Consider the following 144,179-nt stretch of genomic DNA (forward strand, 5'->3'; position numbering starts at 1 on the left):
CTCCTCTCAGTGTAATATAACCCTTGATACACACATTCAAAATAGAAACTAAACATTTCAAAACAATGGAGATACCATACCAGTTAGAACAACCTATTCAGTAATTCCAAAATCTACATACACATCCACTCATTCACCAACAGTTCTATATAGTCACTCATACATGTGCTCACTCATCAAATGTACTCATACACCTATACATCCTGTTACACACCTACACTTATACATAGAGTTACTCACACACATACTCACACATGGAAATAAACTATCAAACATCTCTTTACTTGCATATAGTGTGGAGAAGTGTGGCTCAGTGGTTAGAGGCGGCAGACCCGGAAGCTGAGATCGGCCGTGGACCAGGGTTCGATTCCCCGCCTCTGCGGGTCTCGGGCTCAAAAATTCCACGGAGTCGACAATTCTCGCTCTGGTGCCTACTCGACTCACGGGATCACACTCTGCGACTCTGGGCAATAGCTTGCTTAATCTCCACTATGGCCCCTCGCGGCGGGATGCCTGGATTTCACCTTGTGGATACCCGGCCGGGGTATCTCACAGGGGAATACCAGGACGGGTTCCCTAAGCAAGCACCTAGAGACCCCTGGGTCATAGTGCGCTATATAAATCGAAACACATTTACATTCACATTTACATATACAGCTATACATACACCACTACACTTACTTCTACAGAAACGTACACATACTTACTCTCTTAAATAATCACTTATAGAAACAGATACTTATTTATATAGGAACTCTTCCAATCTCTCACTCTCATATATACTCACTTATATACATACATTTTCAGTTATACTAGTTTAAAACATATGTAGTTACTCATAAAGACACTATTGAGACAGTCATTCACTCACTAACACACACATACACACATTCATCCACCCATACACTCCTGTAGACATGCTGTGTTCAAAACACATACAAACAGTGAGTCACTCATTCATGTATCTATGCGCTAAGTAATATCCCCCACTGAACCATACAGACACTCAGGGCCCGATGTAGGTCACCAAATACCGGTCGGTAACGGCCGAATTCGGACGTTACCAACCGGTATTTGGTGATTGAGGTGTAGGGCCCATTATTTTACTGAATCGGTAATTTTACCGAATCGGTAAATTTACCGATTCTGTAAAATACTGAATCGGTAATTTTACCGATTTGGTAAATCTCAGATGTAGGTAGCACTGGGTGGTAAAATATCGATTTCAGGTGTACATGCACATCTGTGCATGTACACCTGTGCCATGTGACACACAGACATGCCCTTAGGGCATGTATGTGTGCCACATGGCACACAAGCCTGTACTTGGGGTGCTAGAGGGTGTCAAAGTGACACCCCCTGCACCCTTGCAGGATTCGGTATTTACCGATTCGGTAAATACAGAATCGGTATTTCCCATTGATTCCTATGGGCTTCAAGGCCCATTGGAAACAATGGGCAAAACTGATTCGGTCGAATCATACCGATTCGGTAATTCTAAAATAAGAATTACCTACATCTGCCCCCTTCCAATTTACCTACTCTTAAATACCGATTCAGGATGATTCGGTATTTAAGAGTCGGTAAATCGGAATTACCTACATCGGGCCCTCAGACACTTAAACTGATACTCAAAAAAACAACTAATTATCCATATACACACTCATGTAGCTACTTAGCAACCCATGCAGCCACTTATAGACAAAGTGAGACACTGATATAGATATTTACATATTTAAACATTACTCGCTAATACATGTATTCTCTAAGATACACTTAATAAGTCAGTTATGCAATCATTTTTACAAAAAAAACATCAATTCAGACACCTATTTACCCATTTATTCTTCCATCGACCTTTAGATATACATATATAAAAAAATATATTTATTTTTCAGAAAGACACACATTCCCTGGATGATGTCATCAGTGATGTCATTTGAGATGTCATCAGTGATGTCATGAGTGATGTCACTGACCATGTCATGAGTGATGTAATATGTGACATCATCAGCAGTGCATTGCGGGTGCGCGAGTTATAGTTAGCTGAACTAACTATAACAAGGGAATTTTAATGGTTTTGTATTAGAGAAATGTCCAGCTAACTATAACATGGGTGAAACCTATGGTTTTTTCAGTGAATTTCTAAGGTTTTTTAAATGCTAATTCCTTACTATAACGTGTGTGAAATATATGTTTTTATATATATATATATTTATTCACTGAAAAAACCATAGGTATCAGGAACGTTATAGTTAGAAATTAGCATTTAAAAAACCTTACAATTCACTGAAAAAAAAACATAGGTTTCAGGAACATTATAGTTAGTTGGACATTTCACTCATACAAAACGATAGAAATTCCACTGTTATAGTTAGTTGAGCTAACTATGACTCGCGCCCCCGCAATGCACTGCTGATTACAGGTCATTGACATCACTGATGACATCTCAAATGGCATCACTGATGACATCATCCAGTGAATATGTGTTTCTATAAAACGTAAATATGTTTTATATATAGATATATATATATATATATATATATATATATATATATATATATATATATATATATATATATATATATATATATTAAATCATTGCAGAACCCAAATTTTGCAAGGAACCACACGAACGCTTTCATCTGCTCTTTCATTTTATAGCATCTTGCCAGCAACGAACAAACCACAGGAGCAGTGTTAACATCTTTGAAAATAGTGCCAGACGCGTTTCAGGACTCGGAGTCCTTTCTTCAGTGGCTTCTCGGAGGCACTAGGGAAACAATTTACAAAGCACATTTTCCTTCATTATATTTCTCCCGCCCCGATGGGCGTGGCTACAAGCACTCTGGGAGAGGAAGTCTGCTTTTTCCATTAAACCCAGTGGGTGTTTCTCACCGTTTCATTTGTCCATGTTTAAATTGATGCTTGCGCTCGTGGTAGTCTTTGCCCTGCTTTCTAGATGCCATATGAGCTTTAGCAAACTCCTCTCTGCTTAGGAGTCGACTTTTTGTTCGTCCCGTAGAAATACGGCAGTCATTGAACACCGCTACGGACCCACCGGTTTCAGGAACATTATAGTTAGTTGGACATTTCACTCATACAAAACGATAGAAATTCCACTGTTATAGTTAGTTGAGCTAACTATGACTCGCGCCCCCGCAATGCACTGCTGATTACAGGTCATTGACATCGCTCATGACATCTCAAATGACATCACTGATGACATCATCCAGTGAATATGTGTTTCTATAAAACGTAAATATGTTTTATATATATATATATATATATATATATATATATATATATATATATATATATATATATATATATATATATATATATATATATATATATATATATATATATATATATATATATATATATATTACCTACTGGCGGTCGCCAGTAGGTATATATAGTTAGGATTTTTTATCTATGAAACTTTTGAAAATTCTATGTCTAATAACTTTGGCGTTTGTGGACAGAATCGGCTGAAATTTTCAGGAAAATGGTAATTATTGTTTCTGAGCAGCCCCTAAAAATTTGGGGGGGGGGTTTGTCAAGGGGGGGCCGAGAAAAATGGGGGGTCCCAAAACGCGTTTTTCCCATTCATTTTTCATTGGGCGTTTGGCCTCACTTTTAGCTCGAACGGCTGAATGGATTTACACGAAACTTGGCAAAATTGTAGGGACTGTTAGCCCGATGTGCCTTTGCTGGGTCTCAATATATGTGCTCCAGTGGATTTCGAGAAATTAACATTTAAAAAAACAGATATATCTGTGACAGCGTCCCGGATAGCGCTCCAGATTGCGTACTTTTCGCGTAACGGAGCTTTGCGAAGCGAAGCTGATTGGGTCTCCGGTGTCTGTCAACATTCTAAACAGTCCGGTGCGGCCGCCATCTTGTCTCTCGGTAGGATCGAGAGACAAGAGGAGGAGAAAAACGAAGGGGGAATTTAATGAAAGGGGGCAAGGTAGACCCCTCTTGACCCCCTAGGAATGATGTTGGGGTTATTAAAGGGTCCCGTGGGGCAAATAAAAAAAATGTAATTTTTCGCGGTAGAAGCGCTTCCCGGTTCGTGAACCGGGTCGCAAACTGGTAGCGAAATGGGAATTCGCCATTTTGTGTTTCGATTTAATTAAATTACAAGATGGAGGAAAAACAATGTGAGAAATGGGTATAAGGGGGTACGGGAGACGTATCCTGACCCCCTATGTTTTCTGAGGGTGGTTGAGGAGGCTCATATATGTTGATACTTGTCTTCCAGCGGCTGCGCGTGAGCGTTTTTTTTTTTTTTGCTGCGTGACGGCTGTTGACGTTTGATTCGAAGGAAATCAGGAAGTGTTGACCGCCATTTTGACACTGCGAGTAAATATATTGTTAAAAATAATTGTTATAAATTAATCCGTATTGATAAACATTGTGTGCGCCATCTTGTTTTTTTCCAATGCCACACTTTTGTCGTGCACGGCAGCCATTTTAGATGCTTTGACCAGACCCACTCTCTGCACGCTGCCAATCCTCAGCATGGCTCCCCACCCTTGCAAGCATCTTCCCCACGCACTGGTCACCCCCGCTCTCTGTCTTATGCATGGGCCATAAACCTCCCCCCATTTGTGCTGCTCTTCCCTGAGAATCACACCCTGTGCCTGTCCGACACCTCCCTTTCACCCTATTCACTCCTCTTCCTCTGTGTCCGATTGTCCAGGCCGGTCCCAGGCTATCACCTAGCTCTGCGGATGTAGTTTATGGCCTCAACTGTAAAGAATCACCCCTCTTCAAAGGAGTTACAGTAGATCAAGGCCCCCACCCGATGAGATCCGTCACACTACACGCGTTCCTACAATCTGATAACCATCCTGTATTGTGATTGGGGAGGGGATTCTCACTGTGAGGGTGTGTGGGACCGAGCCTGAAGCGGAAGATTCCAGGGATGCCTTTTTGTACATCAAAGTCTTCACAATTATGTGTCACATTAAAAATATATAGCACTCCAAATCTTTATAGCACTCCAAAACAAAGTAGTAGGATTATAACACTTTAATAACTTATAAATATATACAACGCTACAACAAAGTAAACACGTTAAAAAAAACATTTTAAACAACTATTTACATGGCAGCCTGCTGCAACATCATTAACCAGAACTAAGGGGGGAGTCGCCATTTCTTTACAATAATCAATAATGAAAAATCGACATCAATAGTGTTGTCCGTATTCCCGATGCAGTACTATAGTGCAACATACACAGCACCTGGGGTATCAAGAGTGAACAGGTCCTAGCTGCTTTACCAATGACTGACAAATGCTATATTAAACACTTACTATGTATAATACTTGCGTTCACAATAGTTTTACTTTACAAAACAGAACAAAAGATGTCCCCTGTAAGTAAACCCATGTTAGCTGTTTCAGTTATTGAACATCCTAAGGTTTTATGACATGGGGAACAGTAGTGATATCCTGGGCGGGTGATGGAACTGGGTTTGTTAATGGAAAAACATCTACAGAGAAAACTATTGGTAAATTATACTTCTCCGGAAATTTAAAACTCACAAATGTTTCATTTGTGTAATCGTTTCAAAAACATGTACATTAAAAAACTAAATACGCTCCACTGTTTTAGAAAATCTTTACAGTTTGCTTCATCACCCTTTAAAGTTACAACTACGAAAACCTACTTACTTAAGCTGTTGAATTCGGCTTCAAATGTAAAGCATAAGTTCAAGCTAGCATATCATATTTTTAAAAGGTTAAACATAATTGATATGCAAATTTAAATACTACCCTTTCTTAATGGTGACACCTTATCTGTCCTATATCCCACAATTTCCATGAGCAAAGCAAAAGAAATTCTGAGGCCCTGAAGAAATAAGGCTTACTGTGGGGTTCAACTCAATCTGGTGTTTGGGCGCTTTCATGTTTTGGGCTGATATTCTGTGGCAGGGTGCAGACACCAGAAGAATTTTAGCCAAGTTCAGCACATTGGAAAATGAGGGTCTGGGTAAATATCTAATCTGGTGAAGAACCTTCCCTTCTTTAAACCCCATGGTGACCAACTATAGTTTATTCTCTATTTCGTTCCCTTGCCATAACAAAAAAAAATGATGCACAAATTCTTTGTGCATCATTATATCTGTTGTTCTATGAACTGCTGCATGTGTTGATCAGTAGCTATATGAGTAACTATATGGGTTATTGATTGGTTGCCTAAGTATTTGTATGGGAGAGTGAGTGTGTGTGTGGGAGTGGCTGGGAGGTGTGTGACTCTGTGCATACATGTGTGAACAGTTGATTCACTAGATCTATGGGTTCAAAACTGCATTTGGAAACAGCTGTATGGGTGGTTGACTGTGTACGAGTGTATTTGTGAGTGAATGGATATCTCAGTGCTACATGTCAAAGTAAATACATATGTAAAACACAGTACATGTGAGAGTTCACATATATAAATTACTGTGTATAAGAGCCAGTGAATGTGTGAGTGGCTGAATGGATCATTGAAAACTTGTATCAGTGATTGTATAAGAGAGTAAATATGTGTTAGAATATGTTTGAATAAGTAAGCTGTGTATAACTGTATAGTTGAGGAAATGGAAGTGGGATTGATTCAGTGCATGACTGACTAGGTGTGTGAGTAACTCCATGGATGAGTGACAGTCTGTGAGTGTCTGTTTACTCTGAGTGTATCTAAGGTTATATTAGAGTCTGAAGAGGTTGATCGTATTATCACATGATTGATGTCATCAGTGATGTTGTCAGTGATGTCATTTGAGTTGTCATCAGTGATGTCATTTGAGTTGTCATCAGTGATGTCATCAGTGATGTCACTGACCATGTCATGAATGATGTAATATGTGACATCATCAGCAGTGGATTGCGGGTGCGCGATATATCGTTATTGCAACTAACTATATATTCGAATTTCTATGGTTTTGTGCGAGTAAATTAAGGTTTTGTAAATGCTAATTGCTAACTATATATGGTCTATAACCTATGTTTTTTTCAGTGAATATATATATATATGTATATATATACACATATATATATATTACCTATTGGCGGTCGCCAGTAGGTATATATAGTTAAGACCTAGTTTCCATAGGAAATCCGCAACATTCTATTTGGAATAACTTTGGCGTTGATTGAGGAATTTGAGTGCAATTTTCTAAAAGTTTGGCCAGCTCAGTTCTGCGCCTTCCCTGAAAGTTTTGGGGGGATTTGTCAAGTGGGGGCTGAGAAAAAATGGGGGTCCCAAAACGTGTTTCCCCATGTTAATTTCCATTGGACGTTTAGACACGGCTACAGCCCGAACCGCTGAACGGAATTACACCAAACTTGGCAAAATTGTATGGACTGGTACGCAGAAGTGCCTTTTGTTTAAATGGTGTAAATCCCTCCTGCAGTTCCTGAGAAAATCAAAAGAGAAAATATATATATATATCTATAGCAGCTTACTGTAAGCTTACTGTACTCTGTACCATTCCGAGCACGAGCTGCATGCTGATTGGCTGCCAATGTCTGTCAACACTCCAAACCAGAAATTTTTGGCAGCCATCTTGTGTCTTAGTAGACTGAGGCACAGGAAAGCAGAAAAAAGGTGCAAACCACGCAAAGGGAGCAGGGTAGAAGCACCCTGACACCCTAGGCACACAAGGACCCCCCAGGCCCAAAAAACAATTTATTTATTTTTAAATCACGGGGTACGCGTACATGATAGCACCTAATTAAAAAGCATTGCAGTTAATAGAAGGTTTTAATACTTTAGTTACATTATAAATCATATGTTGATGGTACCATACTCATTTTAGGAATTGTGGTGTGTTCTAAGATGATTTTACCATGTGAAAAAGCCTTCTGCTGGGATATCATGAATCATGTTTGAAAGAAAACTATTATCTGATGCTTTTCCCATAGTGGGTTGGAAGGGGATCTATAAGCTAAACTGAAAGCATATTTTCTGTAAATTCACATTATCTTTCTCAGTCATGTGAGAATGAAGTCTGACATTCTCAGTAAAACATGTACATCCAACAAGGACAGAGACTGTTAGTTGATTCTTTTTTGTTCTACTGCAGCCTCCTAGAGTGTTCTAAAGAACAACTAGAGCGCTAACAGTCCTACTTATTGCAAAGTTATGGCACACCTGAAGCCATCTTGATTGGAATAAAGTGTTAACTCCTAAAACATTTAATTTAAAAAGTAACAAAATGAGGGGTATATTTTGCCATGGAAATTATGATTATTGCTGCAGAAAGAAAAAGTAGGGCACATTTTGAGTGACTTCTCAAATCCTCTTCTATTTCATTAAAAAATTTTGACATGCAGTCTCCCAAGATGGCCACCAGAGACAAAAGAGCCCAAATGTAGCCCAAATATCACCCAGATGTAGCCCAAGTATAACCCGATGACAGAATGTCCCAGAGTGTTCTAAAGAACAACTAGAGTGCTAACAGTCTTACTTATGACAAAAGTATGGCACACCAGAAGCCATCTTGATTGGAATGAAGTGGTAGGTCTGAAAACATTTAATTTAGAAAGGAACAAAATGAGGGGGTTCATTTTGCCATAGAAAGTATGATTAGTGCTTCAGAAAGAAAAATTAGGGCACATTTTGAGTGATTTCTCAAATCCTCTTCTATTTCATTAAAATATTCTGACATGCAGACTGAAACATGCACTTTGAATACCAGCAGCAGACTTCCCTTGTGAGCAGTAGCTTTACTACAGTGATCTAATGAGCAACTAGAGTGCTAACATTCAGAATTTATGGCAAATGTGTGACACATCTGAATGCCTTCTTGATGGAACCAAAGTAAACAAGCATTGCAAATGCAATAGATCTCGTCCTCGTTTAAGTTAAAGCCTTTCTGTTTGTAATGAGGTGGCTTTTTAGCTTTGCTTTTCTTAGTGTTTTTCAAACTTTCATGTAAATAACATGCATATGTATGCATATATGTATATGTATGCATGCATTTATATTTGTATTTTTATAGATATGCAGATTATATATGTATGTATATACATACACACACATACATATATATAAATGCATATGCATATATATGCATATATATATATGTGTATATGTGTGCGTGTAGAGAGAGGTAGAGAGATAGAGGTAGAGAGGTAGAGACTAGTAGAGAGAGATAGAGAGGTAGAGATTAGAGAGTGAGTAGTAGAGAGTAGTAGAGAGTGAGTAGTAGAGAGTAGTAGAGAGAGAGAGTAGTAGACAGTGCGTAGTAGAGAGTAGTAGAGAGTGAGAAGTAGAAAGTGAGTAGTTGAGAATGAGACGTAAAGAGTGAGTAGTAGAGAGAGAGTAGTAGAGAGTGAGTAGTAGAGAGTAGAGAGTAGTGGAGAGTGAGTAGTAGAGAGTAGTAGATAGTGAGTAGTAGGGAGTGAGTAGTGGAGAGAGAGTAGTAGAGAGTACTAGAGTAGTAGAGAATGAGTAGTAGAGAGTGAGTATTAGAGAGTAGTGGAGTAGTAGAGAGTGAGTCGTAGAGAGTAGTGTGGAATATTTCAAAGTTTGGCACAGCACCACTTGCACAACAAGTCCAATCAAATCATATCACTTAGAGTCCTTATTGAAGCGCTGTATCTTGGTGTATTTTCAAATGCTTTTATTTTCCTTAAGTTTATGTACCACAGTCAGCCAACGTGTTTCGATCTGTACAACAGAACTTCTTCAGGGCGTTCTTATTTCCTTCAAGTTATGTCGGTATCCTGTTGTCATATAACTAAATATTTCTTCCAAATGTTAGATGAGACGTAAGTACATTCTTTTTCAAAGTGACTAGGTATCAATTTTACCCACACAATTCGGGCAGACTTGAGTAATTTATAGCATCCTCAAAGTCAGTCTTTAAAAAATTCCAAAGTATAGGACATGATAATACAAATCCAAATGTTTCTCAAGAAAAGTCATTTTCAATCGTTCGGAATATCGGGGTTTGGACAGATATGACCCACGGACACGGTGTATGGCTTTACTTGAGAATCATTTGGATTTGGATTATCATGTCCTAAACTTTCGAATTTTTTAAAGACTGGCTTTGAGGATGCTATAAATTACTCAAGTCCATGGATGCTGCTGGGAACGCCCCCAGCAACACCCATTGCACACCCCTTTAACGCAGGACACTGTGTTAAAGGGACTGATATTTATCAGGCAGGATTACACCACAAAAAGTGGCTCAGTCCTGCCTGATAAATATCACTCAGTCTTCTACGCCACCAGAACGTCACAAAAAATGCATCATTCATGACATGGTCAGTGACATCGCTGATGGCATCACTGATGACATCTCAAATGACATCACTGATGACATCACTGATGACATCATCCATGTGACAATCAAATACACCTCATCACACTCTAGTATCATCTTTCATCACTCACTCTAAAATAGAAAGTGCCATATTTGAAACCATTGACACACCAATAGAAATTTCTAAACACCCACTCAGTTATTCATAGAACTATACACACATCTAATCACTTACCTATAGATTCAGTGTTATATGCAGTGAATAATCAACAGAACACAATCAAATATACTTATATGCCTATTTCAACATTACATACCAGCACACATTGTATTCACTTATAAAGACATCCTTCTGACAATTGATTATACTTACATTTACTCACCTACACACTTATACAAACACCACTTCATCTATTTATATAGATAGTAACTCACACTTAGTGTGTTATAAAATCCCTATTACAAGTATACAGTTATCCATATAGTGACTCATACAATCACTAAGTCTTAGGCACACTTAATTAGATATAACTGTCACATACACTGCCTTGTTTTCAAGTTTAATGGAGATGTACCATTGAGAGAAATATTTCATCACCACCACACACATAAACATATACACTCACTGAAACAACTGTTATAACATGTAGTCTTAACCTCATATACCTACTGAATGAACTATTCACACATTTTCTGGCAATCACACCCCCCCCCCCACCAAACCACATAGACATTCATTTACCCATATAAATACTCAGTTAGGAAACCAATAACAAATATAGTCTTTAACATAGCAATTAAGACAAAGCAATAAAGACTTTCACACAATTTAGTAACTACACATTATATATAGTGAGACTCTACAAATTAGTCAAGGAAACAATCAATGACTCTGTTACTAAATCCACCATCCACACATTTATATTTATATATCCACTCATTCTTCATTGCAAAGTAGTGTATTTATAATACATATTTAAATATCAAAGCAAACCACATTCACTGGATAATGTCACCAGTGATGTCATCAGTGATGTCACTGACCATGTCATGAATGATGTCATATGTGACATCATCAGCAGTGGATTGCGGGCACGCAAGTTATAGTGAGTGCAACTAACTATAACGGGGAAAGTTCAATGGTTTTGTATGAGTAAAATTTCCAGCTAACTATAATATATATATTTATATATACATGCACGGACGTGCGCAGACATTAGCGTGCGCGAGCTGCATGCTGATTGGCTGCCAATGTCTGTCAACACTCCAAAACAGAAATTGTTGGCAGCCATCTTGTGCCTCGGTAGACTGAGGCAGAAGAAAGCAGAAAAACAAACGTGTCGAATTCAAAAAGGGGGCAGGGTAGAAGCACCCTGACCCCTAGGCCTGCTCAGGGGGTCCAACTAGGACCCCCCCCCCAAGGCAAAAAACCCCCCAAAAATTAAAAAAATCACGGGGTGCGCGTACCGTGTGTGCACGGGTCCGCATACGTATGCGTACGGTAGCAGGCCGGTGCGCGTACCTTTGCGAGAAAGCAGCATTCCGTTTGGCTGTCAACACTCCGAACTAGGAAGTGTTGGCAGCCATCTTGTGCTCTTTAGACTGAGGCACAAGAAAGCAGAAAAACAAACGTGCAGAACACAAAAAGGGGGCAGGGTAGAAACACCCTGACCCCCTAGACCTGTTAAGGTGGTCCCACAAAGACCCCCAAGGCCAAATTTTCTTTTTTTTAAAAACCCAGTATGTTTTTTTAAAAATTACCCCCCAGGGGGAACAAATCGCGGGGGCATAGTCATAAAGAAGTGTGGGGGCTCCAAGCTGGTATTTTTCTTTTTTCTTTTTGTATTTAGCTCATATGAACTGTTTTTTCTTATCTATTTTTGATTTTTTGATTCTCGTTCTCATGTGTTTCATTTACTCTTTCTGTATCAAGTTCATGCATTCGTGTATTTAAACTGTTTATATGACTTTTTCAAAACTTTCAATAAAGCTTTCTTTGAACTTTAAAGAAGTGTGGGGGCTGCCCAATCCCCCCCACACTGCCCCGGGGACTGTGGCCCTCTGGGACAAAGCAACACAGCCCCCTGGTGCATGCTTGAGGCTCCTGGTGGGCTAGTTGGCCCCCAGGGGCCCCAGTGTGCAAGGGGAATTAGTTCCCCCTCCAAACATGCACGGGGGCTGAGTTGCAGAGAGGTATAAAAAAGGGTGTGGCCTCATTACACCTCCCTGCAATGCAGCCCCCTGGCCCATACTTCAGGTTCAAGGTGGGCTTTCAGGTCTTATATAGTTAGGAATTAGCATTTAAAAAAATCCTTTGAAATTCACTGAAAAAAACATAGGTTTCAGGCCTTATATAGTTAGGAATTAGGATTTAAAATGCCTTGCAAATTCACTGAAAAAATCATAGGTTTCAGGCCTTATATAGTTAGGAATTAGCATTTAAAAAACCTTTAAAATTCACTCAAAAAACTATAAGTTTTAGGGGTGTTATAGTTAGCTGGACATTTCACTCATACAAAACCATTGAAATTGCTCCTATATAGTTAGTTGTACTATATTTCGCGCACCCGCAATCCACTGCTGATGCTGTCGCCACGACCGTGGGCCTCCTCCACACAGGCCCCCTGCAAACCCAGTGGCACAGCACCGCAGACTTATGTCTGTACCGATTACTGCCTTCTATCTACAGTGCGGACAGCATGGTTCACAATTTGAATTTAGCCTTGAATTCTATGTCCTCAGATTTTATCAAGAAGTGACAACAAGAAATCCTCTATGTCTTTGCTAACTACTGCCTTCGATCTACACTGCGAACATCAGGGCTCAGAATTCAGATACAGTGGAGATTGCAGATGAGGCAGTCTAGTTCGCGAGACACGTTGCTCCCAGTGAGGCCTGCCGTGACCACGCATCATCGCAGGATGCGCAGATGCTGTGTGCTTCAGGTGCTACTTTCTCACTGCACCATAAGTCATCTCCACGTGGTCTTATAAAGGCAAGGCATTGCTCCCAGTGTGACCCACGTACCATCGCAGGGTGCACACATGTCGAATACTCCAGGTGCCACTTACTGTGCAGCTCAACTCAACACCATGTGGCTGTGCACCCATCCTGACCGCTGCCTGTGCCCTACACTGTGGTTTACGCAGTGTAGAATTCAAGATTAGTAGCAACGCAAATTGTGTAAGAGACTATAATGGGTTAGGAAGACCAAATGCTCCCAATCTGGGCAGCTCAAGTCAACGTCACCTGCGTGTGAAGCATTGCTGACTGCTGCCTCCGGTCTATACTGTCGAAGACCGGCGACACGTGGTGCCAACTAACCCTGTTCAACCCAAGCCGATCCCACATTTGTAACTGGTTCCTGAGTCCTGAATAGCAGTGATCCCAACTTCGTGGCAGCGACCACAGCACCAACTCCCTTCAATAGGTGAAGGAAATTTGCATATGGAAGGCCAGCGACACGTGGTGCCACTGAACCTGTACTACGCAGGCCGGTGGGGCCACCAACGTATGAACATGGCTATGGGCCCTTGCTCACTGCTACCTCTGACCTACACTGTGGAGACCGTCAACACATGGTGCCACTAACAGTCTTCAACACAAGCCGATCCCACTGTAACTGTGTCCTGAGTCCTGAATCGGTACAAAAGGGGCTGGTAATGGACAGAGCATCTGAACCAATCAAAGACTCACACCGAGTCAAAATTCTGGGTTTGATCCATCACCATTCTTTAGCCCACTCTGCCATCCCAGTTCAGACATGGCTATATGCAAATCAGTCTGACCCTGTCCCTCATGGGAACAGTCCAGCCCGAACTGCCAAGCCATGCCCTCCCTGGACCAGAAACAAGCTTCAGAGGACCAGTTTCTGGCATTCCAGCTGCCTTCAGCCCGGCTTGCTTGAATCCAGTGGCAAAGTGAGCAAGGGACTGAATAGCAGTGACCCCAACTCTGTGAGACAACTACAGCAGCAGACTCGCTTTAATCAGAGAGGCATATTGCCATATGGAAGGCTAGTCACACGTGCTGCTACTAACTCTGTTCAACACAAGCCAATCCCACATGTGTAACTCTGTCCTGATTACAAAATGGCAGTGACCCCAAGTCTGTGGCAGCGACCACAGCACCAGACTCCCTCTGATCCGTGACGCATATTTCCATATGCAACGGCGGCGACACGTGGTTTCACTAACTCTCTTTAACATAAGCCAATCCCACATAGGTATCTGTGTCCTGATCCCTAAATCGCACTGATCCCAAGTCTGTGGCAGCGACCACAGCACCACACTCCTTTCTATCAGTGAGGCATATTTTGATATGCAAGGCCTGCAACACGTAGTCCCACTAACCCTCTTCAACACAAGATGATCCCACATGTGTAACTATGTCTAGAGTTCTGAATTGCAGTGATCCCAACTTTTAAGCAGCAACCACAGCACCTCACTCCCTTTGATTAGTGAGGAGTATTTACAGATTGAAATCTGCCGACAAGTGGTGCCACTGAACTTGCACTACGCAAGCCGGTGGGGCCACCAGCGTATGCACATGGCTGTGGGCCCTCCTCATCACTAGCTCTGGCCTACACTACAGTCAGCAGGCCTCAAAATTCAGATACAGTCCCAATTCCTCATGACGCAGTCTAGTAGGCAAGACACATTGCTCCCAGTGCGGCCCGTCTACACCAAGTATCATCACAGGCTCAAACCAGACAATGGATTCTTATGGAAGGAAATACAAGTTACTGGTAAGTAAGCTTAGAATTACTTTTCAGGGTCAGTGCTGGGCTAAAAGATGCAGCACTGGGTTCTCTCCTGATAACAGGTGAGTAAATTGGAATTCGTTGTTCGGATGATTTTAGGTGAATATTTTAAAGTTCCAAAACTCCAAGTGAAACCAGTCAATGTTAGCCTATGGAAGGAAATTCAAGTTACTGGTAAGTATGGATAGAATTACTTTTCATGATTAGCACTGGGCTCAAAGATGCAGCACTACAGGTGAGTAAATCGGAATTCATAGTTCTACTGATTTTACAGGAATATTTTTAAGTTCCAAAACTCCACAATTGGAAAAATTTCCAAGTGAAACCAGTCAAGGTTACCATATGGAATGAAATTCATTCAGCAGTTAAGTAGTGTTATCATTACCTTTTCTTACTCAGTGGTGGATCCTGGATCCAGCACTGCTGCGTCTCCTGTAAACAGTTGAAAGAATGCATTTAAGTCATATGGGTAATTTTTAAAGAATATTTTTAGTTTGTAAAAATAGACACTTAGAAACTTTTCTGGTGAAATCCAGACAATGGATTCCGATGGAAGTTCAAGTTCAAGTTCGGGCATTTGTATAGCGCACTGCTCACCAAGAGGGTCTCAAGGCGCTTGGGGATGTGGTTCATTATTTGTCCAATAGCCAGGTTTTAAGTTCTTTTCTGAAGGAGATGTGGTTTTGAGTGAGGCGGAGGTGAGTGGGGTGTGAGTTGCAGGTCTTGGCGGCAAGGAAGGAGAAGGATCTGCCACCCATGTTGGATTTTCGGATGCGCGGGACGGCGGCGAAGGCTTGATTGGACGATCTTAGTTGGCGGGTGGGTTTGTAGAAGGACAGTCGAGTGTTGAGGCATTCGGGTCCTAGATTGTAGAGGGCCTTGTGTGCGTGGGTGAGAAGGCGGAATGTAATTCTTTTGTTGACGGGAAGCCAGTGGAGGTCTTTTAGATGTCCGGTGATGTGATCTTGGCGAGGGATGTCTAATATGAGTCTCGCTGATGCGTTTTGGATGCGTTGGAGTTTTTTCTGTAATTTTGCTGTGATTCCGGCGTATAGTGTGTTACCGTAATCCAGTCGACTCGTGACCAGTGCGTGGGTGACAGTCTTTCTTGTCTCGAGGGGGATCCAGCGGAAGATCTTTTTGAGAATGTGAAGTACGTTGAAGCAGGAGGATGAGACTGTGTTGACTTGTCTGGACATCGAGAGAGAGGAGTCTAGGATGAAGCCAAGGTTACGTGCATGGTCTGTGGGTGTGGGTGCTGTGCCCAGAGCGGAAGGCCACCAAGAGTCGTCCCAGGCAGAGGGGGAAGATCCTAGGATGAGCACCTCCGTTTTGTCTGAGTTGAGTTTTAGGCGGCTATGTTTCATCCATTCGGCTACTTCTTTCATGCCTTCGTGAAAATTGGTTTTGGTGGTGTTAGGGTCTTTGGTGAGGAAAAGGATTAACTGGGTGTCGTCGGCGTAAGAGATGATGTTAAGGTTGTGTTGACGCGCGATGGAGGCGAGTGTAATGTAAATTGATACTTGTATAGCGCACTACACACCTGCAAGGGACTCATGTAAACGTTGAAGAGGGTGGGACTGAGTGAGGATCCTTGTGGTACGCCACAGATGCCATCGGTGGCCTCAGAGTTGAATGGGGGAAGTCGGACTCTTTGAGTTCTCCCAGCGAGAAATGAGGTGATCCAGTCCAAGGCTTTTCCTTGTATGCCGATGTTGCTGAGGCGTTGTATAAGGGTGCTGTGGCAGACTGTGTCGAAAGCGGCGGAGAGGTCGAGTAGAATGAGGGCCACTGTTTCTCCGTTGTCCAGTAGTGTTTGGATGTCGTCAGTCGCTGCAATGAGGGCGGTTTCGGTGCTATGTTTGGCTCGAAACCCGGATTGAGATGGATCGAGGGAGTTGTTGGATTCAAGGAAGGCGGCGAGCTGGTTGTTGACGGCTTTCTCGATGACTTTGGCGGGGAAAGGAAGGAGGGATATGGGTCGGTAGTTTTTAAGTTCTGAGGGGTCTGCTGTGGGTTTCTTCAGAAGGGCGCTGAGTTCGGCGTGTTTCCAGCTTTCTGGAAAGGTGGCAGAGTTGAACGAGCAGTTGATGACATCACGGAGATGGGGTGCGATGATGGAGTCCGCTTTGTTGAAGATGTTGTGGGGGCAGGGGTCGGTTGGCTAGCCGGAGTGGATTGAGTTCATTAGGCGGATGGTGTCTTCAGTGGTGATTGGGTTCCAGGCGCTAAGGTTGTTAGTTGGCGGAGTAGGATCTGAGGGGGGTGGGGAGGGTTGATCGTTGGGAGTATTCTCGAAGCTGTTGTGGATGTCGGCAATTTTGTTGTAGAAGAAGGAGGATAGCGCATCGCAGAGGTCTTGGGAGGGAGTGATGTTGTCAGATGCTGCGGTGGGATTGGTGAATTCTTTGACGATGTTGAAAAGTTCCTTGTTGTTGTGAGTGTTGTTGTCGAGACGATCCTTGAATGCTGATTTCTTGGTGGATCGAATCAGCTGGTGGTGTTTGCGGGTGGCTGCCTTGAGGGTAGACATGTTGTCGGTGGTTGGGTTTTTTCTCCATGTTTTCTCCAGGGTGCGGCATAGCTTTTTAAGGTCCTCGTTGAGCCAGGGAGCATTTTTGCTGGCTGATTTGATCTGGTGCTTTTTCAGGGGAGCTAATTCGTCAGCACTGTGGGTGATCCATTGCTTGAGATTGGTGGCCGCTTGGTTTGGGTCCGACGAGAGGGTGGGAGGGTTTTGGTTGAGTGATGTGAGGAGTTGGTCGGTGGTGATTTTGTTCCAGTTTCTCCGAGGAATAGGTTGTGGACGGTTGTGGGTCAGGGTGGTTTTGTAGCTGAAGTGAACACAGTTGTGGTCTGTCCAGTGGAGAGCTGTGGAGCGATCGAAGGAGATGTGCTTGCTGGAGGTGAAGATAGGGTCGAGCGTGTGTCCGGCTACATTGGTGGGGGTGTCAACAAGTTGTTTGAGTCCGAGATTGGCCAGGTTGTCCAAAAGGGTGGTGGTGTTGCTGTCGTGTTTGTTTTCAAGGTGGTAGTTGAAGTCTCCTAAAAGAATGTAGTTCTCGGAAGCGAGGGCATGTGGGCTGACGAAGTCCGTGATGTCATCGCTGAATTGAGTGCGGGTACCTGGAGGCCTGTAGATGAGGGTGCCTCTGAGTGTGGTCCTAGGGTCGGTGTGGATCTGAAAGTGGAGATGTTCGGCGGTTGCAAGATTATCGTCGGAGCTGGTTGTGATTTTGATTGTGTTCCTATGGATGATGGCGATGCCTCCTCCTGTTTGTTTGGTGCGGTCTTTACGGGTAATCTTGTAAGCGTCCGGTATGGCTATGGCGATGTCGGGTGCTGATGATGTGTTCATCCATGTTTCTGTAAGGAAGGCTATGTCCGGTGACGTAGTGTCGAGTAGGTCCCAGAGTTCTGTTGCGTGTCTGTGGACCGAGCGGGTGTTAAGCAGGATGTACTTCAGGCGGTTAGAGTCGGAGCTGTGTATGGAGGAAGTGGATTTGGTGAGGGTCCTGATGCCGTTGAACTTGCAGGAGAGGCAGGCGAATGGGCCGTGGGTACGTCCTGGGGTGGCATCGCAGCATTGTGGTGTGCGTCCACACCACAATGCTGGTAAGTATGTTACTGGTAAGTATGGTTACAATTACTTTTCAGGGTCAGTGTTAGGCTAACACCACTGGAGTCAAGCTATCCTGGCTGATAGCCAGAAACCGGTCCTAGGATGCTTCGGGCTGGACTGTTCCCATGAGGCACAGGGGCAAGGCTGATTTGCATATGGCCATGTCTGAACTGGGGTCGTGATGGATTTAGGCCCAGATATCTGTACTGGGGTGAATGTATGACATTGTTCTGCATTCTGTCCATCAACTGTTGTTTTTGCTAAAAGATGCAGCACTGGGTTCTCTCCTGACAACAGGTGAGTAAATCGGAATTCGTTGTTCGGATGATTTTAGGTGAATTTTTATATAGTTCCAAAACTCCACACTTAGAAGAATTTCCAAGTGAAACCAGTCAATGTTAGCCTATGGAAATAAATTCAAGTTACTGGTAAGTATGGTTAGAATTACTTTTGTGGATCAGTACTGGGCTCAAAGATGAAGCACTGAGGTCTCTCCTGAAAACATGTGAGTAAATTTTAATTCGTAGTACATCCAGTGCGCCACAGAGATGCATCGCAGAGAGATGTAAAAAGGGGCACAGCCCACACCACTTCTCTGCAACGCAGTGCAGTGGCGCTTCCTGGAAGCACCTGGTGGGCTACTTGGCCCCCATGGTCCCTCAAGTTTGAAGTGGAATTTTTTCCCCAACTTAAAACGGGTCACAGGGCATCTTTGCACACATCACATCAGGCCCCGTCCCCTCCCTTCACCACTGTGTAAACGTGCCCTGTCACCGTTCTAAGTTGAGAGATTAAGTCCCCTTCAATCCTAAGGCTCCCTAGGGTCAAACTAGCCCACTAGGTACCTCCAGTTAGCGCCACAGAGCTGCATTGCAGAGAGGTGTAAAAAGGGGCGTGGTCTCTGAACACCTGTCATCAACGCAGCTCAATGGCTCATACTGGAGATACCTGTTGGGCTATATGGCCCTCACGGACCCTCAGTATTGAAAGAGAATTGATTCCCCAACTTAAAACGTGCCACAGGGCGCGTTTGCACAGTGGTGAAGGAAGGGGACGAGGCCTGAGGTGATATGTCTGCAAACAAACCCTGTGGCGCGTTAGAGAATTAATTACTCCTCAATCCTGTGGGTCCCTGGGGGCCAACTAGCCCACCAGGTACCTCCAGTATGCGCCAGGAGGCTGCGCTGCAGAGGTGTTCAGAGGCCATGCCCCTTTTTACAACACTCAGCAACGCAGCTCCGTGGCTCTTACTGGAGGTACCTGGTGGGCTAGTTGGCCCCAGGGACCCTCAGTATTGACAAGGAATTAATTCCCCAACTTAAACCGCGCCACTGGGTGTGTTTGCACACATGTGAACTCAGGCCCCGCCCCCTCCCTTCACCACTGTACGAATACGCCCTGTGGTGTGTTTCAAGTTGGGGGATTAACTCCCCTTGAATACTGACGGTCCCTGGGGTGCAACTAGCCCACCAGCTACCTCCAGTAAGCACCACAGAGCTGCGTTGCAGAGAGGTGTAAAAAGGGACATGGCCTCTGAACACCTCTCTGCAACGCAGCTCCCTGACGCATACTGGAGGTACCTGGTAGGAAAGTTGGGCCCCAGGGACCCCTAGTATTCAAGGGAAATTTGTTCCCCCTCTGCAAACACGCCTGGGGGCGCATTTGCAGAGTGGTGCAATAAGGGGGCATGGCCGCCGGCCGCGATCCCACTTTTTTAAATATTTTTTTTAAGAAGGTGGGCTGTGTAGTCCCCCTACTTTTTCAATTTTTTTGGCTCTGGGGACCCCATCCCCCAGGGCCTGCCCCCCATTTGTTTTATTTAAAATATTTGGATGGGGGCCGCTTGGCCCCCCTCCTGAGGCCATGATCTTGTCTGAGGCCATAATCTTGTACCTCGGTTCTACACTTTCTGGTTTGGAGTGTTGACAGCCTATTAGCATACAGCTTGTGCTCAGAAGGGTGCGCTCAGGCTGCACTTAGGGCACGCAGACCCTCCGACGCCAAAAATATATCAATGATTTTAACTGTCATTTTCTCAGTAACTACTGAACGGATTTACACCATTTAACTAAAAGGCACGATCCTGAACCAAGGGCTACCTCTTTGCCAAATTTGGTGTAATTCCGTTCAGCAGTTCGGGCTATAGCTGCAGCTAAAGGTCCCATGGGAAATTGCATGGGGAAAACGTGTTCTCGGACCCCCCTTTATTCTCAGCCCCCGCTTCATGAATCACCCCAAGGCTTTCAGGATAGGAGCGGACCGGAGCACCCCACCAAGTTTAAAAGATTTGTCAACCGGCGCCAAAGTTATTCCAAATAGAATTTTGCGGATTTCCTATGGAAAATAGGTCCTAACTATAACTACCTACTGGCAACCACCAGTAGGTAATATCCTGCTATGTGAGACTTACAGGAGATATCCGCAGGGCTAGTCAGGAGAAGGTGGGAACTGAAAGAGGTAGTTTTCCAAAAAGCAGTTAAAATGGAGGTGCTGTCAGCATGAAACTAGTTAGTGTGTTTGATGGCTCAGGAAGGAGTCTTAATATTATATCAATGTCTGTAATACAGACATTGATATGCTTTTGAATCTGTGGAGTAAACAACACCTGCTGTATCTTACTTGGAAATAGCATGTTCCTTCTAGAATGTGCTGTGAACTTGTGACCTACTGGTTCCACTGGATTGTTAGGTTCACTTAGGTAAGAGTGAATTGGGGGCGGGGTGTTATAGAGACAGAAAGAGTGCATAGCAAGCTTAAACTGGGATTCCAGATGTACAATTATGCAGTAATCCAACAGAGCCTCCAAATAGAGGGTAGGTTAGTGAACAGAAGCGCTAAGTCATTTTTATGGCAGAAACTGGTTCATAAGGATTTTTTTCCCTTTTTTTTCAAAAGAATCAGTGGATGAGTTTCGAAGGACTTCAGGTGGAAGAGAGTTTCTCAATGCCTGAGAAAGCTCTTTGACTCGTTCTCTTTTTTAAGATCTGTGATTTCAAAAGCAGTGAACTTGCACTTCGTGACTGCCTGCAACCCCTGAAAAATCTAGCTTTTGAGCCAGATAAATTGAGGTCTTGAAATGTAGGGCTGTGTGAGTCATGCAGGCAATCTTTAGCTGTATTCATGCTTCATATGGCAGCCACATTAAAGTTTTTAGGGCTGGGGAAATGTGATAATTTTGTTTTGTACCAGTCATCAATCTGGCTGCGCCATTGATGGAAGCCCATAGTGTTGCCAAGCTATGTTTGGGAAGACCACACAACGTGGAGCTACATCGCTAACACATATAGATAGGAATCTGTTTTTGAAAGGGGAGGAGAGTTAACATGTACTAACCATTCACAAGTGGAGATTTCAAATGAAAGACATGATTTAATTTGCTACCTTTTGATGATCACAGAGTGCAAAGTTGAAGAGGTTGCCATTTCATGGTTACTTTGTATGAGAGTGGTGTACCATTCTTATGCTTAATTTTTACAAATGCTAACAATATAAAAACTCTTCAGAAAGTGCTAAAACTACAATAAAATCTACAAACTGAATTCAGTGGTATGCACATAACTTTTAATCCTTTATAAAAATTACATTAGAAATGAAGATGTATATGGGAGTTTGATAAAGTCATATGAAAAAATATATCAGATTAACTGAATGTATTAGCAGCTATGTGTTTCAGAGCTTAGTCGGGAATGATTTGGGAAGCAAAAGTAAAATGAATTATTACATTGTTTACTTTATTGAAAAACATGGTATTGTGTTGTGAAAAGTTGCAATGAAGAACTAAGTCTTATTATCATGAGCAAGTTAAACTGCTGTGATTTGTATTCTGGGAGTTGTAGTACTTTTAGTAACATCATTAAACCGGAGTAGTGTAGTTACAAATAAAAGATGAGAACATGTTGTCTGCCTGAATATGAATTAGAGAGAAGTAATACTTGCCAGGTATCTATTGGGAAGGGTTTGTCAATGTGGTTTTTACCTTATATGATCGTTTAGCATATGCTTAGATGGTGAAATATGTTTTTTGTGGTTGCAGACAGCTATATATAAGGTGGGACTTTTGAGTTTAGTTAACGATGCAGAGAGGTACATGTTTTTGGAAAGATGGCTTGAAGGTGAACATCTATCAAGAAATTGCACATATGTGTACATGGTGATCTATGTTCACTAAGTCTGATGAAAATGTCATGTATATGGTAAGGATTGTGTTTATTTTTTTAAACATGGTTTGTTTAAAATTGAGAAGGATTAATAGTGCAGAATGCCTTGAGAGTTCTTATGCTAGCTTCATGTGGACTGTAACGTTTATTTGGAAAATGCTGAATATATGTTATAGAGGCAGAAGAAGTATTTGAGAAATTATGTAGCTTTACCATTCACTAAAGGTTTTGTGTATTGAAATTTAATTTTTTTAATGTTGTTTTCCCTTTTAGAACCTTAGTGATGCACGTTTCTTTGGAAAATGCTGAATATGTGTTTTAGAGGCAGAAGACCTGTTTGAGAAATGATATAGCTATACTATTCACAAAATGTTTTGTGCCTTGAATTTTTTTAATATTATTTATCATTTTAGAACCTTAGTAATGCATGTGGATGCTCAGTAACAAAACAATGTATGCTGCTAAAGAGCCATGTATGAAATAATATGCCAAGTGTGATATCTAGACTTCAGTCAGACATAGCTTAGAAGAAAACATATATATATTAAAACTTGTAATTTGATAGTGACATAAGGAGATAACCAATGAGTCAGATATATAGCCACAACTGTTATGTATCTAACAGTAATGAAGATACTTTCATAGTCAGTCAGGAAGTAGTCAGGTACTCATGCTACCAGCCAAACACTAGTGAGGCATTCATCAAATCAGTTATTTAGTATCCATGGAGTTATTCAATTACCTAGATACTACACATGTACTCTTGCAATCAGGCAGGCAGAAATTATGTAGTCATTCATCTACGGAGGCACTACTGATACATGTATCTAATCACTTTGATAGTAAATATTTACTTATGCAATTAACAAGGCTGTAGCAATGCAGTCACTGTAACACTTGCACAGAAGATATGTAGTCATCCAAGCATACACTTACAACCCATTCAGTCATTGAAATACTGAGGCACATGCATGAACCCATGCAAACACTCAGGTATGACTCATGTACTCATTATGTAGAGAGTACGATAGTAGTAAACTTGGTACTCATCCAGTAGCTATGTACTCATTTAATTACTGAGGGAATACTATTGCACTAATACAATTACGACAGCAGTATACTTACTTTCATCGAATCTCTCATGGTCTAACAATGGAGTCATGCAATCCTTCAGACACTAGTCATGTACCCATGTAATCAGCCAGGCATTGCTGATGTACTCATTGAAATATCGAGTCACTACTCACGTAGTTAGCTAAACACCCAGGCTCTGCCTGTTTACTGAACCAAAAACACATGGGCAATTGGCAAGTAGTCATGCAATCACTAAAACATTACTCATGCACTCATTCTATCTGCTAGGTGCTATGCATGTACTTAAACAATTATGCATGCACTATCCATGCTGTCTATGAATCATGAATATTATATCTATGCACTCCTGCAATCATCCAAACACTGAAGGTGCTCTAATTTATTCATCCAACCAGTATCTATGAATGTATTGAATTATTGAGCCATTAGTTATGCATTTATCTAATCATCCAATCACTACTCATGCACTCTTGCAAAAACGCAGGAAGTAGTGATATACTCATGTAACATGCAGGCAGTAACTATGCAACTATGGAACGACCCATGGAGTTCTGATATACTCAGGGAATAATCTTGGCAGTACCTGTATCCTCAAAGAATCATGTAGGTACTATGTATGCACCAATTCAATCATCCAGAGAGTATTCAACCATAAACACATATTTTTACAAGTTTTACTGAAGAATATGTAGCTTTTTAGAACCATCTGGTGAATTATATATGCAAGATTTGACCATCTCCTTGGATGTAGTTGGAAGGATTAGTGAGGTATATGCTTTGAGAGACATTAAAGTACAGATTGTTGTATGCACCGTTTACCAAAATTTAAATCTCAACTTTAAGTAGAACAGTTTTGAGATAGTAAATAGGCCACTAACACAGTGATAGAAAGGCATCTAATAGCTCTTATGTTGAGTTTTTGAATTTATAGTGTTGAGACAGTGTATGTACTTGTAGACTTAGGGCTAAATTTAGAAGAAAGTAATGCAGTGCGGAGTTGCAAGCCATTTGGCTGTACCATGCAGCATTACTTTTAAACCACAGGGATGCATCACATTAACAACAATATGATGGATCCCTATGCTCTCCCCTGTGCTGGCACAGAACTGGCTGCTATGTACCAACGGAAGCACCCTTACACCATGGTACAAGGGTGCCTGTGTAGGGGGATGATTTATTTGTGCAGGAAGGGACACTTTCTTGTACAAAACAACCGTGAAAGGTATTTTCCTCTTTTTATGTGTGCTGCAGAATGCAGCATGCATACAAATAGTACAAAATTAGATAAAAGAAAAGTATTTCTCCTCGCTGCAGCTCCCTACACCTCCCCTGGGGGGAGGTGTAGGTTTCTAAATTGTTGTAAATTTGGGTATGTGGCAAAAACCATGGGTGTGGCATGGGAAAACCCATTGCAACATCCATTGCATGCTTCTTTCATGCAAAGTGTTGCCTGAATATTTCCTGTATTTATAAGGCCATGAAAAGCTACGTAGAGTAGCGTTACATGGCTTTGTAAATATGGAGCAGCACATTGCGGCGGTGGTGTGTCAAAAAAGACGCTCTGGAAAGTGCATGGGCTTCGAGACATGCCTCCTTGCATTGATGTTGAGTTTAAAATGTACTACAGCAGGGATAAACTTTTCTTTCATCATGTATAAGTGAGACATGAGAAGTGAGATATACTGTCGCTGAGTTGTACAAGAAGGTGCTAAAATCTTAACATGTAACTAATAAATAAAGTTTTGTGTTTTGCTCTTGGTTTGTTATGTTGAACTAAGTGCATGTAGTATTAGTTCTAGGTTTATCAGTAGATTTAAAACTGCAACATAGCATGAAACTGTTTTTGTATTATGTGTAGGTCACTAGTAAAGTATTGGTAGATTGACTAGGGTAATATTAAAATGTACTTTTTGTCCAGGACAATATCTACATAAATACACACATTTGCAATGCCTACTAAAAAGCAAGAGAAGCAACTACAGTATGTTTGCAGAAATGATTTACAAAAGGGGCACAATGCAGAAAAAGTGGTGCAAAAGAAAAGAGCTACTGGTAAGAGGACAAAGACATTTCTTAAAAGTATTTCCACATATTTGAAAAGATTAGAAAATAAAGAAAATTTAATTATGTTTACGAGAAGCAATAACAGTGGACAAAGTGAAAAGAGAAAAGATTGTAAAAGACATGGACGCATGTTAAGCAGGAAACAGAAGCAGTATAAGGAAATCAGAACCAGAATGTTTCATAGTGGAGTACTTATAAATCAACAAAGAACTTTGAAAAGTATAGAGAGGCACTGAAACAGAAAGAACAATGTGAGAGAGTAGTTGATAAGGCTTTGGTTTGAAGAGTAAGCTTTTCATTTTGATTCTAAATAGATTTAAGACTCTTGACAAAATAGTCTTGTGCATGAAGAGACAAAACCAGAAAAAGAGATTGGCGAATAGTAACTTTTGTACAATTTTTAGTGGAGAATAGGTGCATACTCCTAGTATAGATCATTTCTTTAAGGAAGAAAGCTATTTCCAGGATAACAGATTAGTTCATGCTATTGATCAAAGTGGATGATGGTATGAAATAAAGAATGGCAAAAGAAGTGATGGTACCTAGAAATGTAGAAGAAGTTATTGCAGAAAAGGTACAAGGGAGGCGTAGTCAGGCCCCTACATATATTTCAAAGGTGAAGTTTAAATCATGAAATAAGTACTTTACAAGGTTTGGATCCTTGCAAGCTGAGAAAGCATTCACATTTGCTGTAACACTCACTAGCTTGCTCATCAAAGATAGTGTACCACAGCACCTTTCATCATTTTAGGATGTTAGATGTGAACCACTCAACAATGCAAACTTTAGTTAGGAGGCTGTATTATGTGAAAACTCCTGCTTTATGTTTAGGAGAAATTAATAGGGCACGTTTGCATGATACTCTGGCTGAGCTAGAAAAGATTTGTGATGATGTACAATTTTGTTTCTTTGGTCCAGAACACAACTGTAGGGAATTTAAAGAGTTGATAACAGGAGGAGTTGTTGAACAGGACACTGGTACTACAGGTGATAGTTTGAAGAAGCGATTACAAAATTGAAGACAGTATGTGCTTAGAAACCAGAGTATGTTTTTGTATGCTGTCAATGCACTCACTAGAAGAATCAAACGCAGTCTGTTGACATGTTTGAAAAGTGAGATAGAGATTAATGATAACTGTCAAAAGTTTGCTCTATACTTATTTGTAGAAGAAAGATTTGACTTGTCCACATGACAAGTTATATTTTAGTACTGCTAGGAAAAATTAGATGATAATAAAATGCCTGCTCAAGCTGTGCATATCAAGTTAGAACTGGCTCACATTCCTGAAGCACTTCACAGTTTGAATATTTATGAGTCCATTCTTATCCAAACTATACATCCATTTCAGGCTATGGTACATATGTAGCCAAAGACAGGAAAGTTACCCCCAACAGAGCTGCAAAAAGGTCCGCAAGGAGTAGTGTAGAGTAATGTATTTGCCATTTGATATCAAGAAAACAATGAAATGGTAGGAGTAAATAGAAATTTATAGGAAGGACTAGTAATTATTTTAAATGGTGGGCCTACCAAGAACAAGACGATATGGCAGGAATTAGTAGATGTTACCAAAGTTCATATATAGTAGAAAACAGTGATTACTTTTGGAATGTGAAAAGCCTTCAGGATATCACACATATGGAGGATTAGACATTGCCATCAACAGGACAGATTGAGAAGGTGGATCCGTCCAGGACAGAAGGAATTTATGAACATTTTAGAATCCACTCCTTTGCATTCTAAAGAGGTTATTGGCAATGCCAATGAACTATTTAAAATGATGGAAGCAAAAGGAGCTCTATTACGTGTGTTAGAAAAAGTATAGAAGCTCTGTGTTTCCTACATCTTTTTCCTACTGGAGTAGCTGGTAGGTATGACAAGCGGCCAATGCAAATACCTGCAGCTGAGTACATCTGTAGTAGACTTTATTCAGAAGATCCTAGATTTCACCTATAATTTGAGAGTGACTAGTCTTCCTCTCATATGCTGTGAATCATATTCTAAAAACTGGAGTTCATTTGCATATTATATCAGCAAGAGAACTTTTAGCAAAAGTTAAAGGAATTATACAATATAATAAACCTAATGGCATGTCAGCATGAGACTAATGAATATTGGTATCGGTGTCATGGTGAACTCAAGTGCATTTTGAGGAACCTTGGAGCACCTACTTGGGTCCTCATGCTGAGTTGTGCTGAATATGCTTTACACTTACGCTGGTTGTTCCTATGCTGCAAGGGGTCAGTTGTGTGATTTCTTGCAGCTATAGCATCTGCAGCTACAGTATTCTTATTTTTTTCAGTAACACTGTTTTTCATTCGTGTTCTGTTTTACGTTTTATTTCTCAACAAACAGTGTGTTCTTACCTCTTGGGGGCTGACTGTTCTATGTTCTTGTGAGGCTTCTCCGGTCCGTCACGGTTTGTACCTTTTGCGCAGAGGTAAGTGCGTCTTTAGTTTCACTTTGAAGCTCTCTTCACGTGCAACCACTTCCGGCGGTGCGCGGTCTAGTGGCTGACTGCTGCCTTATTTAAGGCCACGCTGGACTGGACGCGCCACAAACTTTACACTTACGCTGGTTGTTCCTCATGCTGCACGGGGTCAGTTGTGTACTTCTTGCAGCTATACCATCTGCAGCTGCAGTATTCTTAATCTTTATCAGTAAAACTGTTTTTTTTGTGTAAGATTTTTATTGACAATTGCCATCAAAATAACATCAGTACATCTGGTCAGGCATATACTGTACAGGATAATGCAATGGTTCGTACTGTCACACAGCCGACAACCCTCCGGTCTGGCAGCGACTGTTCGAAATGATGTGAAATGCAATCAGGATACAGTAAATGAATAAATAAAATCTTACTTTTTCATTTCCATTTTTTGTTTTTGTGTAGAAATTGAACAGAACAAAACTCGATGGCTCATCTGTGATATATAGTCACAAAGTGGGAAAGAATGTCAGTGGAGTGTGCCGATTCCAATTTCCCAGGTAGATACCCTTCCCCCCTCAAGCACCGAACAAAGCCTAAATCCCTATTAGAAAATGAACACCCCCCGTCCACCCCAAGAATTCCCCCCCGATTCAATCGACCAGTTCCTCCTCATCCTCTGAGTCGTCGTCTTCATCCTCCGGCAGCGGTTCACATATGTCTCCCCGTACCTATTCCATGCCTCCCACACCTTGTTCCATTTTTTTGGATTAGCTCTCATTTTATACACAGTTCGTTCAGTTAACATCAATTTGTCCATAGTCCTGCACCATAATGCTAATGTAGGCACCTCCGAAATCCCCCATCTCTGCGCTGTGTCGCGCTTGGCCACCATTGTTCCGATAGTAACCCACTGCTGTTGTCTGAGATTAAGGTCAGTTCCCTCCCAAATATTCAGTAGGCATAGGCGTGGCTCCGGTGTTAGGGAAGTGTCAAGGGCCTGGGAGATTGTTCTCATTGCCTGTTGCCAGTACCGCCTTATGGACGGGCAATCCCACAGTGTATGCAGTAATGTTCCTTCCTCCCCACATCCCCTGAGACAGTATGGGGTTTCAGCCCTATGCATTTTATGAAGAGTAGTCCTTGTGTAATACACTCTATGTAGTATTTTTAGTTGTATGAGCCTAAATCGGGCCGAGACCCCGCCTCCCTTGGTGACGCCATAGCAGCATTCCAATCTGTCTCGTCCATAGCTCCCAATTCAGTTTCCCATTTCTCTCTCAAACGCTGTAAGGGGTCCGGGAGGTTGTTCAACAGTTTGCGGTATGTGAGTGATGTGGCACGTGTTTGCATAAAGTCTGTAAGAAGCCGGTCTTCTAGGGGTGACGATTCTGGGACGGTGGACCCTTGTTCTAGTACTGCCAGCAAAGCGTGCCTTATCTGGATGTACCTATAGGTTTCAGTGGGGCCCAGTGCGTATTGTTGTTGCAGTTGCGAAAAAGAAAGTACCCTTGTGGACATCCAAAGATCTCCCACCGTTGAAATGCCGATATTGTCCCATTGGGTAAACCCCTTGCTGGACCTGAGGCAGCCCAATTTTTTAGTGTCCCAAAGTGAAGTCAGCTTTGTAATGACCCCCTTCCACTTTAACCGTGTGAGCGCCCTGTACCATAAAGTAACTGTGTGCTTGGTTGGGCCAATCAGCCCCTTAAGGAGACTCGGGTTATACAACGGGGCCAACAATCTATGCGTTCCCAGTTGGGCCCTATCTGCCAAATATGCCGGGTCATCGTGTGGTGTGTGGATCCATTGATTAATCACTTTGAGTTGGGATGCCCAATAATAGAGTTGTATATTCGGTAATGCTATTCCCCCATCATACCATCCGCGGGTAAGTTTAACGTGGGCAATTCTCGGTGGCTGTTCACCCCACAACAGGGTAGTCACTACTGCGGTGACTTTACGAAAGTAGGAGGGCGGGATCACATCTGGAGTGTTCTCCAGAGCATATAGGAGGCGCGGTAGTGCCATCATTTTAAATAAGGCAGCGCGCCCCAGCAGCGTAAGAGGCAGGGCTGTCCAGTGTCGGACATCTGCTTTCAGGCGAAGGAGTGGGGGCGCCAGGTTCCGATCGTAGAACACGTTCGGGTCACCGGAGACATGTATGCCCAAGTATTTAAAGGAGACATCAGTCAGTACCAGAGGACACTGTTCAGGAAGGATTGGTACAGGGCCTTTCAGGACGTAACGGACCGACTTTGTCCAGTTAATTGTATATCCGGAGGTCGATCCATGTTTATCACAAAGTGCTAACAATATCGGGACACTCGACTTAGGGTCAGATAAGTAGACCAACATATCGTCAGCATACAGGGATACTCTGTCCTCCCAGGCATCACCCCACTTAATACCTCTCAGCAGCGGTGTGTTCCTAATAACAATAGCGAGCGGTTCTAGGACCAGCGCGAATAATAGAGGGGACAAGGGGCAGGCCTGACGTTTCCCACGTGCCAGAGGGATCACTCGAGACATGTGGCCATTGGCCGCCACATGGGCAACCGGGTCTGTGTAGAGGAGTCTAATCCATGATCAAAATTTAGGTCCAAAGCCCATCCGGGTCAGAACTGCAAACAGGTATTGCCACTCTACCATATCGAAAGCCATTCTGGCGTCCAACGACAAAATGGCCACCGGCCCCTTCAGCAAATGTGCTCGAGCCAATGCTCCATGCACCCTGCAGGGATTTAACGCAGTGCTCCTATGTGGCATGAAGCCTGACTGGTCCGGGTGGATCAGGTGTGGTAGGTGTGGGGTCAGTCTATTCGCAATCAGTTTCGCCAAAATCTTCGCCTCTGCATTGAGGAGCGAGATTGGGCGATACGACCTATCGCCACACGGAGCTCCTCCACCGTGAGGTCCGCTTCCAGTTCAGACACTGCCTCTGGCGACAACGTCCCTACTTCTACCTCTTGGAGTGCTAATTCTGCCGCTTCGGCCGTGACTACCACCCTCGGGGTATAGACTGCCTGAAAGTGGTCCGCTAAGAGGTCAACAATTTTGGAGGGGCGTGTGTGGCACGTCCCTTCCGGGTCCTGCAATTGTAAAATGTGCCTACTGCCGTCCTTTTTCCTGTCCAGCCAGGCCAATAATTTGTTGGCTTTATCGCCTATATCGTAAACCCTATGCGTTGTTGCCTCTATATTCTCTAACGTCCGTCGTTTAAGAAGGTCATCATGCTGCTGTTGGCAGAGGTGTAGTGTGTGTCGAGTGTCCTCCGACGGTACTGCCATATGGGCCGCATTTGCCTGCTCCAACTTCAGTTCTAACTCTAGTAGTTCCTGTTTCTGCTTGCGTTTATGGTTGGTAATGGCCGTGATCGCCTGGCCTCGCAACACCGTCTTGTATGCTTCCCACAGTGGCGTCGGGGAAGACACCGTGCCGGCGTTTTCTTGGAAATAATGCTTAGTAGTTGCTTTCAGGGTTTTTCGGACCGGAGGAAGTTTGAGATAACCAGGGTAGATGGGATAGATTCGCTTTCACGCTGTTACTGTGCAGGACAAAGTGACGGTCAGGGGGGAATGATCCGATATACCCCGGGGCCTAATCTGCACGTCGTTAATCGTGAGTCTGCCACCCCCCAGTGTAAGGAAGTATTCAATACGGGATAGGCAGTCGTGTGTGGCTGAGTAGTAAGAGTAATGCCGATCTGTGGGGTGGAGCTGCTGCCATATATCGACCAGTCCCTGTGCCTCCAAAAAGTCCCCGAATTTTGTTGGGCCTGTGGTGAGTGTGCGAACCGGGAATCTATCTTGTTCAGTATCGGCCAACGCATTGAAGTCTCCGCCCACCAGCAGGTCCCCATCCGGGAGTTCTAGAAGAAATTTGCCCAGGTCCGGAAGTGCCAATGAATGTAGAGCTGGCGGGATGTAGACAGACACCACATTAATGGGCACACCTTCCCACTGCCCACATACTGCCGCAAAGCGGCCATGTTTGTCCATTTTGGTAGACCGTTGTATGAATCGAGATGTCTTTTTCACCCAAATACCCGTCCCGCGGGACTCTGAAGTGAAATCCGAGTGTGCAACCATGTGGTAACCTCGTCTATCTAAAGCTCTGGTAGCTGCACCCACTAAGTGTGTTTCCTGAAGCAGGGCGATGTCGCAGTTCAACCTCCTGATACACTGGAGAACCAGCCCTCTCTTCACTTTGTCCCCCAACCCCCGGACATTCCATGACATTATTTGTAGCGGCGGCACAGGCCCCATCTCTGGATCAGTTGTTATGTTATTTGGTCGTGGTTGGTCCGCCATCGTATGGACGTGTATGTAAGTTGGGATTCCATGGGATAGGACAGAACTGTGGTCGATGGAGGTCTCCCCTCCCATGTGTATCTAATCGCATGTTGGAGTCTTTGTAGTGCTAGAAGATCAGTAGTGGTACATCCGGTGTATGAAATGCGGCACCGTATGACTATGAGAAACCTCCAGATGATCAATAGAGCCAAACAATACAAACTAACAAACCATTGAAACCCCCCCGTTCCCCGAACTCCCACCCGCCCTGCTTCCCTGCTACACGGACTCAAAACTGCCTGCCACCCCAATTTAGCAGAGTGCTTAGACCCACCCCAAGAAGAACACACAGTTACTTGCTCGTTGGGGGTGAGGAGTACTCCGGAATTAGCGACCCCTCATACCCTCTGCAGAGGCCCTCGGCCCAGTGTCCATGGCGGTTCCGGCCACAGTCCCAAAGAAGAATGTCTCATACCTGTCGAGTGTTCATATGTCTACCTCCTGGTTTGCATCGACATTGTCTCTCACTGGCGAGCTTCTGCCACTGTTCATATCAGCGTCTCCAGCGTCGTCCCGGTCGTTCGAATGTTGGCCATTTTTAGTCCGTCCAGGGCGGCAAGATTGGGAGGCAGGACGCCAGCCGTCCAGCCAGTCTCGTGCAGTCTCTGGGTTGTCGAAAAACCAGGTCCTTTTCTCCGCCACCACCCGGAGCTTGGCCGGAAAGATCATAGAATATTGAAGTTCTCGTCTCCTGAGTCCCTTTTTAACGTCCAGGAAAGTTTTCCGCTGCCTGGCCACCTCCGCCGTGTAGTCCGGGAAGAATGCCACTGTAGAGTTCAGAATTTTCACAGGTGGTGAGACCCGTGCCGCTTGAAGGATGACGTCCCGGTCGTGGAAATTAAACAGTCTCACTAGGATCGGTCTGGGTGAAGCCCCTGGTTTAGGCTGACCGCCCGGGACTCTGTGTGCGCTTTCGATTGAAAAGAAGGCCGACAGTCCTTTAGGTTGAAGGTGTGTTTTAATGAGGTCTTCCACGTACAGATCCATCGCTCTCGTGCCTTCCGACTCCGGAACACCAAGAATACGTACATTATTTCGTCTGGAGCGTCCTTCTTGGTCGTCCAGCTTGTCTTTTAGGATTTTGTTCTCCGTCATTACCGCCTCCATGGCCGTCTGTAGTTCCGACACATCCTCAACCAGCGATTTCGTGACCAATTCCAATGAACCTACTTTCTCGGCCATTTTGTGAAGATCCGCTTATGATGAGGGTTATTTCGGTCGAGATGGAACCCACCGTCATCTGGACCTGCGTGAGAGCCTTCATAACATCATCCAGCGTCGCCTTCTTTGTCCCCACAGGTTCACCTGTTTTTGTGGAGGAATGCCGTCCATCCGCTGGAGGGGAAGCAGTTTTGTCGTTAGTTTATCGTTCGATACGCGTCTGTGTCGTACCACCTTTAGCACCTTTCCCAGCCATAGTGCGGTCGCGGGAAGTATACAGTTCTTCGGAGCGAGGGAGCACAAGGATCAGTCGCCGCTACAACGCGACCCACAGTCCGATCCAAAGAGAAGCTCCCGTAGCAATGGGGGTATGCGCCCCAATGGTCGTAACGGAGCAGACGGTCTGCGCCTTTCCGGCAGAATACTTTTTCCTTGGTATTCCAAAGAATCCTCAGGCACTTCCTTCTACGAACCACTTTCAATTATGACATACGTTCCGTCCCAAGATAGAGACCTTGCTCGCTGGTCGTGTCGCGGGGTGTTTCTCCAGTCCCGATCACTTCCGGTCTGGGGCAGCCGAACAGACCGCACTTCCGGTCGGCTTCACTCGCCACTGGATTCCCCGGAGTCAGGCCTGTGTTTCGATCGATTCAGCACTCGACGATAACTCCGTCATCCGGACTCCGATTTCCGTCCGGGTACTTGCTGCCAGTTCCGCCCGGTCTCGGGCGTTTGGTGCCTCCGTCTGAGGTGAGATTCAGCCACGGATTAATGTACGGATAGTTGGAGAGGCCGCTTCCCTGCCGGAGCTAGTCCTCTATGCTGCCGCCATGTTCGGCCGCTAGCCACGCCCCCAGTAAGTAAGTAAAACTGTTTTTAATTTGTGTTCTGTTTTACATTTTATTTCTCAACAGACAGTGTGTTTTACCTCTTGGGGGCTGACTGTTCTATGTTCTTGTGAGGCTTCCCCGGTCCGTCACGGTTTGTACCGTTTGCGCGGAGGGAAGTGCCTTTTTAGTTTCACTTTGAGGCTCTCTTCCCGGGCAACCACTTCCGGTGGTGTGAGGTCTAGTGGCTGACTGCTGCCTTATTTAGGGTCATGCTGGACCGGATGCACAGTGGACGCGCGCAGCGGGCGCCTCGATGGCATGCCAAAGGCGTGCCAAAGGCAAGTATGTCTGTGCCCGTCCGCACCAGGACGATGCCAGCTGCCAGTCACTCGGCCGGTTTTAGGGAAACTGTCTATTCGTACTCCCGTGATAACCTCATGATGATAAAATCTTCAATGGATACGGTTTGTCCTTGTTCTCCTATTACCCCTATGGGCTCTTTCTGTTGTAGGACTTGTGGTTATAACTCGGAAGTTATCATGAGTTGCCTGCCTATACAAATGCAGTGCTCAGGACAAAGCATTAAAATACTTAGCCTTAACTGTAGATCACTGGTGAAACACTACTTAGATGTGTTTAATCTACTTCAAGATGAGTCTCCGGACGCTCTTTTCTTGTCATAAACCTGGTTGTCAGCCAACACGCTAGCTGAGCCAGGCTTGGCGCTTCCGTCCGGCTATAGCATCTGCACCATTAATCGAGAGTCCTGGGGAGGGGGTTGGCTTTTGTCTATAAAGCTCATCTCCCCTGCTCATTGGTCAAGGAAGATGTGGTGGGCTCTGAATGTGGTCGCTTTGGGATTACTTTCAACCCCAGTTTTACTCTGTCTGGGCTAATAGTCTATTGTCCTCTGGGTCCCTCCAAGGAGGAAAGGACTGCGTTGGTAGATTTAGTAGGTACTCTGTCTGTGAGCTATGCCAACTTTGTGGTCATTCGTGATTTAAATCTCCACCTTGACAATCCACACGATCCTGACGCAGCTAACTTTATTACAGGCCTGGCAGCCTGCCAACTGCTTCAACTGGTCCCTGATCCTACTCATTCTGCGGGCCATTTGTTGGACCCTGTTTTTTCTAATCTTTCGGGTCTTTCTGTCTCAACCCCTACTCCTTTAGATTGGACTGATCATTACTTGACCACCATAGCGCTTTTAGGGGTGCCGTCCTTGGCACAAACTGAATTTTGACCAGCTTTGCACGTGCCTCTCATTCAGTCTGCTTTGCTGGCCAGACGAGCCTGATCTGGCCATTGACACCTTTATCAACTGGCTTAAACTTCCACTGGATGAGTTGGTTTCGGCTAAGTGGTCGAAGGGGTGAAGTACCAAGTCTAATCCTTGGTACAATGGTTCCCTCGCGGCTATGCGTAAAGTATGCAAACGACTGGAACGGGAATGGAGGAGTGATTTTGATATTGTTTTGAAAGGCAATTATCATAAAGCTATAAAGAAATATCACAGGGCAGTCCGAAAAGTATGGGGCTCCTATTACTCGGAGGAGATTAGAAATAGTCAGAACCCTGCTAAGAAGGTCTTTTCTATCATTACCACTCTGAAAAATGCAGGGGCACGCAAGACACCTATAGTTAAGTCTAGTGAGCACTGTGAGGACCTGGCCACTTTCTTTATAAACAAAGTGGAGAACATCTATAAAACCTTTCCCCCAACAGTCCTAGCTAGCTACTGTGAGAATTTACCTCCTTCTGCTCAAGCATTAGTCACTTTTCCCCCTATTACCAAGGAAGGACTTGTCATACTGTGCAGGAAGATCAAAACTGGCTCTCCTACCGATCCCATGAAGCCGGAACATCTGAGGAGAATTTTTCCTGCTCTTCTGACACCGCTAGACCAGGTTATTAACCTGTCTCTGCTAGGGCCATTGTCCCTAGGGCTTGGAGGCAGGCTATTGTTAGGCCGCTCTTAAAGAATCCCACACTTGATCTAACCAAGTTGGAGAATTTTCGTTCCATTTCTCTGTTACCATGGATGTCTGAAATCACAGAGGCTCATGTTAACACGATTCTCCCTATTTGGAGGAAAATCACATCTTGGATTCCTCTCAGTGTGGCTTCAGTCGCAATCTCAGCACTGAATCATCTCTTCTAGCTGTATCTGAACATATGAGAGCTGCTCTGGATGAAGGGCGGTCCTCTGCACTGATCCTATTGGATCTTAATGCCGCTTTTGATGCAGGTTTGCATCAAATCCTGATTCAAAGGCTGAGGGAGGCTGGCATTGCAGGCGCTGCTCTGACCTGGCTCTCTTTTTTTCTTTCAGACAGGTTGATCCACGTCTCGGATCCCCCTTTTTCTTCTAGGATGCATCCCAACAAACAGGGGGTACCCCAGGGCTCTCCCCTAAGTCCTACACTTTTTAACTTGTACGTCCTGCCGCTGGCCTTGCTAGCCAAAAGGAGAGGGTTGACAATTGTGTCATATGCTGATGACACCCAGCTTGTAGTCGCCCTCTCCAATGGCTGTCAGGAGAAAGCGGCTAAGTTTCAAAGTGGTATAGCGGCTGTAGGAGAGTGGCTGAATACCAACTGTCTACTGCTTAATGCCAGCAAGACCGAGGTCTTGCTGTTGGGAAAGGATCATGAGCTATGGAACAGGCATTGGTGGCCCTCCTCTTTGGGACCCCCTCTTATTCCAAAAAAAGTGGTGAAAAACCTGGGTGTGTGGGTCGACTCAGCATTGAGTTTTCAAACACAAACTAAGACTTCCGAGGGTCCAGAATGTCGTAGTAAGAATTCTTCTTGCCATGCCCAGTCATTGTTCCACCTCTAGTATTATTCGGCGGCTACATTGGCTACCAGAGGAGAGAAGGGTGGAATTTAAATCCCTTTGTTTGGCATTTAAGATCTTGAAATCCCCCTCCTCTGGCATAGTGTCGGGCCTGCTTTCGCTTTATATTCCCCAGAGTCCTCTGCGCTTTGCTGGTAGAAACCTGGCTTCAATAATACGCATGCAGAGGGCTCGTGCTGGTGGTCGCTCATTTCGTGTACTGGCTTCCAAGCTCTGGAATGGCCTTCCTTCTCATATCCGGAGCATGGATACATATTTGATCTTCCGGAAAGTGATAAAAACCCATTTGTTCTCACAATAATCTTTCCCTTCTTATGTTCCTCTGGCGCCCCTGTCCCTTGTCTTTTTAACTGTGATGGGATTTTCTTGCAGTATTTGCGTTATTGTTTCTCACGACGGGACGCCTCGTTGCTGGGGCAGCTGTGCGCTTTATAATCTATCTTAACATAACATAACATAACATCCACAGGATGACCTGCTAGAATATTTGCAGGAGGCAAGTTCAAATATAAAACACATTCATCTGACGATGTCAGGAGAACTGTGCTCACTAGACCCTACAAATATTTGTAGATATTTTAATCAAAGATTTCAAGCAATGATGGCTTTCATCTTAAATAAAACAAAACCTCCTCTTAGTGAAGTGATTTATTTCTTTCGGCATAAAGAGTACCAAGCTAGAGGTGCTCCCCATTTTTACATGCTGTTGTGGGTAAAAGATGCCCCAAAGTTTGGAACAGACAGTGATGAGGCTGTTTTGTCTTTTACTGAGCAGTATGTGACTTGCTCCATCCCAAAAGAGAGTAGTGAAAACATATTAAGTTGTATGATTCCAAAATCATAGATGCAGAAAATATTGTCAGTGAAAATACAGAGCAAAAGGGAAATTTTATACAAGATGTCATGTCGGATTTCCACAAATTGTCCATCTCACAAGGAAGAGTCAACAGCTTTTTGTCTACAGTTAGGCATACACTTACAAGGAAATCACCAAATAATGCATACAATCTAAGAAAATTAGAGGCCTCCAAGTACATTAATGACTACAACCCTGTGATTCAAAAGATGTGGAATGCAAACATGCATGTGCAGTTCGTTGCAGACAACTTAATTGCTGTTGCTTGGTACACTACATCTTAAATAACAAATTCAGAGAAAACTGAGATGCAAGAGATGTGGGGAGAGATTTCAGCAGAAAAGAGCCTTACAAAGAAATTGTACAGTTTTAGTTTGAAAATGCTTTCTCACAGAGAGATAAGCTCCTATAAATGTGTCTAGAGGACTTTTATGGGTGAGTTTAAGGCTTGATAATACTCGTAAAAGAGTACCAAAATATTTTCCTGAAATTCAATATCTTGCATACTTTGAGCAATACAGTACAGATATTCTGAAGAGTAATATGCTCGATACATACTATCCGAGAAGAAGTCCACACCTGGAAAGGATGTGTATTTATGAAATACTTCAACAATATACTTTCAGAAGTAATGTCAGTGAAAACATAGATGAAGGTACATTTGCTGAGGCTTGATGTGAAGGAGGTTTGGTGAGATATAACAAAGGAAATGTAATCAACCATCAAAAGCTAAGTTGCCTATTTAGGCTGGTTACAGTTGCTTCAGCCATGGCAAACTAAAATTGAGCTACTTGGAGAATTTGACTATAATAAAGACTCTTTCAACGCTGTGAAAGGCAGCATTGAGTGCTCTGTGTTTCCAGTGTATCTTCAAATGATGAGATATGAGATTGAACAAGAAGAAACAATTTCTGATGAGCTAACAAGAAAGAGTTCTCAATGGAGTCAAAGTTCAGCACCTGGAAGTCAACATCCTCTTGGACAGCCAATCATTGAAAATGAAGCTACAATAGCTAGGAATGAGGTGGATAATGGAATGTAGCAAGTAAGACAGGAAACTGTGGATCTAGAACTACAAATGTAGCAATTGAATGCAGATCATAAATATATTTTTGAAGAGGTAAAAGGTAATGTAGAATATGGATTTCTCCATGAGAATAAAAAGTGTGCATGTTCTACATGTAAACAGCGTCTTGAATAAATTACTGACAAGTTACCTACAGAAGACAAAAGATTCCAATTTGTCATGTGTAGTCACTATACCGCCACCGTTACCCTTTATCGATTATTAATGCTGCATGTTAAACATGACAACAAAAACGATACAACAAATTATCTGGTGATGATTGTCATGAAGTGGCAAGGGTATTAAGGAAATTAAAGCTATAATGAAGTCAGTAGGGTGTCTAACCTAATACTAGCTTTTATACATTTCAGAATGCAGCAAATATTAAAACTGACTACAATTTACTTTTTAGAGGAAAGCACTTAAAAGTCTTTGGAGACCAACTACAACTAACCTCTGTAAAAGGACAACTTGTATTCAAGAAACTACTGCATAATGAGGCAAGAAATTCAATAGGAAGTAATGGAAATGTCAACTATGGGAAAACTTTCAAAACAAAAATGTAATCGAAAATATACTCGAAGCATCAGATATGCATTATGCGGATATACTAAAGGATATCAGAGTGGGAGTCCCGACAAACGAGGTAAAGACAGTATTGCAAACCGCAGCATCAAAAGTTTGTTACCAAGAAATGTTTCAGCTGCTGAAGTAATGTACAATTTTGTTAAGGAAGAGAAGTCTATTGTTTTTTTATGCCAACTCTTGAGGAGTGCAGTAAAATCAATGTACAATTATTGCAAATGGAAAAAGAAGAAATTGTTGAAATTTGAGAAAATGATAAAATGGAACATCATGGAGTTACAGTGCTAATAACAGAACAACTGCAATCAAAATTGGATAGTTTTGAAAAGTTTCTGTTGGAAACTGCAGGATTAAAAAAACAGCTATGTATCTGTAAAAACTTTTGTTTAAGCTTACATTGTAATTTAAATGTAGAATAGGGGATAGTAAATGATGCAATGAGTAAAGATATGAAATTTGGTAACTATCCAAACAGAAATTATGTGGCATACTTAGCCATAAAATGTAATGATATTGCAGAAGTTAAGCAGATTGGGAGATGCGTGGTACATTTCCTACTTGTGAAAGACTTATATGTCCAACAAAAGGAGTTCCCAGTGTCTTTAGCGTATGCAGTAACTATTCATAAATCGCAAAGTTTACCTTTGTCACAAATTAGAAATTTGACTGGTTTATTTCTGATTGATTTTGATGAGAAGAAGGTAAGTGCTGATGTGAGTTGTGTAATGGAGTATAATCAGTTAGGAACTCAATATGCACCTCTTTTAGGATAGGATCCTGTGGTTCATAAAACAATACTGTGTCCAAAGTGGAAAATATCCAAACAGTGTAACAGAATTGAACAAAATGATGAACAAAAAGAAAATCAACTAGGAGGAAATAAAAAGAAAACTAGAGCACAATGAGGAAATACAAGGCTATCACTTTGATAATGTATCTGGAATAAACTGTTATGAAAATGTAGTGTTTAATGGGCTTTATTATTTGCCTCATTTTATGAATTCTATTGAAGGAAAGGTAGATAAAAGAATGTGTTCACAACTGTGTCGTTTACTTGAAGTGATAGAAGTATGATACATTCTGCAACTGGAATAAAACTCACAGATGACTGTTCAGGATCAGTATTGTTCTCTCAAAATCTTCAGCTGGATGCTCAAGAATTTCTAATGGTAATGCTAGGACTATTAGATGAAGAAGATATGAATATCAATGAATTGTTTGGTTTAAGTTGTGTAAATAGATCCATAACTGTGAGGATTGTGAATTTATGACTGGCACTGAAATAAATTTAGAATGTTTCCTGTACTTGACATTACCAGATTGTGAAGCTGTGCTGTTTGAAGATTTAACTACAGACGCCCATCAAGATATGACCTGTCCAAACTGCAGATGAGAACTTAGGTCAACATTGTATCCACAGAGGTATGGAGAATATATCAAAGTCATATCACAACGATGCAAATTACGAACTGAATTTAGGAACTTTAAAGCTGCCCAAATTTCTATCTCAAAAAACACTCTCACAACCATAGCAATTATATTTAATGAAGGAGTTAATATAACCTCCGGATACTACACAATATAGTTAAGCTGTCAAACAGGATGCAACAACATACAAGTGACATTCAAATCACGGCTACCCAAAAAATAACCAAACTCATATCTGCTAATTTTACAACCGAAGTTCTAAGGAGAATCTAGGATAAGAAATTGTGGTATTGTGTTGACATATATATGGATTACGTGTTTCTGAGACATTAGTCGGCCCATTAGAGTTAAAAACTCTCTTCACCACAAAAAAGTCCCTTTATGTTTCTGCTACAGCAACTTCTGCGTAGAACTATGAGGTATGTTTTTCGTATATGGACTAAGAACTGTTTAGACATCATTTGGCGTATCAGGGATGATATTTACTAAATGATATGTTAAAATGAACACTGCTTCATAATTGTTGGACATTTTGTACCAGATATAAGAATATCAGAAACAGTTTTACCATATAGTATTTGCAAGCCCGTATTAAAATAGATGTAGTGAGTACAGTGAACAGTATGACATAGTTGTAATGATCTTCTATACACATTGTTTTTTTACAATCCATTATTTGTTCTTTCCCACTGTTTCATGATGAGCCTTCATACAAAGCATTTTTGAAAGCAAACAAGTATGAAAGTTGAAAACAGGAAAACGCTGTAAAACTGTAAAACATTTGTCTATGTTGAATTAAAGTTTTACTTAAAAAATGTGTATGCTGTTAGGTTGTCTAATGTTCGAAAAGAAATTCTAATACACTTTTGTCTGTTTCTATTGTTTGGCGGTCGAGATATATTACATGTGTCAGATCAGTAATTGAGTGATGAATTCATTGAGGTACTACTCATGTACTCACCCCATCTCTCAGGTACAACAGTTTCACTTGTCCAATCAGCCAGCCACTACCTAAGCAGTCATCCATTCACTCAGGTACTGTACTTGAATTTATCTAATCTCCCAGCCACTACTCAGGCCAATCATCCAATGGAATCCATGCACTGGTAAAAAAGAGAGAGAATGTAGTGGTGTTCCTCTGGGAGGAATATTCGCACTATCACAAAAACATGTATGGTTAAAGATATTTAAAGGACAATAAATATTGAACTAGTATAATTATACTAGCGGAGTGCAACAAAAACCCACGTCACTCACTACCAGGGGTGACCAAATGTTGAGAAAAAAAAATCAGCATGTAAATATCACAAAAGAACTGGGTCAGGCGTGCACCATCCTAAATCACAATAGTCCTTACACTCATCTTGTGGGATGCCGTTTCTTTGACGAGAGCTTCCTGGTATTTGATACGGCTACCCGGAACCTTAACGGAGCCCCTACAACTAAAAGTTGAGTGGTTTACATACTCTGCCACTCTGCATCTTAGTGGACTTTTTTGCAAACGCTAATAGTAAACGTCTGGACCTTTTGGACGATTAGTGCACGGATACCAATTATATGACGCCACTATTTATGGTGCATCTATGGACCTAATGTTGTGAAGATTCGTGACCACACGTATTTAGCTTTTTTTTGGGAATAGGACGATTCTTACCTCTCCCTCGTCAGCTTGTCTTCACATCAGATATTCCCTATCTTCAGCCTTGAGAAAGTTATGGTACTTATTTAGTACTTACGAAACACGTGTCGGCTGTTTTCATTGTGATGAATTGAAGAATAAAATGAAATGAAGATTCTCAGATTCTGAAGGATATCGACTGTTTTTTCTGTCTTGTATTATTTACTGTTACAAAATATAATGCGTTATGGTGATTATTAGATCCCTGAGTCTGACTATTGTGATTTAGGATGGTGCACGCCTGACCAAGTTCTTTTGGGAATCCATGCACTATGCAAATACCCTGACACTATGTATGCACTCATCCATTGACTAAGGCACTACCCAGGCACTCATCCACTCACCCAGGGACTACTCATTTACTCGTCCAATCACCCAGGCAATAACCATACACTCACCCAATCACCAAGCCACTACCCTTCCACTCATCCAATGACCTAGGCTGTACCTTTACACTCATCCAATCACCCAGGTGCTACTCTTGCACGTACCCAATCAACTATGCAATACTCATACACTCATACAATCAACCAGGCACAACTCATGCACTAATTCAATTACTCAAGAGGCACCAATGCATTCATCCATTCACTACGGAACTATTTAGGTATTCTCACATTCACCTAGGCACTATCCATCCACTCATCCTATCACCCAGGCACTAGCTTTGCACTCATCCATTCACTGAGGCACCACCCATGCACCCATCCACTTACCAGGCACTACTCATGCACTCATCCAATTACGCAGGCAGTACCCATGTACTCATCCAATTACCCAGGCACTACTCATACATTCTTCCAATTACCCAGCCACTATCCATTTATACTTACTCAATCACCCAGGCACTACCCTTGCTCTCATGAATTCAATCAGGTACTCATCCTTTCACTCAGGCTTTATTCATACAGTCATTCACTCAATTAGGCACTGCCCATGACCACATTCAGTCACCCAGACATGAAGCCTTCCACTCAGGCACTACACATGTGCTCATCCATTCACAAAGGTACTACCCATACACTCATGAAATGACACAAGTATTATGCTTGTACTCATCCATTCACACGTACAGTACCCATGCACTCATGCTTTCACCCAGGCACTAACCTTGCAAATAATACATCTCTCAGGTACTACCCACATACTCTTTCAAGCACCCATATACTTCTCTTGCACTCATCCATTCATTATGCAATGACCTAGACACTAACCATGCACATATCCAATCACTCAGGCACTATCCATGCCCTCTTCCATTGATTCTGGTACTCCTCATGCACTCATCTAATCACCCAGGCACTACTCTTGCACTCATCCATTCAATCAGGCACTACACATGCACTTGTCTATTCACTCAGGCAATACCCATGGACTCATCCAATGACCTAGGCAATACACTTGCCCTAATCCATTCACTCACACAATGCATGCAGTCATCCATGTACTCAGGTACTACCCATGTACTCATCCATTCACGAAGGTACTACAGCTGCATTAATGCATTCGCCCAGGCACTAAACTTCTACTTAACCATTCACCCAGGTACTATCAATGGGCCCGATTCACAGAATGAACTTAAGACTCAATCCTAAACTTACTACTATTTTGGTATTCACAGAATGCACTTACTACTTTTGGCATTCACAGAATGCACTTACTACTTTTGGTATTCACAGAATGAACTTACTACTTTTGGTATTCACAGAAGTTAGGATTTTGTCTTAAGTCTGTCTTAAGTCTGTCTTAAGTTTGTCTTAAGTCTGTCTTAAGTCTGTTTTAAGACAAACTTAAGACAAAATCCTAACTTCTGTGAATACCAAAAGTAGTAAGTTCATTCTGTGAATGCCAAAAGTAGTAAGTGCATTCTGTGAATGCCAAAAGTAGTAAGTGCATTCTGTGAATACCAAAATAGTAGTAAATTTAGGATTGAGTCTTAAGTTCATTCTGTGAATCGGGCCCAATGCACTCATCCATTCACACAGGCACTACCCATGTACTGATTCAGTCACCTAGCCATTATTCATGCATTTATCCATTTACACAGGTACTATACTTGCACTCATCCATTCATTGAGGCACTACCCATGCACTCATCCATTCACTCAGGCACTACCCATCCATTGACCCTGGCCCTACCTTTGCACTCAACCATTCACTGAGCAATTACACATGCACTTGTCCATTAACTCAACCACTACCCATGCACTCATCCATTCACTGAGGTACTACCCATGCTGTCAGCCGATCACCTAGGCACTAAGCATGGGCGAATTTTGCGAATCTGGCGTTCGCGAATTTTGCGAATTTGCGAACTCGCAATCCGCAAAATCCATGAATTCTCGCGAATTTGCGGATTTTTTTTTGTGTTCGCAAGGATTTCTGCCAGTTCGCAAGGATTTCTGACAGTTCGCGAGGGTTTTGTAACAGTTCGCAATCGCGAACTTACATGTCGGCTCACAACGTACATGATTATGTTGTTTCTACGTCTGGTTCATCATCATAGGTTCCCAGCACCCTCTGTTTCACCCCTGCCACCCTCTGTTTTACCCATGCCACCCTCTGGTACATCAATGCCTTATGCCACCCTCTGGTTCATCATCACTGTAGATTATGGGGGGAAAAAGCAAGCACACCTGCCTGCTTCAACTGACATGAATTAATTTGGGGTTGATTTATTAATGTGTCACTGTTTTAAAATTCCAGTCTGGCACCTGCATCCTTATCTGTGATTTGCTTTCTGTTGCAGTGCAATTTTTTTTTCCAGGACCTTTGTAGCCTACTTGTAGCTATTCTATGAGCCTGCTGTGAGGGTCAGAGCAGGGTCATACAATTGTTGCAACTAGCAACTGAACAATTGTTGCAACTAGCAACTGAACTTTGGAGGGGCCCTTGTCAGGAAGCACTACAGGGAACGGTTACTAATGATGAGTTTGAACTTTTGAACCTGCTTTCACTTTTGCAAAACTCGTTTTTCTGCAGAGCAGCATTACAGCAACTTTAATGCCCCACCAAGCTTATATGAGAAAGTTGATTTCTAATCCAAAAGTTATCCAAAGAAAATCAAAAGGCCTCAAATCTAAAAAAGTGCAGGCAAATGTCAACCTGAGGAGTTATTCTGGTAAAAATAATCAATTTCAGAAGGTCTATGCTGCTTGCTAGTAGATTTCTTGTGCGGAATTGCAATTTTTGTAATTTCGCGAGTGCGAGATTGTTGCTGCCCGCCGCACCTACATGTTCGCAATTGCGAACTTACACCGCAAAGAAAAAAAATCCGCTGTGTGCGAATTTGCGGATTTTGCGGGAAATTCGCGAATCTCGCGGATTGCGAATTTACCGAAAATCCGCAAAATCCGCGAGCGTAACGGATTTTCCGCCCATGCTTACTAGGCACTATCCATGTACTCATCCATTCACCCAGGCACTACTCATACATTCTTCCAATCACCCAGGCACTATTCATGTACTCACAATCACTCTGGCACTACCCTTGCACACACCCATTCACTAACACACTATGCATGTGTTCATTAATTTACTCAGGCACTACACATGCACTCATCCATTTACCCAGGCAATACCCATACACACAACCAATCACCCAGGCACTACCCTTCTGCTCTTCCATCCACCTAGCCACTACCCTTGCCCTAATCTATTCTCCCAGACAATACCCATGCACTCATCCATTCACTGATGCACTATCCCAATACTCATCCTGTTGCGTGCTTATCTAGGATCCTGATCGATACTGTGACCTTATGCCCCTATTCGGCTATAAATCCATTTATTCCCTATATTGGCATAACCGTTCAAATGCGATATTCAGAAAGTCATCTCTGGCCTCACACGAACAGAGCCACATTCCAGAATAGTTCTCTGCCACTTCCTTTGCAACCAATTAGTGCAATGACAGAGCAGAAGTCACTATCTGAGATTCCTAGATTAACACTCCGAGTTCTTCAACAAGATAAAAACTCAGCAAACCTGGAAATCCCCGCTTGCTGTGTTTTGATTAGTAATGGAACTCTAATGAGCAACTGATAGCGATCACTTCCTAGTGACATCTTTAATTGACGTCTTATGTCCAGCAAACGTACGTCAAACCAGGCACCTGTCAGGTATAAATATTACCAACGTTACCTTAAGCAATTGCCCGTTGCCTGTTGCTGCAGCCTGTTGCCCGTCGCTTGATGAAGCTGCTGTATGCAAGCTGCTGATGCCATTATCGCTGCTAAAGCGCGAACAATGGTGTGGTGAAACTAGGAGCTGAACAGCCGTCCCTCTGCGAAGAGCCCAGCAGATGCCAGCTTCCCGCGGACGCTGTCCCCCCTCCTCCTCCTCGACGCGCTGAAGAGAGACGCTGCCTTTCTCCTGCAGAGGAATCCAGCTCCAGAGTTTCTGGTCTACTCTTGCGGGTGACTGGGATACCGAGTTTTCCCTGAAGGAGATACCAGACCTCCATCATTCTATTCAGAGGTATGGTGTTGACTAAACCCTTAGTGAGAATTCTTGAAGCAAACCTTGGCAAAACCAACTTAACTTAAAGCTACTTACTTACTCCCCTCCCACGTATTAGGCTTAGGTCAGGTACACTGGGGTAGGCGTAGTTAGAAACACCAGTTGAGTATTTTAGCCTAATGTATATATGAATGTATATATGTTTTATTACTTTTAAACCATTGTATGGCTAAGAAACCATATCAATGCTTTTACAGTATTATCTCGCAATACTTATCTTACTGTACGTACATTTTATAATAACAAGTCTTGCAATTGTGGCAATTCATTTCTCTTGTACGAGAAAAAAGACTGTTCAATAAATGTTAACCCTTTATTGACAAACGCCCGTCTCTCTATTCTCTACATATTGTGAAAGTAATCTGCACTAACCTGACTGAGTAAAATAACTGTCTATTGTTTCACACGACCCTAGAAATTGACTCTTGATCTGAGGAGCAAAGTTGTCATGTTGCACGGTTGTAGGAAAACTGGATCCCTTCTTGTCTGTGCCAGGGAAGCTGATCACTTCCTATTCAGTCAAGAAAGTTTCCAGTGACCTCTGAGCTAGTTGGTAACAAACCCAATTAAGTTTAGCATAGTCAGTAGAGGCCTGGAAGATCCGCACTTCTACGTCGATACTACTGTTTATGTTATTCCAATGCGCACGGCCTAGTGGGAAACTAGGAACTACACTACATGGCGCCCAACGTGGGCATAACCACTACAATCCACTCACACAAGCACGACTCATGCACTCATCCAATCACCCAGGCAGTACCCATGCACTCGTCCAATCCCCTAGACACTATTCATACATTCCTGCAATCGCCCAAGCACTAACCATCCGGTCACACAATCACCCAGGCACTATGCTTGCACTCATCCGTTCACTCAGGCACCACCCATGCACTCATCCATTTACTCAGGCACCACCCATGCATTTATATATTCACTCAGGCACCACTCATACGCTCATCTTATGATCCATGCAATACCTTTGTTCTCATCCATTCACTTACACACTACCAATGCATTCATCCATTTACTTAGACACTAACCATACACTCATGCATTCACCCAAGCAGTACCCTTGAACTCACACATTCACTAAGGTACTAATATTGCACTCATCCAATCACTCAGCCACTATCATGCACTCATTCATTCACTGAGGCACTACCACCGCAGTTATCAAATCATCCTGGCACTAACCATGTACTCACCCAATCATGAAACCACCATGAATTCATTCACTCAATTACACAGGCACTATCTATGCACTCACCCAATAACCCATATACTACCCATTCACTCATCTAATCACTCAAGCACTACCCATGCACTCATTCATTCACCCAGGCACTAACCATGCACTCATTCATTCACTCAGCCATTACTCATGCACTCATTCATTTACTTGGGCACTATCCTTGCCCTCATCCATTCACTGAGGCACTACCAATGCACTCCTTCATTCACTCAGACACTACCCATGCACTCATCCATTCATCTAGGCCCAACCCTTGCACTCATCCATTCACTGAGCCACTACCCATGCACTGATCCATTCACTGAGGTACTACCCATGCAGTCATCCAATCACCCAGTCACTATCCATGCACTCATCCAATCTCCCAGGCACTACTCATATATTCTTCCATTCACTCAGCCATTACTCATGCACTAATCCATTTACTCGGGCACTACCCTGGCACTCATCCATTCACTGAGCCACTACCTATGCACTCATCCATTCACTCAGCCACTACCCATGCACTCATCCATTCACTTAGGTACTATCCATGTAGTCATCCAATCACCCAGGCACTATCCATGCACACATCCAATCACCCAGGAACTACCCTTCGGCTGATCCATCCACCTAGCCACTACCAATTCACTAATCTATTCACCCAGACAGTATACATGCACTCATCCATCATTGATTTAAATGTAAAAATGTAAATTGATACTTGTATAGCGCACTACTCACCCGCAAGGGTCTCAAGACGCTTGTACGAATACTGCTGTGGAACCCATCCTGGCTTTCCCTGTGAGGCGTCCACTCCTGGGCACCCCCAAGGTGGAGGCCAGGCATCCTTAGTATTGTCGGGGCCGTTGTGGAGATTAAGCAAGCTATTGCCCAGAGTTGCAGAGTGGGACTCCATGATTGGAATAGGCACCGAGGCGAGAATAATCAGGTCCGTGGAATTTTGAGCCCAAGACCTGCCGAGGCGGGGAATTGAACCCTGGTCCCGGGCTAGACCTCTGCATCAGGGAGATACAATAACCAGAGCTCTAATAATTGAGCCACACTTCTCCACCTCTGATGCACTACCCACACACTCATCCACTCACACAGCTACTGCTCTTTCAGTCAGCCAGGCAGTACCCATGCACTCATCCTATCACCTAGGCACTATTCATACATACTTGCAATCACTCAAGCACTATCCATGCAGCCAAAACAATAACTCACGCACTATGCTTGCACTCATCCATTCACACAGGCACTAGCAATGCCGTCATCCAATCACCCAGGTACTACCCTTCCACTCATCCATTTACTTAGGCAGTAGGCATGCATTCATATATTCACTCAGGCAATGCTCATAAACTCATCCTATAATCCAGGCAATATCTTTGCACTCATCCATTCACTCACTCACTTCCCCTGCGCTCATCCATTTACTCAGACACTACCCATGCACTCATCCATTCACCCAGGCGCTACCCTTGCACTCATCCATTCACTTAACCACTAAGCTTGTTCTCATCTATTTACTCAGCCACTATCCATGCACTCATCCATTCACTGAGGCACTACCAATGCAGTCATTCAATCACTGAGGCACTATCCATGTATTCACCCACTCATGTAGCCACTTTGCATTCATTTACTCATTCACCTAGGCACTATCTATGCACTCACCCAATCACCCAGGCACTACCCCTGCATACATGCAATTACTGAGATACTACCTTGCACTCATCCAATCACTCAGGCGTTATCCTTCCATGAATTCATTTACTCAGGTTCTACCCTTAGACTGATCCATTCACTCATGCACTACCCATGAACTCATCTATGCCTCAGGTACTAACCATATACTCATCCAAGCACTACCCATACACTTATTCATTCACTCAGACATTATCCATGCAATCATACATTCACTCAGCCACAACACATGCACTTCTCAATTCACTCAGCCACTACCCATGCGCTCATCCATTCACCCAGGCACTACTCATACACTCATTCATTCACCCATCCAGAACCCTTGTACTCATCCATTCACCCATGCAGTATGCATTCACTCATCCTTTCACTCAGCCACTACCCATGCACTCATCCTTTCACCCAGACACTATCAATGCACACATCCAATCACCCATGCACTACCCTTGCACTCATCCATTCACCAAGGTATCACCCAGGCACTATCCATGGACTCATGTACTCACACAGGTATGATCCATGCACTCATCTATTCACTCAAACACTAACATTGTACTCTTCCATTCACTCAGGCACTACATATGCACACATCCATCCATCCATCCAAGCACTACACATGCACACATCCAATCACCCAGTTACTACTTTTGGACTGGTCTAATCACTCCATTCACCAGTCGTGCATTCATGCAAATATCCATATACCAGTCATAGATTATCCCAACATATGTGCATAATTTATCTTTTTTAACTGTAAAAGGCGGTTCCAACTGGAACTTTTATTTCTTTTTGTACGACCTGTGTAAAGTTTTAATATGTTTTTTCATCTTTTTTATATTAACAAAAATAGTAACTGGGAAACCAGGAATTGAAAAAATGTGCACTGAAAAATTTGAAAGAAGTATAAAAGGGGAAGAAATTACCACTAATGCTGTTTTGTAACATTGCAAATATCTGTAAGACACTGCTCATCAGCACTCATGACAAACCTACAGTCCATGCAGTACATTGCCATTCTTGATAACTCTGGAGCCATATCTGTTGCAGTTGTCTGCTCCTCAGAAGGGAGGTTCTGACCATGAAATGTTGCTGCTGCCACTCAAGTAGATGGCCCTCCAGCTTCCCTCAGCTTGATCGCTAGTTGGAGAGGTTTTTTATGATAGGTTTTTAGAGTGTATAACATTGACGTTGTCCCACATGAATATTTCTAGTTTGTCCCTTTAGCGAGGGTCTTTTTGCAGATTGTGCATTGCACAAGTTTAGCAGCTGTTTTTAATTCACCTGATGGGATAGTAAAAAAATACATGCCACACTGGATCTTTTTATTGGAGATTCCACTTCTTCCACATCTTAATTTGCCACCTCCTCCACATCCTGTTCTGGCTGACCCCCATCTCCATGCTGTGTTGCCATTTCTGAAAGAAAATAAAGACTGTTAGAACTGGGGGTCTCTAGTTGACAGAGGTAGGTACCTTTGACCAAATAGAGACACTTGCTTCTAGTCAGGGTAAGGGGGTACACTTCCGAAACAAACCCTGCTCAACCCCTTGGTAGCTTGGCACAAGCAGACAGGCTTTTCTAAGAGGCAGTGTGTAAACATTTGTGAACACATACAGCAATGCAGCAAAAACACTACAAATGGACACCACATGAGTTTAGAAAAATAAGTAATCTTTACTAGACTTACCACAAGTCCATATGACAAAAATCCACAATACTGTAATAAAAAATAAACTATCAAATGGTAGAATATGCTTAGTTCAATGTAGATGGAACACTTTACTCTCGAAGTACCTTGGATACGTCACGCAATACAAACAAAAGTGTCGTAGGAAAGGTGATGTGTCGGTTCCTTGCTTCGGGGGAGGTGATGTGTCGGTTCCCTACTGCAGTGCAGGGGAGGTGATGCGTCGGTTCCTTACCGGAGAGGAGGTGATGCTTCGGTTTCTCACTGGGATCTGGTGCGATGTGACAAACTGGCGCCTCGATGTGGTGCAACGATCTGGTGCAATGTGAGAAAATGGCATCTTAATGTGATGCAATAACGTTGGATGTGATGCGTGCACACTCGACAGCCGTGCGGTGAACTCAGTAACTTTTGAGCCACAACAGGCCCTGCGACACACTTCTCCGGTGATGTGACGGCAAACGCCTGAAGCAGCGGCACGCTTCTTCAGTGATGCGACGGCAACTGCTGCGGCGGCGACACGCTTCTCCTCGTTGCATCACGGTTCCAGCTCCCAGCAACTCACAGTCTTCTCAGAGGGCCACAACAACAGAATGCACTTCTCTGCAGGCATAATTCCATAGCAAGGGAATTCAGGGGAGCTGGTGGTGAAGTTATGTATCCCTGTGACTTCAGGCAGGAGGCAAGCATAGTTTAAGCCCTTGGAGTTTCTTCTTCAAGATTGCAAAAGTACACACAAAGTTCCTTTTCTCCTTTCCTTGGCAATAAAGTAACCACTGCTGGCCAACCCCAACAGCACAGCACAGGGACAGTCTCCTCCTTCAGCTGCCTTGGTTCTTCTCCTTGGCAAATGGTCGCCTTGATTCCCAGAAGTGATCTAAGTTCTGGGATCTGGGTCCCCCTTTTTATAGACAACAATAATTTGTCTCTGAAGGCAGAGAGTGTCTGTACCTACTCCAAACCAGATCTGGGTGCATTCTGCCCGCGCATAACTTCTTCCTTCATCAATGTGGGCCAGGGTCATCAGACACACCACAGGAGGTGGAGCCAGCATTGTGGAATGCAGGCAGAGCCCTATCCAGGCCAGGTTCTACTCCTCCTACCACACCTCATGCAGATAGGTGTATTCAGCCTTGTGCTGACTCACCCTGTCTTCTGGAGCCACCCCAGCCCCTGTCACTCACAAACCGGACACAACCTAGCAGAGTTAGGCAAGAAAATACCTACTTTCTAAAAGTGGTATTTTCAAACACAGAATGTTAAAACCAACTTCACTAAAAAGATGTATTTTATCATTCTGAGTTCAGGCATACTAAACTCGAATTTCCTACCAAGTTTCCTGAGTCAGTTGGGATTATACGATGTTATAATCAAACTGCCCATTCTGGCCTATGGGAACAGGTAGCCTTGCAATAGTGATGTTGCGGGTTTGAATGAATGGGACGTAGGCCAGGTCAGGTCAAATAAGGTTTTATTTTCTTAAAGCTACGTTTATGTCTCTGAGTCCGCTTTTCTTCGGGCAAGGGATCCAGATCCGTTTTAGCAGGAGTCTTTTTCTCCATTCCTTCCAGGGAACTGTGCTTTGCCTCTGTGGGTTTGGAGTCGCGGGGATCCGTCCGATATGCAGGCAGTTCAGGCCGGAAAAATAAGAAGAAACAACAAAAGGATATCAAGACTCTTATCTTCAGAGCCAAGATTTGCAAGGGCCAGGGAGTGAGGAGAATAACCATACACACAGTGCACTAACTGAGACGCGAGGGGGGGACTGTGCTCATGTGGTGGTGCTGCTGAGGTTATTTACAAGTTGGTGGAAGTTGGAGGTAACTCAGTGGTCAGACTACACTCCTTCCCTCCCACCTACCCCGAGAACTTGCTCCCTACCTGCTCAAGCCATGCACCTCCAGGGGCGTGGCGCAGCGAGTCACGGGGTCGTTGGCATCCTGGCTTCGTTGTGAGTTTAGCCGAACTCGGTCTGGGGTTTGCGTCTCCTCCTCGGCCGGTCCTCTTGTCTCCTCCAAGTCTGTAAAACACCACTCCTTCTCTTCTTCGCTGTTGGGACGCTGCGGGAACGAGGGAGTTGTCTCAGATAATGCCGGGTGCAAGCTGACGTCACCGGTGGGTGGGGCTTTGCCTGACAGAAACCCCAGGTAAAGGAGCCGTCCTCCTGTTCGGGTTTGTTGGGAGCAATAAAGTTCTGTCTTCCGTTTATTCCCTATTTGTGACAACACTGCCCCTAAGCCTGAGTTCGATGCATGGGTGAAAAAGGATAATAGTTTTGTCAAAGTCAGGAGAAATGAGGAGGGGACCTGTGGTGACAGCCTGTTTCAATGACCTAAAGACTTCCAGAGCTTCGGGGGAGGGATGTAAGAGTTGCCGTGGTGGTACCTCTTTACGAAGGTTGGTTAACGGGGTGGCTAGTTCTGCAAATTGCGGAACAAATCTCCTGTAGTAACCTATTAGGCCCAAGAAGGCCCGTAATTCCTGTTTGTTAGTAAGGAATGTTGTATATGTTATGGCCTTCACCTTTTCTGCCTGGGGGGCGATCACTCTGTCACTTAAGACGTATCCAAGATATTTCACTCGTGGTTAAGCAGCTCGTGATTTCTTCGCATTTATGTGCAGACCTGCATCACGGAGGGTACACCAAATGATTTCTAGGTGTTCCAAGTGTTCAGTCCTTGTGGGACTCAAGACCATGATATCATCCAGATAGGCCGGGCAGAAGGAAGGGTATGGTTGGAGTATGGTGTTCATCAGCCTCTGAAATGTGACAGGTGCCCCATGGAGACCGAAGGGGAGGACATTAAATTCGAAAAATCCAACATCGGTTGAGAAGGCGGTCTTCTTTCGGTCTGTTTCACGGATGGGCACCTGCCAATAGCCCTTGGTCTAGTCAAATGTGGTGATGAACTTGGTGTTTCTCTATAAGTTCGTCCACCCTCGGTATAGGATAGGCGTCATAGGTAGAGATGGCGTTAAGGACACGGAAGTCCATACAAAAACGTTTTGATCTGTCCGAATTCGGGACCTTCACTATCAGGGATGACCAATCACTGGTGGAAGGCTGTATGACACCTAATCTCAACATCTCTTCTACTTCCCTCCTTACATCCTCTCTTCTTGCAGCAGGTATTCGGTAGGGTCTTAGTTTTACTCTCTTGTCCACTGGCGAATCAATCCTGTGTTCGGCTAGAGCAGTCTTCCCTGGATCATCTGAGAATATACTCGAAAAGGGGAGTAGTGTTTGTTGTAGGTCTTCCCTCATTCGGAGCGTAAGTTCTTCCTTGACTACAAGCTTTTCCAGAGTGGAATCCGGTGTAGTGTAGTTCCTATTTTCCCAATAGGTCCTGCGCATTGGAATAACATAAACAGTAGTATCGACGTAGAAGTGCGGATCTTCCAGGCCTCTACTGACTATGCTAAACTTAATTGGGTTTGTTACCAACTAGCTCAGAGGTCACTGGAAACTTTCTTGACTGAAATAGGAAGTGATCAGCTTCCCTGGCACAGCCAAGAAGGGACTCAGTTTTCCAACAACCGTGCAACATGACAACTTTGCTCCTCAGATCAAGAGTCAATCTCTAGGGTCGTGTGAAACAATAGACAGTTATTTTACTCAGTCAGGTTGGTGCAGATTACTTTCACAATATGTAGAGAATAGAGAGACGGGCGTTGTCAATAAAGGGTAATATTTATTGAACAGTCTTTCTTCTCGTACAAGAGAAATGAATTGCCACAATTGCAAGACTTGTTATTATAAAAAGTACGTACAGTTAGATAAGTATTGCGAAATAATACTGTAAAAGCATTGATATGGTTTCTTAGCCATACAATGGTTTAAAATGAATAAAACATATATACATTCATATATACATTCGGCTAAAATACTCAACTGGTGCTTCTAACTACGCCTACCCCAGTGTACCTGACCTAAGCCTAATACGTGGGAGGGGAGTAAGTAAGTAGCTTTAAGTTAAGTTGGTTTTGCCAAGGTTTGCTTCAAGAATTCTCTCTAAGGGTTTAGTCAACACCATACCTCTGGAATAGAATGATGGAGGTCTGGTATCTCCCTCAGGGCTCGATATCCCAGTCACCCGCAAGGGTAGACCAGAAACGCCGGAGCTGGATTTCTCTGCAAGAGAAAGACAGCGTCTCTTCTCAGCGCGTCGAGGAGGAGGAGGAAGGGCAGCGTCCGCGGGCAGATTGCATCTGCTGGGCTCTTGCAGGGGGACGGCTGTTCAGCTCCTAAGTTCACCACACCATTGTTCGCTAGTTAGCAGCGATAGCAGTAGCGATACCAGCCATGATATCATCAGCATAACAGCAGCTTCAGGCAACGGGCAACAGAACATTGCTTAAGGCAACGTTGGTAGTATTTATGCCTGAAAGGTGCCTTGGTTGACGTAAGTTTGCTGGACATAAGACGTCAATATAGATGTCACTAGGAAGTGATCGTCTATCAGTGCTCATTAGAGTTCTATTACTAATCAAAACACAGCAAGCGGGGATTTCCAGGTTTGCTGAGTTTTTATCTTGTTGAAGAACTCGGAGTGTTAATCTAGGATCCTCAGATAGTGACTTCTGCTATGTCATTGCACTAATTGGTTTCAAAGGAAGTGGCAGAGAAAGCTATTCTGAAATGTGGCTCTGTTCGTGTGAGGCCAGAGATGAGTTTCTGAATATTGCACTTGAACGGTTATGCCAATATAGGGAATAAATGGATTTATATCCGAATAGGGGCATAAGGTCACAGTATCGACCAGGGTCCTAGATTAGAACGCAACATCCACTCCACGAATTCATGCCCATCAAATTACTAAAACTAGAGCAATAAGATGCATGTGTAACATTGCCCACCCCAAAATACATATATGCATTTGAAATAGGCGTATTTGTAATACGTGAAAATTTAGGTACTGTACGTTTTTGAAGCAAAGAAATCATTCAAAAATTATAGCCTATGAAATCAATGAACGATTATGCAAAAAGAATTACACATGAAATATCTCTGAAACAGAAGAAGGGCGAGATAATTTCATCACATATAAATGCATTGCAATAAAATGTGCTAGAGGCTGGTGTAAAGTTATTATGTCTCTAGATGTGTTTAGAAATAGAAGTTGAAACTTCTGTTCTCTATGAATAGTTTTTACTTTAAGCAAAGAATTTTTTGTGCCAAAAAAGGTGAATATTAAAAAGTGTTCAATTCAAAAGAATTCTTGCTTGAACGGGGAAAATAGAGTTCCAGCGCTTTTAGCAGTTTTTGGTGTTCAAAACTGAAGGCCGAATTCAGAGTTCATGGGAACGCTGTGTGTTGGAATGCTTCTCCAAAGTTATTGTTTCTGTTCGGGTGAGAACATCATGTCAGACAGGCTCTCAAAGAATTGGTCTACAAAATCAGGTGACAGTTCGACCAAATTCGATAGTGCTGTAACTTGGCAGGTGTGAGAATGATTGCTGTCATCAAAGTTGGGATCAGCAATGCTCACAGAAGGTCGTACCTGGGTGATGTTGCTTTTGTCACTCGCTCCACTGTTACCACCTAGTCGTAGCACAGGAGTCTCAACGAATGCCGTCATCAGGATTGGTAGCCGCTGGGGACAACACAATGCGTGAGCCGTTATCGGACTTAGCAAAGTATCGATATCCATTGGTACTGCTGATGGAAGTGAAAGACAGATGTCCAACACGCACTCATCTCCGCATAGCATACATCGAAGTACCGGTAAGATACAGTTCTGCCATATAGGTCTGAATGAAAAGAACCAGGTCATGTTTAGATCTCTCAGCCTGGCCAATCCAAGGACTCTAGTTATTCTGTCCCGGTAGCGGATTAATAGGATTGTCTCTTCCATTCCCATAGGAGTCATGTCTGAGCTGTGGCTTGCCATAACGAAGCAGGAGTGTCAAAAATAAAATCCCTGCTACAAGTCCCAAAAATAGGGGTATGCCGCCAAAAACAGAGTGGACAAAATTTGGAATGATTCCCAGAATTGCTTGAAATGGTGTTAGCAGTCCCGTAAAAATCATCTTAAATATGCCTGGGATGCCTGTGGCACTAGACATGTTAAGGAGTTGGCTCAACATTTCTACGAAATGCACGGGGCAATTTGTTGATAAAAGGTCATGAACCTCCGTAGCTGTCCTTGCAACTAGGAGATCATACGTCTCTTTTGATGACGTTATGGGCACTGTTGTCTGCAAAAGCACAGACTTCATTTTGCTTAAAGTATCAATTCGTATAGAATAGAGATTCAGACGAGGCCAGATGGGAGTCTCTATGTCTCCAGGCCCGCTCGGGAACAATGCTTGCATACAGCCAGCCTGACCATGGAAGTTACGCTTACGAGATAACTTTTCCCTGGAACAAGGCCACAACATCTGTGATCCGTTCTTAGAATGTAACTCCCATTTGCGAGTTGCATAAAGAAGTGCTCTATCTGCGTTGCAGGTGTGACAAGCTGGTGGCATGAAAGGTTGTTAGAATTACCTTCACAGGCTCCATGTAAATTAATACCCTGGCACAAAAGTATACCGCTTAGTGAACGTTTACAGTTTTCACCACTAAGAAATACATTTTTGTCGCTGTCACTATAGCATGAATGTGTGTATGGTAATTTCCATTCTGATTTTACATATCCTTTACCCAATCGTTCATACTGGCCAGTAGGTATGTATTCAAGGCACTTTTTAACCGCATCTCTGCTGCGGCGATTTTTGCGCTGTGCGGCATTTTTTAAATTACCGCGATACATGACGAGCTCAGCTCGTCATCAGCACACGCCACCCGTGGGTGATGACGAGCTGAGCTCGTCATCAGCATCGAAGGGGTTAAATCGGAAAGTTGTTATCGGAATAGTGATAATACCGTGTATTATCCATTCAATGACAGGACTTTCTGACATTGTCAATGGTAATCTCTCAAGTTTTTCGATGCTCAGGATGGTATAGTCTGCTCCTTTCTGTGCCAAACTGATTTGTTTATCAGTAAGGTTAAAAATGGAAAACAATGACGTTGTGTTGATTAAACGCCAAGGCACATAGCCTGAACGAAGATTTTGCAGCGTCCAGCCTAATTGTACAATAGAACGTAATTGAGATTGGCCATGCTGTAACATTAGCAAGTCTCTGTCTATTATGTCAAAGGCAGAAGATACAATATTGTCCAACTAATATATTCTGGAGGACAGAGTCATTAACCCATTGTCCACTACAGAAAGTGATTTTTCCAAATTAATACGATCAATTTCTCGTATTTTTTCTGCTGTTTCAATTTGTGTGACTTTCCAAGCCTCGTTGTACGCAGCATAGATGCTGGCCGCTATGAAACGTTTTTGACGCTGTTTGCGTAGACCAAGAATGAAATTGCGCAAATCAGCACCATCTTTTAGTAAAGACAAGTGTTGCTTAATTTCAGCCAGTGTGGATGATCCTAGCCATTCGAGGCAGAGTTTCCCTACACTGTATGTTGTTACTATCCGTGGATGTTGTCTCTGGGAGTATCTAGGGTCTTGTCTGGTCATTTTTAACCCCTGTGTTTTGTTCAGGAATCTATCTTGACAGTTGTTTGTGTCAGTAGGCCAGATTAACCACTTTTTCCAATCAGGATGTGTCCTGTTAAAATGTAAAATTTCAGTTACGTCTATCTCAATATCTGTTGTTGCATTATCAGTTATTGGCTTCGGAATAGACGGTTTGTTAAGGTCTTTGATCTTAGCTAGGCCAAGACAGGATGTTTGGTGAATTGTGTCATTTAAAAACATCATTTGTTCTGGTATCATGCAGGTTCTGAATAGTGCTTCAAGGCCTTGTACCTGCCAATCTTTTGTACCCCAAATGGTTTTTGTTTCAATGTTATTTTTCCAATAATCAAAACCAAACGTCATCAATTTTTCATAAAATGCTTCTGAATATATCAATTTAGAATTTGTCAGCATTGTTTTCATTCCTGTTTTATCTAACAGTTTGTAATAAAACGTTTCTGCATCACTGGTGTTAAACCCTGAGAAGTACTTGAATTTCTCAAAGAATGTTTTAGAGCTGCTTTTAGGTGGTGTAGCACAATGTTCCCATTGATTATACTTAAACACATTTCTAGGCTGTGCAGATTTATGCAAATAATGATCACCATAATGTTTGTAGCAGAATGTCTGCTCATGACTAGATGAACCTTGTAAATAAGCATGTTCTGTGAATCTAGCTGACATTACTAAATCAGACATCATGTCATTAATACTATCAAAGTCCCAATCATCAGAGAATTTACTAGGTTTTACAAAGTCACTTAAGGAAACCTTCAGTTGATGAGAATACTTCAGGATCTCGACCGGACCATAGATCTCATAGTCAGTTTTCTCCCATACTACCCCACCGGGTATTGGAATGGCTGTGACATTTACTGTTGACAGTTCTCTTTTCTTCACGTGGGATGATCTGTGTGGTTTGAGGACTAGGTTGATGTTCTGACTTGCTGTGTCCATTGTACTATATTTTCCCTCAATGAATTTTCCCAAACAAAGTACCATGATGAGCCAAAGCAGGAGGAAAAATACACCTAGACCGAACCAGAACTCTAACCAAGGGGAAATAAGGTAGATTTCCTTCAGTTGATGAAAGAGTTCTGTTGCTTTTTCTTTAAAAGTCGTTTTTGTTTCTGGCATCACTTCTGGGTCGTTTTGATCTCCAGAGAAGTTGTCGAAGTTGATGAAATAACCAGAGGCAGTTCTGTCAATTATTGGGATTGTTCTTTCAATCTGTCTTTCGGTAGCATTTTCTGATGCCACATTATTGTAGACTGGTGTTTCTTGACGAACTGTTTCAATCTGTGTCTCAAGAGGCACGAGTTCCATGGCATTATTGCATAATCCTTCTCTGTGCACTGCAGGCTGATCGAATGTGATTAGTCTTTCAGTTTGAACCTCTTGGATTGTTGCAAGTTTGGGTATTCTGTTGTTTCTTGGGAGTCCACTGGGCCTACTGTTGATTATAGGCCACATGCTTGTGGTTTTACCAGGTCGATAGATACGACTCTGTTCTCCTTTTTACCAGCAAGGGGCGGTAGTACAACTGATCCTGTTCCGGTGACTGCCAAGACAGGTACTGCTTTTCTGTAAGAAGGCCCAAATTCCTTCTTCACCGCAATTTTTTCTCTGACTAGATCCCCAATCTTTGGAATCCAGACAGGCCTTGCTGGGGCTGTTGCTTGTGGTGCCTCGTCAGTGGTATCTGGCTGTTGCTTTAACTTTATGTTGCTTAAGGATTTTCTTGTTTCATTCAGTTCCTGTAAAACAGCCAAACGGTCTTTGATGTCAAAGTCTGTTGTTTTTTCTTGTACCACTGATAACTGACTATCTAAGTCCTCAATTGTCATTCTAATTCCGAACAATAGTTCATATGGGCTGAAACCTTTTAGAGATTTTCTTGGCAAATTATTAAGACTGGTCTGGACACTTATTAAATGTTTGACCCACCCAGCACCTGAACCTAATACCTTCGCTGTTATAGATCGCTTTATGTCCCGGTTTTTTCTTTCTACCACACTATTCCCTTCGGGGTGTGACGGACAAGAATACCGCAACCCAATTCCCATGCTGGCCATGGCCTCCCTATAAGCTCGAGAGCTGAAAGCAGGACCCTGGTCAGAATGGAACGTGGTAATTGCGTATGTGCCGATAAAGACTCGCAGATCTTTTATAACCGTTCTAGCGTCAGCCGAGCGCTGGGGCCACATTTTTTAAGTGTGTTTAGCCTTAATGATGTACAATGGGACACGTTTCTCTTTTTTGATAGCGCGGATAGATTGCCTGATGCTTTCTATTAGGGCTTCTGACACTACACTGGCCGGTTCTCCACTGCAATCTCTATTGCAGTCTTCACAGTTTTTTGCAAACTCATGAATACCTTCACTCATTTCCGGCCACCAGTACTCTGATTCTAACTCTCTCAGAGAGTCCCTGATTGTTTGGTGTCTCAGACCCAACCCCATGTGTGCTTCCTGTAATAGGAAGCCCCTCCGGACCCTGTTTGGAATTACCCTATCCCCCACTCCAGGATTCGAGCAAAAGGAACAGAGTTTGCATCGATTATGTATGCATAATTGAGTGGATAGTTCACGGGCAGTGCTGCACAGTTGCCTTTTACGGTCGTTTTTACTGCCAGCATGGTTTCTCCGTCTATGTATTTTTCTGCACGCTTTTTTGTGGCTACGGAAGCCGGTTTAGTTGCTTCCGCTGTGGCTGTGTTAGCCAATGAATTCCCTGCAACGTGAACGCCATCACGTTGAAGACTCTGTGCGTGTATCACGTGAGTCTTTTGTAGTTCTTTCTGTAAAAGAGCTACCTGTTTCCAGAGCAATTTATGCTTTATTGTGGCACCTGTGTCATCTTTGTAATCGTTTTCAATCCAGCTCTGCAGTTTATTATTGTAAGAGTTGACGCATAAATGAGAATCACACACGATAAGTGTCGAGAATTCACGCTCTGCATTTTCGAGCGCCATCTTTAAAGATCTGATTTCAGCTCTCTGAGCCGAACAGTTTCTTACTGATTCAGTTTTTGTTACTTTCGGTCTGAATTTACCGCACAGCCAACGACCTTTAACAATCGCACAGGCTGCATCGTAGGATTTGCTCTCTACGTTGAAATGCTGTACAAATCTATCTGTATAGATTATACAGGTGTATTGTGGGAGAGGCAGAAGTTCGATTGGCAGAGGATATTTTTCTTCATATTCTAAATCATTCAGTTCTTCGATTTGCGGGGCGAAATAGTATTTCGCATCTTCCGCTCCTAGAGAATCTATACACTGTATCCATTTCGGATCCAGTGATACTGTAGGCAGGTTTACTGGGCTGAATAGCGCCTCGAAGGCGGATTCCGCTGTGAGGATATTAATCCTTTTGCCGTGTGCTAGTTCTCTTTCATTTGCTAATGCAATTTTCACTGCTTTCACAGTTCTTTCTGTGTGACTGAATGTTTTTTCTACTTGTGTGTACAAGTGAGATTTAATTGAAATTGGTACCTTTTCTCCCTCATTAGAGGTCAGGTACGTGAATCTGCATCTTCCTGGGATGACTCGGATTACAAGATCGCGTGTGTTGTCACGTGTATCTAATTTTGTTTTTGCTTACATGTCTGTTTGCAGTGATCTCAAAATTTCTGTGTGTTTTTGAGTCCAATTGATTTGTTTAAAATCAGGTTTAATTAGTTCGTAGAGAGGTTTAACCCTCTCTGCGTAATTTAGAATGTATGTTCTTCCGAAATTCAGAAAACCTGGTATGGATTGTAAATTCTTCAGCGTTTTTGGAGCTTGGAGTACAGCGCACTTCTCTAAGAAGTTGTCCGCTAGGCTTTTTCCTTCACTTGATAATTCGTACCCTAAGAATAGTGCTGTCAGATGGGCAATTCGAGACTTTTTAAAGTTGAATTTGTAACCCTCTGCTGTGAACCCAAGTATAATGGTGTTCACTCTTTTCAAGTGAGTATCCAAGTCGTCGTCTGTGAGATAGATATCATCTACGTAAGATAATGCCTCATCATCATACATTTGTAGTAACTCTGTTACTCTAGCTGAGAATAGTCCTGGGCTGTTCTTGAACCCCTGTGGGTGTTGACAGAAATTTTTCTGCGACCCAAATGCTGAGAAAGCGGTCAAGTATCTGCTTTCTGGTGCAATGTTTTGACAAAAGAAACCATTAGATATGTCTAATGTCGTTTTATATTTTTTCCTAACTATGTTATTCATTAGGGCTGCACTATGCGAGTTTTGTACTGCAAATGTTTTGCAACATGCATTAAGGTGTCTGTAGTCCAAAACTAGACGATATGAATTGTCTGGCTTGGAGGCTGGAAACAAAGGATTGTTCATTTGAGAGGTGCATGTTTCAATCACCCCCTGGTATTCAAGTTGATCTAAGATCTCCCTGATTTGTTTTTTAGCTTCTTGCTTAATGGGATACTGCCGTTGGGCAGTTGGTTCACTTTTTAACTGGATTTTGTGGGGAGAAGAGTCCTCATCTCATCCTACATGATTTTTATATAATGCCGGTGCCTGAGCTACTGCCCATTTCCTTGCATATGTATATTTTTTGTGAATCGGAATGTGATTCGAGAAGGCAGGCATAATCATTTCTTCGCCACGAGGGCACTCCCTGACAAACTCTGGGGGCCAATCTTTTTCAGCTAACAGAATATCATAGCCTTTTGAGAGTTTATCCCAAAATAGACCCTTTATTTTCCTAGTCTTATCACCCTCTATACGCAATGTTATTTCGTATATTTTATGGGGCTCGCTAAGTCTGGTGTCGGCAGTTTCAACCTGAATGTATTCATTCGTGTCCACTGTCTCCAGATGACTCATCAGGATCTTGCGGGCTATACCGATTTCTGCTGCACTGTCTAGCATTGTCCGTGCCCACTCCCCATTTTTCAACTGTGTCCTCAGTATTCTAGGCATGGTTGATTACTCTAATACTGGCTACCTTCTTTTTTGGAAATTGAGATTTTTTACTCTGAGCAGGTTCCTTGTCTTTGGACTTGGTGTGCTCTCCTGGGTCTGACCGTCCTCTTCTTTCCGATTTCTGCGAAAAAGATCAAGAGGGACGTGTATCAATACTTTGATATCTATCAGGTTTTTTCAAATTATCCCTATTTCCAAGGTTATATCTTTTCTCAGAGGGCTCCCTCTGGGGAGACTGGTGTTCTCGAGTCGGAGTTCTTTCCCTCCGTCGAGGAGACCTTCCTCTGGACTGGAAAACTTTTTCCTTGGGAGTGGATTGTTTATTTCCATCCCAGCTCTTTTTAGGAGTGTTTAAATTATTTTTAATAAATAATTTTTCAGGATTTTCGAGCAGTTGGGGCTTTGCTGGTTTTCCACCCAAGCTGTCTCTACCTAATTCTTCATAGCATTTTTCTATGATTTTGGCAAGCTCAATTAGCTGATCTGTTATATCTGTTTCCTTCAACTTCTGGCGGATCACCACAGATGCTGCTTCTCCCTTTATGTTGGCTAATAATATAGCCGAGACCTGCTTGAAGTCTTTCAGTAATTTCATACCAAGAGTTAAAGCGGGCTCTGGACCGTATTCATTCTGAATCTGTCGTAGTACATCTGGTATTACCGCCATAGACGGAACACCATGTGTTTTTGTGTAAATGGAAGCAAAGACTGTACCCCAAGTGTCACAGTCCTCCACGTGTGGTGCGATTCCCATAGGAAGGCAGATGGTCAAGATTCTGTGTTTCTCAATAGGGGTAGTATCCGGAAATACTGCCTCTATTTGAGTGATTTCCTGTGCTAACCAGAAAGGAATTTGTTGCCGTTTTACGGGTGTTTTACCAAGACATGACTGTATGTTCTGTGGTGTAATTTTATTAGTGTTCCCCTGATGAGGGGTCAGCTGTGGTACATTAACAGCTGGTTGGACTGTTGCAGTCCGCATTACATATTGGACTAATTGCCTATGTATTTTTATAAGTGTTTTTAGCTGTACTAACAGCTCTTCTCTAGACATTTTTGCAATGTCCAGATGTGGTGTGTAGCTGGCTAGAACCGGCCACGTTGCTCCTGGTCTACCTAGTGGACCGAGCCTGGTAATATGATCATTATGTTTTAGGGCGCCATTAAACCAGAACAGGTGCTCTTGGAATTTTAGTGGGATTTCAGTCTCCTCGAAAGGAGCGTACTCATCCGGAGGTTTCTCTATTTTGTAATAGTGAAACTCTTTTGTTATAGCGTTTTCTGCTGGAAAGTTTATCCATGAATAGAATACCTCTGTCTGCCGATATTCGTGTGCCTCTATCACGAAAATTACTGTACCACCTTGTGGTGTCAGTCCGTTTTCTATAAGTTTTAACGTTATAGATTTTCTTAAATGTGCCGGGATGAATATTGCACCCGGTACCGTGTCGTCGGGACCCTGCTGAGTCGCATCTGATGCGGCCCCAGTGGTTCCGTTTTCTCCTGGCATTGTATAAATGCAAGATTTGCAGAGTAGGTCCCCAAGGAGACAAAGATTAGGTGCACAATATTTTGGAACACTGTATCCTTCAACGTTGAATAAACCAGAGCTTTACATAGGAATCTCTTCCTACTAAGTTCGGGCGGATTTTAACCTTTCACCCACTCCAGACGTCTATTGGAGTATTTACGGGAGAAAGGGGTCTGTGTGAAATATGCAGGACTGAGTTACTCTAACGTCTTGCGTTAGTTTATCGCCTTACCAAACGTTGGGCGCCATGTAGTGTAGTTCCTATTTTCTCAATAGGCCCTGCGCATTGGAATAACATAAACAGTAGTATCGACGTAGAAGTGCGGATCTTCCAGGCCTCTACTGACTATGCTAAACTTAATTGGGTTTGTTACCAACTAGCTCAGAGGTCACTGGAAACTTTCTTGACTGAAATAGGAAGTGATCAGCTTCCCTGGCACAGCCAAGAAGGGATTCAGTTTTCCAACAACCGTGCAACATGACAACTTTGCTCCTCAGATCAAGAGTCAATCTCTAGGGTCGTGTGAAACAATAGACAGTTATTTTACTCAGTCAGGTTGGTGCAGATTACTTTCACAATATGTAGAGAATAGAGAGAGGGGCGTTGTCAATAAAGGGTAACATTTATTGAACAGTCTTTCTTCTCGTACAAGAGAAATGAATTGCCACAATTGCAAGACTGGTAATTATAAAAAGTACGTACAGTAAGATAAGTATTGCGAAATAATACTGAAAAACATTGATATGGTTTCTTAGCCATACAATGGCTTAAAATGAATAAAACATATATACATTCATATATACATTCAGCTAAAATACTCAACTGGTGCTTCTAACTACGCCTACCCCAGTATACCTGACCTAAGCCTAATACGTGGGAGGGGAGTAGGTAAGTAGCTTTAAGTTAAGTTGGTTTTGCCAAGGTTTGCTTCAAGAATTCTCTCTAAGGGTTTAGTCAACACCATACCTCTGGAATAGAATGATGGAGGTCTGGTATCTCCCTCAGGGCTCGATATCCCAGTCACCCGCAAGGGTAGACCAGAAACGCCGGAGCTGGATTTCTCTGCAGGAGAAAGACAGCGTCTCTTCTCAGCGCATCTAGGAGGAGGAGGAGGGGCAGCGTCCGCGGGCAGCTTGCATCTGCTGGGCTCTTGCAGGGGGATGGCTGTTCAGCTCCTAAGTTCACCACACCATCGTTCGCTAGTTAGCAGCGATAGCAGTAGCGATAGCAGCTATGATATCATCAGCACAACAGCAGCTTCAGGCGACGGGCAACAGAACATTGCTTAAGGCAACGTTGGTAGTATTTATACCTGAAAGGTGCCTTGGTTGACGTAAGTTTGCTGGACATAAGACGTCAATAAAGATGTCACTAGGAAGTGATCGTCTATCAGTGCTCATTCTATTACTAATCAAAACACAGCAAGCGGGGATTTCCAGCTTTGCTGAGTTTTTATCTTGTTGAAGAACTCGGAGTGTTAATCTAGGAATCTCAGATAGTGACTTCTGCTATGTCATTGCACTAATTGGTTGCAAAGGAAGTGGCAGAGAAAGATATTCTGAAATGTGGCTCTGTTCGTGTGAGGCCAGAAATGAGTTTCTGAACATTGCACTTGAACGGTTATGCCAATATAGGGAATAAATGGATTTATATCCGAATAGGGGCATAAGGTCACAGTATCGATCAGGGTCCTAGATTAGAACGCAACACCGGGGAAGGGCTGGTAGGCAAGGAGAGATGTGCTGCTCTCGGTGGAGGGCCGAGCCACTTTTTCAACATGTTGATGTGATAACATTGCGTCTTATTAGGTGTGACTTGTACCCGATAAGTAGTGTTGCCTATAGTTTACGTGACCTAGTAGGGACCTAGCCACTCTTTTTGGAACTTGCGACTGGAAGAAGGCAACAACACTAGTACCCAATCTCCAATGGAGAGATGTCTCCACCTTTTTCCTTTGTCATAGTACTTCTTTTGTCTATCTCAGCTTCTCTCCATATTCGAATAAGCCAGATCCCGTTATTTTCCTAGCTTAGATCTTAGTTGCTGGGTGTATTCCAACAGTGAATGCTGACTTCCTTCTTCTTCAGCCTCCCACACGTCTTTGGTCATTTCTAGAAGGGACCGGGGCTGCCGCCCATATGATAATTCAAAGGCCGAGCACCCCAGGCTACTTTGAACTTGAGAAAGCAATACGTATAAGGCAATCCTGTCCTTCGACGCTGAGCATTTTCTTCATGTGGTTTTAACGGGTCGATTATACTTCTCCACGAGGTTGTCCATCTGGGGGTGGTATACCGAGGTGCGGAGGTGGTGTATGTCCAAGGATCGGCAAACCTCCTTCATCTGGCGGGACACGAAGGGAGTTCCCTGGTTGGTGAGTACTTCTTTGGAAAAACCGACCCTGGGAAACAACTAGATGAACTTCTCCGCAATATTCTTGGTGGTAGGGGCCCTATGGGGAAATGCCTCTGGGAATCTGGTAGCGTAGTCCAATATAACCAATGCATACAGGTTCCCTTTCAAATTTTTAGGTAGTGGCCCTATCAAGCCCATACGGACTCTCTCAAAGGGGTTGCCTGTAATGGGTAGTGGTTGGAGTGGTACTGCTGGGGGTTTTTGCATGTTCTTTTTCTGACATATTTCACATGTCTGACAGTACTTCTGGGTGTCCATGTAAATACCGGGCCAAAAGAAATGGCGAAGTATGTTTTCTGTGGTTTTTTTGGCCCCTTGTATGCCCTGCAGTAAGGTGTGTGTGTGAAAAAAATAAGATCTGATCTCGGAATGGTGCTGGGACCAATAGCTGTGCATGATCTCCTGAACGACCTTCTCTGTAAAGGAGGTCATTTTTAATCACAAATCTAGGCTACGAAGGGGACGGGTTATCCTTGTTTCTATGGGCGTCTTCCCAAGCATTTAACAAAGTAGGATCATTGCTTTGGGCAAAGCGAAAACTGCGGTCTAGTAGCCATGGTTCAGGGAGGTGAATGCTGGAAGAGATTCTGCCTGCACCCCTGTCTCCCTTCCTACTCTATCCTGGAATAAGGAGAGAAACCAAGGATTGTAAACCCCCAAGATGATGTCCTCTGACAGGGAGTCAACCACCCCCACCCTCACAGTGCATGGGCTCCGGTCTAAGGGTACCATTGTGACCAGGGCTACAGGGTAAGGCTTTACATCCCCGTGCACACAACGTATGTTGACCAAAGAATCAGGAATGATCTGGGAGGGAAAGACGGTATTCCCCTGAACCTCTGACTGCTTGCATCCTGGATCTAAAAGGGCTTTTACTGTTTTACCATTCCCCTGCAAACGTACATAGAATGATGTCCCCATCTCTGCTGAATATAACACCGCCTTCGGAATGTACCCAATCTCCTTTCGGATCGTCTGCTGGTTTGTTTCGGGGGCACATACGGGCTATATGGCCCCAATCGCCACTTGAATGCCAGAAACCCACTACGCGTTTCTAAACAACCCCTGAAGAAGGGTTAGTCTGATAACCCGAAATGCATTGGGTATAATGAAATGTGATTCCTATTCATGACTACAATGAATTTATGAAAATTATGGACTTGATGAATATCAAGTGTTTAAATAAAGAAAGAATGATCTAATACTGAACGTTTTCTGGAATAAATCAATATATACCATCCAGAAAACCTAAGAAACTACTTTGTTTCATGTTAAAGGAGCGCGCCCTTCGTGACAATATCATCACATTTTATATTGACTCTCACAATGGCGTCACGCTTCTCCGGTGATGCGCAGCAGACAGCTTCGATGAACGCACGCTTCCAGGGAGATGCGATGAAGGCTTGCTTCTCCGCCAGTGCGATGATTTCAGCTGTGGTGGCGACACGCTTCTTCTCGATGTGCTGCGCTTCCAGCTCCCAGCGGCACGCAAGTGTCTGGAGTCAGAATTCCCAGCGAGAAAATTCAGGAGGAAGATGGAGGTGAAGTCTGTTGTCCCTGAGACTTCAGCAGGAGTCAAGCACAGTTCAAGCCCTTGGACAATATTCTGCAGATGAAAGTCCTTACAAAGTTTCTTTTCCTTTCTCTTGGCAATGAAGCAACCACTGCAGGCCCAGCAAACAGCACACTGGCAGAGGGGCAGTCCAAACTCCTGCAGCTTCCTTGTTCTTCTCCTTGGCAGAAAGGTTTCTTGTTCAAGAAGTGATCTAATTTCTTGGGATCAGGGTTCCAATATTTATACCCCAAAATCCTAGTTCAAACCAGTTCCTGAGCACTCTGTTTACATGACTCTCTTCTTCCTTTCACTGTGCAGGGCAGAGACATCAGCCGCCCCACAGGAGGTGGAGCCATCACAGGGGAGGGAAGATACAGCTCAGGAGCACTCTGTTGACATGATTCCTCCTCTCCTTCCACAGTGCAGGGCAAAGACGTCATACAAGCCACAGGGGGTGTAGCCAGCATTGTAGAGGGAAGGCCCAGCCCTATTCAGGTCCTAGGTGAAAATTCTCCCTCCCATCTAGATGCAGATCTCCCTATTCACCACTGGCCAGCCTGTCTCCTGGAATTCCCCAGCCCTGTCACACACAAACCCAGACAAGGAATACACAACCCAGCAGAGGCAGGCTCAAATGGTTAGGCAAGCAAATACCTGCTTTCTAAAAGTGGTATTTGCAAACACAGAATATTAAAATACACTTTTACAAAAAAAAATATTTTATTATTCTCAGTTCAGGCATACTAAATTCGAATTTCTACTGTGTTTCCTGAGTTAGTTAGGATTATAAGAATGTAATAATCTAACTGTCCATTCTAACCTATTGAGAACAGGTAGCCTTCAATAGTGAAAAACGAAAATGGCTGTAATTCGTAATTAGAACATGCTACACACATCAGAACATGTCCTACCTTATACTTACAATGCACCCCGACCTTGGGCCTACCATAGGGGTGTCTAATATGAAGCAAAGGGAAGGTTAGGGACTGGCAAGTGGGTGCACTTGGCCCAGTTGAAATGGCAGTGCTCAATGGCACACAGGCCTTGCAATGGCAGGCCTGAGACACATTTTACAAGCTGCTTCTGTGGGTGGCACAACCAGTCCTGCAAGCCCACCAGCAGCATTTGATTTACAGGCCCTGGGCACACATGGTGCACTGTACTAGGGGCTTACAGATACATCAAATAACCCAATCATGGAATAACCAATGAGTACATTAATTTAACATAGGAAGCACTTGCACTGTGGCACTGATTAACAGTGGCACAGTGCCCAAAGCATAAATCCAGCAAAAACATATCAAAACAGAGGAGGCAATCCGTCAAAAATGGAAGAGAGACTCACGCCAATGATGTCAGGTCTAACAGATATCAAGACTCTTATCTTCAGAGCCGAGATTTGCAAGGGCCAGGGAGTGAGGAGAATCACCATACACACAGTGCACTAAGTGAGATGGGAAGGGGGGTTGTGCTCATGTGGTGGTGCTGCCGGGTTATTTACAAGTTGGTGGGAGTTGGAGGTAACTCAGTGGTCGGACTACACTCCTTCCTTCCCACCCACCCCAAGAACTTGCTCCGTACCTGCTAAAGCCACGCACCTCCTTGGGCGTGGCGTGGCGAGTCGCGGGGTCGTTGGCCTCCTGGCTTCGTTGCGAGTTTAGCCGAACTCGGTCTGGGGTTTCCGTCTCCTCCACGAGCCGGTCCTCTTGTCTCCTCCAAGTCTGTAAAACGCCACTCCTTCTCTTCTTCGCAGTTGGGACCCTGCGGGAACCAGGAAGTTGTCTCGTATAACGCCAGGTGCGAGCTAACGTCACCGATGGGGGGGGCCTCGCCTGACAGAAACCCCCAGTTAAAGGAGCCGTCCTCCTGTTCGGGGTTTATCGGGAGCAATAAAGTTTTGTCTTCCGTTTTCCAATCGTCATGCTAGAAGGGAACAAGAATAAAGTTGACATATGAGGGAGACACCACTCAGGTACTTGTCTTGTCTGTTCATTAGGCAGGCACACCCTGTCACAAGTGAAAAATGAAATTGGCTGCCATTCACTATCAGGACATGCGACACACATCAGGGCATGTCCTACCTTTTACATAAAATGCACCCTGCCATTGGGCCTACTTTAGGTGTGGCTAATATGTAGGAAAGGGAAGGTTTAGGGACTGGGTGCCCTTGCCAAGTTGGCATGGCAGCCCCATGCTGCACACATGCTCTGCAATGGCAGCCCTGAGTTACATATTACAAGCTGCTTTGTGGGTGGCACAACCAGAGCTGCAAGCCCACCAGCAGCATTTGATAGACATGCCCTGGGCACACATTGTGAACTGTACTAGGGTCTGACAAGTACATCAAATAAATCAATCATGGAGTTACTATTCCAATACAACACTTTACAATAGGGAGCACTTGCATTTTGGCACTTAATAGCAGTGGCAAAGTGCCCAAAGCATCTAGACCAGCAAAACACATAGTAAAAATACAGGAGGCAACAGCAAACAATGGAAGGGAGACCACACCAGTGGTGTCAGGTCGAACACGTGTCTCCTTCAGCTGAACTGTGGGGGAACTAACAACCCCTTGGGAGTTATCTTTACTAAGGCATAAAAATCTGAGCAGACCATCAGCATGGGCGGGTTCTGTACCAGGGCGGTGTTCCACCGTGAATTCCATCCCCTGTAGGGAAATGGACCACCTCAACAGCTTTGGATTCTCACCCATCATCTGCATCAACCATCTAAGGGGCCTGTGGTCTTCTGAACCCGGAAGTGAGTTCCAAACAAGGATGGTCTCAACTTCTTCAGTGCCCAGACCACAGCAAATGCCTCACGCTCAATTGCACTCCACCTTTGTTACCCTCCTACTGATAAAGGCAACAGGTTGGTCTAGGCCCTTCTCATTTATTTGTGATAGAACAGCCCCCATACCATGCTCTGAAGAGTCTGTCTGTACAGTAAACTCTTTAGAGAAGTTGGGCGCCAGAAGCATGTGCGCTGTGCACATGGCAGTCTTTAGGGCATCAAAAGCTTTCTGACAGGTGTCAGTCCAGTTCTTTTTCTTGGACTGCTTCCTGGAAGTCAGCTCCTTCAAGGGTGCAACCATGCTGCCATATCCCTTGACAAACCTGAAGTACCCAGTGAGTCCTAAAAAGGCTCTCACTTCTGCCTGGGTCTTGGGGTGTTCCCAAGCCAGGATGGTCTCAATCTTCGACTGTAGGGGCGCCACCTGGCCGCTTCCGACCTGGTATCCCAAGTACACCACAGAACCCTGCCCGATCTGGCAATTAATCGCTTTGATCGTGAGGCCTGCTTTCTGTTCCGCCATCAACACTTCCCAGGGGTGGCACAGATGTTCTTTCCAACTGACGCTGCACACTGCAATGTCATCAAGGTAGGCGGCACTGAAATCCTCCAGTTCAGCCAACACCTGAGTGACCAACCTCTGAAAGGTGGCAGGGCATTCTTCATCCCAAAGGGCAAAAACAAGTTCTGGTGTGGCACCCGGTGCTGCAGCCTTTGGGACCAAGACCACTGGGCTGGCCTAAGGACTGTTAGAGGACTCAATCACCCCTAATGTAAGCATCTTGGAGACCTCCTCCTTGATGCAAGCTCTCACCCTGTCAATCACTCTGTAAGTTTTGTGCTTAACAGGAGGACGGTCCCCAGTGTCTACATCATGGACACACCAATTAGTGACACTTGGAATCAGGGAAAACAGATCAGAAAATCATCCCAACAACTGGCGACAGTCATTCTGCTGCTCAGGGGGCAGGGTGGAAAAGAGGTTAACACCATCCACTGACCCATCTTCCTCTGTTGCAGACAGGAGGTCAGGAAGAGGCTCAGTCTCCTCCTCCTTTCCATCATCTGTCGCTAAGAGCATGCCCACTTCAGACTTTTCTAAGTGGGGCTTCTGGCGGTTGACATGCAGGACCCACAAAGGGTTCCTTGGAGATCGCAAGTCCATCAAGTAGGTGACATAACTCTTGCATTTCACCATCTCAAATGGTCTGGTCTACTTATCCTGGCGCACACACAGGGCTTAATGGGTCCATGACCCAAACTTTCTGACAAGGCTGAAGCCCAATCGGAGTGGCATTCTGATCGTACCACCGCTTCATCTCTTCCTTGCTGCCTTCCAGATTCACCTGGGCGAGTTGCCTGAAACGCAGGGTTTGGTTTCAGAAGGCCAGCATGTAACTATATACATCCTGGGGAGGTTTCCTGTGAGCTTTCTCCCAGCCTTCCTTTCCCAAACTCAGAGGTCCTCTTACAGGGTGACCATAGAGCAGTTCAAAGGGGCTGAACCCTAAGGGCTTCTGTTGTACCTCTCTGTAAGCAAAGAGAAGGCATGGCAAGAAGACGTCCTACTTCTGCCTCATCAGTTTCTCAAGACCCATAATCATGCTTTTGAGGGTCCGGTTGAATCTCTGAACCAGCCCATTACCTTGGGGGTGGTAAGGGGTGGTGAACTTATAAGTTGCCCCACACACCTGCCACCGGGACATCATATACTTGGAAATCAAGTGTGTACTTTGGTCTGACACCACCTCTCTGGGGACCCCCACAAATGGAGAAAATCCCAATCAGTGCATGTCTCCACCGGGCCATCACTGTCCTGAGAAGGATGGCTTCCGGGTACCGGGTGGCATGGCCCACCAAGACCAAGATGAACCTGTTGCTCATGGCTGTCTTGGGATCTAGAAGCCCCACAATGGCAATGCCTACCCTTTCAAAGGCGATGCTGAGCACCGGGGCTGGGGAGGAGGCTTGTGCTTCCTCTCACTCTTTCCACTTGCCTGGCAGGTCTGACAGGTCCTGCAATGAGTATCAGAACTCTTGCACATTTGGGGCCAATAAAAGTGGGTGACAAGCCTTTCAAAGGTCTTGTCCTGCCCCAAATGTCCTGCTAAAGGTACATCATGAGCGAGTAGGAAGGCTCTGAACTGCTAGGGTATCACCAGCACATGACTCGACCCAGGCTCAGCATTTCTAGACTCACTATACAGGAGACTATTCTCCCAGTGGATCCAATGTGATCCAGACTGATCACCTGCTGCCTTGTTTGCAGCCTGTTACAACAAACCCACAAGAGAAGGGCACTTCTTCTGCTCCTCACAGAACTCTACCCTGGAGGGTCCTCCTTCCTGTTGCTAATGGGTCAACTTAGGCAGGTCCCCCAGTTCACCTACCTGCTCCCTGGTAGGTTACAGGGCATTTAACATGGGCGCAAATTCGCAATCAGCGAACTCCCGCGAATTTGCCGAAAATCCGCGAATCGGCGAGCGGAAAGGATCCGGGGGGCAAAAGTTCAAGCTTCAAGCTTGTAACTATTTTAGAATGGCACCGGCAAGCTGCCAGCGCCATTCTAAAATAGTTACTAAGTTAGCTTCAACAGGAAGCACTAATAGAAGCAGGTGCTCGAGTTTAACTGAACTCGAGCACCTGCTTTATTTTATCTATTAGTGTTTCCTGATGAAGCTAACTTAGTAACTATTTTAGAATGGCGCTGGCAGATTGCCGGCGCCATTCTAAAATAAAACAGGAGAGGGGCAGAGGGCAGAAGGGCACAACGACGAGTGTGGCAGAGGGCAGAAGGGCACAAAAACGAGTGGGGCAGAGGGCAGAAGGGCACAAAAACGAGTGGGGCAGAGGGCAGAAAGGCACAAAAACGAGTGGGGCAGAGGGCAGAATGGCACAAAAACGAGTGGGGTAGAGGGCAGAAGGGCACAACAACGAGCACAAAAAAACCCCGCGAACACGCAAAGCGCCCCGCGAACACGCAAAGCGCCCCGCGACCACACAAATCGCCCTGAGAGAACGCAAAAAAAAATCCGCAAATTCGCACAAATTTGCGAATTTTGCGGATCGCAAATTGGCAAATCCGCAAATTCGCGAATTGCGAATTCGCAAAATTTTCCCATGCTTACAGGGCATCCCCCTCAAGGTCTGCCTCCTCCTGGACCTCCCATACCCCCGTCCTCTTCTCTTTAAAGCAGGCATCTGGGCCCTTCTTTCAGGCTCCAGGTCCTCTTGGACACCCTTTCTGGCTGCCATGAACCGTGTGGTCATACACCCACTCAAGCAGACCCAACATCTCCAAATGAGCACTTTGCTCCACCTTAGCCCAAGGGGAGCTCTCTAAATCATTACCCAACAGATAGTCAAGAGGCATGGCTGGCCTCACATCTACTTTAAGAGTACCAGAGACCCCTCCCCCACTCAAAGGGAACCTGAGCCACTGTGCAGTGGATCTCTGTGTTGTCAGTGGCAACAACTGGGTAAAACGCATTGGGGACCACCTGCTCTTCGGGCACCAGGCGACAACTGACAGCTGTCACACGGGCTCCAGTGTGTTTAAGAGCCTCCACTCTATAGCCATTGATGGTCAACCACTGCCTGTACTTTTTAGTCTTATCAGGCAGCTGGGTCCTGGGGACCACATCACAGTCTCCTAAAGAGACAGGTGACATCTCTGTGGGACTCCACCCACCTTGGGCACCCATCTCCTCCCCCAGGGCCACACTCGCCATCTGCCTGGGTGGTGAACCAGTGGGTGCTGTCTTATCCCTCTGTGGGCACTGGGGATCATAAAACTGATAGCCCACTTCACTACACTTAAACTATTTCAGGGGTCCCCTATTAACAGGTATACCTGTCGGGCCCCTGGCTTCTTCTCTGGGTGAGGCTGGGAACCCTTCCCTTGGTTCCCTTGGGGATTACTTTGGGGCCCTTTCTGGAACTCCCTCTGTTTACCTTTGTCCCCCCACTCTTCCGCTGGGGACCCTGCCCATCTTTGGTGAAGTCTCACACATGACACTTGTGGACCCGGGTGCTCACCTAGCGGTCCGCCTCCTCAGCAAGCTTCCTAGGGTTAGTAATCTTGCTATCAATAAGGTGCAGGCATAGCTCTGGAAAACAATTATGTGACAAGTGCTCTCAAGCAATCAAATTATAGTGAGCTTCAAAATCATTCACTTTGCTTCCCTTCACCCAACCATCCAATGCTCTGCCAAAACAAGAAACATATTGTACCCAAGTGCTAGACTCCAGTTTCTTAGAATTCCTAAACCTTTGTCTATACAGCTCAAGGATCAACGCATACCTAGACAATAAGGCCTCTTTCATGTGTACATAAGAATTCTGATCTCCAGAAGGCAAATCTAATAAGGTGTCCCGCCCGTCACTAAGGAACTGCCCCCACAACCCCGCTCCCCAATCCTTCTCAGGGACCTGATGGGAGGACTTAGCTACCTCATAGGCCTTGAAACATTGTCTTCATACCAATGAAACTACTTAATAACATCCTTGAAAATGAACACTCTTGTTTCTACAGGCAAGGATGGTGTACTGCCACCCAAGGGAGTAATCTCTAAACGTCTGCCTTTCAATTCCAGCACCCTCAACATCCTTTCATGCTCTAAATGCATCCTCTTTTCCTCCAAGGCTAACTTATTATTCTCTAACTCCATCTGCCCACCCATATTGAGCTTGGCTAGCTCCATCTTATGCATTCTATCTCTCTCCCTGTCTTCCAACTCCTCTGGGGACAGACCCTTTGAAGAAACATTGCTGCCTGGCCTTGAAGGTACTTTCTCCACTGTAAGGCCCAATGGCCCATCCACCTGCCCCTCTGCATTCTCTGCCTCATCCCTAGGCTCTAGAGGATGCTCAGTAGCATTTCTAGATTCCAACCAGGCCCTCAGCGCTGTTTGGAACTCTTCTTTTTAGGCTACGCCTTTCACACAGATTTTAAATCTTTTGCAGAAGGTTTTAAGCTGTGGCACAGTGTAGGTATAAACGCTATATTCTTCAAACTGCTGATCCATAGATGTGTTGGATGCTGCTTTGTTCATGGTGAAAATCAGTTGGTAGTACTCAAAAGCCAAAAGAAGTTCCAAGGAAAATTCTGCAAGAAAGTATGTGGTCGCGTTATGGTCTGCACTCACTAGTAATGTAGACCAATCACTGTATATGAGTCACAAATGCAAGTCCAAATCCTCCCTGCTGGCCACCTATGTTAGAACTAAGGGTATCTAGTTGGCAGAGGTAGGTACCTTTCACCAAATAGGGACGCTTGCTTCAAGTCAGGGTAAGGGGTACACTTCCAAAATAACCCCTGCTCACCCCCTTGGTAGCATATCACGAGCAGACAAGCTTGTCTCAGAGGCAGTGTGTAAAGCATTTGTGAAAACATACAGTAATACAGTGAAAACACTGCAAATGGACACCGCCCCAGTTTAGATAAATAAGTAATCTTTACTAGACTTAACACAAGACCAAACTACAAAAATCCACAATACTGTAATCAAAAATAGACTTTCAAATGGTAGAAATAGCTTAGTTCAATGTAGATGGTAAATGCAACACTTTACTCTCAAAGTAACTTGGATGCATCATGCAATACTAATAAAAGGGTCGCAGGGAAGGTGATGCGTTGGTTCCTTGCTTCGGGGGAGGTGATCCATTGGTAGCTTATCAGAGAGGTGGTGATGCATAGGTTTCTTACTGTGATCCACTGGGATTCCAACAGATGGCACCTCAATGCAGTTTGACGATCCGGTGTGATGCGAGAAAATGGCGTCTTGATGCAATGCGACAATGTTGGATGTGATGCGTGCACTTGAAGTCAGTAGCTTTCGGGCCGCGGCAGTACCTGTGACACACTTTTCTGGTGATGCGACGGCTAGCAGCGGGGGAACTCTTCTTCGGCGATGCGATGGCAACTGCTGCAGCAGCGACACGCTTCTCCTCGTTGCATCACGCTTCCAGCTCCCAGCGACTCATAGTCTTCTCAGAAGGCCCAAAGAACAGTAGGCACCTCTCGGTAGGCAGAATTCCACAGCAAGGGAATTCAGGGGAGCTGGTGGTGAAGTCTTGTATCCCTGAGACTTCAGGCAGTATGCAAGCACAGTTCAAGCCCTTGGAGATTCTTCTTCAAGATTGCAAAAGTATACACAAAGTTCTATTTCTCCTTTCCTTTGCAATATAGTAACCACTGCAGGCAGTCTCCTCCTTCAGCTTCCTTGGTTCTTCTCCTTGCCAAAGAGTTGTCTTGATTCCCAGAAGTGATCTAAAGTTCTGGGATTCTGGGTCCACCTTTTCATACACAAAAATCCTTTGTCTCTGAAGGTAGAGAGTATCGGTACCTAGTCCAGACTAGTGCTGGGTGCATTCTGCCTGTGCACAACTTCTTCCTTTGTCAGTGTGGGCCAGGGTCATCAGACACACCACAGGAGGTGGAGCCAGGATTGTGGAAGCAGGCACAGCCCTATTCAAGCTAGAGTGCTACTCCTCCCACCACTCATAATGCAGATAGGCCTTTTCAGCCTTGTTCTGAGTCACCCTGTGTCCTGGAGCCACCCCAGCCCTTATCACTCACAAACCAGATATGGAATACACAACCTAGCAGAGGCAGGCTTGGATGGTTAGGCAAGAAAACACCTACTTTCTAAAAGTGGTATTTTCAAACACAGAATGTCAAAACCAACTTCCCTAAAATATGTATTTTATCATTCTGAGTTCAGGCACACAAAACAAAAATTTCTACCAAGTTCCCTGAGTCAGTTAGGATTATAAGATGTTATAATCAAACTGCCCATTCTGGCCTATGGGAATAGGTAGCCTTGCAATAGTGAAAGACGAAATTGGCTGTAATTCACTATCAGGACATGCTAAACACATCAGAGCATCTCTAACCTTTTACATTCAATTCACCCTACCCATGGGCCTACTTTAGGGGTAACTAATATGTAAGCATGGGCGAAATCAGTGAAATCGCAGTCCGGGAAATCGTGCGAAAGTGAATTCACGATCCGCATAATTCACGAATTCGTGTGAAATTGTGAATTTTTGGTTTTTTGCGTGTTCGTGGGCATTTTTGCATGTTCGCTGGGTTTTTTGTGTGTTCGCGGGCCGCTTGCATGGCGAAGTTACCCATGCGGTTGTGTATGTGGGCACAGCATCCTCTGGTTTACACTGCCACCCTCTGGTTCACCACTGCCACCCTCTGGTTTACCACTGCCACCCTCTGGTTCATCACTGCCACCCTCTGGTTCACCCCTGCCACCCTCAGGTTCAGCACTCACTACTGCAACCCTCTTGTTCATCACAGCACCCTCTGGTTCACCCCTGCTGCCACCCTCTGGTTCAGCACTCACCACTGCCACCCTCGGGTTCATCACATCACCCTCTGGTTCACCAGTGCCACCCTCAGGTTCATCCCTGCCACCCTCTGGTTCATCCCTGCCACCCTCTGGTTCATCACTGCCACCCTCTGGTTCAGAACTGCCACCCTCTGGTTCATAACAGCACCCTCAGGTTCATCACATCACCTCTGGTTCACCCCTGCCACCCTCTGGTACAGCACTGTCACCCTCTGCTTCATCCCTGCCACCCTCTGTTTCATCCCTGCCACCCTCTGGTTCATCACTGCAACCCTCTGGTTCAGCACTGCCACCCTCTGGTTCATCACAGCACCTTCTGGTTCATCACAGCACCTCTGGTTCACCCCTGCCACCCTCTGGTACAGAACTGTCACCCTCTGCTTCATCACTACCACCCTCTGGTTCATCACTACCACCCTCTGGTTCAGCACTGCCACCCTCTGGTTCATCACAGCACCCTCTGGTTCATCACAGCATGTCTGGTTTACCCCTGCCACCCTCTGGTACAGCACTGTCACCCTCTGCTTCATCCCTGCCACCCTCTGGTTCATCCCTGCCACCCTCTGGTTCATCACTGCCACCCTCTGGTTCAGCACTGCCACCCTCTGGTACATCACAGCACCCTCTGGTTCACCAGTGCCACCCTCTGGTTCATCCCTGCCACCCTCTGGTTCATCCCTGCCACCCTCTGGTTCATCACTACCACCCTCTGGTTCAGCACTGCCACCCTCTGGTTCATCACAGCACCCTCTGGTTCATCACAGCAACTCTGGTTTTCCCCTTGTCACCCTCAGGTTCAGCTCTCACTACTGCCACCCTCTGGTTCATCACAGCACCCTCTGGTTCACCAGTGCCACCCTCTGGTTCATCCCTGCCACCCTCTGGTTCATCCCTGCCACCCTCTGGTTCAGCACTGCCACCCTCTGGTTCAGCACTGCCACCCTCTGGTTCATCACAGCACCCTCTGGTTCATCACATCACCTCTGGTTCACCCCTGCCACCCTCTGGTACAGCACTGTCACCCTCTGCTTCATCCCTGCCACCCTCTGGTTCATCACTGCCACCCTCTGGTTCAGCACTGCCACCCTCTGGTTCATCACAGCACCTCTGGTTCACCCCTGCCACCCTCTGGTGCAGCACTGTCACCCTCTGCTTCATCACTACCACCCTCTGGTTCATCACTACCACCCTCTGGTTCAGCACTGCCACCCTCTGGTTCATCACAGCACCCTCTGGTTCATCACAGCACCTCTGGTTCACCTCTGCCACCCTCAGGTTCAGCTCTCACTACTGCCACCCTCTGGTTCATCACAGCACCCTCTGGTTCACCAGTGCCACCCTCTGGTTCATCCCTGCCACCCTTTGGGTTATCCCTGCCACCCTCTGGTTCATCACTGACACCCTCTGGTTCATCACTGCCACCCTCTGGTTCAGCACTGCCACCCTCTGGCTCATCCAAGCACCCTCTGGTTCATCACATCAACTCTGGTTCACCCCTGCCACCCTCTGGTACAGCACTGTCACCCTCTGCTTCATCCTTGCCACCCTCTGGTTCATCCCTGCCACCCTCTGGTTCATCACTGCCACCCTCTGGTTCAGCACTGCCACCCTCTGGTTCATCATAGCACCCTCTGGTTCATCACAGCACCTCTGGTTCACCCCTGCCACCCTCTGGTGCAGCACTGTCACCCTCTGCTTCATCACTACCACCCTCTGGTTCATCACTACCACCCTCTGGTTCAGCACTGCCACCCTCTGGTTCATCACAGCACCCTCTGGTTCATCACAGCACCTCTGGTTCACCCCTGCCACCTTCTGGTACAGCACTGTCACCCTCTGCTTTATCCCTGCCACCCTCTGGTTCATCTCTGCCACCCTCTGGTTCATCACTGCCACCCTCTGGTTCATCACAGCACCCTCTGGTTCATCACAGAACATCTGGTTCACCCCTGTCACCCTCTGGTACAGCACTGTCACCCTCTGCTTCAGCCCTGCCACCCTCTGGTTCATCCCTGCCACCCTCTGGTTCATCACTACCACCCTCTGGTTCAGCACTGCCAACCTCTGGTTCATCACAGCACCCTCTGGTTCATCACAGCACCTCTGGTTCACCCCTGCCACCCTCTGGTACAACACTGTCAACCTCTGCTTCATCCCTGCCACCCTCTGGTTCATCCCTGCCACCTGCTTCCTTCGCTGTAAGTGCTTCCTGTTGCAGTTATTTTTTTTACACGAGCATTGTGCCATACTTGTAACTATTCTCTGACCCTGCTTTGAGGGTCAGAGCAGGGTCAGAGAATAGTTGCAAGTAGGCAACTGAACTCTGAGGGGCCCCTCAGGAAGCACTACAGGGAATGGTTACAAATTAGCTTGAACTGTTGCACCTGCTAAGTGCTTTCAGTTTTCCAAAAGTTGTTTTTCTGCCATTTCGCAAGATTCGTGGGGTGCGTATTCGTGCGAAATCAACTTGCAATCCGCAAATTCGTGCGAATTAGCTGATTTCTTTTTTTTGCGTGTTCGCGCGGTTTTCTGCTTATTCGCGGACCGCTTGCAGCGCACCGACCCCGAGGTTGCCCATGCGGTCGTGTATGGGTGCGGCCATCATGTTTGCGTGACGTGTTTCCGTTTCCGGGCTCTTGTTGCATGCTTGCGACGTATGCGGCGCGCGATTACGTGTTCATGGGCATTTTTGCGTGCTCGCGGGGAAAATATCGCGCAAACTTACCCACGCGTTCCTCTACAGACGCGGCCATCTTTTTTTTCATTCACTGCTATGGTTTTGGGCATGCTACCTTTCTATCCATCTCACATCTTCGTAATCCTATTATTTGTCTGAACTTTTTTTTGTCTTTTTTTGCTTATTATCTCTCTTTTCAATTTCCTACATGTATATTTTGTGTTTTTTTAAAACTTTTTGTTACTTTATTACCTACTTTATTTCTTTCGCTCTCTCTCCTATTTTTTTCACACCTATTCTTCTTTCCTTCTTCTTGTGCCCAGGACCATGGCTAAGGGAGGCGACAAGGGCAAGGGGAAGGGCCCAGCACCCCTTACCCGGCTCCCTTGCGGGCGAATGAGGGGCGAGGAAGTCTAGGCCAGGGAGATCTTCTCCGTGGTGGAGGTGGCCGCCTTGATGGTTTTTGTGCAAGTCCACCTCCCTAAAACAATGGCAGCAGGTGGGCGGATTGCTTCCGGTTACGGCCTCCGGGAGCGTCGCCAGCTGTCGGAGAAGGTGTGCCGGCGCATGTATAAGGAGTCTGGGGTCCGGCGCACCTACCAACAAGTGACGCACCGGTGGAGTGACATCTTGGACCGGGAGCATGACATGGTCGACCTGCTCGGTGTGGAGATCCCTGGCCTTGGTAAGTAGCTATTTAATAACTACTTTTTTTTCTTCTGCTCTGTTATATTGCTAATCTATTTTTTTCCTGAAGAGTACGAATGCTGATGATTCGATTACATTGCAGGTAAATTAATGTTTAAATAGCTTCTGTCATTGCAGGTGCGCGCCTGGTTATTGGCGTTGCTACTATGCTTACTTGTTTGCAACTTTTTTGTCATTTGAGAGCATTACTGTGTAATGCTAGAGACAGTAGACTCAAGTCTAGTCCTTCTTTGTACTCCTGCTGCTGCCACTTTGATGAGATAGTGGTGGATTGATACATTGAGTTTGATATTTTTTACTTGTTATAGGACATTTGTTAGTGGTCTGCAATCATGATGACGGACTGTGTCTGTCACGCGACGTCTCGTGCTGCTGGGTGATGGCAGTCGTAGCATAACCTTTTTGTTGTTGATGTAGTTAGTGAATTACATAACTTTCCTATTAGATGGTCTGCGAATCCTGCAATACTGTACTACTATCCTCCTAGTTGCCCAGATCAGATGCAATTGATGTTAATTTGTTTCCCCAACATAATTTTAGATTGAGTACAAAGAAATCGAATATTTTCCAAAAACAATCATCCATGTTGTCTTTCAATATTTCATGATCACCAGGACCTCCCAGGGGCAAGGCGGCGGCGGCGGCAGAGACTCCGGTGGCAGAAGGTGGAGAGGCTCAGTCCCTTGCAGGCTCTTCTGCTGGCCCCAGTAAGTTGTTCTATTGTTATATTAATACTTATACTCTCCTAACTTTTACAGCTCCTATTCATTACAAACTGGTTCCTAATAATTCTATGTTTTACAAAAAAGTCTTTGATCTTCTTCTAATGTAGACTACTTTCTACATTCTTATCCTGCCTCTACCATCACTCTCTGTGCTACTACTATTTACAATTATGAGTCGGTCTGTGTAGGTAGCTAAGCTTGCCCATTCGGCAAATGGTGTGAAACAAAACTCTGACACAGAAATAGCTTTAGGCACTGAGTGCCGTCCTCTGTGTTGCCCTTGCTGTCTATTCCAGTCTTCTTAATGTAAGTGCTTTTTCAATTTCAAACAACAAAATGTCATTGTTTACACCAAGTAAAAGGTAGCAGTTGCCTTTTTGGTTTGAGAGGAGCACATCCCATACCGCTAGTGTTTCAGGGACTATTCTGCACACAAAGAAGTATGGACAAGATAAATAGAACATTGTTGATGATAGGTGCAGTTCGACTTTCGACATACCTCAGTCCGAACAGAAGTTGAACCCCCATTCCCCTGACCGACTATCTAGAATGTCTGACCAATGATTTTACGACCCAGAAGAACAGAAGAAGACTACCTCCGAGTCCCGGCCTATCTGAGTCACTGAAACATGACTGCCAAGTGCAGTAGTTCAAACCTTTCCGCTCACTCACTCGTGCACAAAAACCACACAGTGTTTGTTAGTTTTAAAGTTTTATTTTCAATTGAGAAATGAAAACATTATTTCTTTATTTTTAATAGCGTAGTATTCTTATGGATGAAGATGACGTTAAAGTTTAAACAACATTCCCATGAATGAAATTAGTATGACTCAAACTTAATAATAGTTAACACTAACAGACACAGGAAATTATTAGAATAACTGTGCGTGAGCCCCCACTTTCTTTAAAGTACTTAAAGTACTGCTGGTGGTGACTCAGTAGTAGTTGGTGAATCGTCTGGCAGAAGGGTAATGGAATCTTCTTTCTGTAATGAGAAAAATGGTGCACATTAAGCAAGCACAGCAGCAACAACATGAGCGCCCCCCCCCAGATCCTGTATCGTTCGCGTGCGCCGACTACGCAAAAGAGTGGACTACCTGGAGCAGTTGGCCGAGAAACTTCAGCGCCAGCTCCGGGACCTCCGCAAAGAGCAGCGGGACATGAAGCAACAGCTTGCAAAACTATGCCACCGGAGGTAGTGACTGTCCCTTGCCCCTTTTTTAAAAACTGTTGGGGGGGGTGGGAATTGGGTGTTTGGAAGAGGGGACTTTTGGACTTTGGCACATTGGTTGGGGTTAGGTAGGGGGTGAGTTGGGTTAATTTATTTCATTTTTTGACTACCTCAATATATTTCTTAATAATTATTTTTCATACCAAAACACAGTATACACGTTCATATTATTTTGTGTGGGGGTGGGCGGTGGTTACTGGACGTTTGGTTTCTTCCAACTTACCAGCATGAATGAAACATCTAGTCCTGAAATGTACCAAAGTGCCAGTAACCGAGTTAGTGAATTCAGTAGCCCTACTAGTACTTTACTAGTAGTACTGGCAATCTCTGCTCTCCTCCCAGTCCTAGCCCATTATTCTACGTCTCCAAAATGCTTATCTTACCTGTGATTCGTGTTTGAGAATTGTGGTAGCCCCAGGCCTGGCTGCATTGCAAATGGTGATTAAGGTTGGTTGTTGACTTGAATCCTTGACGGATGCAATATCATTGTTGTGCTGGTAGCAGTAGTGGTACACACTTGTAGTATCACCATATGAAAAAAGAGGAAATTAAACATTGAGTGGCCTGAGCGTAGCATTAGAAACAGTACAATAGGTTGTACGGTACAGAACAGTGCCCTAAATTGTAGCCTAAGCAGTGCCAACGTACGGTAAGCATTAAGCATTAGATTGTTCAATTCGTGTAGGAGGAGGATGTTCTTATTATCAATCCACGATGGCGCACATGAACTTCTGGTTGCTTTGACCTTATCCTCCCCAGCAAGTGTGTGGAATTTATTGTTGTTGTCAGTCACACATCAATGAAATACCACACAGCCCGGGTGAAGAGGGTTAGGGTTTGAAAATTGGATGGGAATGGGGGTTTTTGGGAAAGTTTGGTAGAGAGGAAAAAAAAACACAGCATGGACCGTCCAACAACAAATGAAGAGAAACAAATCTTTGGATTTGAAGATATCGATAAACCTTTAAAGGGACATAAAGGAAGTGCACTACTGCATGCCAGAAGTTGTTTAGTAAATGGATGGTTAGCTTACTGAAAAGTAGTACTACTACTTACTGCAACTTACTAGTAACTACGAAGGAACAGGTTGGCAGTACAGGGCTGCAGTCATTACGCAATTTCACTTGCTTCTCTGCCCTCAGACAATAAACCCTTAGAACATTAAATTAGTGTTGAACATAGCAAAGACGTATCAAATAGCTGGAGGGATGAATTTGAAGCAGAGATCAAACAAATGCACAGAGTCACACTCGTAGAAGTAAGTTCAAGTTCACAAGAATATCATTTAAAAGATAAGGAGATTTTTGGATACTGTTACTGTTTTTTGTGGTTGTCCAGTTGAATTTGTGAAGTTGATTCATCCAGCCATTCCTCTTATTCGCGGTACTCCTTCATTCCATCGGATGCTCCGTTGATCAATCTTGGTGACCAGACACACTGACTGTCCACTGCCTGCCTGATGCGGATTTGCGGATCGCTAATTGTAAGCCTGAGTAGTACATCGATGGCACAGGGTAAAAGCCTGCCTGTAATTGATGATGGAAAAACACAACAGTAAGTGTTAAAGACACCTCGGAGAAAAAAAGATATATAAGGCACGCTGTGTAGTGCAAAAATTATACTGTCACTTTCAGAGATGACAATCCCAAAAATCTAGAACACCCCACATTACCCTCCCAAAAAAGTGCTGAATACTGCTGCTACCTCGCAGAGGCCTAATTTCATATTGTGCCAAAACGCACTCAGAAAGTATGCCCAAAACCCGCCTTTCCCGCCATGGATTATCTTCAAACCACGTGCAATCCAAATTAGACATTCCAACAAGTGTTCCAAGACCCCAGCCAGTCGTAAAAATCTAGAACCCCCGCCCAAACACATGCAATACAATACTGCTAACCCTAACGAGCCATAAGTTAAGAATAGTGGCAAACACTTTCTTTAACTAGGCCAAATCCCACCTTTCCCACCATGGATTTTCTTCAAACCACTTGCAACCAGAATTACACATTCCCACGAGTGCTCCAAGACCACAGAACCCAGTTGCAAAAATCTAGAACACTCTCAAACACATGCAGTACTCCTGCCAGTGCTAACGCTAACGAGGCCTAAGTTAAAAAAAGTGCCAAAACGCTTTTCAGCATGGATTTCCTCCAAATGACTTTTATCCGGTATTAGACCTTCCCAGCCATGACCCAAGACCCGCCAACCCACCCGCAAAAAAGCACAACACCCCCAAAAAGGCAAAAAGCAAAAATGGAAAATCTCATACCTACAATATTTTTCGGCCATCTTTCAATTCTGTCCAAACGCGCTGTGCAGCTAGGCCATAACTCCCGTTTTCCAAGATGGATTTCCTGAAAAAAAAATGCAATCAAAATTAGACTGTGCCAGCAGTACTCCCAGACCCCGAAGCCCATCCACAAACACCCGGAACCCCCCCAAACAGCACCTTAAAGACAAGCAAGTCAGCAAAAACGCAAAAAAATTTGCCTCCGATTTTGTCCAAACCACTTTTATCTGGTATTAGACCTTCCCAGCAATGTCCCCAGAGGCGTCAACCCAGGCGAAAACAAGTAGAAGACACCCAAACAGCCAAAAAGCAAAACTTCAAACATGGGCACTTAGAAATTTTCAGGCAAATTTCCAAAATCACTCCGCGCGCGCTCTGCAGCTAGGCCCTAACTCCCCTTTGCCACCATGGATTTTCTTGAAACTACTTGCAATCAAAAGTATCCATACCCAGCATTGTTCCAAGACCCCGAAACCCACCCACAAACACCAGGAAGCCCCCCAAACAGGCCCCCGAAAACGCTAAATTGAGCGAAATGTCAGAAAATGCAAAAACTTTTTCCTCATGGATTTTGTCCAAACCACTTTTATCCGGTATTAGACCTTCCCAGCAATGGCCCCAGAGCCATCAACCCAGGCAGAAACAAGTAGAAGACCCTCAAGCAGCCAAAAAGCAAAACTTCAAAAATGGGCACTTGAAAATTTTCAGGCAAATTTCCAAAATCACTCCACGCGCGCTCTGCAGCTAGGCCCTAACTCCCCTTTGCCAACATGGATTTTCTTCAAACCACTTGCAATCAAAAGTATCCATACCCAGCACTGCTCCAAGACCCCGAAACCCACCCACAAACACCAGGAAGCCCCCAAACAGGCCCCCAAAAACGCTAAATTGAGCGAAATGTCAGAAAATGCAAAAATCTTTTTCCTCATGGATTTTGTCCAAACCATTTTTATCCGGTATTAGACCTTCCCAGCAATGGCCCCAGAGCCGTCAACCCTGGTGGAAACAAGTAGAAGACCCCCAAACAGCCAAAAAGCAAAACTTCAAAAATGGGCACTTTGAAGTTTTCAGGCAAATTTCCAAAATCACTCCGCGCCCGCTCTGCAGCTAGGCCCTAACTCCCCTTTGCCACCATGGATTTTCTTGAAACCACTTGCAATCAAAAGTATCCATACCCAGCATTGCACCAAGACCCCGAAACCCACCCACAAACACCAGGAAGCCCCCAAACAGGCCCACGAAAACGCTAAATTGAGCGAAATGTCAGAAAATGCAAAAACTTTTTCCCCATGGATTTTGTCCAAACCCCTTTTATCCGGTATTAGACCTTCCCAGCAATGCCCCAAGACCCGCCAACCCAGCCGCAAAATAGCACAACACCCTCAAACAGGCAAAAAACAAAAATGGAAAATCTCATACTTACAATATTTTTCGGCCTTCTTTCAATTCTGTCCAAACGCGCTGTCCAGCTAAGCCATAACTCCTGTTTCCCACCATGGATTTCCTGAAAAACAAATGCAATCAAAATTAGACTGTGCCAGCAGTGCTCCCAGACCCCAAAACACACCCACAAACACCTGGAACCCCCCAAACAGCACCTCGAAGACAAGCAAGTAAGCAAAAACGCAAAAATAAATTGCCTCTGATTTTGTCTAAGCCACTTTTATCCGGTATTAGACCTTCCCAGCAATGGCCCCAGAGCCGTCAACCCAGGCGAAAACAAGTAGAAGACCCCCAAACAGCCAAAAAGCAAAACTTCAAAAATGGGCACTCTGAAATTTTCAGGCAAATTTCCAAAATCACTCCGTGCGCGCTCTGCAGCTAGGCCCTAACTCCCCTTTGCCACCATGGATTTTCTTGAAACCACTTGCAAATCAAAAGTATCCATACCCAGCAGTGCTCCCAGACCCCAAAACCCACCGACAAACACCAGGAACCCCCCAAAAGAGGCCCCCGAAAACATGATAGTGAGCAAAAAGGCAAAAACTTTTTCAACTCTGATTTTCTGCAAAAAACTTTTATCCGGTATTAAACCTCCCCAGAAATGCCCCCAGACCCGTCAACCCAGGCGGAAACAAGTAGAAGACCCCCAAACAGCCAAAAAGCTAAATCTTAAAAAGTGAGACTTTGCAAATTTCGGCCCAACCTGGAATTCAGTCCAAATGCGCTGTGCAGCTAGGCACTAACTCCTGTTTTCCACCATGGATTTCCTGAAAAACAAATGCAATCAACATTAGACTGTGCCAGCAGTGCTCCCAGACACCCCGACCCAGCACCACAAATCTAGAACACAGCCAAATAATCCAAAACCTGCAATACTGGTATATTGAAAACATGGCAAATTGCGCTGTTCACAAAAAACAAACAGCAATTGGTTTCAACAGAGACAGACAGCCATTGCTGTCCACTGCATGCCATCTTCTCACTATTCATTACCTGTTCTACTTTATGTCTGCATCTTCTTCCGAAAGTGAGGGGCCACAGGGCAGCCTCTCCTTTAAATTTCAGAAGTAGGTCTGTCAACAATCAGCAAGCATGTAGTCAGTCAGTTATTTCAGTCCCACTTGAGGGGACTCGTCTACGAAGACAAAGTTTGTTTTTTCTCCATAATCCATCTATCTGCCTTGAGGGAAATGGATAGGGGGAGTCTGGAGGAGAAGGATAGAGGAGCATGATTGAGTTGTGAACTTGTGAACATCTGAATGCAGACTGTGGCACCTTCAAATCAATACGGAATATAAGATGAAGACAGTGCTGATGATGGACTTATTGTGATTAGTTGATTAGAGTTTTGTTGTGGTAAAAGTAGCAAAACAAAGAAAGATTCACAGGAATAAAAGTGAATAAGTACGGAAAAAAAGGAAGTAATTTTCTGTCCTCGTTGTCAGGGAAGCAGAGCTCATCCTCCAAGTCTATGAATTGAGACGGGAGTAGGTCTGGTGACCAAAAAGAACTTCTGTCGTCGTCGTCACCTAAGTCGGTGTCCTCTTCTTCCTGCGTGCATTCACGTATTTTGTAATCAGGTGGTATGAAGTGCTGATTCAACTTGATTATTGTTAACCTCTCCACATTTTTGGGCAAAAGGCGGGTCCTTTTTGAAGTAACAATGGCACCAGCAGCACTGAAAACACGTTCAGAAGACACACTAGCGAGTGGGCAAGACAAATCATTTAGAGCCAGGTTGGTGATCAGTTGCCATTTTGAGCTTTTCGTACACCAATATCCCAATGGGTTCTCATTATGACAGACCTCTGTTGGGTCATCCAGATAGGCCTGCACCACCGACTCAAGGTTCTCCAGGGTTGATCCACTTTGCGCACCATCTGCGACCTTTTCATCACTGGACCGAGCTAACCCTTGCTGAGTTAGCCAATCCCCTTCCGGCAATATTGGTTTGCGGCCTGGTGCAGGTGAGGATGATGATATGGTTGCTGGTGTCGTTAACGGCTGTGAGGGAAAGTGACTCCCTTCGGCCACGGATTGAGAAGTGGAACTTGACGCCGTATGGCCTGCTGATTCGGTTGTACTTGTGCTGCCTCCTTGAATTTTCTGCCGATCTTTTTTGAACCGCCTGGCTGACACAGCTAGCCAACGTTTGTACTTTGAAACATCTGCTTCATCAAAAGGAATGAATGATTTGCTGGCCACTGCCTTTTTGTACCGTGGATCAAGAATAGTGGCGCAAATGTAATGTTGTTCTGTATGTATCTTTTTAAGCTTTTCATTGTCAAGGAGGTGGCATAATAACTTCTGCGCCAAACCATATGTTTCTCGCTTTTCACCATCATCTCGGAACGTTGAAGACACCTCCTTCAGTTGGTGCTCTAGCATGCGCAACAATGGGATAGCTTCGCTCAAAGAACAGTCCTCCTTGCTGACTTCACGAGTGAAGAGCTCAAAAGGACGAAGCATGTCTGTCAGGCTTGCAATTAGCTTCCATTCCTCCAACTCTAGCATCAAGTCTTTGTGAGCAGCACCCAGTTTTAAGACAAACTCATGTATTACCTCCCACTGCTCAGACAGACGCTCAAGCATGTAAAAGGTTGAGTTCCAACGTGTTGCCACCTCCTGGATTAGTCCTTTGACTGGCAGTTTAGGTTCATATTGAAGGCCCCTCAGCTGCTTCCGGGCCTTAAAAGAATGGTTGAAATGGATGCAGATTTTTCGGCAGGTGGTCAGTACTTTGACGACTGGCTCTTCTGCTTTAAAGAAGGCTTGCCCCACAATGTTAATACTGTGCGCCAAACATGGCACTCTGAAGTAGCCACCGTCGTCCATGGCCTTAACTATATTACTGCCATTATCTGTGGAAACATAACCAACTGTGCGGTTTCTTGGATGCAGCCATTCTTTGACTTTCCTGTTAAACTCATCCAAAAGGTTAGGTGCAGTGTGAGATTTCTCCATGGCAAACATGCCTATTGTTGCATGTTTGCGAGTAGCTTTAAAAACTTCCTCCGTGTCAACATCTTTGTGTTTTAACTTTTTTTCGACCCCTGCAAAAGAGACCCAGTGTGCAGTGATGCACATGTAATCAAGGGCTTGGCAACTGATCCACATGTCTGTTGTCATGTGGATAGTGTGAACAGCACTCTTCAGAATAGCTGCGCCAATCACCTCCAGCACATCTTGATGTAGTGCTGGAACAGCAACCCTTGCAAAATAGAACCTGCTAGGAACCTTCCATTTAGGGCAGACTGTTGCCACCAATTCACAAAAACCCACCCCTTCCATGAAAGAGAAATGGAGAAGGTTCAGCGCTTGCATTTTAGCCAGCTTGGCATTATACAGACGCACGGTTGGGTGGTTGCGTTCAAATGGCGGTTCCAACCAAAACATGCTGGTAATGGTGGGCTGGACCATTTTACGTGATAATGATGATGATGATGATGATGATGATGATTATATAGACTTCAAACCAGTTAGGCTCAGTGATTTAGTTTTTTGCATTGGTGTCTGTCCCAGACTCCTAGTGGGCCTCACACATGTTGCAGGGGTAGAGGGTGTGGGCGCTACCACTGCAGTGCTGCTACCAGGGGTACTGGGTGTACCAGAAAAAATGGCTGTCGCTTCTTCACTTCCCCCCTGCACGATCAGACTCTCATCATCATCAGATGCAATATGAAGGGATACATTTCGATTCGTTTTGACTTCCTCGATGTCACTTAGGTGCTTTTACCACTGGATAGGGTGGTGTTGTTTGAGATGACCTCTCTGGCCTCTGGTACCATAGTTGGTACCAAGCTTACCCCGACTCACTAATACTTTACAAATCGAACAAACGACCATGTTTTCCGCCTTTTTGCTAACAGTAAAGAAGTCCCAAACTGGGGACTGGAGATGTCTGCTAGTGGTGGAAGAGCTACTTTGACTTTCAATTCCAGATGAAGTGGAGGATGGGCGTGGCTGAATTTGTTTCTGTAGTTGACTTACAGCACCACTACTTGAGGTAATGGAGGTCAAGCTGGATGGAGGTCCATGCCGGCCCTTCTGACGAGAAAATATGGAAGCTGTAGGTCGTTTTGGTGTTGTAGTTAACTGTGTTGATGGTGGTACCAGTGCCACGCCGCCCACATGATCATCCCGCTCAGCAGCCATTCGGGATAGGGTTAAAATGTCTGTCTGCTCCATGCCCGCTGGGGCTTTAGTGACGTCTGTGATAACTGGGTCGTCATCAGACTGTTCATCAGCAGCACAAGACACCACTTCTTGTTCGTCGTCCTCACCCATAAGTCGAAGCCTTGCGGGAACCTTCCTTTTAAGCATAGCTGCCTTTTTCAGCTCATGGCGTGCCTCACTGTCAGACTGCATTGCTGGGTTCTAATTAGGATCAAGGTCATCAGAATTAAGTGGGCTTGAAGAAGAACTTGTAGTAGTAGCAGCCCTCCTTAACCTTTTTCTTGCTGGGGATCTGAAAGCAATGGATCATCCTCAAGAGGAGTGGATTCCTGGGATGATTCTTCCACTTGAATATCAATTTCCTCATGTGCCCCTACTTCTGGAGGAACAAGCGTTGTAGGCAGTTGTGCCGCTCCATGAACCTCTAGTGGCACCTCTCCATGCAACTCTACTTGCGCCTCTCCTTGTGCATGTACTTGCGCCTCTCCTTGCCCATGTACTTGCGCTTGTACTAGTTGCACTTGTTGTTGTCGTTGCGGCTGTGATTGTTGAACACTCGCCAGCTGAGTTACACCCGCCGTTGATTGGATGGTACTTTCTTGTGATGAACCAACATCACTGGTCGATGGTGATTGAACAACCAAAGTGGCTGCCTTTGCGGCACTCATGGGCTTGGGCCTACCTTGGCGTGGTGGCACTGACCCCAATGAGGCGGAGGTGCTGCTTCCGGCTCCGGCGGACACCGTGGCTGCTGCAGGCGTAGTTTTTTTTCCCAAAAAAGGTGTCGGTGGGCACACCCGTCTCCGTGGTAGGTGGTGCCACTTGCTTCTTCTGCTCCTTCTTACCGCCAGTGGCACTGGCAACTTTCTTCGCTGAGGCGCTACGGCCACCTTTCTTTGGGCCTATCTTTTCCAGATGTCAGAACAGCAGGCCGCAGTTGCACGAGCTGCGGAGTTGTCTTGTCTGTGGCCACACGTGATGTCGCGTGACGTTATGCTGCACACACAGCTGCAGGGCTTCTTCCTGGCACTGGTGGTTCTCTTGTGCATCGAAAAGCAATGGAAGACAGAGGAACATCAGTTATTCACCCCAAAAAGTCGAAAAACACATAAAAATCAGCACAATCCCATGCCATCCATGCCCTCAATGATGTTTAAATTCAAGACACCCCACAGAAAGTCTAGGCCCATGCACCACTGAGTACCGCTGGGCATAATGGATGAAAGCTAGGCAAGATGGGTGCAGGCCTGAGAACACTGCCTGCCTTCAAAATGGCCCCTTGCCCCCCAGCACATGGCCAGGGCCTGTCTGTACCAGCACTCAAAATGGCCCTCACCCACATGGCCAGTCCCAACAACACCCCCTAAAAGTCGAAAAACACATAAAAATCACCACAATTCCATGCCATCCATGCCCTCAATCATGTTCAAATTCAAGACACCCCACAGAAAGACTAGGCCCATGCACCACAGACTACCCCTGGGCAAAAGGCCCCAACAACAGCCCAAAAATCAAAAAACACACAAAAATCAGAACAATCCCATGCCATCCATGCCCTCAATGATGTTTAAATTCAAGACACCCCACAGAAAGAGTAAGCCCATGCACCACTCACTACCCCTGGGCATAATGGATGAAAGCTAGGCAAAATGGGTGCAGGCCTGAGAACACTGCCTGCCTTCAAAATGGCTCCTTGCCCCCTAGCACATGGCCTGGGCCTGCCTGTACCAGCACTCAAAATGGCCCCCACCCACATGGCCAGTCCCTATCAACACCCCAAAAAATTGAAAAACACACAAAAACACCACAATCCCATGCCATCCATGCTCCCAATCATGTTCAAATTCAAGACACCCCACAGAAAGACTAGGCCCATGCACCACAGAGTACCCCTGGGCAAAAGGCCCCAACAACAGCACAAAAATCGAAAAACACACAAAAATCAGCACAATCCCATCCCATCCATGCCCTCAATTATGTTTAAATTCAAGACACCCCACAGAAAGACTAGGCCCATGCACCACTCACTACCCCTGGGCATAATGGATGAAAGCTAGGCATAATGGGTGCAGGCCTGAGAACACTGCCTGCCTTCAAAATGGTCCCTTGCCCCCCAGCACATGGCCAAGGCCTGCCTGTACTAGCACTCAAAATGGCCCCACCCACATGGCCAGTCCCCATCAACACCCCAAAAAAATTGAAAACACACAAAAAACACTACAATCCAATGCCATCCATGCCCTCCGTGATGTTTACATTACAGAGACCCCACAGAAAGACTCAGTCCATGCACCACTGACTACCCCTGGGCAAAAGGCCCCAACAGCAGCCAAAACAATCGAAAAACACACACAAATCACCACAATCCCATGCCATCCATGCCCTCAATGATGTTTAAATTCAAGACACCCCACAGAAAGACTAGGCCCATGCACCACTCACTACCCCTGGGCATAATGGATGAAAGCTAGGCAAAATGGGTGCAGGCCTGAGAACACTGCCTGCCTTCAAAATGGCCCCTTGCCCCCTAGCACATGGCCAGGGCCTACCTGTACCAGCACTCAAAATGACCCCCACCCACATGGCCAGTCCCCATCAACACACCAAAAAATCAAAAAACACACAAAAATCACCACAATCCAATGCCATCCATGCCCTCCATGATGTTTACATCAAAGAGACCCAACAGAAAGACTCAGTCCATGCACCACTCACTACCCCTGGCCAAAAGGCCCCAACAGCAGCCAAAAAAATCGAAAAACACAAAAAAAATCAGCACAATCCCATGCCATCCATGCCCTCAATGATGTTTAAATTCAAGACAACCCACAGAAGGACTAGGCCCATGCACCAGTCACTACCCCTCGGCCTACTGGATACTGTGGCTAGCTACCCACCACAATATATATTTTGTTAAAGTTGTGAAAAAAGTTTTATAACTGGAGTTGCCTCAACTGCAATGCCCCAAACAAACAACACCAACTTAATTGTAAAATCTCAAGTCCAAAAGTGATCCAAACTCCAAAGTCCAAAAAGTCCTCAAATACAAATATCCACCAGCAGCAAGAAAAAGTAATCCTTCCAGCTCCAGATCCAAATGAAATGTGACCAGGACATGGACAAAGCACTGGGAGGAGCCTGCTGGACAGGAACAGGAAGTTGGAGACTCTGGGGCACTTTCTTCCTCCCACCCCCCGCCCCCCCAAAAATGGACTCCTTGCCCCAAAAAGTGCAGCCAAATGTCAATCTGAGGAGTTATTCTGATCAAAATCATCATTTTGACAAGGTTTATGCTTCCTGCGATGGATTTCTTGTGCAGAATTGCAATTTTTGCAATTTCGGGAACTCGAGCTGTTCAAACCCCACGCCGGAAGCGGGCATTTATGACGTACTCGCGTTGTCAAACTCTCGTCGTGCAAGATGGCAAGCCGCGATGACGTAATTTCGTTCAAAAAACTCTCGCGACATCACGCAGCTAGATCAAAAATGGCGCAGCACAAGCAAAACCGGGAGAAAAACAACTCGGCATGCTCAGAGTCAACGCCGCGTGCGCGATATTGTATTTTTCAAGCGCGACCAAGCAAAATTATTCGTAGCTTGCGAATTTGCGGATTTTTGGGAAAATTTGAGAGATTCGCGGATCGCGAAATCGTCAAAAATCTGCAACTTCACCCGCGAAACGGATTTTATGCCCACGCTTACTAATATGTAGAAAAGGGAAAGTTTAGGGACTGGCAAGTAGATGCACTTTTTCAAGTCAACATGGCAGCCCCAGCCTGCACACAAGCTCTTCAATGGCAGGCCTGAGTTACATTTTAGGAGCTGCTTCTGTTGGTGGCATAACCAGTGCTGCAAGCCCACCAGCAGCATTTGACTTACAGGCCCTGGCACACATTCTGGACTATACTGGGATCTGACAAGTATATCAAATAAACCAATCATGGAGTCACTAATCCAATACCACAATTTACAATAGGGAGCACTTGGCACTGAATAGCAGTGGCCAAGTGCCCAAATCATCTAGACCAGCAAAACACATAGCAAAAATACAGGAGGCAACAGCAAAAAATGGAAGGGAGATGTTGTGAAGATGTTCAAGTAGGTAGCAGGATACTTCTGGTAGTTATAAGATAGGTTTATTGAGATATAGCAGAGCAACACACCTCACCAGCTGACTAGACCATCAACTGACAAGTATAAAACATTCAAGAACAACATAGAATGTACACAGGTATTCTGGGAGGCTTAGTAGGTAGGATAATAGAGGAAGGTGTAATGAGAGCAGGTGGCCATGTTGGAAGGAAAACACGTTTACTACACATCCTCCTCCCTTTTCTAGAAATGTATTACAGCGACCGATGCCAATGGTGCCAGGTCTAACAAAGACCAAAACCTTTGCTCAGCAAAATTAATATACCTGATCAGACTGAAGTTCTATGAAAGAAGATTCAAGAAGGAGGAGTGGGTCTATACATCCTATTGATTTAGCTGAAAAGTATATTATTCCATGCGTCCCCAGTTGTGTAATATTTGTGGTGACCTAAGTAGTTGCAGTTACTGCGAAATGGAAAATCTAATTTTAAAGTAGTTCTGTTTAAAAATGGAAAGAAAAGCAGAACTTTCAATATTATAATAGTGAACAGCTATACTAAACATGTTCACAATAACTCTACATATATGTTTCAGAGCAGTTGAAAAACACGCGCTATTCACGATTACCGGCGTCTTCGCGACTTCTGCTGTCTTAGCTATAACAAGAAAAACTGTTTGTAGGCGATATTCTGGAAACTCACTTGAAAAATATGATTTTGAAAAGTACACTAATAAAGCTCTTCTTTTACATATACTGTAGAATATGTAAAAATGTATGTTTTTACAAACCACTGACATATCCACTCATAAACCCATACAACCACTGACACACTCTCAGACACTCATACAGCTACTCACGCACCTACTCACTCACCCATAGAGTCAATCACACAGTGACATTCTCATCTATACAGTTACACACATACCAACTCACTTATTCATACACCTACTAACACATACTTACTCACCTATACAGTCACTGACACAAGCACACACACTCATCCATACAGCCACTCACTCACACATACGGTCACTTATATACTCCAACACTCACCTATACTGCCCTTCACATATGCAATTACTCACCAATATTCCATGGACACATCCATTCACTCACTGACACAACCATATGGACACTCACTCACCCATACAGTGTCAAAACCCAGCTCACCTGAGTTTCTGTTCAGTTTTGATGGAGGTTGAAGACAGTCTGACACCACCCTGAAACTGCTTGTTCCAGCACACTATTTTTAAAACAGTGCACTAAGAACCAGAAGCTTAAGGGAAGGGGGGAAGTGGATAAAATAAAATAGAGAGACAACACCATTCTTGCGTTTCCACTGTAGAAGAGCTGCTAAATCTGTGGCCCTCTCTGACTTCTGTAGAAACTGGTGCCTAATGAAACATAAACAAAGAACAGATAAGTGCAACCTATCCCTACATGTGTTCCTGACTAAAACTTAATCTTATTAGAAATTCTCTTCTAATAGTACCTCTTGGATCCTGGTCTCTAGCATCCAGGTTTGGAATGTGTTACTGTTCTGGGATGTGCTTTCTATTACTGTAAAACTTCTGTAAAATCAAACGAATATCATTATCAGAATTACCAACATCTAACATTCACCTTAATATAACTAAAGCCTAAATTCTTAATAGCAAACTCACTTTTCACACATTTCCAGACTTTCTATAAAACAAATACTGTACTTTTACATCAAAATACAGCAGGTAATTTGTGCAAGTCCTGGATTTACAGTTTGCCTTGCTGTCAATGGTTTCCTCTGTTCGATTCTTAAAAAAGTTCCATGTAAAACAATGTTTATTTCACAAAGTTCCACAAAGTATTCCTGTGACAAAGGGTTTGAACCACAAAGTTCGTGGGAGATATCTTGTTCCAAATTGTCTTTACATGAATCCAGAAATCGCCGATAAAGTTCTTTCAGGTAATAAAAAGTTTTGCACTTACTTGTTGCTGAAAAGGGATACTGATCAATCTAACCTTGACCTCTTTCTCTTTTGCAGGTCGATTGCAGTGGACAGAAGAGGGGCTGAGGCTAGAAGTAGCCGGAAACCAGAAGAAGGAAGAGCCAGAAGCCATGCCTGTTGAAGTCATTGAAGGTCTGGAGAGAGCAGGAGTGCCAGCGCCGAAGGATCTGTTCTCAGGTAAGTGGGAGGTAGACGAGCACAAGCACTGGGTGCGGCTCAGAGGCTGCCTTTTATAGACAGGGATGGGTGTGGTTTGAAGAGCTGGGTGTGGTTCGAAGAACTGGGTGTGATTCTCACAAGCAGGTGTGCAGAGCTTCAGTTATTATGCTAATGAGTTGAAGTAACACATGGCCTAGGGAGGAGTGTTCTAAATAAGCCTTGGTAAAAGCAAGGTCCAATGTTTTCTAAATAAGCCTTGGTAAAAGCAAGGTCCAATGTGCAAACAAGACAGCAATGTCCAAACGTAGGAATGCATTGAGCAACATACAAAGAAGTCTTAGGGAGGGGCTGAGATACAAGAAAGGCTTTCAGTAGTATGTTTAAAGAGAGCTATTACAGAGACCACTAGTGCAATGAGAGGGGACATGCTCTTTGCTGTGCACAAACCCTAACATACAGACCCTCTCAGGGACACTCACAAACCCATCAGCCAGTGAATCACCCATGCAGCCGTGCAGAGTATCACAAACCTCCTCACCCACCCACACAGATACGCTTACACCCATGCAGGTAATAAGAAAACCGATCAATAACCCATACAGCCACTCATGTACCTACGCACCAACCCATGCAGCCACTTGCACAACGACTGAGAGACTGATACAGACATTCACACAAATGAGACACTCAACCGTACACTCAGTGAGATCACTTATACAATCAGTCACACACCCACTAAATCACCCATTCAGGCACTCATACGCCCACTGATTCATCAATACACCTTGGTGTATATCTATTCAACACTCATAAACTTTTTAGAAACACTCACAGTCCCTGGATGATGTCATCAGTGATTTCATCAGTGATGTTATTTGAGATGTATTCAGTGATGTCATCAGTGATGTCACTGACCATGTGATGAGTGATGTAGTATGTGAGGTACTAAATAGTGCATTGCAGGGGCGCAAGTTACAGTTAGCTGCTGAATTTCTGTTTACAAGTGAAATATCACTCTAACTGTAACATCCTTTGTTTTTTTCAGTGAATTTCTAAGTTTAAAAAAATTCTATTTCCAAACTATAACGTCCCTGTAACCTTTGTTTTTATCAGTGAATATATATATATATACAGATACAAAAAAGGTTAAAAATAAATTATAGTTAGGCAAATTTAACTTATGCTTATTATGCAAACCTGACTTAAATAACATAAACATTACAAATTGTAGTTATAGTTATATCTTAAATGTATCATTTAAGAACCACTTTGACACTAATATAAATCATATTGATAGTTCACATTTCAACACATGTGCCACCTTAAAATTCACATAACTCTCTCTCCTCATTACACAGTCTTCTTACCTCACTCACAACACCACATTGTGGAGTACAGTGTAATAGGGTACAGTGCAATAGCGTATAGTTAAGAACAATAAAATGTCATGCCATAAAGTGGAGTAGCATACAATGAAGTGGTGTTTGCTGTAATAACGTTGAGTTTACTAGCATTAAGTCTTGAGACCTACATTTAAGTGGCATGTACCTATTGGGCCAATGAGAAGTCTGGATTTCTAACCTTACGGTGTCCACCCTGATGGTCTCCTCATGTATGGTATCTGATCATCTGTTAATGCAGTTTACCCTTAGCAACTTGACTGTCTCTAAACCCATAGTTGTGGGGGTCAAATGGATAGGAACTGGACTCCTATTAACATCAAGGCCTTCTGTAACTCGTTTGTGATCACTGTGCCAATGACATTTTCTACCATCAACCAAAAGAAAGAAAATATCAAATCATGGTTAAAGGCTGCCAGCAACATCTATGGCCCGTTTAGGAAAGTTAAAATGACCAGGCACCACGATGCTCAGACGTGGTTCTCAGACCTAAAACTTAAAAAACCAGCCCTGCACCACACTGAGTGTATCTAGAGCTGGAACAACTTTCCAGATAAAAAAGCTATTTACCAAGACCAACTCAAGCAATATAAGGAATCTACAAATTAAGGCCACCTACTTTTCTAATAAGTTCTGAACTCAACAAACAAATCCAAAGATATATTTGCAAATGTCTCAGAGTTACCTAACCAGGATAGAGTTACAGTAAAATTACCCCCACTCAATCATTATGTAAAACTCTGAATACTTTTTTCATTGACAAAAACTCAACCATCAAAGCCAGCATACCTGCTGACTCCTTTCTTGTTATTCAACCAGTAACTTCTAGGAATTTTCAGTCCATGTGTGATGTCATTGACCATGTCATGATTGATGTAATATGTGACATCATCAGCAGTGCATTGCAGGCGCGCAAGTTATAGTGAGTCCAACTAACTATAACATGGGAATTTCAATGGTTTTATGTCAGTAAAATTTCCAGGTAACTATAACTGGTGTGAAACCTATGGTTTTTTCAGTGAATTTAATAGGTTTTTTAAATGCTAATTCCTAACTATAACTGGTGTGAAACCTATGGTTTTTTCAGTAAATTTCATAGGTTTTTTAAATGCTAATTCCTAGCTATAAGTCTAGCTTTATAAGGAAGACTGTTAACGCTCTAGTTGTTCTTTAGAACACTCTGGTACAATCTATCATTGGGCTATAGTTGGGCTACATATGGCTGATATTTGGGCTACATTTGTATTTTTTTGTCTCTGGTGGCCATCTTTGGGCTACATTGGGCTACATTTGGGCTACATTTGGGCTCTAACATATATATAGCCCAATGTAGCACAATATATATTTTTTTCAAAGTTAATTTTCGTAACAACCACTTGAATATAGCAAAGGCACATCAGCTACCAGTCCCTACAATTTTTCCCATTTTTTTATTTTTCATTTTTTATTTTTTATATTTTTTTTGCCTTGGAGCGCTCCCGGTGCGCGCCCCGGTGAGCGCCCCGGAGAGCGCACTCGTTTGAAGCGCCCCGGTGTGCGAACTGGGAAGCGTCCCGTTAGCGCCAATGTCGTGAACGAAAACATGATCGTGACGTATCGCATAGCCGCGTCCGCGTGATACGCACGGCGTAAATGCACCTGGAAGCATTCGACGCGCTTCCGCGACGCGCCCCTGGGCGCGCCCCGGGATGCGCCCCGGGGCGCGTAGCGTAAGCGCGTCGGGTCATGTGACCTGAAAATAACACTTTTGATTGGTTCACAACAGTTTTGTTTTCCAAATGATGAAAGACCCACCTTTTTTCCTCATTTTCACTTTGTTGTTTGAGTGAAGAAGACCTGCATTCTGTAAGAAATGGCTTCGCTGGTAGCAGCTGCAGGTGCATCTACACCACCACCACCACAAAGACCACCACAAGACCACATTGGTGGTCATGAAGAAGAGGAGGACAAAGAGGAGCAGGAGGAGAGGCAATATCTGTCTGAGGACAATCCCCCATACAAACCCAAAGAACATTTTATTTGGGAGTTTTTCAAAATGCCAAGGGGCGCCAAAAAAGTAAATGCAGCAAAGGTCACTTGCCTCATCTGTGACCAAGAACTGTCAAGAGGGAACCCAAACAGGAAATATTCATTTAGGAACCACACGATGATAAGGCATATGCAGAGGAAGCACCCAAACAATTATTCAAAAGCAGAAGTCAGGCAAATGACCAAGAACCCTCCCCATCCTTCAACTTCAGGCACCTCCAACCAACCCACTCCATCGGGTGCAAAGGCTAGGGAGATGGTCCCTAATGTCCAACCCAAATTTTCAAAATTTTTATTTGTTTGCATATATTGCAACAAAACTATATCATATGGTGAGCAGAGCATCACTTTACTTAATCGAGCTGCAGACAACCATCACTGCAGCAAGCAACCTTAATTTTTTTCAATTTTTTTGCTCCAGTTGAGCTGTTTGCAATTCCCTGTCTTTTGTTTCACCCCAGAAAAGCTACAAAAAAATATAAAATTGTTCTGAAAATCCCCCCAAAAAAAAATGTTCCAAAAAACCAAAAAAAATATAAAACAACAAAAAGAAAAAGAAAACAGTTCTTTTCAGAACTACCTCCCATTTATATAAAATGACTTACATTTTTAAAGTCTGCCATTCTCTTTTCTCCCAGGAGCGCTCCCCGGTGCGCCTACCGGGCGCTCCCCCCGCGCAAATAGAAATTTGTTTTATTTTTTTTTGCCCAGCGGGACCCTTTTATAGCCCCCACATCAGACCTAGGGGGTCAGGGGGGGTCTACCCTGCCCCTTATGGTCAATTCCCCCTTTGTTTTGGCCACCTCTTGTTTCTCGATCCTACCGAGACACAAGATGGCGGCCGCTCCAGACTGTTTCGAATGTTTACAGACACCCAAGAACCAATCAGCTTTCTGCACGCAAGTCGCATGGCGCGCCTGGAGCGCTCCCCGGAGCCCGTACTGGGGCGCGCTTATAGATATACATATTTTTTTAACCTAAATTACTCAAAATCCACTGTAGCACATATCTTGAGACATAGCAAAGGCACATCGGGCTATCAGTCCCTACAATTTTGCCAAATTTGGTGTAAATCCATTCAGCCGTTCGGGCTAAAAGTGAGGTCGACAGCCCTATGGAAATTAACATGGGGAAAACGTGTTTTGGCCCCCCCTTTTATCTCGGCCCCCGCTTGACGCATCCCCCCCAAACTTTCGGGGAAGGACCGGAGCTCGACAAGGCCATTTTGAGGAAATTTTCAGGCAGATTCGTCAACCGGCGCCAAAGTTATTCCAAATAGAATTTTGAGATTTAACATTGAAAAAAATCCTAACTATAACTACCTACTGGCGACAGTAGGTAATACATATACATATATATATATTTATATATATATATATATATATATATATATATATATATATATATATATATATATATATATATATATATATATATTCACTGAAAAAAAACATAGGTTTCACACCAGTTATAGTTAGGAAGTAGCATTTAAAAAACCTATTAAATTCACTGAAAAAACCATAGGTTTCACACCAGTTATAGTTAGGAATTAGCATTTAAAAAACCTATTAAATTTGCTGAAAAAAACATAGGTTTCACACCAGTTATAGTTAGGTGGAAATTTTACTCGCATAAAACCATTGAAATTCCCACGTTATAGTTAGTTGGACTCACTATAACTTGCGCGTGCAATGCACTGCTAATGACGTCACATATTACATCACTCATGACATGGTCAGTGACATCACTCATGACATCACTGATGACATCTCAAATGACATCACTGATGACATCATCCAGTGAATGTGTATCTTTCTGAAAAATAAATATTTTTTTCATATGTATATCTAAAGGTTGATGGAAGAATAAATGGGTAAATAAATGTCTAAATGGATTTTTTTTTGTGTAAAATTGATTGGTTAACTGACTTATTAAATGTATATTAGTGAATACATATATTAGCGAGTAATGTTTAAATATTTAAATATCTGTATCTGTGTCTCACTTTGTGTATAAGTGGCTGCATGGGTTGGTGAGTAGCTACATGAGTGTGTATATGGGTTATTAGTTGTTTTTTTTTGAGTATCAGTATCAGTGTCTGTATGGTTCGGTGGGGGATATTACTTAGAGCACATATGCATGAATGAGTGACTCACTATTTGTATGTATTTTGAAGACAGCATGTGTGCAAGACTGTATGGGTGGATGATTGTGTGTATGGGTGGGTTAGTGAGTATGTGTTTTTATAATTGATTGTTTAGGAGAGTAAATATGTTTCCGTTTCTGTAGAAGTATGTGTAGTGGTGTGTATATAGCAGTATAATCAAGTAAATGGTTTTTTGTTTGCATGTGTGAATTTGTGTGTGAGTAACTATATGGATGAGTATTAGTGTGTAAAAGGATGTATAGGTGTATGAGTACATATGATGAGTAAGTACATGCATGAGTGACTATATAGAACTGTTGGTGAATGAGTGGATGTGTATGTAGATGTTGGAATTACCTAATAAGTCGTTGTAATTGGTATTGGTTTCTCTTTTTTTAAGAAAATGTTAGTTTCTATTTTTGAATGTGTGTGTCAAAGGTTATTTTATGCTGATAGGAGGTCTGCCACTTTGTCACAACACAAGGATGTTGTCATCAGTGATGTCATTTGAGATGTCATCAGTGATGTCATGAGTGATGTCACTGACCACGTCATGAGTGATGTAATATGTGACGTCATCAGCAGTGCATTGCACGCGCAAGTTATAGTGAGTCCAACTAACTATAACGTGGGAATTTCAATGGTTTTATGCGAGTAAAATTTCCACCTAACTATAACTGGTGTGAAACCTATGGTTTTTTCAGTGAATATATATATATATATATATATATATATATATATATATATATATATATATATATATATATATATATATATATATATATATATATATATATATATATATATATATATATATATATATCAATAATTACCTAAAGGTTCCCTATTCCCAGATCACCGTAGGTTTTTGTAATGCTTTTCTGGAACAGAACATATAGTATATTAATGCATTGACAACATTTCCCCTTTTCCTTTGATTAATCAATACATTTGCTATATAAGCAATTAAACCTTTTAACCTTTCCTTGTTGTCTTCCAAGGGGGATTCTTATTAATAAAAGTCTTAATCAAGTTGCTGGACCTGCCACGCAATTTGTGTAAAATTCCTCTTCTCTCTTGAGGCAAAAAGTTTTCAAAAATTGTTCTAATATTTTAAACAATTGCACTGAATAAATTCCTTGCATTCATTCCCTATGATCGAACAATGAGCTAATTTCTAATGTCAAAAATTATTGAAAGGGCTAATAGAAGTCAATTTTGAATGTCCGCTTGTTTAAACTGACATCAATGTCTTACCACGATTCTGAAGCGTGAAAAGACTCTGCCTTTAACCTTTGAGACTTTAAGGTCCAAGCTGTTTGATTTCCTGGAGCCGTCCCAGCTTTCCTTTTGGCTCCGGAGGCACCCCATCTATTTGAAGAAAGCCGCAGGGGAAATATCCAGCAGCTGATCCTACAGTGAAGCGCCAGCGGGGAACGGCAAAGAATAACGAGCGCCTGCAGATGGGCATGGTCACCTTTTATAGAAGGAACTTGCCCTGACGCCTGCAGAAGCTCAGTTTCGCTTGTGGGAGGGAATGATGTGAAGTGGGCGTGGCTAACTGATCCTGAGTCGTGTATGAGCGGTTCTTTTAGAATGGAGGTCTCTTTAAAAATGAATGATCGATTATTTTTTACAAGACATAACAAGGGCATGTAAAAGCTAAGGCATCAAAAAGGCATTAAAGAATATTTATGTGATTCTTACAAAGGTAATATATGACTACATGATATGGTGAATACAGAGAACACAGTGAAACAATACTAGTACAGTTACTTTCAGAAACAAAACAGAGCATTATTTTAGGAGCGAAAACAATTCCACCAAAAGCATGCCATAGTAGTGGCCAAACGTAACCATAACATCCAGAAGTATATCCATGCACGTAATCTGAGATCATCCCACCTTAACCTCTCAACATCATCTCCTACGCTCAACATCATCTCCTACGCTGACGACACCCAGCTGATCCTCTCCCTGACCAACGACCCCGCCGCCGCCAGAGCCAACCTTCATGAAGGGATGAAAAACGTAGCCGGGTGGATGACGACCAGCCGCCTGAAACTGAACTCAGACAAGACGGAAGTCCTCATCCTGGGCTCCTCGCCCTCCGCCTGGGACGACTCCTGGTGGCCCCCCGCCCTGGGCACCGCACCCAAACCGACAGACCACGCACGCAACCTGGGCTTCATCCTGGACTCCTCCCTCTCCATGACCAGACAAGTCAATGCCGTCTCCTCGTCGTGCTTCAACATCCTGCGCATGCTACGGAAGATCTTCCGGTGGATCCCCACCGAGACCAGGAAGACGGTCACCCAGGCCCTCGTCACCAGCCGACTGGACTATGGCAACGCCCTCTACGCCGGAACCATCGCCAAGCTCCAAAAGAGACTCCAGCGGATTCAGAACACCTCAGCCAGACTCATCCTCGACATCCCACGACACAGCCACATCTCCGGACATCTGAGAAACCTGCATTGGCTCCCCATCAACAAAAGAATCACCTTCCGTCTCCTCACCCACGCACACAAAGCCCTACACGATCAAGGCCCGAGCTACCTCAACAACCGCATCAACTTCTACGCTCCCAAACGCCATCTTTGATCAGCCAGTCACGCCCTCGCCGCCGTCCCCCGCATCCGAAGAACGACAACAGGAGGAAGGTCCTTCTCCTACCTGGCCGCCAAGACCTGGAACTCCCTCCCGACCGACCTGCGCCTGACCCAAGACCACCTCTGCTTCAGGAAGAAGCTCAAGACCTGGCTGTTCGAGCAGTAGCAGCACCCCCCCCCCCCAAGCGCCTTGAGACCCTCCGGGTAAGTAGTGCGCTCTACAAATGTCTTGATTCATTGATTTATTGGTTATCCCCACCTTTAAAAGGAAGAGATCAGGCGGATCTATATTTGCTTTTCTTGTCCCTTGTTTTTGGAACACACTCCCTTCAAACATCAGATCCTCACTGTAGGCCCAATTCACAGAACTAACTTAAGAAAAAAACCTAAACTTACTACCATTTTGGTATTCACAGAAGGCACTTACTCATTTCGGTATTCACAGAAGTTAGGAGTCTTAACTTTAGGAATCCTAAATGCCTTCTATGAATAACTAAAGTCTTAAAGTTATGACTTTTCTCAGTTTACTACTCCTAAACTCCTAAACTGAGAAAAATCCTAACTTTAGGACTTTCGGTATTCACAGAAGGCAATTAGGAGTCCTAAAGTTAGGAGTCCTAGATTTAATACTCATAAACTGAGAAAAATCCTAACTTTAAGACTTTCTGTATTCACGGGAGTCATTTAAGTTACTTCTGTGAATCGGGCCCTACGTTACCTTCAATTTCGGAGACTCCTAAAACCTGGTAGTTCTTCCAAGCTTATGAATGAAGTTTTTATTTTATTTTATTTATTTAAAAGGCTTTATATAGCGCTACTGGACCCAAGAGTATCAGAGCGATTTACAGATAGGTCAACACATCAAGACAAAAATTACATTGAGCATAAAAACTAACACAGGGTAAGGCATTACAGTTAGACAAGGGAAAGGAGGAAAGAAAATAACTAAGAGATAAATAAGGGGGAAGAGGGAGGTTGAAAAATAGGAGAGAGATAGGAAGCAAGAGAGGGGGAGTGAGAGTAGGAAAAGGAAGAAAAAGAGGCGGTGAGTAGAGGAGAGTACAAAATAAGGACAGTGTCCTTACATCTACTTTAGGTACCCCAGTATTTGTTGAGGAGAAGCACCTTGAGTCTTTTTTTGAAGAGAGGGTAGGAGGGGTTGCAGCGAAGATCTTTGGGCAGAGAGTTCCAAATCGTAGGGGCATTACTAATAAATGCACGTGTTTGGGTCTTCTTACATTTGAGTCTGGGGGGGATGAGGACAAGGGCGTCATTGCTTCTCAAGGAACGGGAGCAAACCACTTTTTGAAGTTTGTCAGAGAGGTAGGAGGGGGTGTTTTTGTGAAGGGCTTTGTGAGTGATACATGCCATCTTGAAGGTGGATCTACCTTCAATTGGGAGCCAGTTGAGGTTTTTGAGGACAGGAGAGATGTGATCAAATCGCTTACAAACAGAGATAAGCCTGGCAGCCAGGTTGAGAACAGATTTTGATGGGGCAAGGTGGACTTTAGGGGTGCCTAAAAGGGTGGCGTTGCCATAGTCAATTCTGGAAAGTACAAGAGATTGGACAATGATTTTGAAGTTATAAGCTGGAATAAAAAGTTTGATTTTTAAGGTGGAAAAGGGTGAAGAGAGCACCTTTAACAGCATTTTTAATGTGGGGGATGAGAGTAAGATTCTGATCAATCCTGATGCCCAGGGATTTGACAGAGTTAGAGGTGGAGAGGGGGCACTTGAGTGCTTTGATATCATTGATTCAGAGTTGGATAGGCAAAGCACTGTTTTTGGGAGTGAACAGGATGATTTCAGTTTTTTTTTAGGATTCAGTTTGAGATGATTAAGATGGAACCAAGCTTGGACTTTATTCAAGGTATCATTGGGGTGAAGGATGTCATGGTGGGACTTGATCTTGTAGTATAGTTGAGTGTTGTCAGCATAGAGGTGGTAACTGATATTAGCTTGTTTGAGATTGAGGGTGAGAGGTTCCATGAATAGATTGAATAGAGTTGGGGAAAGGATAAAACCTTGTGGGACACCAAGTGAGACATGTTGGGGTTTGGAGAGGCAGTGAGTGAGTTTAATTTGTTGGGATCTGTTTTGAAGATATGAGGTGAACCATTGGTGTACAGTGCCATCGAACCCAAAGCGGTCTTTGAGAGTATTAAGAAGGGTGGTATGGTGGACACTATTGAAGGCAGCAGAGAGGTCAAGGAGGATAAGGAGGGAGGATTCACCTTGGTCAAGAGAGTGATGAATATCATCAATAATACTGAGGATAACAGTTTCAGTGCTTCATCCTTTTCTAAAACAAGATTGAAAAAAACGTCAAGGAGATTGAAGGAGAAGAAATGATTGTCTAATTGGGACAGGACACATTTTTCAAGGGCTTTGGAGAGGAATGGAAGGTTAGAGATAGGGCGTAGATTATTAAAGTCGTTAGGGTCAGCGGTAGGGTTTTTGAGGATGAGGGAGATTTGACCTAGTTGAAGGGATGCTAGGACACAACCAGTGGCAAAGGAGGAATTGATGATATTAATCCAAATGGGGGCAATGATGTGTTTGAGTTCCTGAACCAACTGGGCAGGAAGAGGATCTTTGGTGTGTGAGGATGGTTTGAGTTTAGATATGATGTTGAGGACAGTAGATTCAGATACTGGTCTGAATTCACTCCAGGAGGCATTGTTTTTAGCATTGGTCTTCTTAAAAATAGGGAGGGATAGAGTAGGGAGGGGTAGAGAAGGGTACTGGTATGAAGGGGAAGAGGAAAAAGGTGCAGTAGGAGTGTAAGGGAGGTGGTGTTGGCTGAGGGGAGATTGGAATGGGAGAGGGGGGAAGAGAAGGATAGTTCAATCGAGTTCACTTTATTCGAAAAGTAGCTGGCGATTTCTTCGCATCTTTGAACAGTTGCTAGTTTTTTAGGGGGACCAGAGGAAGTTTGTTTTTTAACAATGCTGAAGAGTTCTCTGGGACGGTTTCTAGCCTGGTCAATTTGCGAACGCTGAAAGCTATTTCTTATAACCAGGGACAAGAAACTGTAGGGTGTACGTGAGCTCTACAAATATTTTTTAACATAATATATAGTAGAGAAGCATACAGTAGAGTGTAATAGAATTAAATAGGGTTGCTATTATAGACTGGAGTGGCGCAGTATGTCATTTTTTAACTGAAATAACATACAGTATATTGTCGTCTACCACAGCGGCATATACTGTATTTTAGTAGAATTGGCATAAGGTAGTGTACACTGGAATTGCATACACTTCAGTATTGTACCATAAAGTGGGACATACTGGAGAAGCCTATAGTGGAATTGCATAAAATGGAGTTGCGTACATAGCAATAGCATACAGTGGGAAGCAGTATAGTGTTGCGGTGTCAAGTAAAGTGGCATACATGAAAGTGTAAAAGAATACAGTAGTGAACAGTATAATAGTGTAGAGTATAATGGTGTACACTGGAGTGATGCACAGCGTAGTTGGGTTGAGTACAGTGGTGTAAGATACAGTGGTTTAGTATGCAAAGTAGTGGCATATGGAGGATGTTCATGGCATACTGTAAATAGCATAGAGTGCAGCAGCATGAAGTTAACTGGAGTGGCGTAGAGTACATACATTAAATGAAAATTACTGTAAAATGATATGAAAACATCTCAATGTTATAGCTCCAAAATATCAATTATAATATGTAAATGTTAATTTTGTGGCTGTATACGTAAATACTGTATGTACCTGTAAATGTATAAGTTTTATAAAACATACTTATATATTGTGCTATCGTGTACCATGCACAGTTCATGATGTACCATGATACATGTGGTTTGGAACTGGTGATTTATTAGGTTTTTGGCTGTGTTTACCAAAGGTACAATCAGTCATGTAGTTTTATATTTTGCGTTGTGCCAAAACTGGGAGAGACGTTTCGTTTAAATTTAGCAGGGTAAAATATAATGTTGTGTAAATATTTACTTTGTCTAGGGGAGGAAAGTAAACAAATTATTTTTAAATTTTTCTGAGATCCCTACTTTTTTAAGGAAACACACACTACATACGGATAATATTATTGCTCTTAATTGTTGACAAATGGGAGCTTGGCATCATTGTTTGGGTCTCCCTCTGATATAGCATTAGGGATATTATGTTGCAGTACAATATTGTGGTACAATGAATTGTTGAGAACCTTACTTTCCTCAATAACTGAACACGAAAAAAGTGCTGGTCTTCATTGTTGATCAATGAAATCTTGGCAACCTTGTTTGGGTTTCTCTTTTACATAGTATCATGTGGTATCCATCAGTAGAAGTACCCTACAGAATCTGCATATAATTGCAATCCTAGATACTTTCATTAAGTACAATACTTTCCTCTAACAATTGTTCGGTTTACTTTTGACGTTGGAGTGCTATTTTGCACATCGTGTAGTTCCTGCTTAATCTCCACCCTAGTCTTTTTCCTTTTCTTCTACATCTTTTTAGTATTATTATTATAGGGTTTTTTCATTTTATTTATGTCGATATTATGTTTTTTATTTCGATGTCAACCATGGGTCAGCCGGGCCTGAAATATAAAGTCCCTAGAGTTTGAAATATAATGGAGAGCCTGGCCATACATGGAAATCCCTTAACAGTGGAACACATATTCATGGAAATTGTTTTATGACATGTTGGCTATGCATAATGTGAATGGTATGTATTAATAATTATTATATACTTTATATAAGAATGTAGTATTGAGATATCGTATTTCAGAATGCAGGATGGACATATGGGTTTCCATCATGGGTTTCTCTAATGATTATCTAATGTTTGAGCATTTACATTATATGAGATACCCTATCTCTCCATGAGTGTGGCATTTCTGTAACTTCTGGAACTCTCTCTAACCTTTGACTTATTGAGGGATGTTTATATCTAAATCCAAAAATCGTTTTACTTTTCTGACTAAGCTGTTAGATTGTTGAATATTTAGTCCTTGATTTGGAAATTCCCACTCTTCTCCCTTTTGTTGAAGGGAGATATATTATTCTAATGTCTATATTATACAGAATGTAATGCAATATGTGCTTGTTACATCTATAATGTGTGCCATATGAGATGTCTTGATGGGCATCATGTTTGTGTCTTATCCTTTGATGCATAAGGATATTGGTTATAATGTGATTTTAATCAAGTTAAAAAAATGTTCTGTTTATTAATGGTGGTGGTATTGTATTCATAATTTTCTTTTGGAAGTGATATGTTGTTTGTTTGTAATTTGTGTAACTTTTAAATTTGTTACTTTATTCAATGTACTAATATTTATGAATGTTATGTTTCTGTCATATTAAAGCCCTGAAGAAGTTCACAGTGGTGAACCAAACACAGCGGCTTTGTTTTTTGCTGTAACGTTGGGATTTATATGGCTATTGTGAAAGCAAAATAAACAATATATGAAACAGTCTACATTTTGATTTGGACTTATTTTGCATTGTTATTTGCTGCTGATTCACCACTATGTTTTTTCTAATTATTTTACCATTTTTAATGTATATAACTTTAGCGATATGTGCTTTTGCATTGTTCCAAAATTGTGACTGTTATCTTGTTGTAATATGTCTGGATTATATATTATGGCAAGCAGATATTTATTTCAAGTAGTGCAAATAATTAATGTAATTTTTTTAAAAGTTTTGTTGTTTTTAAATTTACTGATATCTCACATCTCAGTATTTTGGCAAACTGTGGGGGTAATTAACTTTATTAGCACAGTACATACTTATCCCAGGTCATTAGCTGATTAGGTGATCATTGGCTTTCCGGACAGTCATGGTATTTTTAGGTACACTTTCCCTGTGTTGTGTGTTACATCTGCCAATGTAGTTAAGTATAAGGTTTGGTATTTTTGTCCTAACTATTACTAGTGAAGCATAGTGCTAATAGTTGGGCAAAATAGCTATAACTTTAGATATTGAGGAGTAGCGCAGGAGTACTGCGTTACTCCAAAACATTGTTTCAAAGGTGTACATTTTTGTTTATAATTTGTTCTATATTTGTAGATTACTGTAAGGTGAAATGATTTTTTTTGCAGCAAGTACTTTTTTATAATTACTGTTCAATTTCATATGCATATTTAAAAATCTAGGAAATTGAATAAGAACACATAGTATCGAATGGTGTATTTGCAATTTTTTTTAGTACAACAATACTTCTGTGAAATGTTTTCTTTTTTATTCAACATATGTATAAAAGTATACATATTTTTCCTTACTTATTACCATTTTACTAAAGTGGTAATACGTATGGGGAAAAGAGCAAACGTAATACTTATCTGCATTGAATAGCATAACGCAGAACAACAAACTCCAGATGAAACAAGTTGTCTTCCTTTAACTTATATAAAGGCAGTCTCTAGCCAATCAGGTAATGACTTGTCATTGCTATATACCCCAGAAGTACTGAGGCACTACAGTGGCCACAGATATAACTAAATTAAAAACACTTTAAACTAACTAAATACCTTACTTACTTGCAGTACGCCACAGAATCATCTGCCCACCATAATATATAATTCTTCCAAATTTCATCAACATCCAACTGTTGGTTTTCATTCAACATTAAATGCAAAAGTCTATGTAAAATACATTGGACTTTACACATGTTTTGGGTTCCCTTTTTCCTTTGCAACTCCTTGTTGAAAAGCAGTGAAAACTTCAAGAAAGAAACAGAAGCACCAAGGAGACTATTTATGAGCTAATTTGCATTGCCCTTGCACCAAACAACATGGTGGAAGAGTGACACAAACCTTACATGTAATTTATAAAGCCAGGCAAGAGAACTTTGGAATGGATCCATAAATTTGGAGTAAGGCAATGCAGTGCAAATTGCTGCCTTGCCTTACTCTGCCCTAGGAAGGCATTTAATGGGTGGCATGTGAGTGTTCTCACAAAACTCCCATGGTTTTTGACGCTTTCTCACATTTACCAGAACTGGTAGACGTAAGAATGCACCAAAAAGATACGCCTTCCTAGGTGAGACATAATGAGAAGAAATATCTGTATTTCTTCTCATTACTTCCTCTTTCTATGTGTGCTTCATTCTGCATTTTATTTTTCTGTATAGGCCATTGTTATATTACATACATTGTGGATTCAGGAATTTTAAAATCCAGAGAAACAAAACTGATCACAATGTAATATTTCAACTATAGAAAAATAAAAAAGTATTCATATTAAAAATAGACTCACAGTTATGAATATAGACACTGAATGATAAGGAATGAGTAATGGCAATAAAAGGGGATTAAGATGGAGGCCCTATTGATGAAGATTACTGTATGAGTAGGTGTGAGGTACTCCTGGCTTACTACTAAAGCTCATAGGTAAACGATGGATACCACAAGAGAAAGTTGCAGAAAAACCTTTATAAATTGAGCACAAAATTCACAATCAATACGAAAGCAAAATATCTCCCATTGACTAAATACCCAAATTATTAGATCAGTCAAGGGGTTCACATAAATTTAGGGATCTTTCAATAATGCACATAATAATATTATAATTTTCTGAATAATGTATTTTTCCCATCAAAATCCTTTCTATGCCAATACAATGAAATCAGGCTCAAAAATGTTTTCTTTTCCTTTCAAACCATCTGAAATTGTTAAAAAATTCCTTAAAACTTAATACAATGATAATAATGCATAATTGAGTGTCTGGGCACCGAAACAATACTCAGCTTGTTGAGGTAGATAGAACTGGCAATTTGACAATCAAATTATGTGACGTTTACAGTGGAAGAGCACATTGCAGGTGTCTGCCCTAAGAACCACTTTATCCTTGCTCAAATGTGTGAATAACACAAGCCACCATGTGAGCCAAACTCATACTGTGCACATCTGCAGTTGGTCGTTTGTTCCAACTATTCCTATTCGAATTAATGCATGAACAAAGAAACAACAGACTTTCTTTCTTTGTCTTAAAGCAAATTGGCCTACTGAATATGTGTTACTGAAGAGTCACACATGTTCAACTCAAAATTACAATGTTTGAAAATGTTTCTGGTTTATAAACAGATGGCACTTTTCCCACTGCCAGATGCAAATGAGATAATTACCGCTTATTTTGTAGTTCTGGGATTGTAAGGCTACTGCAGGCTTGCCCTGCGGCTTGTGACTGTGCCATTTGTTGGATTAGTACATGTTTGGCATTTGTATTCCTGTCCTCCTAATAATGCTAGAGATTCCCCTGTGACATTGGGCCTCATTTACGAGGCCCTAGCAGCACTACTGTGCTGCCAGAGCGGCACTTTCTTGATGCTCTGGTGGTGCAATGTTCTGCAGCATATTTACTAGACCGTGCAAAGTCACATTATGTGGCTTTTCATGGCCTTGTAAATATGTGCTCCTTTCTTGCAGAAGACTTCATGAAAGGGGCATTCTATGGGTGTTGCTGTGAGTGTTCCCACGCATCACCAATGGAATCTGAAGCACTCCCAGATTTACGAGGAGTGGTAGGAGTGGCTCAACACGGAAAAATACTTTTATTTCTCCTTGGCTTTTCCTCTTTATATGCATGTTGCATTTTGTAGCACATAAAGAAAGAGGAGACTGCCATCAATGATTGTTTTTGTGCAGGAAGGTGCCATTTCCTGCACATAAATAATCATTCCCGCAACATCGGCTCCCTTGCAACATAACGCAACGGTGTCTGCGTTGGTGCACAGCTGCTGTTTGTCAGCTGGCGCAGGGGAGAAGGGCAGGAATGTGCCGTATTTTAAAGATATGTGCAATCGCCCCTTTTCCTTTGGTGCAGGGCAGCAAAGCAGATACCTTCCTGCATGGCCATGCATCCAAAGTTTGTAAATAAGGCCTATTGTCTGCATGTTTCACAAGAACGGGTAGTGAGGTACATACAGCATATGACCCAAGCAGTGACTATATAAGATAAATATATTCCTGAGTCGCATCAAGGGGAACCAAAGACAACGACCACCCAACACTGTCAAATAGATAACAATATGCATATTTGTTATTATAACTTTGAACCCAAAGAGGAACCCAGAGCAATTAAAAGTTATTCCAAAAATATAAATAAAGAGATTCATGCTCAAATAGAAATTTGTAGTCATCAGTCCTTTGTCCTTTATTTTTGTTTTCAAAGATGTTCAAGAAGACTTGTTTGATGCACTCTTGGTAATACAGACAACAGCCAACAGCCAACACGTGTTTTGTCAAAGGGTGTAACCCAAAGACTTCCTCAGGGCCTGGACAAATCTTTATTCATATATAGTTGGCACAAGGAATTCTCTTCCATATAAATACGTCCTTCAAGCAAATCAGATTTCAATGTCCAAATTCAAATATAAGCCTCCAAAATTTGAATCTCTGCATGGATAGGAAATAACAAAATACTCCGTCTTAATTCACATTTTCTCTTCGACATATATCAAAGCCATTGTCAAAGATACCGCGCATATTATTTGTCGAGGACTGATGACTACAAATTTCTATGGACCTTTGATTTGAGCATAAATCCCTTTATTTATATTTTTTGAATAACTTTTAATTGCTCTGGGTCCCTCTTTGGGTTCATTGTCTGCATGTGTTGGTGTCCTAGTGTACTCTGGTGTCACATGATGGTTACTCAGTAATTCTTTACAATTCTGCACAAGTGATGACTTTACATCCAATTTTAGAGATTGTGCAACTGCACGTAACACATGCACTGGCCAATCAGGGTAAAGTATCATTTTATGCACGTTATTCAGTGGATATATTGTCTTAACAATTGTCAGGTGTTGTAAATTGTAGACAAAAAATCCACTGTCAACAGTGCAATCATATTAGACCAGAAACATTTTTAGTACTTACTAGCAGGCTTCATTACTGAGAATGCAGGTCTTGCCCATGTGAGTCCTCAAGTACAAGAGTAGTCTGATTCTTTGGGACAGTTTAACTTACTAACGATAACTGGGAAAAATATTTTCTCTCCAACCTATGATCTTCCCTATGAGGATACTCATACCTGAAACACCACTACATCCATAAATCAATTAATTATCCCAGAACCAGGATGTCTGATGGAAAAGGCATAAGTGAAGATCGGTAGGAAGAGCACTGCAATGGGTGAGACACGGATTCACAGTTATCAATAACTAATCAAAACATTTCATCCTCGTCCATGCTTGCAGCTCCAGTCCTGATATAGGTAAGGACGTAACAACACCCTACAATAAGGAACACCCCAGAAAACAGAGACTAGCATGAAGTACAAAACACACATTGATAACACAAAACAACACTTTTACCTAGAACCTACTTTCAATAATGCAGAAGTCACAAAGATGGGACTGTCCTATCTTTTTATGTGCGGAGACTCCATGGTTGTGAAGAAACTACTTTTAAAATAATTTTGTGAACAGCAAACAATCATAAACTTGCCCAAAAGTGCAAGTTTACCTTTGTGAATCAGGCCCATAGACTTTAAAGGGAAACAAAAATATGGGGATGGGCCTAACTGGCTAACCTATACATTTCATGTAGAGAAACTCCACCTGCCTCATCTAGGTGAATGTATGACAATGCTCTGCATTCTGTCCATCAATTGTTCTTTTTGCATTTGTCACCGAGTGATAGGGTGTGCCCAGACGTAGTTCCCATTCTCACTGGAGTCAAGCTATCCTGGCTGATAAGGGGTGAAGCCCAGAAACCGGTCCTAGGATGCTTTTTTCCAGTCCAGGGAGGACCTGGGTTGGCAGTTCGATCTGGACTGTTCCCATTGGGTGCAGGGTCAATACTGATTTGCATAAATTTAGGCCTAGATCCCTGTACTGGGGGAATGTATAACAAAGTTCTGCATTCTGTCTATCAAATGTTCTTTTTGCATTCATCTCAAGAACCAGCTGCACTTCCAGTAGACTGACTTTGAATTCCTTTGGTGTTGTCCAGAACCAAAGTAGCATAGATTTGTGAGGTCAACTGGCAGACAGAATGGCTTTGGGGTTGATTACAAGTTTAGGGCAGTGGTGGTCTTCTAAGCACCCTATTCTGACTAGGTGTAGTGGTTTTCAGGCTGCAATATGCCTGGCAGGGCCACTGCAGCCCAACCCAGCATATTACGAGTTTCTTCACTGCCACACTTTTCATGGAGGTGCGACCACCCTGAAAAGTGTGGTAATGCGGAAACAAAGGGGCTCTACAGTGCCCCCCGTGTGGTTCTATGCCGTGAGGTTCATGCAGAACGATGTCTGTATACACCCCCATGTTCCTGGCACGGACCGTACTGCACAACATTGTGTATTTCGGTCTGTGCAGGAACATGCTTTGATATTCCCATTGTGTTGCCTATTTTTTAAAGGCACTGCCATGGGAACATCAAATAACTCCCTGCCAGCCTGGAAGCTGGGTGGCAGCGTTGCAGCCCCTTCCCACAACTCCGAAGTCATGATAAGGACCTTAAAGTAGCAGTAAAATATTTCCTTCATCTGCTTGTGCCTTCCAACAAAACAAATAATGTAATAAGAATTATCTCCCTTTGTTCATAACAAAGCCCAGTGATTAAAGTGACCCATCACCTTCCTTGGATGAATTATAAACAGAATAATTTCCTGCATGGTCTTAACCTCTGAGTTATACTTTATAATCAAACCAGAGCCAGATCTGAAGGTCACTTTGCCAGTAAAAAAAATCTTCAGGCATAATGGTTTAACCTCACAGGACACCGGTTCTGCCACCTTAAGAGGATGTAGCAAGAAAAAGTAAGCAGATTTAGCCAAGGGTGAGATATCTACATTATTGAAAGAACCCTTGCAGTCTAGAGTTGTGCGCATTGTGTTGGGTGCGAAGTGTCTATGCACCTTTTAAGGATTTAGACAAGAACCATTACAACTGCACAGACTGCAGCAGCTAAAAAGGAAGGTCCTAGGGCCACTTTTAGACGTTTTGAAGATCCCAAGGCGGGGCCAGATGTCTCAGCATGGGGTGGTACTATAATATTTTTATCAGAGTATTGTCTGAAACAAATATGTGTCCTACATAAAATTAACAAAAATATTGCACCATTCGTCAAAATTAAGCCCAAGTCAGTTGATATTTTCATAAATTATACTTAAGACACAATATTTTAATCAAACAATGTTTCTGCTGATTTTATTCTGCCATAAAAACTGCTGTAGATGACTTGTCTTTATGGGGAGATGGGGGAAGGTTAAAGTGAATGGGGCAGATTTACCATAACTATTAAAAAGAAAGGAACGATTTTTGGTTGGATAGCTAAGCTGTCTTCCCTGTTATAGATATTAGCATAAACTGTCTAAAGGAGGGGGGCTGCCTCACATATATCAGGATTGGAAGAGTATGATAGGCTAGAAAGTAATGTTAGGGTCTACTGCCATCTGACCATACATTATAATTAAGGCTCCCTGTTTTCCGTTTTTACTGATTTTTACAGATAAATACAGACAGAAAATTATTTATTTTCTTGTCTGTATTTATTTTTAAATGTGGATAAAAATGGACATTGTTTTTAAGTGATTCAAAATGCCTTCAATCATGACTGCTAGGACAATAGCTGTGCAGATTGACAGGCAAGGGGATATAAAAATATAGGGATTTTAGTATATAGTCTTAAATAGCAGGAGATTTGCACAGCCTTGAAACTAAAATGTACATATTTTCTTACAAGTGCATATTTTAACTTCTAAGTGTGTATATATCATTGAAACCTGTCAGTCGTTCATGCACAAGTGCACATTAACTGGTTAAATATATGCGGAAATATACACATTTAAGCTTACTTTTGTCACAAAACTTAAAATAAATATGGATAAGTACAATTAAAATTAGCAAAAAATAAATATGGATAAATACAGATGGAAATGACAAAAATATAAATACCATAAAACCAGGAGCCCTAATTATAATCAAGTCGAAGTGCACTACTACTGTCCATTATGGATGTTTCTTTGCAGAATATTGCCATAGAAGTATTAAAAAAACTCATAGCAGTTTTATTTCCTACTAGCTATCTATTCATGTAAGAAGATATCATACAGAAAAAAAAAACATTTAAAACCTTTAGGGCATATTTTCAAGGAGTTATCGCCGAGTTAACAGGAGACTTTATTGCAGCCAAAGTGGCGATAAATGTATCACCCCATTCACAAGCTAGTGCTAACAGCCCATAGCACCAGTTTACCTGTGATAGCAGCCACAAAAAACATCGCCCCAGACGACCGCGCAACTATCGCTAATGAGATGCAGAGTAAGTGTTCCCGTGCAAAAAGCCATGACAACACCACTCCGCAACATTCACAACGACCAGCCAGATTGGCGATACAACCACAAAACATGTAATGAGGTGCGTTAGTAGCAGGAAATTAACCCCTGCTCTGACCTGATGAAATGTCGGACCACAGCCTGCACCACAAAAGGGAGGCCAGCCCAGAGCCACACCTGAAGAACAACAAATGACATAGAGCCACTGAACATGTGGGCTGGACACCCAAGAGGGCCACAACACCCACTGCCACCACTTCCAGGACCCCACCCGAACCCCCACCGACCCCCGACCAACACTGAGGCAGAGCAGACAAAGACATCGACCCTCCAAAAATGCACCAACCTCACAGACCCAACACCAGAGAAAGTCTTTGCCCACCACAGGCACAAAAGGATAACTATCCTCTGCATCCTGACCACCATCGTACACAGGCTGATGGTACCAACACAGAGGACAACCAACATCCCACATCAGACCAAGCTGCTGGCCGTGATGCACCTGTTGGCCACTGGTACCCTCTAACCAACTTCTGCACGAGTCACAGGAGTCACACAGCCACATCAATCCAAGTCCCTCACAATGGTCATGGATGACACATCAGCTTAGTACCCCACTATCTATACTTCCCACACACTGTGCAAGTGCAGCCGAAGACCATGCAAGGCGCCTACGCCACAGCTGGCTTCCATCACATGTCAGGGGGCAATTGACTGCACATATGTCCTACTTGTGCCCCCTGGCAACATTACACACAATAAGCGCAACAGAAAGCGCACGTATCTCACCAATGTCCAGGCAAATTTGGACCACCGAGGAATCTCTGCCAACGCCGTCACCAACACCCCAGGCAGTGTGCATGAACCCTACACCTTCCGACAGTCCATCATCAACCTGCGCTACCAGGATGACACCCACTGAAATGCACTGCTCATTGGCCAATACCAAATAAACATACCACACTGAAGGACTGGGTTTTCTTAAGACCCAGCGGTGCCAGGGATAACACCTAAAACCTTCGTGGGTAACCTGTTCTGGCGTACAAATAACAGAGACACGGGGCACTTCCTTTGGCGTCAAAGATTCAAGGTTTATTACTGCAGGGAACACAGAAGTCACAAGAAGTACAGCATGTGTAGGTTCGAGGAGTCTGATTCGACTTGCCTCTGTGGATCGCTCCTTTTATACAGTTCTCATGCATAAGATATCATAGTACACAAAGGTTTACAACTCGGTTCCCATCGTAAAGACCATAAGGGGTTGCTTTCATGTATTCAAGGTCCGGAACATAAGTACAGAAACGTTTGGTAGTTCCCAACTGTAAAAGCCCATCTTCCCACCATTAGTACATTCCAATCAGCAGTAAACAAATCGAGGAAGGGACAGAAACAGGTGCAGAGGAAGACAGAAACAGTGGGGAGATCGGAAAGGGTGTAAAAGGGGTGGTATCGGGAAACACGAGCTGCAGGCATCAAAGGGGAAGTGCTTAATGAATGCACAACTAAGACAATAGACCAGCACGGCAAGATGAGCCTCGAGCGGGGCCATCTGCCTTACAGTGCCATCCCCCTCGTCATAAAGACACTTTCATAGGAAACGTGTCTTCCGCAAGAGTTTGGGAATCCCAGGGTCGTGAAGCGGACAGTGTCCGTTCGCTGGCTACTTGAGGGCAAGAAACAAAATGGATGCCGCATCTAAGATGGAACCCGTGGGCTCGGATGTAGAAACCCACGAAACAAACAAACGGCTTAGGCTAGCGCAGCGGAAACGCTTATACCCACTAAACCCGTCATTTGCGGTTCATAGATACCAGACTCGACCATATTCGTGCGAGTCGAAAACACCACTTACGATCGTCACGGAACCTCAGACGCTCCTTTTGCCCTCATGTAGGCAAGCACTAGTCGGAATCATAATCGATATTCATCAGACCATCTAGATGTTGCTGTAACATAATCCTATCCATCAGAGTTCCTTTGGTAACAGGCGGCTGTCTTATACACGTCGTAGCACAGAGGCCACATAAGGCAGGACCACACTGCACACAAAGGCAACACGTGAACAGGAATGCTACAACAACCCCGATGATCATCAGAATTTTCCAACCCCAAGTCGACATTAGGCCCCAAAACCACCCAAGTAGCGTCCAATCCCCTACGTCCACGTGTATGGACTCAGAGATCTTATGCAACTTTGAGATGGCTTGATAGACAGTCGGAGCGTTATCTGGAATGAAAATACAACAGCTCGAATGGATCACTTTACATACCCCACCTCGATCTGCTAAGACAACGTCTAAAACCATCCGGTTTTGTAACGTCATGAGCCTATCCGACTGAAGTTCTGCTGTGATATTACCAAGGGCACTGGCAGTGATATTACCTGTCAATTTCACCACTCGAGTCAATTGTCTCAGGTTCCTACTATTGACCATAGGTCCCCAAAACGGAAAGAAACCCTTGAAAAAGTCTCCTGCCTCTTGACCGGCAGTGTCCTCTTCGCTAATCACGCCCCTCACAATTCGAGTCTTGTGGTAATCGGAGGCGACTGTAAAAGTCGGTGGCAACAAGTTTGCAATATAACATGTGCCCGCAAAGTCAAGGGGCAACCATGTATATGCACGATCATAACAGACAAAGTACGTACCCTTGGCAGTCAGAAACACAGGAGAAGAGAGCATTGGTAAGACGTACGTCTCGGAGCAAGCACTCTCTCCAAGGTGAGCTCTCGGGCTTCGGCCACGACCTTTTAGACAGAAATTACCAAGGTGGGGTACGATCCATATTGGAGACGAGCTTTTAAGCTGTCTTTCACCCACGAGCTCACTATACTCAGCCTCACTCAGATCCCTATAGGCTCGCACCTCTTCCTCTGGGATGAGCGACGGCAATCAGCAATCGCTATGGCCAAAGGCTTGTGATACGGACCGGGACCAAAGTGCGGAGGACGTGGCTCTCGATTGGGGTAGGAATCTAGTGCACTTCGAAACATTGTCTGGAATGCTCGAGCTGAACCCTGGGAACTATAAGGAAGGACCAAGTACGGAATTCCCTTATCGATGGTATGTGGCATTAACCCACACACCCAACAATTGGTAGTATTAACCACCAACTGATGCTGATGAAGGAGCTGAACAAAGGAATTATTCATAAATTCCGCACGTCTGACCTGCTCGTGTTGGGGTAGGATGTGGAAGGAATGAGGAGAAACAGTGGATGTAGGTTTAGGTTCAGAAGAAAGGGTAGGCGAGGCAGAAGGCAAGAACGACTGTATCATGTAATACACCCCACCCACCAATAGCGAAGAAACAGTTAAGAAAAGAAGGAACACCTGAAACATGAAGCATTTTGCACGAGTAATTTGCTGCAACTTGAATCTTTGGGACTGAGCTTTTTCCAAATCCACCAGCTTAGAGAATGGCATCCTCTAAAACCGTCCGCAACGTTTTTGACGCACTTCGTTCTGTGTAGCAGTAGTCAATCCCCAGGAGTTCCCAGGAACTGACGGCCTTCGACCTAGTGTCAAGACCTACTAACCAGAAGGAAGTACCCGTGCGGCCCTACGGTCCACCCGGATGTAAGGTATTTTTCTATTTACAAATATATACAAAGTCTCCTAGCTGTGGAAGCAAAACACATATATGGAAACAAACTCACAATATTACAAAAACCACAATTATATGAGTGTGTTCAGACTGAATGGTGTCAATGGGGTAACGTGGATGTCAAGGGAGAAAGCAAAAGCTTTTATTAGTCTTTGGTATTGGATCGCAGAAAATAGCGGCTTCTCCCAGGACGTGTCTGTTCGTCAAACAACTGATCCGATGATGGGACAAAGTTCTGCTGATCAGTCAATTGTTCAGATCTTGAGTTTTTCGATGGCAAGCGTTCAACAATGTCGTTCTGCTGCACTGAGGGCTCTCCAACAGGCTGAGCGTCGCTAAAAGGGACGAAGGTCTGCACAGTTTCCGTTTCGGACGAGGCAATGCCCTTCCTTACCCACGAGTCTGCCGGTAAAGGTATAGGTACCTTTTTAGTATGGGTGGCGTGCACCCAGTTTTTCCGTCCTTCCAAACGAACAGCAGTCCTTGTGGCAAGAAGCACTTGATAAGGTCCAGTAAAGCGGGGTTCAAGGTTGTGCTTCCGTCCGAAGTTCCGCGTTACCACCCAGTCTCCAGGCTGGAGCTGGTGGCCTGGACCCTCCGTCTGCGTCGGCAGTGCTTCAAAGACCTGTTGGTGAATTAACCTCAGTTTAGCAGTCAGATCATGCAGATAATCGATCAACGTTGGGTACTCAAGATCAGAGAACACACTGGGCCTAGGGACCCCCCAAACATTTGCAGGGCGGCCGAACACAATCTCGTAGGGACTAAGCCCTACTCGGGAGTGTACAGTCGCCCTAGTGGACAGAAGGGCTAGAGGCAAGGCGTCAGGCCACGAGAGACCAGTCGTAGCTTGAATCTTCGCCAACTTCAATTTAAGGGTGCCATTATACCCCTCAACCAAACCTGCTGACTGGGGATGATTGGCGCTGTGGAATTTCTGTGTAATTCCAAGGCCCTTACACACACTCTTCATCACACTCCCCACAAACTCACTTCCGTTATCAGACCATACAATTCGTGGCATTCCATACCGAGGAAAGTATTCCTTCAGTAGGATTTTTGCAGTGGACAGAGCAGTATTATCTTTGAGAGGGTAGGCTTCGATCCATCGGGAGAACGCGCAAACCACAACTAAAAGGTACTTCAGGTTATTGCATCGCTCCATATGGATGAAGTCTAGCTGAATCACCTCAAAGGGACATGAAGGGGGAGCAAAATGGCCAGGAGGTGTAGGGGTTCCCTTACCAGGATTGTACATCATACATATCATACAATTCTTAACCAATCTCTCAGCACACTTAGTAATACCATCATTCTTCCATACAGGGGACAACAACTTACAAATACCTTTCGCACTGATATGTGCTAAACCGTGTGCCATCGTCACAACAGCTAGTACATACGCACCCGGCAACATCCACCTCTTATTCTCCGACAAATCAATCCAACAGCCATTCGCATCCAACTTTCCCGTACTCTCTTTCCACTTCGTCTTTTCAGACTCAGTGGCCTCATTCTGAATCGCTTTCACACTCTCGATGGTGTCCTCACACATACCAGTCTCTGTAGGCCACCTAACCGAATTCGTTCTAGTACTGAGATTCCGGGCAGTCTCCTTAGCAGTCTCATCCGCAAACGCATTGCCACGACCAACATCATCCGTCACCTTACGGTGTGCACTACATTTAATAATCGCCACCTGCTTGGGCAATGTAAGTGCATCCAAAAGATCATTCACGAGCTGTCCGTGTTGAATCTTCGTGCCATGCGATGTCATAAAACCTCTCTCTCTCCACAAACGTCCAAAACTATGTGCCACGCCAAATGCGTATTGACTGTCGGTAAACACATTCACCCGTTTCCCTTTCCACAACACACACGCTCTAGTCAAAGCAATCAGTTCTGCCGCCTGAGCAGAATTCTGATTCAATCTTGCAGTTTCCACAACAGTACTCAATGTCACCACAGCATACGCAGTCGTCACATCGCCATTCGGCAACTTAAAACACGACCCATCCACATACAAGGTCCCATCGGGATCTTCCAATGAAGTATTTTTCAGGTCGACACTACCTTTTCTTTCCTCCTCTGTTCGTAAGTAGCAGTCATGAGGTGCTACTTCGTCTGATTCCATACTGATTGGCAACAAAGTCGCCGGGTTCAGGACGTTGCAAAGTTTTATTTGAATGTGACTTGCCAAAAGCGTCAACTCATAACCAGACAACCTTGCACTCGTCAAGTGCTGAGTTTTCGTACGATTCAAGAGAGTGTCAACTGCATGCGGAACCATCACCGTAAGCATATTATCCATGACCAATCCTGCAGATTGTCGGATGGACACCGCAGCTGCCGCTGTTGCTCTCAAACAACTCGGCAATGCTCTAGCTACTGGGTCCAAGGTCGGGGAAAAATATGCACATGGACGTTGCTTACCGCCAAATTGTTGTGTCAAAACACTCAACGCACAACCTTCCCTCTCGTGAACGTATAGTGTAAACGGCTTACTGTAGTCAGGAGTCCCTAACACAGGAGCCGAACACAACGCATCACGCAGTTCAGAAAAACTTTTCTGACATTCTTCCGTCCATGGTAAAGGAGTTGGAACATCCTTGCACGTAAGAGCCACCAATGGTTTCGCTAGCAATGAAAAATTTGGAATCCATTGCCTGCAGTATGACGTGATACCTAAAAAGGCACGCACATCTCTCTGAGTTGTTGGCACAGTCATTCAAGCAATCGCCGCAATTCTCTCTGGGGTCAACCTTCTACCCTCCTTTGACAATAAGTGACCTAGATAGGTTACTTCTTGACAACAATATTGCAGTTTAGAAGGTGACACCTTGTGATGTAAGTCACAGAGATGCTGCAACAACGACACCGTAGCAAGTTTGCAAATGTCCTGAGTATCTGCAGCCACCAATAAGTCATCGACATATTGGATCAAGGCCGCACCGGCCGGCAACACAAACGCATCAAGTTGGCCCTTCAAGGCTTGACTGTATATCGATGGACTCTCACAGTAGCCCTGAGGAGCGCGTTTAAACCTGAAGCTGCGGCCACCAAGAGAGAACCGAAAAGGTCTCTACTTTCCTCAGCAATCGGAATACTGAAGAAAGCATTTTTCAGATCGATCACCGAGAACCAGGATGCAGAAGCTGGAATCAGAGTCATTAGAGCCGTAATGTCAGGCACCACAGGAAACTGAGGAATCACAATTTTATTCACTTCCCGTAAATCGATAACAAAATGATAAACAGGGGGTTTTGATGGATCAGTGCGCTTCAGAATAGGAAGTACAGGGCTATTGCAAACATTTCCCCGAGTCTCCTCGATAACATCTTTCTCAATCAAATCGTAGATGATTGCTAACAACGCTCGTTCACCATCAAGGGAGATACGATACTGGGGAATACGTGGCAGTCGCACATTAGATTTCAAGTGAACAACATAAGGGGAGATGTCAAGCAGGCCCACGTCATTGGGACCTGTCGCCCACAAAGATGCAGGAAGAGAACTCAATTCCGGTGGAAGCTTATCGATGGATAAGTACATAGGAGAGACAACTCTCTCACCCAATGTAAGCTTTACTCCCGCAGGAGAATAATACAAAGTCGCATACAGACGTTTTAGCAAATCCAGGCCCAAAAGATTTTCACCACAACCAGTAGTCAAAATCAGCGTAGCTTTTAGTTCACGAGGCCCAATTGTAAGAGGCAAAGGGCACGAAACCGGATTGCTAACAGGGGCGCCAGAGAATCCAACGGAAATATTTGTTAAGCCAGACAAAGGTGCGCCAGGGAGTTTCGAATGTATGATGGAACTTTTCGCTGCACCAGTGTCCAACAGAAAAGGCTCAACGACGCCCGAGGTGGCAACTGCTACGTAAGGCCCTCTCTGATCAACCGGAACTGATACTACTCCCTCTCCTTGTCTATGGCTGTCCTAGTAGTTACCGTCGTCAGCATCCTGATCGACGTAATAATCGTCCACATTGTACTGAGCAGATCGCCCTTGCGATGATCCGCGCTGATCGAAACAATTATTAGAGTCAGAAGAATTGTTGGAACGATCATTTTGAGCACCGCGACCTCTAACACGTGATGTCTGTTGAGGAGCACCACGACCTCCTCTAGATGAATTACCACTATTGCGATCACGAAAAACTGGACAATCGAATTTCAAATGACCCTCTCCCCTACAATAGGCACACTGATTGTACCCTAACGAGGATCTCTGCGAAGAGGAATCATTAAGTGTTTGTGACCTGTTCGACTGAGACTGCGATCGATTCCGTTGTTGCGAATCATTCTGATTCGAACGTGGAAGATACGCTTGCTGCAACAACACTTTGGTTTTGAGCTCTTTGGTCTTTTTATCGGCACGATCATTCTCCTCTTTCTCTTTATTCTCATAATATTGGGCCGTGGCCAATATTTGAGCAGAAGTGGAAACAGCCCACGCACTTTCTGAATTTCGTAATTTGTTGCTCAAGTCAGGCAGCAAATTTGAAACAAACTTATCCACAAACAATCGCTGACCTCCCTCAGTACCCATATCCTGACCGCTATGATCAATGAATGCCTCCACAAATCTCGTAAAGAAATCAGAGACACTCTCATCCTTCTTTTGTTTGCAAGCGGACAGTTTGTCCCAATTCACCTTCATAGCTGGCATAAGCGTTTTCATCAGAGCGATAATTCTCTGGGGCAAAGCCGTAATTAACTGATCAGGCTTGGCCCCACCAACTTGCAATGCATCAGCAGCCCTTAATGCATTCCAATCACCGCCTAATTCTACCGCATGGTCTTCCTGACGAATCTTTGCCCATACCGGTTGCGGTACGACATTGCCAAACAGCATATCAATATCGGCAAGATTCATTATCGTAGCATCCACAAGCTGCGATAATTCCTTATAATACCCTGCAGGATTTTTGCGAGGGTCAGGCAAAGATTGCTTTACCTGCAAAACTTCCGACCGTTTCCATGGAAGATGTATCCACACTCTCTGAAAGTGTGGCAGGACTGCAGGATTTTGAGTAGCATCACCTGGCATCCACACTGGTGGAACTTCGCGCATGGGGTACTGACCAGGCGCTGCAAGCGGTCCCTCAATGTCTTCTAAAAACAATGCCCGAGGCATTATAGAAGGACGAAAAGACAACAACTGCTCGAAAGCTCGTCGAACATTGGTGCCCACTAACATTCCGCTCGCAAACTGAAGCTGAAGATCGGTCAAAGCAGTCATTATCTCGTCAGATGCATCAGCCGATATTTGGTCACGTAGAACCTTACACATTTCTTCGAAAACAAACCTTTGTGTCGGTAAGTTGAATTGACAAAACGTATCTAACACCACACGTGGAGGATTTCTAAGGGGGTATTTCATCCAACCCATCGCCATATTATACAGTGTGTCACGTTCCCGACTGCCGGGAAGCTGACTACGTCTTTGAGGACCGTCCGAACCAGCGGACTCAAGAATAGGTCCAAGAGAATTAAAGAAATTAGCAGCAACAGAAGGGGTACGACGTCGAACAGATGGAGAAGAAGAGTAACACAACGGGGTAACAAGAGAAGTACCAGAAACAGAGGGAACAGCAGGAGTAACCAGAACAGCAGGAGCAGCGGGAACAGGAGTATGAGGAAGTACAAGCGGAGGAGCAGTAGGAACGGAAGCAGGTAGAGGAGCAGGAACGGGTTGAGGGACAGGTTGTGGAACAGGAGCAGGAGGAACAGGGGCAGGAGGAACCACAGGAGTTACAGTACCCTGTACGTACGGAGGTGGTGACTTCAAAAGATAGGACAATAAGGGGTCCTCTACCGATTCCTCCTTCTTATCCGTACCCGTCAGTAAAGCGGGGTAACTCTTATCTACAGACATACGCTGCAATCTATCGAAAACTTCCTTTTCCTTTTCCTCCTTATCTCGCTGGAACTGCTCTGCGTTTCTTACCGTGGTAACAACTCCTTCTCTCTTATTACGTTTAATCTGTTTGATTTCTCTCTGTTTGGCTTCTTTACGCCACAACCGAAAGGAATCAAACATGGCCGGCCTTGATTTTCTCTGAAACAATTTGGCTTCAAGATTGTCTAAAATCGGGGTCTCAAAACTACCATGAGGTGGCCAGCTAAGGGCACCGTCTTTGTTAGTATAGCGAACCCAACACTCATTGAATGTAATTGGACCTAACCCGTGTTTACTGTACAGTTCATAAGTTGGAGTTCCAATCGGAGGTATCGGACACGAGTCCTCCAGTCGGGAATCCGCACCACAACGTCTAAAACAGCTGAACAAAGTACTACGGCCAGGCATCTTGCACACTAACCGAGTTTCACAAACGTCAAGGGTTATAGGATTAACAATGTCCCTGCAAAGAGCAAAAACCCTCGGTTTTTGGCGACTGCAGACGTCAAAATATCACAACAAAGAACCAAGTACTAAGAACCACAAATGCAATGGAACCATGCAACAACTAAGCACCCACAACTAAGGACTCTGGGAGCGACCCACAAATACTTAACTCAAAGATCGATGGCGTCACCAGGAAGGCCCGTCAATCGTCTCGCTGTACCAAGGTCTACGCCAGGCGCCTAAACAGGTCTACAGTCAGGGCAGCAGTCTGTCGCAGCCGTCAGGAGGCGGGGATCTTCACGGGAAAAGTCGTTGGGCCACTTATTTCGACAACAGGATCGATAAAGCGGGGTGCACCTTCCCTCGGAGATTTCACACGAAGTTCCTCACGATCGTCGGGCTTGGACCGGTACCACTGATGCAGCCCCACGTGGGCGCCAACTGAAGGACTGGGTTTTCTTAAGACCCAGCGGTGCCAGGGATAACACCTAAAACCTTCGTGGGTAACCTGTTCCGGCGTACAAATAACAGAGACACGGGACACTTCCTTCGGCGTCAAAGATTCGAGGTTTATTACTGCAGGGAACACAGAAGTCACAAGAAGTACAGCATGTGTAGGTTCGAGGAGTCTGATTCGACTTGCCTCTGTGGATCGCTCCTTTTATACAGTTCTCATGCATAAGATATCATAGTACACAAATGTTTACAACTCGGTTCCCATCGTAAAGACCATAAGGGGTTGCTTTCATGTATTCAAGGTCCGGAACATAAGTACAGAAACGTTTGGTAGTTCCCAACTGTAAAAGCCCATCTTCCCACCATTAGTACATTCCAATCAGCAGTAAACAAATCGAGGAAGAGACAGAGACAGGTGCAGAGGAAGACAGAAACAGTGGGGAGATCGGAAAGGGTGTAAAAGGGGTGGTATCAGGAAACACGAGCTGCAGGCATCAAAGGGGACGTGCTTAATGAATGCACAACTAAGACAATAGACCGGCACGGCAAGATGAGCCTCGAGCGGGGCCATCTGCCTTACAGTGCCATCCCCCTCGTCATAAAGACACGTTCATAGGAAACGTGTCTTCCGCAAGAGTTTGGGGATCCCAGGGTCGCGAAGCGGACAGTGTCCGTTCGCTGGCAACTTGAGGGCAAGAGACAAAATGGATGCCGCATCTAAGATGGAACCCGTGGGTTCGGATGTAGAAACCCACGAAACAAACAAACGGCTTAGGCTAGCGCAGCGGAAACGCGTATACCCACTTAACCCGTCATTTGCGGTTCATAGATACCAGACTCGACCATATTCGTGCGAGTCGAAAACACCACTTACGATCGTCACGGAACCTCAACACACCTCAAATCCACAACCATGCAACTCACAACACAGGAAATGCACATGTCACATGCACACATACAACATGAACACCCACCAGACACGATAGAACAACTTACTGTGGGAACCTCGGCCAGCCATGTACATTAGCCTTCAATGGAGTGGCACCTCAGCCACACAATAGCAGAATGTGGGAAGAGGTGGGACCCAGGCATGTGCGCAGGAGGCAAGTGACCCATGAATGAGAAGGTACACAATGCCAAGTGTGGTGTGGATGTGCTGAACAGACTGCAGTATGCAGACCACACACATATATATGTCGACACACACTGCTGGTGTTTGGAGTGTAGTGGACAGTGGACGCAACCATGTCGGCCCAGCCAGTTGGGAGGAATGTGGGAATGTAGCTTGTTACATTCCCCCCGTAAGCAGGAGCAGAGTGGGCTGGCCCGGCATAAGCCAGGTCAGCGTAGGGGTGTGAATAAAAGTCACGTAATTCTGGGCGTGGTCCCCTTCTGGAATGCCCTAACGTTTCTACCAGGGCAGTGCCTCTCACCCCACCATGAGGAAGACACCGTTAGCGGAGTTGCCAGCGATCCTGTGTGCCTGCTGCACCCCGGGAACCTGGTCCCTGAACCAATCTTGCCTGCCCCTGCGCTCCCAGACCTCATTGCCCACCTGCCAACACCAGTGTGTGTCGAAGAGGGCCCTCCACGTGCTGGTGCATTCTCCAAGCCCGAGGCCTGCAACCTTGGCAGCCACCTCAGACCAGCACGGCCTCAGCAACACAGGCCTGAAGTACTACTTACTCGTTGACGTACTCCACCGGCAAGCACAGCAGACAAGTAGGTCACACATTTGGAACTGAGTCTTGATTACACCATGGCAGAGCACATTAATTATCACTGAGTGTATGTCACTATACACACTTCGACATGGTGCCACCAGGCCTTAGTAGTACATCAGAACCACAAGATTCTGTGGGCCCACATGGACTAATGCTCTCGGCCTACGCTGCGACAGGTCACAGTATTGGAACTGAACATCGAGTATGCAAAGGCAGAGTACATATCATTGCACGCAAAGAGAGGCGTAGGAGGATGAGGCGTTGCATTTGGGCGTAAAAAAGGATCATCGTTACGGAGATGAACAAACACTTGGGACAACTGCCCTGGTGTCACTAACTCTGTGCATCGCAAGCCTACAACACATTGCTGTGGGCCACTGCTGACCGCTGCCTCCGGCCTACACTGTGGTCCAGTAGGTCATAGTATCTTGATTTAGCAATGGCGGAGGTCATATCAGTGTACCAGCATCATCGCAGACTGCACCCCTCTCAGCCCCGTTGCCACTCAGTCTATTCCCCGACATTCATGGACACTCTCTGGTCGTACATTGGTGGCATCTGAGTCCATGGACTAGGGAGTAGTTTACATACTCATGTAGTGCCGGAACACCCCCGTTGGGGGTAGCCGCGCACTCTATAAGTGGTAATAATAATATTAATAAAAAGAATGTAGCTGAAACTGAATTGGTTGTGGCAAGGAGGCTGACGCTTTCCACTTCACCATTTGCTGGTTCCGGATATCATCAAACCTTCCGCATCATGTCCTGTAGGACACCTTCCACTGTCCCCCGCAACCCTCCGACATCGATGAGGACCCGCCCAGTCTGGGTGGCCCTACCTCAGTGCACCGCAAGTCACCGTCCCATGGCAGGGTGCCTGTGCCAGCCGCTGTGCATCCGGGGCCACTAACTCTGTGCTGGTCAGGCCTGGACCCTTCTTCTGAGAAATTGAATGGCCTCTGAGGCGATGGCCTTGGGGTTATCAACATCATGTGTCTGTGGCCCTGTGCTGTCTGCTGCCTCTGGCCTCAACTGGGGCCCACCAGGGCTCACACATCAAATCAAGTCCTGACCCGCCCGCACGTCGCATCACCGCAGGAGGCACACATCACCATTGCCAGAACCACCTCCAACCGCCATCTGCCAAAGTCGAAACAGTGGTACTGGCAGACTGATGGAGTTCCTCACACCTGTCGTGGATGCCATCATCTGCCTGATCCCCTGCTCAGCACTCCAGGTGCCACTGACTCAGTGCACCGCAATCCATGAACCGTTACTGATTGAGTTTTGAGCTTTGGAGAGATTTCTCTGCGATGTTACCTCAATCAGGGTGGGAGACCTGTAAGTATGGGCGCCAAATTCGTTCCGCTCGTGGAATTTGCAGATTTTCCACTATTTCGCGAATCATGCAAAATCGCGGCAAAGTCCGCAAATTCGCGAGCGGGACGAATTTTGCTCAGGAAGCACTTACAGGATTACAGCAGGTGCCCAAGTTGAAGCCAATTTCTTTGTAACCATTTACAAAATGGTTACAAAGAAATTAACTTCAACTTGGGCACCTGCTGTAACCCTGTAAGTGCTTCCTGAGCGGAGCCTCGTTGCCTACTTGCAACTATTCTCTGACCCGGCTCTGACCCTCGAAGCAGGGTCAGAGAATATTTACAAGTAGACAACGAGGCTCCGTGAACAGGAAGCACTTACAGATATAGATAAAGCAGGTGCCCGAGTTCAAAGTCAAATTCAGTAACTCCTTAATCAACCCCAAAAAATCATGTGCTTTGTCGAGGCTGGGCAGGTGTGCTTTCTCCCCATATCTACAGTCAAAAATTAGCTATGATGCTTGATGGAGGCCTTTGCATCCTTGACTTTCACGAGTGCAATCCCTGTGCAGTTCCTGTAACCAGTAGCTTCTTTCTCCCCATCTGCTGCTCTGATCGGTGCCTGACGTTTTATACACACAAGAGGCATTTGAAATCGCAAAGAATCCCCCCCATTTGCCCCACCCACACACTAGGGGTGTGCACCGTCTTCCCACCCTTTACCCACTATGATGGACAGCTAACTCGAGGGACCCCGGCGCCCTTCGGCGCGATGGCAAAGTTAATCAGCCCCAAAAAATCGTGTGCTTTGTCGAGGCTTGGCAGGTGTGCTTTCTCCCCATATCTACAGTCGAAAATTAGCTATGCTGCTTGATGGAGGCCTTTGCATCCTTGACTTTCACGAGTGCAATCCCGTGCAGTTCCTGTAACCAGTAGCTTCTTTCTCCCCATCTGCTGCTCTGATAGGTGCGTGACCTTTTCTATACACAAGAGGCACATGAACTCGCAAAGAAGCCCACCTCATTGACCCCCCAGACACTAGCGGTGTGCACCGTCTTCCCGCCCTTTACCCACTATGATGGACAGCTCACTCGATGGACCCCGGCGCCCTTCGGTGAGATGGCAAAGTTAATCAGCCCCAAAAAATCGTGCGCTTTGTCGAGGCTGGGCAGGTGCGCTTTCTCCCCATATCTACAGTCGAAAAGTCGCTATGATGTTTGATGGAGGCCTTTGCATCCTTTACTTGCACGAGTGCAATCCCCGTGCAGTTCCTGTAACCAGTAGCTTCTTTCTCCCCACCTGCTACTCTGATCGGTGCCTGACCTTTTATACACACAAGAGGCATGTGAACTCGCAAAGAAGCCATCCCAGTTTGCCCCCCCCACACACACTAGCAGTGTGCACCGTCTTCCCGCCCTTTACCCACTATGATGGACAGCTCACTCGAGGGACCCCGGTACCCTTCGGCGCGATGGCAGAGTTAATCAGCCCCAAAAAATCATGCGCTTTGTCGAGGCTGAGCAGGTGTGCTTTCTCCCCATATCTACAGTTGAAAATTAGCTATGATGCTTGATGGAGTCCTTTGCATCCTTGACTTTCATGAGTGCAATCCATGTGCAGTTCCTGTAACCAGTAGCCTATTTCTCCTCATCTGCTACTCTGATCTGTGCCTGACCTTCTATACACACAAGAGGCATGTGAACTCGCAAAGAAGCCCCCCCGTTTGCCCCCACACACACTAGCGGTGTGCACCATCTTCCTGCCCTTTATACACTATGATGGACAGCTCACTTGAGGGACCCCGGCGCCCTTCGGTGCGATGGCAAAGTTACACATACATGGTCACTGGAGGCAACTCTTCTGGCCCTACGCAGCTGTAGTGCAGGAAAAGCACTATACATTTACCCAACGAGGTAGCACTTACTGATTATCCAGTAGAAAGTACTCCAGTTAAGTATGGTGCAAAATCGTGGATTTTTTTGGGATTTCGCGAACCGCTGATTCGCAAAATTCACCCATAAATAGAGACCTGGGACATTGATGAGGAAGATGATGCAGGTCTAACACACCCCACTACATGTGCATCAGGAATATCGTGAAGGGACACAATCCTAGACATTTGGTTCACATGAGCGTGCTCAGCTCTAGTGCCCCAACCTCAGTGCACTGCAACTCACGGACACTTATTTTTTAATTTTGGGTGACCTCTGTACTTACTCTGGCCCCCTCCATGTTGCTCAGCTGTTTACTCTGTTATGCTGGTGTTTTCAGTTTATGTTGCACTGGTGTCCACTGTTGCCAGCACCAAGCACACCGGGTGGGCTGGCTAATACTCACCCCACACACATCCAGCACAGGCGTCACTGTACATGTGGCCCTGCCAATAAAGGGGCTGGGCTCACGTGCCTGTAGCCAGTTCAACCTAATATCTGCGTGTGTCCCTGTGGTCTTGTTGTATTCATGAGGGCCCTGGGCCCTACAACATTACATTGTGCTGTGTACAGCAGGAGCAGACATGTCACTGCAGGCAGCGGGTTGGAGCTTGGACATGTAGCTTTGTTGTCACCCACTCAATTTGTAAGGGGAGTGGCCTGGGCCATCTCACGCATAGCCAATGTGGGTGTGTGACTGCTATTTGCGTGCCCCTGGGCGTGGTTCTGTACTGTGAATGTGCATCTGCCTGTGTCTCTATGGCAGTGTGGGCCTCCTTTGTGGGGTGTAGGTGGTTCCTGAAGGATAATAGACATCAACGTATGTGATCTAGATCGTCTTCCATGGGTTCGCACCCCACCTGCACCTGTTCGGCAACTTCCTTTTGCCGTTCAAACACCTGGCATTGGGGTGCCATGTCTGGGTGGGTGAAGTGTTGTGAGCCAGCTGTGCTTGCGAGTGCTTCCTGATGTGTGGTCTGCTGCAGGGTCTGTGTTCTCCTCTAAGTAGCTTGGTTGCCTGGGTCCTGGTTGTGGGTTGAGTGGGATGTCCATGGGCTGTTGTAGGGCGATGGTGTTGAAGGTGTGGTGGTCCTCTCCGGCATCACAGATGTGTTGTCTTCTGTGCTCTGCTGGAGGTGTTGTGTGCCCCTCTGCAATATGAAGGGGAGATGCATGTTGACATTGTGTTGACATGTATGTTGGCGCATTGTTCTTGTTTACATGCAGACTGTATGACAATGTACAATGTGACTGTTTGGGAAGTGCAGGATGTGGATGCGGGACCGTGTTCATTACGACTACATGACGGATGTGAGGTTGTGCGCTTTCATTTCCATTTCACAGTTTCCAGATATGTCAGATGTAGTTGGCCTGTTTCTGCATGTGTGCGGAGCCTGTTGTGTCCTCTGTTCTGCAGTGTCGGGTTTGGGCATTGTACCACATAGTCGTCAATGTGGGTATGCTGTTCTTGCAACGTGTGTGTGCTGCAGTGTACATACACCACACAACACCTTGGGTCTAAGAACAAGGGTGAAAAAATTAGCGTGAAGGGACCAGGTAAGAAGAATGTATGTCAACGGGTTAGGATACCAACCACCTCATCGGGAGAGAAGAGAACTTGGTTGCCAAAAAACCCATCATTCACAGATCGTGAGTTGTCATCATTTGGGTCTGGCCTCCTCTCATTCGGGTACTCAGTCTAGGAAAATGACTGAGATGCCCTCGGCTGTTTTCCAAACAGAGGATGGCTGATGACTCCGCAGAGCACACCATGAAACCCATAGGCATAAATTCTTGCCAGGTAAAGAGGGTTCTTAAACAAAGAGTAACAAGTGCAGCGCTAAATATTACAGGAAAAGTGTGTTAAAAATGACTGAGGGAGCTCCATATCAATTTTATTCTCAGAGTGCCCCTGTCATGGTTAAAAAGCAGAATGCTAACAATTGAAGATCAAAAGTAAGACGATGGAATAGGTCGACATGTTTCTGCCCTCACAGGGATCTACAAGTATCGGGGCATTCCTCAGGACCAATTTAGCTAGAAATATATATAGCTGCTGCTCTAAAGTGAAAAACCAAAAACGTGATAAATTTCAAAGTAAACAGTTCATATACTCCACCGACAATATCCAGCTTGGCAGCGGTGGAACAAATTATCGGTTACCTGCAAAACATTATGCATATATTAAAACAATACTGGTCACCACAATCATGATTTACCACACACATGGCCTCTCTAGAAGAGGCACGACTACCGTGAAATCCTATATGATTTCAAAACCATCCATATAGTGCATATAGTATGTACACTTACCCACAAATGTTGGGTGTCACCCTCACCTCTACCTGGTAATTACTCAGGGAAGGGGGCCCGCTCTGTAATAAAAAAATATAGTATAGTCCATGATCATAATGTACATGGCATACTTTTATATCACATACTTCTCTATGATACCATCTGGCACCATCAGTAAGCACTTTCGAAACAAAGCGCCTGATCTCGGGGTTCTACTTGACTTGTGGAGTTCAGTTAGAAACTCACATGGTAATTAATTATTCAGATGGTTGAGACACCTCACTCACTATATCCGTTCTTTGTGTGGAAACAGTGACGAGTCACTCAAACTATCGTGTCACTTGCTGTAATGCCGGTGAAAAGGTCTCCAGCGCTACAACTCTCTTATTCAGACATTTTACGATGTCAAGGCAAGCCAACCTAGTAACAAACGTGTATCGTGTGAAACCATGTGGCCTTGATTGCGATATCTGTAATAAAAAGGTCTCCAGCGCTACAATTCTCTTATTCAGACATTTTACGATGTCAAGGCAAGCCAACCTAGTCACAAACGGATATTGTGTGAAACCATGTGGCCTTGATAGCGATATCTGTAATAAGAACAACGCTTTTCGCTGCGATTATGGTGCTTATAGTTGAAGGTAACAAACACACGTGAGGACGAAAAAATGCTCGTATTCAAACCGAACGCTGAAAACATTCATTCACATACCCTCTGTCACTGGAATAGTAGCGTGTCAGTTAATACTCAAGTAAACGGGTGAAAAAACGCAGTGGCCTTACCTGTCCGTCAGTACCCCTGGCCGGTCTATGAGTAATGACCGGAGGTACCGACGGCGGCCATCTCGCGTGTATTTCTCAACTGGACGGGTCCTACATGCAGGAGTCTAACCTGTTGCCTGAAAACCGGCTCACCAAAAAAACGCGGTTGCGCATGTGCAACAGCTAAGCGTTCCTAATGCACGCATGGTGCAAACCAGAGCATCTGACTTGGTGTAATAATGAGATGCTAATCTCTATCTCAGCTTCATTCAAAAAAAGCGCCACAGTTTTGAATAAATTAGCAAAGGTCTTCGTGTTTTTCTTGACGAAGTAGGTAAGAAGACAAATGTTACGCGCTCTGAGTGTGCAGTGAAAGGGTAATGAGCGGCCTCATCAGTCTTCACACAGTTGAACACCCAGTGTACATTAACCATGCTAAAGAGCAATCATCATGCCTTTCAAACTGATCACATTAGTAGCGAATGACTCTGGAGCACTTAGGGTGTTTACTCAGTGTTCCCAATAGATCATTGTTATCTGAATCTCAACTAAGCTGACATCCAGTCAAGAGTGCAAGGGAATAACCCCCTACGTGATAAAAGGTACTGTAGACACCATGAATCAAGTTAAATATAGCCTGAAGGCAACACGAGTATCCCCACATTAGACCAATTAGGCAGTATTGATGAACTAGCCTCTACAGAGATAACAAAGGTATCTCGTCATTAAGTCCAAAGCGGTCACTTTTCAGTCTATACACCCAACTTTGCTCCCTGCGTAATAGGAATTGTTGGATGTCTATGACATGAGTGGGAATGTAAGGTTTCTCCAAGATCACCCAATGAAGATCGGTGTCAGAGTGTCCTGCTGTTATGTAGTGATTCGTGAGCTTAGTGGCACTCTTTTTGCACCGTTTGGTGCTCCTGTGCTTGGAGATTCTGACTTTGATTCTGCGTGATGTCATGCCCACGTACCTCTTGTGGCAAGGACATGTTATCAGATAGATAACATGATCGGAGTTACATTTAGTGTGTTTGTTCAATACCCAAGGGATAGAGGTGCCGATATCCACCTCAGTCTGATGGCTGGTCAGGGGACAGACAGAACAATTTCCACACGGGAAATGTCCCTTTACCGGTGGGAGTCCCCAGAGGTTCAATTCAGTGGTGGATTTCTTCTCTCTAGGGCGAGTGTGCACCAACTGGTCCTTCAAGTTATTACTGCGTTTGAAGGCAAAAAGTGGTGGTGGTACTGACTTCCCATCGATTTTGAGTATTTTCCAGTTCTTCAAGATACTTTTCTTTAGGGCATTAGAGTAGCTGCAGAAGGTGTTGACACAGGTGATTCTCTGGGCGGAGGTATCTGCTATAGGCGCGACTCTAGGCTCGAGTAGGGCATCTCTATGGTTGTTAAAGGCCCTTTTCAAGGAGGTTTTCACTGACTTCTTTGGATACTGTCAATCTCGGAGTTGGGCTGACAGTAGATTGGCATGTTCTTTAAAGCCTGTAGTTTCTGAGCAATTACGTTGGATTCCTAAAAATTGCCCAAAAGGCAAGTTCTCTCGTAGAGCTTGTGGATGGTAACTTTGGAAATGTGGTAATGAATTTCTTGCCATAGGTTTCTTGTAAAGTTCAGTGTGAAGATATCCTTGGTATGGATATATTCTGAGATCTAAAAAAGGCAAACTGGTCTTAGAATATTCACACGTGAATTTGAGAAAGGCATTTTTTTGGTTAAGCCATGCATGAAATTCATCAATGGACGTGGCTGACCCCCTTCAGACCACGAAAACATCGTCTATATAACATTTCCACGTCACAATGTGACTGATATATGGATTGCTCTCGAGTAGCACTCCAGTTTGCTCAAACTGGTGGACATAGAGGTTTGCTAGCGAAGGAGCAAAAACACTGCCCATAGAAGTGACGGACACTTGAAGAAACAAGTCATTCTCAAATTTGAAAAAGTTCTCTTTCATCGCCAAGGTGGCACATGACATGATGAAGTGAATGGAAGTGATGTAGTCCCAATCGATCGTACTCAGAAGAGTTTCAATGTCAGACAAGGTTTCATTCTCTGGTATGCAAGTGTATAATGACTCAACGTCAAATGAGACAAAGAAATCCTGGTCTTCGTCGAAAGGCATATCGCGTAAAATCCGTAGTAGATCTTTTGTGTCTTGTATATACGTAGGCATAAGTTTGACTTGGGTTTCAAAAAGAAGTCCACAAAAGTAGAGAGGGGTTCCAAGAGAGAGCCGAGACCTGAAATAATGGGTCTCCCAGGTGGGGGGAGACCCCTTTATGTATTTTTGGCAGTACATAAAAGTATGGAACCACCGGATATCAAGCGATCAGGAAAGATGCTTCCTGGTGTGTAATCCAACCCTCTTCGGTCGCTTTCTCAACTAGTTTTTTTATAGATGTAGTCAGTCTTGGTGTAGGGTCCATTTTCAGGCAACAGTAGAATTTCTTGTTATCCAATTACCGTCTGCACTCCGCAGTGTATGTATCTGAGTCCATTATCACAGTTGCGCCACCTTTGTCGGCGGGTTTCACAGTAATAGAAATGTCATTAGCCAAAGTGGAGAGTGCCACCCATTCTCGTTTAGTAAGGTAGTGATACTGTTGGAAGTTAGTCTGAAAGATTATCTCAGCATCCTCTAGTAGCACTCTCTCAAAGGTTAGTATTTCAGGCGGAATAAGACTAGAGGGAGGATTGAAAGTGGAATTGGAGCGCAATCCAGTGTTTTTATCTAATGTATCCTCTATGGAATGCTGCAGTGTGCCACGGGGATCAGGGACATGATCCAGGGTCACACCCCTCTCACACCCCAAGCTAGAGCCCTCCAACCTGCAAGACTGCCTCTCCAACGTCCATCAATGGATGAGCGACTCCGACCTAAAGCTAAACGGATCAAAAACAGAGATCCTGCTCCTCGGTCACAAATCTCCGAGCCTCCCCTCTAACCTCTGGCCCGCCTGTATGGGTGAACCCCCCTCTCCCAAGACAGAGGTTAAAAGTCTGGGAGTGTGGCTGGAGACAGATCTCTCCTTCAGGACACAGGCTAGGAAAACAGCCGGCATCTGCTATGGTCTTCTCAGATCTTGCAGAAAGGTGCTCCCCCTACTACCACCCCAGTCCCGTCTCTTGCTAATTCAAGGCCTAGTGCTATCCAGGCTAGACTAAAGCAACGCCATTTACCTCGGGGCGCCGGAAGCCACCTTCCAAATACTGCAAAAAACCCAAAATGCCGCAGCTCGCCTTCTCACGAACACCCCAGCAAGAACATCAGCCAAACCTGTTCTGAGAAAACTTCACTGGCTCCCCGTGAGGGAAAGAGTCGCCTTCAAGGCCCTCTGCCTGGCCCACAAGGTTTTGCACAACGCGGGTCCCCCCATTCTGAATACGTGGATCACTCCATATAGACCGACGAGAGCGCTCCGGTCTGAACAGGGAAACCTTATCGTTGTCCCGAGGGTGAAGAAAGCCCGCATCGGTGGCCGCCGATTCTCGGTAAACACGGCCAAGAAATGGAACGCCCTCCCCCCAAGCCTCAGAGCTGAACCTAACCTCCTACGATTTAGGAAGTCCCTCAAAACCCTTCTTTTCCCCTGATGCATTGCAGCTTCCCTGTGCCCCCCCTAAGGAGTCCGAGGTTTCAGCGCTGGGATACTCGAGGGTGACTACGCGCTCTATAAAAACCTAAAATAAATACATAAAATAAATAAATTGTGAGTGTGCAGTGTGCTACACATTTGTGTCCATGTGTGCCATTGTGCACATCTCCCCGTCCCCCCAGTCCCTGGTCATTACTCACCCTGTTGATGTTGTGTTAGGCCCTATTGAGCTGTGTCTGTACTCCCTACTCCTTGTACCATCTCCACACTGTTGACTGTGGCCACCATTTCTTCCAGCTCCTCATGTGGTGCAGGACTCCTGTCGCCGTTGCTGCCTTCCTGTTGGCAGCAGCTTTGTGCCTGGTTTAGTTACTCACTTCATGCCGGCGCCTCTTGGCCTCCTCGATTGGCCTCTTCGACACTCCGAAGGCATTCCCAGTGGTCTACTTGTGGGTCAGTTGATGGTGGTGTTCTGTCACCTCCGTGACGCTGATCTGGTTTTGCTGTGGACTGCACCCCGTCTTCCTCACCCTCTTCTCCTTGGCCGTCCACGTCCCCGTTGTTCCTTTCTGGCGGTCTGTAGGGGTTGTGGGGGATTCGCGTTGGCTTCTACGCTCATCAGGATGTTGCTAAGCGCTTTGGATTGTTTCTGGTGTGTTGTTTCTGTAGTTTTTATAGTGCATTTTCCCACCAGGCGCATGGGATTTGC

General features: G+C 44.2%; 1 protein-coding gene across 1 annotated transcript; it reads right to left on the minus strand.

The window, feature by feature from the left end:
- Nucleotides 1-31,225: 31,225 nt before the first annotated feature.
- Nucleotides 31,226-92,202, minus strand: LOC147722677 (uncharacterized). The gene is made up of 4 exons (XM_086967350.1): nucleotides 90,946-92,202; nucleotides 71,927-72,251; nucleotides 33,923-34,087; nucleotides 31,226-31,845 (listed from the first exon to the last, which is right to left on the minus strand). The coding sequence occupies exons 1-4, from the start codon at nucleotides 92,149-92,151 to the stop codon at nucleotides 31,226-31,228; spliced, it is 2,316 nt and encodes a 771-aa protein (XP_086823476.1). The 5' UTR covers nucleotides 92,152-92,202.
- Nucleotides 92,203-144,179: the final 51,977 nt, after the last annotated feature.

The sequence above is a fragment of the Lissotriton vulgaris genome, chromosome 4_1 (genome assembly GCF_964263255.1).
Source record: "Lissotriton vulgaris chromosome 4_1, aLisVul1.2, whole genome shotgun sequence".
In the NCBI taxonomy this organism is placed as follows: domain Eukaryota; kingdom Metazoa; phylum Chordata; class Amphibia; order Caudata; family Salamandridae; genus Lissotriton; species Lissotriton vulgaris.

What these genes read in the sequence shown, in the direction of transcription:
- LOC147722677 (XM_086967350.1), bottom strand. Translation starts at nt 92,151, where the DNA reads ATGCTTGAGCGTCTGTCTGAGCAGTGGGAGGTAATACATGAGTTTGTC. An exon ending in GCCACGCCACGCCCAAGGAG is followed by an intron (nt 34,088 to 71,926) that starts GTGCGTGGCTTT and finishes CTTCCCCTCCAG; the next exon opens with CGGATGGACGGCATTCCTCC. An exon ending in TTCACAAAATGGCCGAGAAA is followed by an intron (nt 31,846 to 33,922) that starts GTAGGTTCATTG and finishes ATTATTTCCAAG; the next exon opens with AAAACGCCGGCACGGTGTCT.